The sequence below is a fragment of the Sceloporus occidentalis genome, unplaced genomic scaffold, assembly GCF_023333645.1.
Source record: "Sceloporus occidentalis isolate IW3139 unplaced genomic scaffold, rSceOcc1.0.p SCAF_9, whole genome shotgun sequence".
Classification (NCBI taxonomy): domain Eukaryota; kingdom Metazoa; phylum Chordata; class Lepidosauria; order Squamata; family Phrynosomatidae; genus Sceloporus; species Sceloporus occidentalis.
The window spans coordinates 5,382,384-5,497,825 of record NW_028316989.1 but is presented as its reverse complement, the minus strand read 5'-3'; the positions used below and the strand labels follow the sequence as shown (position 1 = coordinate 5,497,825).

General features: G+C 41.0%; 2 protein-coding genes across 5 annotated transcripts; both read right to left on the bottom strand.

Annotated features, from left to right (window-relative positions):
- Window positions 1-22,123: 22,123 nt before the first annotated feature.
- Window positions 22,124-80,138, bottom strand: DPYSL2 (dihydropyrimidinase like 2). 4 transcript variants are annotated; one of them, XM_089537986.1, is made up of 14 exons: window positions 79,266-80,138; window positions 56,114-56,202; window positions 55,157-55,341; window positions 43,765-43,929; window positions 42,614-42,675; window positions 42,197-42,277; window positions 41,500-41,568; window positions 38,403-38,523; window positions 33,783-33,939; window positions 33,043-33,184; window positions 31,443-31,613; window positions 30,223-30,402; window positions 27,533-27,710; window positions 22,124-26,485 (listed from the first exon to the last, which is right to left on the bottom strand). In XM_089537986.1, exons 1-14 carry the CDS (start codon window positions 79,629-79,631, stop codon window positions 26,394-26,396), a joined length of 2,058 nt encoding a protein of 685 aa, XP_089394112.1. In that variant the 5' UTR covers window positions 79,632-80,138; the 3' UTR covers window positions 22,124-26,393. The 4 variants fall into 4 exon arrangements, with proteins under 4 accessions (XP_089394112.1, XP_089394113.1, XP_089394114.1 ...); XM_089537987.1 differs by having other exon boundaries at window positions 27,545-27,710; window positions 79,266-80,137; XM_089537988.1 differs by lacking the exon at window positions 79,266-80,138 and adding an exon at window positions 63,483-64,009.
- Window positions 80,139-96,429: 16,291 nt separating this feature from the next.
- BNIP3L (BCL2 interacting protein 3 like) lies at window positions 96,430-112,019 on the bottom strand. The gene is made up of 6 exons (XM_089537517.1): window positions 111,849-112,019; window positions 105,676-105,856; window positions 102,949-103,021; window positions 102,042-102,145; window positions 101,123-101,272; window positions 96,430-99,354 (listed from the first exon to the last, which is right to left on the bottom strand). The coding sequence occupies exons 1-6, from the start codon at window positions 111,946-111,948 to the stop codon at window positions 99,306-99,308; spliced, it is 657 nt and encodes a 218-aa protein (XP_089393643.1). The 5' UTR covers window positions 111,949-112,019; the 3' UTR covers window positions 96,430-99,305.
- Window positions 112,020-115,442: the final 3,423 nt, after the last annotated feature.

Sequence of the window (115,442 nt, the reverse complement as noted above, 5' to 3'; positions counted from 1 at the left end):
TACTTTCCAACATTTCGCAGATGAAAATGGGCACACGTGTGGCCAAACAACCTTGGAGTGTGGTCAAGATGGCAAAAATTGTTGATAAGCTGGAAGAGGCTGCTGCAGTTTGCTTTTGTCTGAGCCTGCTATGAAGGGCAGATTTCTGCTGCTGAGTTAACTGAGTACAAACTACTTTTGCACTTTGAGCTTAGTTTGCAGCAATTGAAGTAACTGAGGACAAATGAGGAAAGTGGGAGGAGCAGAGAGAAAACTGGGACATTTTAAAAGCAGTTGAAAAAAAAATAGGATGGTAGAGGATTAATTGGGACTTTCCATGCTAAATAGGGATATTTGGAAGGTATGAGGGAGCCAACTTTCCCTCCTCTCCATGATCACTTAAGAGTTTGGCTGCTATGGGGAAGGAAAGCATAGAAATACATGTGTACATACCTCTTGCAGGATCTCAGCCTTCTTTAAAAAAATCTACCAAAACTACAGCTCCCGCCCATTATTAACAGCTGTAAATAACTCAAAAACATGCAACGTATGAAATTAGAGTTGATTTTTGCAAACACCTACACATTTTTGAGTTTGTCTTATCCCTATGACTGAACATGGGTTCTTCGCCACCATTACCACTGTTAAAACCCTGGAAATGCAGTTGATAGCTATTTCTCTTTGTGGTCATCAAACTGTAGCCAATTAATTTCTAAAATTAATTTCCTAAGCTCCGGAATGGAACAAATCCTTTCTCTAACAACAAGAACAACAACAACAGCCACCTTTCTCAAAATGTCTCAGAATTAATAACTGGGTAGAAGATATTGCAGAAGATTTGTTGACCTTCCTCACTCAAGTATGGCACCAATGGGTTCAGTAATGATGGAGATGGAGGGAGAACTGCACTCTCTCTCCGAAGCACCCAACTCACTGCTTTGGCTTCTCTGCTGCTCTGTAACATTGAAGTGCTGAGATATGGGAATGGCTACAAGACAAAATAAGAGCAATCTTTTACCAAAAAAAAAAAAAAGGCTAAAACATTTTTAATAAACTGAACAAGCCGAAAACAGCTACAGCTATGGGTCAGAGCAGTTTATATCTGGCCAGAGGAAACTAGCTACAACCCATATCTTTCGAAGAGGGAGTTCTTCCAGTGTAACCTTATCTGAACTGGTGCCATGGCCTACTCTCTCTGCTCAATTAGTTGAAAGAACCAATTACAGCCCAGTTCCCACTACTTATAAAAATATCCCTAATCCCAGCAATTTGACAGGAGATCTAAATATTGCTAGGTCCCATTGGAGTGAATTATTGGTTGCTCTTATTAGGCACATTATTCACTTGATTTCTGCACTGAAGGTCAGGCCTCGCATAATTGCAAGAGGTTGAAATGCGGAGGCATTCAGTTTTCCGTCTGAGCGAAAATAAATCCTCCTTTCAAGGGAGGGGGGCCCAAATTCCCACAGAGTCATATTTTGATTGACTCCAAGGTAATAAGGCTCAGGACGGTCTAAAACTAGAATGGAGGCAAGTGGGGGCTGCAGTTGTCACAGTGTGTCCCTACCCCTTAAGAAGAGTGTTCTTGTTTGTGGATTCAAAGAGACTTATAATGCTGTTCAAGGGCCTTAGGATGTGAGTTTCAGAACTGAGGAATGGATGCATCCCCATCTCTGAGGCTATGCTGTCTTATTTATTAGAAATATTGCAATGCTGCTTCTTGTTTGTGCAAATCCCTAAGCTGTTTACAACTATACCATAAAACAATCCAATAAAAACCACAATAATCCATTATATGGAAGTTTTCTGCAAAGCTCACAGCTTGGGGAAAGCAAAGCTAAAATGGCAGATTATTAGTGAATGACAATGGACGAAGTATCATGCTACTTTACAAAAGTGGTAGTCAATCAAGTTCTTCATTTAGTCCAAACTTTTTTGAGCCCAGTTGCATGATCCATCCTTGAAGGAACTGTCTTCTCCCATCACCTTGTTTGTTGATCACCTGCAAACACACACAAACATGTGTGCACACCCCCCAAAAAAATCCCCTGAGATTAGTTCATGTGTTTCTTTTATGTCCAGCAAGTGGAATGAGATTCTTGGCTCCAGAAATTGCAGTTGCATTTCATGTTGGTATGTATAAGCTTTTAGCAGTATACAAAGATTGAAATGATATGTATTATGATGTATTATACATGTATTATTATATAATTATGTGGTGACCTTTCAAGTTTAAACTTCTATTTAATTTTATGTAACAATCAAATGCTGCGGTGCACCTATTTATTTAAGAGTGATCCATTTTTTTATGATCTACACAATCAAAGGCTTTGCTATAATAATCTATAAAGCACAGGCTGACTTTTTATCCTAAAATTATTTAGTAAACTTCATTATCCAACATCTGTTTGCAAGGCGATCTCTAGTGCTTCTTCCTTTCCTGAACCCAGCTTGGACATCTGGAATTTCTTCCCCAGGCGTAAATTAGTTACAGTGGCACGTTACAGACCACCCAGAAGGAGCGGTCTCGCACTGCTGCTGGTTGCAGCGCGGAGGAGTCGCAGCATCCAAACTGTGCGACTCCTCCGCGCTGTAAATAAGAAGCGCCAAAATGGCGCTTCTCTTTGCAGTGCAGATATGATTCTGCAAGGCGCCAATGGTGCACTCACAGCGTCATATATGCTGTGCGACATGCGAACGCAGCGCGTCCACTACGTAAAGATGGCAGCCCCCGTGTGGAACAGGCGCCGCCATTTTGTACGGACTCAGTCCGTATTAGGGTTAGGGGCGTCCGGAAGTGACACCCCTTTCTAACCCTAATACAGACCCAGTCCGTACTATAGGCACGTTTGTAACAGGCCAGTGAAAGAAATGGGACTTAATGAATTATTTGCCCCACATATTTCAAAAGGATTAACTCTGGATCATTTCTTTTTGGCATCATGAAGCAGACATAATTCTGCTATAGATCTGCATCTCAGATGACCTGCAATCAATTTGACATCAATCTGAAATACTGAAAAAATATGCTGGTTTAAACAAGAAGCCAATGTCTTCAGTTGCTTCATATCATTAATACTTCCTTTCCCTTTCTCTGCCAACTTTTCTAGCTGATCTGTTCCTAAAAGGGCAAGATAAATTGGGTCCTACTTTATCTTGCACTCCAGGCACTTGCTATTTATCACTCTTTTTTTTCTCTATCATTTTAACGTGTCACAGAAAGTGTTAATAAAGCCTATTGCTAAGTAAATTGCAAAATTCATTTCGCCCCAAAGTCTTTGGGGCATATGACAAATTTCTCTTAAAAGCAAGCTGCGGATGGGGAACCAATTCATCCTATACTGAAATGAGACATTGTGAAATGAAAAATGCTTCAGTTGGTGATCTTATCTTCCATAGTGAAAACACCTCAGGATAAATAACAGTGCATCAAAGCTGGATCCTAACCAGAGGCTAGAAAAGATACTGTTTTGGACTCCCACAGTCACTCAGACAGCATGCGCAATGTTAACCCCTGCTTTAGGAAAGGTCTGTATCTCGGTGCGAGAGGACATATTTTGCATTCAGAAGGCCCTGAATTCAGTTTCTAACATTACTAACTAAAGTTGGGGGAAACTATGTTGATATTTTCGAAAGCCATTGCCACACAGTGTATATCAGGGCTAGTGTTAGAATCCAGAATATTTCAGCATCACTGCAATGTTGCACTCAAATCACACTGAAAGCTGGCACTGGCTTGGACTCAACGAACCAGTGTGACATGGTAAAAGATAATACACCATGTTCACAAATTGTGGCTGAGTATAAATGCCTAGCAAGCTTGGAAGAAGACCTCTGCATCTGCATCATAGAATCAAAGGGCTGGAAGGAATCCCAAAAACCATCTAATCCAGCTCTCCAGCAGTGCAAAGAATCCAATATTAAAGGCAAGAAGTAGGAATCCAGCCTATTTAACCCACCCCAACAAAGAAGAGCCCATCTCTTCCAAGGGAGTCTATAACTGGTGGTCTATGTGACTCTAGCTCTCTTATCTTAAAATGTGTTCTCAGTTTATGAAGGAAGCTCAGTTCCCACGTTCATTTCTTTCTCCTTTATTGCCACTCAATCATCCACTGAGCACATCCTTCCACAAATTCCTCTGCAAGGATGGCGGTCCACTTTGCATTACAAGTTGCACTGAAATATGAAATTAATGGATACCAGATATCTTTGAGTCCTCTTCTCCCTCATTATCTTTTCGCCTGTAGGTTAACTTCTCAGAGAGCACAAAGACCACGTTCGACGTAACCAAGTTCATTGTGAAACATTTTGTGCCAACTTCTGATTATTATTAATTTTCTTTGCTGTTTCAGCTCTAATTACTGTCAAAAGCATTCCAATTAGCTCTTTATGAGATAATGACTTATTTTCTTCACCCACCCACCCTCACAAATTGAAAGCAATAAAAGTTCCCCCTGAGGACCAATCCTCCAATTTGCCATGCATGAGATAAGCTCTCTTACTTGGTTCCAGAACTCTTTTCTAACCAGATGTGCCTCAATGTACCATTTTCTCTGCCACCACTCTAATACTAACATGAACTACCTAAACTGTCCATGTAGCATCACTGACCTCATTTTCTACTTGGGCTTTTTCTACTGAATGAATCAACATTGCCCCAAAGACCTCTCTCTGTCCTCTTTGAAGATTCAGTTAAATGTGATTCCCAGTTTGATACAACTTTTCTGGAAAGTGAGTCCGCTATCATTTGTTGCAGCCATAGATGACTCCACAGATGTCAACATCTCCTCTACAACTTTCAATGACTTTTAGCAATCCCCTCTCATGGTAGATGACCATCACCATCATTATCAGGCACCTACCAAATGCCAGAGATCTCTCAGGATGGCCCATGTAGACTGTGCCACTGAAAATACAATTGGCCCTCCTTAGCCATTGATTCTAGATCCACAAATTCAACCACCCATGGCTTAAAAAAATAATTCCAAAAAAGCAAAGCTTGCTTTTGCCATTTTCTGTCAAGGGCACCATTTTACTCTACCATTGTATGTGATGGGACTTGAACATCCATGGATTTTGGTATCCACAGGAGGTCCTGGAACCAAACACCAGTGGATACCAAGAGCTCACTGCACATTTTTTACATCCCGCTAATAAATTTCTGTGATTTAGCTACTGGATATCTGCTGGCCATTTAGTACACTTCTAATTGAAAATTTTTGAGGGAACTCAACTACATAGAAGTCTTGGTAGTCCATTATGTGTTATCATTTCAGAAGGGGCTCAGTCCCCCTGCCTACTCTTACAAGTTACTTGACCTCCCCTCACATTACAGGGGCCATAGAAGCAACCTCTATTGAACTTGATGGGACTTAACATTAAAATGCTGAGAATCAATGCAACATTACCCACCCACTTCCCCACTGTAACATTATTGTCTCTCTGGTTTTATGTCTCCCATCTTCCTTCTTCAGGTCTCAGTAGTGAATGTCTAAGTGGCATTTGCAGAACAGGTTTTCCATTTGTCCTTGCCAATTTCTTGCACGAAGTATTCCAGATGTTTTCCAAGTCAACCTTTGGCTGGATGTGGGAGGGGGGGATTTTTGATTTTCTCAGCAGACTCAGGAAGAATCATAGAAACATTTGACTTGAGCCTGCTTGGGAGCAGAGAGGACACAGTTTTCCATCTCCAGCCCAATCTAGCATAACCAATAGTGAAGCATGCTGGAAACTGTGGTTCAACAACCTTTGGATTCCCACAATTCCCACAATCTCAACCCTGATTTAGAAGGCATCCTTTCTTTTGTTTTATTTTTAACTTACATTCTACTTCATCCTACCAGCGAACCATCTATGTAGATCAAAGATGGTAAATGCTTCCAAAGAAGCAGAGCCAAGCATCCACATCAAATCTGGAGAGGAATGTCAGCTATATACTACTGTTACTGGAGTTCAAGAAAGGTGCTTTGGAGAAATAAAGATTCTCTTCCACAGTTATTCCCCATGTTTTTGTTTAGATCTCCACTTTAGAGGACTATTATTTTCTTGCCAGATGCAAGCAAGCAATTTACAGTGCTATACTGACAATCAAATGAGAACAGAACTCTGAATCAAAAAGCTGTGTGGCAAAAAAAACACCCGGCAGGCATTCTGTATTGCAGCTCCAGATTTGTAATATAGAGTTACGGATCTGTAACTGCAGTGTATTCACTAACAATTGTGACACTATTGCCATGATTGTAAATGTCCCACCAAACCAACTTTATCAGACAGGAGCCTATACATTCTGCATAGGGCATGTTTCCAGCACTTTTATCATTTGAATTACCCTCCTCTGGACACATTTCAGTTTGCCAATTTCCTTCTTGAACGGTGGTACCCAGAACTGGACACAGTATTCCAGGTGGGGTCTGAACAAAACAGAGGTACTATTACCTCCCTCCATCTAGACACTGTTGTCCTATTGATGCAGACTAAAATCACATTGGCTTTTTTTAGCTGCTGTATCACATTTCTGACTCACATTCAGTTTGTGGTCTATTAAGGTTCCTAAATCTCTTTCATATGTACTGTTGTCAAGCCAAGATCTGGGTCAAATGATGCGTGATCAGCTTTGTTGTTTACCAGAGGATCAAGCACCGTCCAGTGTTTATTGGCTCCAAACCTGCTAGGCAAAATGTCTGTCATCTTTCATGATTTATTACTTGGGAAAGAGACAGTGTTACATACTCCAGGTCAGGGAATCCAGAATGCTACTCCAAGGTCAGGAATGCTCCAAATTTCCCTAGAGAACTTAAAAATTGTTAATGCCAGCACTACTATTTGAAACAGGTAAACTGTGAATGAGAGCCAGCATGTTATAGTGTTTGAAAACTTGACTATAACTCTGGAAATGGGATTCTAATCCTCTCTTGGCGATGTAAACCTAATGGGTGACCTTAGGTAAGTCACGCTCTCTCAGCCCCAGATGGAAGCAAAAGCAAACCCCACCTAAACAAATCTTGCTAAGAAAACCCCATGATATTTTGTACACCTTTCAAACAACTATGAGTAGAACCTCAGAGTGTAGCCAAAGGCCACACTTTGCAACTATATTGAAGATTTTTGGAAGTTTGCTCCTATGAGAAGCAGGTCTGAATACTCCCAGATTGGTATTGAGTGGAAGCAATCATGGATCTCTGTTAAAATTATCTCTGCACAGTACAAAGAAGTGTCTCTTAAAGCACTTCATGGATGACATCTTAATCACACTATTATCCATTGTATTAATAAAAGTATGCTGGCAGGGATTCAAAAAGATTGGTAAGTACCCTTCTATACATGTGGGTTTGTTGTCCAATAGTTTTTGTCCTCTGACACCAGCTATCACTCTTTGATCTCGAATGAGGATCCACACTGTTAGCAACAGTGAGATGAGAGTGATATTATCCTTCGTGGAGGGGAATAATAAAAATCTTCATGACAAAATTTTAATTAAGAGTCTCTTAGCTGTGCTGGAAATTGCAGCAAAGTAGAAAGACTCTAGAAGTCCTGCAGTTAGAGAGTGGCTGATAAGACATGCAAACCTATCCTTTCAGAAAAACTCGCCCCATGATATGAGAGTAATCCACAGTAGAAGAATGCAAACAAATGGCATGTCTGTAGAAATTCCTTTATTTTGACTACTATGATCTTTTGTCTTCACGTGGCTCACCTGTAGATCAACTTATGTTCCTGGGGGGAAATGAATGTCAAAGATTCATAGAGGCACCTCATCCAAACAAATGTGACGTCTGGGGTATCTATGGGCCCATACAGACAGGCCAAAATAAAACTGCTTTGGGTCACTTTGGAGGTGTGCTGGTTAAATGATGCATGCATCCTAAGAGTCTGGAACCTGTGCCAAAGCCATGCTCCAGTCCTTAGGACTGGAGCATGGCTTTGGCACAGGTTCCAGACTCTTAGGATGCATGCATCCTTTAAACAGCATACTTAAAAATGACCCGAAGCAGCTTTATTTTGGCCTATCTGTATGGGGCCTATATGTTGCTGTGCCTTCAAGTCGTTTCCGACTTATGGCAACCCTAAAGTGGATCTATCACCGAGTTTTCTTGGCAAGATTTGTTCAGAGGAGGTTTGCCATTACCTTCCACTGAAGCTGAGAGCATGTGACTTGTGCAAGGTTCCTCAATGGGTTTCATAGCCAAGCTGGGAATCGAACCCTGGTCTCCAGAATCATTGTCCAACACTCAAACCACTGGCGTAGCTCAATAAAATACAGTAAAACTGAATATTGTGGGACACTGCACAATGAAATGAACTGAAACCTAGGTTAAGAAATCTTCAGTAAGTGAATCTCTATTGTCTCAGAAGAGCACATTGCAGTCAAAATCCACTGGTTTGTCTAAGGAAAAGAAGGAAATAAAACTGTATCTATAAATATGGTACTAATAAGGACAATTATTAATACTATATTAATGGATTTATTTTTAGTTTATTGGTTTTAATTGCTGCTTTTATAGCTTTTATATCAGTTACTTTGGACTCCTATTAAATTCTTAACGCTATTATCTGTGCGTATTTTTAGACCATTGTGCTATAATTGGATTGTTTTTTAATGCTTTTACTGTTGTATGTCAGTTTGGGTTATTCTTGTGGGATTTTAGCTGCAGTTATTTATATGCTACATTTTGGTACTGTCTGAGCTGTTTTGTTATCCATCACGCTATGTATGAATGGATTAGGTTATAAGACATCTGCAAAATTCATATTTTTACTGCTGTGATTAGTAAATTGACACATTCAAAAAATATTGTGTAGGAATTTCCTTTCTCATTCATAAATCAATTCCATGTGTTCTAGTCTGTAGATTAATCCTGGATATATAAAGAAAATTGGTTTGTTTAAAATGAACTTGAGATCTGAATTGCAGACTAAAGCAAAATCCTTCAGCATCGCCATTGAGACTGAGAGTTTGTACGTGTCTCCTAAAGTGTTTTGGAAGTGACAAGACATAAAAACCGTCTGAACATGAAGTATAAAGCAATGGAAAATTTAGAGGATGTTTATAAAATGGGAACATTTTGTCCAGTTTGCTGAAACTTGGCAGATCTAATTCCTTATGGGTTTTGTATAATGCACAAAAATCTTGAATTGTTTGGGTGGAAAACACCAAAGGGCCGGGTATCAGAAGACAAGGAGGGTCTCGGTTTCAGTCTGTTTAGAAACTAGAACCACATGAATGAGAAACAAACCAAAACAATATATGAAATAACAAGCCGCATGAGAGAAATGGAATGATGAGAAGACAACAAGTGGGGAAAGAACTGAAAAGAAGCCAAGAATGAAAAATAAAAACAAAAACCATGTGCAAATACCTGGAGTTGTAGCTATCTCTGTGTGTACATGCCTTCAAGTCACCTGTCAACCCATACATTTGACATGGTTTTCTTAGGCAAGGAATAAACAGAGGTGCTTGCCAATGCCTTCCTCTGAAACATAGCCTACAAACTCTGCTATTCCTTGGTGATCTCCCATCCAAGTACTAACCAGGACTGATCATGCAAAGCATCCAAGACCAGATGAGATCTGTTTCACAGTGGGACACGTTCCCTCGGAGTGTGAGGGAGTCTCCTTCTATGGAGGTTTTCAAACAGAGGCTGAATGGAATCTGTGGAATTCTGGGATTTGTAGTTTGGTGAGGTATTCAACCTCCAGAAGCTTTAAAAGCATTCAAGGGTTATCCCTAATAAAGAAACAACCAGTAGTACCAACTGAGAAGAACCAATGGCAGCATGAGTTTGATGAGGCAGCAAGAATAGATATATAACTGAGTGAAGAAAGATTAATAAATCAGTCATCACAATTGAAGCAACAAGAACAAGATCAGTCAATGAATCCACAGCAGGGAAATCTTAATCAGTAATATTTTGCATGCCTCTAAACATATGCAGGAAAAGAAAATTCTGTACAACTGACTCACTGCATGCTTTCTACTTCCCCACAAAAACATGATCTGTAAGGCTCTATAGTAGAGCATTGATGGAGGGATAAGTTGATGTGAACTAAATATCTGTATCTCTTGGCTGCAAGCCTTAGTCAATCCCTTAAAACGTGTGATCCAGTGAATAAGAGGATTGCTGAAAAGCAGAATAGAAGAGAGGGGGCTTAAAGAGAAATGCAAAACAGATTTGGTGAGGATGAAGCTATTAATTTGGAGCCAAACAGAATCATTTAACTAAACTTACACACATGCATACACCCAATGTCTACTCAAAAATAGGGAAGATGGTGAAGGGGGGGGAAATCCGCCACCCAAAGATCCAGCACTGTGAGCAACAGTAAACAACATACTCAAGGGTTATAATGGGACTCAACTGGATTAATTTCTGAGTAGATATAGGGAGTCAATGGGTTTAGGTAAACTACAGCCCATTCAAAATAATAATACCTGGTATTGCATATGACATGATAAGATAAAATAAGATAAGATAAAAGATAGAAATCAGAATACATCTATAAAGGAGGAGAGTAACTGCAAAGCAGAATAAGAGCAATGGGGCCAATAGGTGTAGGGACACCAGCCTTTCAGGCCTAAAGAGCCTGACATTCTGTATGGATCACAATTACTTCAATTGATCCAAAATCCCAACTCTCCAGTTGCTTCTCGGTTATTCTTCTATTGGATTCTGCTGCCAAGAAGGAGAGGCAAGTAATGCATTGCCTCCAATCCTAATCCGTCTTCTCCTTAGGCCTTCCTATGTTTACTAAATGTGCCGGAGGAATAACCATCCTTTCTAATGAATTCTTACATGTCAAAACTAATAAACTAGCTAAAGCATGGAATTAGTTTCAGCCATCAAAAATCTAGTGAACTAGGGGGAAAAACTAAGTTAATCACTTGAGACGTTAATTAGTTATTTCCAAACTCCGTATAGATTACACCTGGTATCAGTATATGCAGTAGCAGACTTGCTCTCTCTTTAAGAACCTTGGAGAAATGACAGAACAATCAACCTAACCAATGAAGAACTCAGACTTTTCCAGGAATCGTTATATTTGTGCGTCGGGAAGAAATCAGAACAGTTACTTAAGTGTTCATATGGGAAGACTGCGAAAAACCCAAGTGGACGAGCCAAAATCAAACACAAAAAAGATCGTATACTATCTGAACATTAAATCCAGATGCCAGAGGATGCTATTTCATGAGTTGTTTGTAGTGCTGTCTTTGTACTTCCTATAAATTTGTACTAACTTTTTACTACATAATCACATTCTAGAAAATATTTGCATGTCAAATATCCCAAAATAAGCGCTGTTAAACGGATGTATAAGGCTTCTGTGCCAGTTATTTCTTTTACAGCATGCCTGGAGTGTCTTCAGGCATCATCGAGGGAATTCTTGGCTGTAAATCTTCTTGAAATCTGGAGTTATATATGGCCTAGGGAACATTAACTGGGTTCCAGATGACTCATAAAAAAATCACATTCCAAATCCTGATATTTCACTGTTGTTGAGAACGACGGCTGAATCTTAACAACACTATATGATAGTGCATGCTACATTTTGCTGAACACTTCTTCTTCAATGAACAGTCCAGAGACAACATGAACAGCTCCAGATTTCTTCAGTGTTTATCACATGTCTACACAGTGGTTTATGCTCATCATGGAAATCATGCAACCCGGTTCTATCAGCTTTCATTTTCACCAGTCATTGGTAAAACTAGTGGGTCTCAATTTCCCATTCAAGCCCTCCCATGATTCCATAGGATGGAGCCATGACAGTTAAAGTGATATCAAACTGCATTAATTCTGCAACATGGCATCAGTCATGGACATGCATAAACTGCAGACATACCCATCCACAAATATCTTATGGCAGGATATGGAGTTTGTGGCTCTATTAGTTGATACAGTACTTATTTGCACAAAGGTGATGTCCTTTTTTTCATTTCCGTCATATGTTCCTCTTTGGTCAATTTTCATGGCAAATGGATGAGTGGTTTCTTTTCTGGGCCTTAGCAACTTCATTCTGACAGCTATTAATAGATTAGCCATGAGACTGAAATATGATGATGTCTGAGAAACAGTGAGCACAGGGAGATGAGGCTAGGTCTATTGGGTCTTTGGATATTTTGGATTTGGGGTTCAGAAGACCATCACACAATGATGCTTACCTGTTTGCAACCCAAATAAATAAAAATGGTACCTTTGTGCTGCTGTTGTGCATGAGGTCACACTGCCTCTGGAAACGGTATGTATGCATGGTAAAAGCAGCATTAACTGACCGCATTCTTGAAAAGCTCCATATGCATAATTGAGTAACTTTAACATCTCAGATGAGAGCTTCTGGAAAGCGATAGGCGGTGAAGTCTCATGGTCGCAATACCTTGCTCTCACGAGATTGAAAGATTGCACAAAGATGGTGCATCCAGTGATCGCATTTATCTCCAGACACGCCATTATTGCATAATTACAGTCATTCACGGGTTCTCCCTGTGAATGAAAAGTGCTGGTTTTGACGCAGGATAACCACGTATATCTGCATGCACACTGAAACCGCATGTGCAATGCAATTTGTTCAAACTTGGAACTGAATACAAGAGTTCTGTGTTGGAAAAAAAGTGTCCACCTGCTTCTTCATGGGAAATACATGAATAAAATCCAACGAATGAGTTTCCTTACACATCCTTATGAATAATTTCCAGGCTAGGAGACCAAGAGATATCAAACTGGGGCATCTAGAGTTTTCCTTATTTCTAAATCAAACCGAGGCAGGAGGCCAAGTTGCTGTACTCAAAATAGGAATTCCCATTCCTGAACATTAAGCCCCAGACTTCACTTCCATACTGGGAGAAGCACTAATAATATCTTCAGATGTTCTTCTCCTTAATTCAATGAGATGTTTTCTGGCTTAAAGTATTTTTAGAGCCAGTGGGCTATGCTAGGTGGAGTAAACCAAGTGGACCTGGAAACCATGGGCATAATTCCAAGAAAGGTTGGTACATCTCATAGGGATGTTCACTTGTTTTGCAACAAATGAAAATTTGAACCAAGTGGGATCTGTTTGAGGGAGATTTCATTCATTACATAGTGAAAGCCATGAGTTATAAATGGATATTAAAAGGTTTATTTTTATTGTGCCATGTTTGCAAACACTGGAGGGGTGAGAGACTTTCATTTAGACACTGATCTAACCAGACCAGTTGATATGGACTTGTAGTAGGAAAAGGAGACTTTTCACCTTAGTGATGGACAGATTATGGAACTGAATGATGTGCAGATAAAATGCACATTAGAAATGGATTTGTTTGGATGGGAAATGTCTTCATAGAAAGAAGCCTGACAGATTGATATGCTTTTGGTCTATCTATTGTTGCTTTAGAACAATAGTGGATTATGATGCCAGTAGGAAAAACAAAGAAAGAACTTGATTTAATTGTGTTATTTCATTATGTTATCCGTGCCATCATTTTTTAATGCTCATGTAGAGGATTAAATCAAGCTTTAGTAGGGAGAAATGCACTAACTTGCAAAGGTAGCTGATCTAAAATTAGATAATCCTGCAATCTGAATATAGTACAGAGCTTGAAAGTAACTACTTAGAAATAACCACAAATACAATTTTTTCATTTCCAGTTATACATTAAACTATAATTGCAATTTAGAGTATAACTTTACTCCTTCTGTGTCCTAATAACAACTTTTAGATCTTTTAGATCGTTTTTATGATTATAGGGTTGTGATCCAAATAAATGTTGGGGAAGGAATATAACAAAGATTAAATTCTATGTTGTGGGTGTTGAAGCAACAATGCAAGAAAAGAGTGTGTTTTGTACCGCACCAGCTTTTACTTTTCACTTAGTTTTAAAGGTAGCTAAATTGTTACATCTAGTTACTTTTGACAAAGTTTTTTTTTAAAATTGTAACTACAATGACCTCTAACTCTTTTTAGGGACATTGGAACTATAACTATAACTAACTGCTTAAAAAAAATAGCTTTATTACTCTGGTACATTAAAATAACCCTTTGGGTTAAAAAAAACAATCCAGACTTTAATTATGGTACCATTTACAACTGTATCTACTTTTCATTTTAATATGGTTATCGCCGACAGTTTAATAAGCCAATTCTATTTGCTTAATATGAGAGCTTTTCACAAGACAGGGGGATAAACTAACCTACAATAAATGTGCCAGCTCCACCATCTATAAACACCCTACAAAAAATTGCATCTAATTTTAATAGTAGCCATTATAAATAGCATGAACCAAAACCATGCAACTTTTCTCAAAACTGATACAGTCAGTAATAATTTTAATTTTGCATGTTGCTTATGTTACAGTTATTGAAATCACCTTCAGTGATATACAGGAATTACCATTTATGAGTGACTTTAGTGCAAAAAAATATTACTAAGGATTCTGTAAGTAAGAATAACCTGACTCCAGGTTTTCCTAATGTAATGTGATTCTTTGTGTAAAGAGCATTGATGGTTGAAATCCACAGTATTCTGTTAACATTATCAATATGATGTGGAGGGCAGTGCCCTCTTGTGGCCATTGGTGGGTACTGTAAGATAAAAGTGATATTTACTTAGAAATTAAATTGTATGTAGTGGCAATAGCGTGAAGATTGTGATTACGTCGCTATTGGGAATACGAAATAGCTATGAATGAGTAAATCTAGGGTTGCATCTACATTGTAAAAATTATGCAATTTGACACCACTTTAAGTGCTGTAGCTCCATCTTATGGCATCCTGGGGTTTGTAGTGTTACCTACAACTGGAAGGGGAGTCACATGTAAACTGTGATAAAGTGTGGACATAAAGAAACTTCAAAACATAGTCTTTCCACATCCAGGCCAGTTGTGGGATGAACTTAATCCAGAGTTGGAGACCCTCGCCAGATGTTGAACTATAATTTTTCAGATGTTGAATTGCAACTGCAATAGTACAGAAAGAGGTGCTTCCATTCTATTGGCCAGAATTTGGTGATAATAGGTCCCATAATCCCCCCCTGACCATATTGGTTGGGGATCCATAACCAGCATGATCAGTGGGGATTCTGAGTGCTGCCGTCCCAAAGGGGAACTTGCTCTGCCATTGATCTGTTCCCTGTTTGTGTGAATGCCATCACAATACCAAACTGCTTCACAAAAAAAAGAAAAGAAAACCACGTACTTCAGTTTTCTAATCAGCTACTCTGTATTGATTTTTAACTTGAAATTCTGAGAGCATCGTGCGAGGCTTAAAGAGACAGTCACTATGATACTGAAGGGCTGTTCAATATTCATTGTACCTGTGAATAATGGGATCTTGCTGAGAGATCTGGAAAGTGAAATGCTCTTCAAGATGCAAGGAGTACAAACAATTCTAGCCTTCTCATCGTTGTAGATTGTTGCATCCTCCCACTCCAAATCAAAGCAACTTCTTGCAATAGAAAACAAAAAAAGAAAGTGGGGGGAACCAATTAATTTGCACAGGATGGAACTTTATGCAGAACACAACTTTGGGGTGAAGAATTTGTGCATGCTAACCCAAAATCCATAATGCAAAGGAGACCTATGTGAATGTTGCAGTGGGACATCTCCAAATCCTTCCATCTTCTATGCTATCCAGAAAGTGATCCAGGACAGAAAATCATTCAACCACCAGGTTGCCCATTGACCAGGCTGATATTGTATACTGTATCAGAAAAGTTCAAAGCAAATATAAGTTCAAAGCAATGTTCAAATCAAATAAAAATTGTGGCCACATTTAAGCCATTCATTACAACATGTTATGGTTTCTTCTTCTCCCTCCTTTCCTGCCTTTGTCCCAAATATTGGTGCAGCAATTAACTTTTTGCAATTAATATTTTCAAATGCAGGATCATCATCCTTCAGAAGTTGTTGGCATTGCAACTTCTAAAGCTGATCCATAGTGTTAGGTTATTTACTCTAGCTGACAATATTATGGGAAGTTACAATGGACAAAGGTGGCAGGCATGAGTAACTGGTCCCACCTGAGAATTTCAGATACCAATATCAGGCTTGGTGGGAAGGATGTAAGGCCCAAAAGTGGAATAACCCAGTTCTGTAACAAGAGCCATCTTAACCAAACCATGGCATCGATGTTTGTTAAATATACAAATTAAAATATTCTGAAACAAATATTCAGTGGGAAAATAAAACGCTTCTCTGCTTAGTTAGATCATTAGTCCCACAAGACCAAGAAGGATATCTGAACATTGATGCCAGGGGATAATCTTTGGATTCTGTGCCTGCAAAGCATGTATGTTACCTATTCGTGCCTCTGTCCCTTCCTCCATCACTTCATAATTCCACAGCTGCAAATATCAGCCACATCTCCTCCTGGTAGGAGGCTGAGGAATGATGGCTATCTTCCTCTTCAGTGACATCCCTGTTCATCAGATTTGTGTACCCCTTTGGTTCTATTTCCGGTGCTCAGATATGCAAGGAATGAGTGGAGAAGCTCAAGGTACCATTTCCATAGCTACCAATGATGCACTGACAGCCTCCTCAAATGAAGACTCTTTTAACCACTTAGCATTCCACACGGCAGGTCAAAAGACGCTCTCCCTAGGACTGATACATGACTGGGGGGGGCTCAAAAACAAGTCATGGCAGTCGTTGTTTTAAAAAAAGAGAGGCTGGATGATCACCTGTCAGTAGTGCTTTGGTTGTGTATTCCTGCAAGGGCAGAGAGAGCATCCCTTCATCATAAAGGGGACTGAAGCATTGCAGGAGTGATGCAGAAAGCAATTTTCCCACTTCTGGAAGGTTTATTGAAAGAATCCAAAGATGACGAAGAGATCCCTTGCTAGGATTTCACCATATAATAATCAATGCATCACACTTTGGATGCCTGGACCACACCCAGAACTCTGCATATAGGACAGAAGTGGACAAGTTGTGGCCCCCAGATACTGGCTGGCATTCTGTTACTTTCCCTTAGGCTTGCATATATCCTCTTCAGGTGCTGCAAAGGTTGACAGTCTCTTCTCCTTCCACAGTGCTTAAAGCATCCCCCAGCATACTGAAGATGTAATTCCCCAAGTGAATTCTGGCTGACATTCTTTACTAACATTTAACAGCGCTCCTTATTGATTTTTAGCAAACAAGGCATTTGAATGGTAAGTGAGCAGTGTGTGTGTAGGTGGGGAGAGAGAGATGCAGATCAGTGGTAAAACTTAATTGAACAGGTTGTAAGATCATGTGTGTGATGCATATATTTACATGCATACAATTCTAACATGCATGTAATTTTGAGCCACGTCTAGATTTACATTCATACAATTTTAGCCACATCTGGACTTATCAGTTTTACTGACATTTTTGTCACCACAAATACAAAACATTGCACTGAATATTCTGTGGCATTTTAGACCACAGTGCCAATGTCTCTGGCTGAGCCGACGTAGGGCAAAACAAGTGGACTCCAATAGGTTGCTTTATCATAAAAGGGGAAATGACCATAGGTTGCCCCACTACTCGCCCCATCCCCAACATTTTAATTATCACTACCTCTTGGATTCATGATATGCACACAGAGCATGGGGGAATTACTCTTTAGAATACACCTCCCAGAAGTCTCAGCTACAACTGACCATGCTGCCTTCTGATTCTGGGCACCTTTCATGTTTTGGAATTTGCACATGCAAAAAGAAACATAATTGATATTGGTTTGGAGGGGAGTCAGGCGGTTTCCCATTTGTCTTTGCAGTGCAATTGATTTAGTGTGATGGGAAGTTTTGATCAAAGTGGCATGTGTTGAAGACATAAGTCACAATAAGCAGAAGCATAGGGACCGTTTCTTGGAGGATTTGTTGTCATCTTTAACTTTCAATACCATCCATCAAAACTGTTTCCTTCCTCCCCAGATGGCTAAAATGCCCAATGATCTCAGGAACGGGAGAATAATACAAACCCCACAGATCTCTATAAATAATATACCCATAAATAAGACTCAGAAATTGCCCAGAATGCTGACATACAACATTTTGACATTAAACAATCCATCATGCCAATGAACTCCATCTCATATTGCAAGAGAATAATAGTCACCCTGCCTTCCATTTGCACAGTAAGCTTAAATGTTGTGCATCAATTAATGTTATCGCTGACCACATTCATAATATGTTAAGTCATATTGGCATTCTTCTCAATGCCATTTTAGACTGTAGATACATGTTTTGGGAGAAAATTCCCACAGAAAATTTAGCAAACTACAGAAGAACATTCTAATAACTGCAATATAGTTGTTAGAAGCCTGGGGTGACAGACCCTGGTTCGAATTTTACCACGACTATTAATTCTCCAGGTGCCCTTGAGTATCTCTCACCTCCCCTTCTGTTCTATGGGGATATCTCAATGTGGCAAAGTAGCGCAGAGGATACAGATGAATACTGGCATCTAATGAGAGAGAGCTATGGGAACTGTTGGGGTAATTTTGTGAAATGTGTCAAGAGGAGAGGGAGGCTCTGAATTTGATCAGAGCAATAGCAGGGGGAAATGTTTAACACTTTACCCCATGGGACGTTTTCCCTCTTGTCGTTTTCAAGAAGATGCTTCAAAAAGGCTTTTCGCTGATGGAGTCTGTCATATACCTGTATAATACACATCATTTTTATACAGCTTTAACTGTCATCGTGCCATCCTAATGAATCCAGTGATTTGTAATTTGGGAGGGTATTTAGAATGCTCTGCTAGACAGCTTTAGTCTGCTTCCCTGAACTGTATTCCCCAATGTGCCCTGAGTGCATCTGTACATTGTCAAATTAAACTCTTTTAATCTTCAATTCATCTCTTCAGAGTACCTTGAGCCTTTTAAGTACTTCCACTCCTGCCTGTTTTGGGGACAGAGCCTGTACTTGTCTGGGGAATCCATGGGAGGGATGCACTATAAGATGTAAAAGTTGCAAGCAATACTCCTTTAATGGTATAAGTGGCACTAGGCTATTAACATTGGACTATCAGCTGGGGGCTTGATACATGAACCACAGCTCAGGTGCATTCCCTGCTCTCTGTGGAGTTGAACAGAAAATAGCATCTTCTGCTTAGGGAGAAGCCTAACAATCAAAAGGAGGCTGTTGGTGAATTACTGCCATGGAATCCAGTGTTCATAGTCCTCAGCTTTGTTAGCTTCTGCCAGTCTTGTACTCTCAGTTGGCCTACAATCATCAATCATACCTGGCATCCTCATAATTCAAAGAGATGAATAGCATGTGGTCAGCCAAGACAAGGGATCTTCCCTGGAGTGCCTCAGCTCATGATACTCATAAATATTCAATGCAATTTTGGTTAGAGAGCCATTAAAAGCGATATTTTTGAGTGGCAGCTGAGTTTTATGGTCTTGAGATAAATGGCAATGAAAAAGCCTCCTAGGCCAGATTTGGCTACCTTCATCTCACAAACACATTTCTGGGGCATGAGACAGTAACAGCCCCAGTAGTGTTTGGAAGCTTACCAGCCAGTTACAGTTCTCAGAATCAGGTAGTCCAAGTCAGTAGAGTACAGCAAGAAAGTCAAGGCATCAGTCCAAAGACAGTAATGTGGTCCATTTAAAATGCAAGGTTCTTCAGAAACACGAGACAGGAATCAAGGGACCAGAGTGTTGCTTCTTCCCGAATGGTTAGTTGTCAGCAACAACCTCCCAAGGCCATTATTTATGGCCTAGCAGCCTCTCACAGCTATTGCCTGATTAGTGTTTATAAATGCTCCAAGCATCTCAATCTTTCCCTCTCACATCTATATTCCATTACAATAGGGATTATTGAGTCCCTGTCTCTGTGTTGTGTCTGCTGGGGAGTCTCACTGTCTGTTTCTATCACTGGCATGTCCCTCCGTCCTCCTGCTTCACTATTTCTTATCCTGCCTTGCTTGTTTGTTTTTATTGTTTCTTAAACTTGTTTTAACTTGGGCCATTTTAGATTTGTTAGCTGCCTTGAGCCCCTGTACTGGGAGGAAGGCGGGATATAAATAAACATAAACATAAACATAATAATAATAATAATAATAACCCAATATGGGATGCAGACAAGATTTAGCACTTTAGATAGTTTGAACTGAAACCTGCAGATTTGGTGCACCATTGATATGAAAGTTATCAGCTGCCAATATATGTCAGCCTTGTGTTTGGATCGGGGTTCAACTGTTCCACCATCTCTTTCCCATAGCACCCACCAAGCTGTACTGAGTATTTGATTGTACAGTGTTGCAGTTTCATATGCGCGCACACACACACACACATTGTCGAACCATCACATAAATCCATGAGCATAAAGTAATGCTCCATCTCTTTGATATAGAATTTTAGCCACACTTTGCAAGCTTGGAGTGATTTGCAGACTGGGAAGCTTTTGCCACGGTTAAACTTGCTTTATTCTTTATGTATGCATGCATGCTGTTGTAATTCTTCATTGTGAATAGTATTTTAAATAGATACTTTAATCTGTTGCTGCCTTCAGGCCTCAAAAGATCCCCAAAAGCAGCAAACAAAAAATATTTTGTATCAAATACTTTCGATCCCCAATTGTATTATTGGTATGATTTAATAACATACACAAAGCAAAATTTGCAATAGCCGATTCCTCTTTTTCAGTCTGTTTTTTATTCTGTAGGTTTTGCTGCCATCTAGTGTTTTCATATTGTGAGGCTGTCAAAGCCCTTGGAAGTATTTTTAATGGACAGGACAGAGTTGCTGAAGATTGGCAGAGGGATTATGAATGTTGCCTACTTGCACATAGCTGCAGGGGGACAGAAAATTACTTTCCCCCTCCATTGACATTCACGCATCCTTAAATACAATGGGTCTTGCAAGCACAATGTGTACTCAGAAGTGCTTTGCATTTATTCAGTGTAGCTTACTGCCAAGTAAATGGGCACAAAAGAAATGGGAGGTAGTGGCTGGAATCCTATATGACCTGTAAGTTATATAAAATTGTGTATTCTCTGAAGATGCCACCCACAGAAGCTGGCGAAACGTCAGGAATAAACTCTTATAGAACATGGCCACATAGCCTGAAAAACCCACAAAAAACTATGGATGCCGGCCATGAAAGCCTTCGACTTCGCGTTGTGTATTGTGCTCGCTATTGTGCTTGCTATGTAGCAGAAGCACTAAGAAACCTGGCTGAGGAATTTCAAAGATGCCTAATGGGACACCATTCCTGTGCTATGTAGCTACATGTATGTATGTATGTATGTATGTATGTATGTATTTCATTTCATTTCAATGCTGCCTTTCTCCCAGGAAGGGACCCAAGGCGTCTTACAAGACACATAACAGCAGCGCTTGAATAGAAATGGATAACTAGATATTACTCATCTGAAGACTTAAGGAGACAAGGTTCTTCACCATTCATGTAGTTTTCTTTCAGACCTCACCTGGAATATTGTGTCCAGTTCTGGGCACCACAATTCATAGAGGATGTTGGCATGCTGGAGTGTGTCCAGAGGAGGATGACCAAAATAGTGAAAGGTCTGTAAACCATGTCCTATGAGGAGAGGCTTAGGGAGCTGAGCATGTTTAGCCTGGAGAAGGTTACGAGATAGTATGATAGCACTGTTCAATATTTGAAAGGACATCACACTGAGGATGGAGCAAGCTTGTTTTCTGCTTTTCCAAAGACTAGGACATGAAGCAATGGATTCAAGCTACAGGAAAAGATATCCCACCTAAATATAGCTAAATATATGCGGGTGCACTTTATGAAGCTTTCAGCATATGCTGAAAACCGCACAGGGAGGAAGGGTGGCTTGTTCCATAGGAATGAATGGGGCGCATGCCCATGGCGTGCATGTGCCACCGCATGCACAAGCCCCATTCATCTGGAACTGATCCCCCGTGTAAAAAAGGGGTGCACTGTATTAGGAGGAACTTCCTGACAGTAACAGCTGTTCAACAGTGGAAGACGTTGCCTCAGAGGATGGTGGAGTCTCCGTCTTTGGAAGGCTTTACAACAAAGGCTGGATGGCTATATGTTGGGGATGTTTTGATTGTGTATTCCTGCATGGCAGGGGGTTGGATTGGATAGCCCTTGAGGTCTCTTCTAACTCGATGATTCTATGATTTGTCCCATAGGTTTCAAGTCCTGCTGCTTTACCAGTGGAGCAGGTCAAACAGAACACCAGTCGCCAAGACACACCAACGCAACAACTGAAACAACAACATTTTGTCTTTATTAGGAGTTCCCATGGTAATATAACACAGTTTGTAAGGAAGAAAAAACACAAAGACTCATTTTGATACCATTATTTGCACCACTGGGAGAATGGTCAAATATCAGTACTTTTCTTTTTGTCTACACACATGATCAGCTTAGCACTTACAGCTCCTTCACTCATGTTCACAAAGCACAAATCCAAGGGTTAAAATCCAGCTAGCAGTAAATCCTACATGGTTTAATTCTTTTTTTAAAAATTATTATTTCCTTTTTTTCCCTTTAGAGCATCAAGTCACTGCGGCAAATTAATATCCATGTTCAATGTCATTTCTCTTAAGCATTTACATATGAAATTCATTAAAACAGACACACAAAGCAAGCAAGCAAGCAAGCTCCCACAGGAAAAAAAGAAACATGCTTACATAGCCTGCAAACATTTTATTTTTTAAAAAATTCTCCCCTCCTAAAAATATGGACAAACATGACTAAAATAAGAACAATGCACATGGGGTAAAAAAAGGAAGACTTAAGTGAATAGCAAAGAGCTGCATGTGTTTCGCAGAAATGAAACAAAACACTGATACTTGTTGTTTTAAGTTTATCCTTCCCCACCCATAAAAGAGAAAGAAGACCCCTTGCTTCAATTCATCCTTAAAGCACAAATGGAAGAAAACAAAACCCAAGTAAAATTAAAAAATAGCTGCAAATATATATATTACGCTTCACTAAATCCTTTCTTCTTCTTCTCCTTAATAAAAAGTGCAATCTCTTAAGCAAAGAAGGATGAGAATTTAAAGCCAACTGAAAGTGTATGGAATGATGAACTGCCATCCACCTGCACTATAAAGCCAAAGAGGGCAAAATCATTTCACATTTGACTACTATTTTTCTTCATTTTGCACATCCCATTTTTAAAAATCCCTCTAGGTTGAGCACTGGTGTGCCAGACATGCGCTGTACCAAAGCCCACCAACAGTGAGAGGCAGTGAAAACATGGCCATTGGTTCTCACTGATACTCTTTGCCCTCCAATATTTGCTAAAAATCTGTAAATGGGAATCTCCATGCGTTTAGTTCAATATACCTTGACATCCCTTTGCAAATGTGATTTAGGAGTACCCAACAGGGACAGGTAGGCAGTCAGGGATGCATGTTGGGGCAATGAACAAATACGGGTCCTCACACCTGTGTATTATCAATCTTGTGGGTCCAGAAGGAACCAGATGCACTCTGTGGGTGGAAAGTGGAGAGGATCTTGAGATGTGTACTAGAACTGGTTCAGAGCCTGGAAACATTAGCATGATCACTAACACACTTAAGTTAAAACCGCTTATGTTAGTTTCTTGACACAAAAACATGGAGAAAACTAATCAGTTCATTAACCAGTAAGAAGTATCAGTTCAAAAATGACTAAAAAAATAACCAGTGACTAATGAAACATCTTCATTATAATTAAAAAAACAGAATTGTTGGCAGCTAACAATTAAAATAACAAAGCTGTAGAGCTGTTGTTTTTGAAAATGTTAATAAATTAGAGGTAACAACTTTGTGGTTTTTTAAAAAAGAGTATTTAGTGTGGTTTATACATGGAGAAACGGAGATGGTACAATTGCAGACTGTACTACTTCAGATTACAGTGGCTCTGTTAAATAAGACACATACAGTCTTTTCTGTTAAAAGAACTAGCACATCAAAGAGGGATGTTCTAGCAAAGTTCCCTCATTATTTGGCTACTTTCTTAACAAAGTATAATGGAGAATTAAAAATGGATTTTCACAGGTAATGTCCAAAACAGCTCTACCACATCAGGCCTCAACATATTGTGATGCATGTGTCAATCTACCATTAGAACAGGGGTAGAGAACATGTGGGTCTCCAGGTGCAGCTGGACTGCAATTCCCAGCATCCCTTGTCAGCATAAGCAATGGCAAAGTATACTGCGAGTTGGAGTTCAGAAGCTAGAAGGCCACCATTTCCTATCTTTAAGATTTCAGTCTCTAACACTCTGTGCTCCTGTTAACTTCTCTCTCTCAACTTCTCTCAGAGGGACCTATAGTCCAGATTTGTTGCCCCAACCACATCCACCTTGTTCAAACGCACAAAAAATATAAATATATACCATCGAAACATTGCAGCAAATCTGTTTTGAAGACTGGGCCATAGTGCCACCTCTGAAGGTCACATGTTAAACAACCGATATTAAGACAAACATGTTCACCTTGAAATATCGCACTTTTCTTTCCAAAACAATTCCAAAAGGGCTGGATGAATGCCAGGGCCTTTTATTAAAAAGGGGGGGAATGAATAAATACATCAAAAGAAATACATGCAGCAAAATATCAGTTAAGTAAACAAACAAGGAATGGCCAAAGCAAGGGAGCAATTAAACTCAATGTTTACCAGAAACCACAAAATCTTCAATTGCTCCTTAATAGGGTGGATCAAGTAGTACCTGTGTATTATCAGTTAGAAACAGAAGACATCTGTAGGCTACACCTGAAACATCCAATTCTGATAAGCAACAGTTATTTGAGGGGTAAGGGCATGCTTAACCCATGAGACTGGTCCCCATGCAGTTTTCCCAGATGATGAAATACACACCACTCAGTTTAGACAAGGAATGATTTAAGCACAGCTTAGAACATTATCAACTCAATAGCATGAAATGCCATGCTCCAGCACTGCAGTTCCAATTCAGCTCTAGGCGAATCCAGTTATGCTTTGAGTGCAGAGGCCAGAGAGACTTCCATATAACACAACACACTCCAGACCCACCCTCCACAAACACAAACCCTTTTGCACCACACCAAGACAGCCCAGCACATGCAAGTCCAGTGTACATCTCCCATGCTTCTACTTAAGTTTTTCCAATCAGTCAAGGAATCTGATCTCTGAAATACCACTCTGTGGGAGAAAAAAAAAACGGAAGGGGAAAGGGTTTATGACAGAAGAAGGGAATTGCACAGAGGCTTCTCACTCTATGTAGGATCCGAGAACAATGCTTGTGTGTGTCAGGAAATGGAATCCAATCTCCATTCTGCTATGCCATAAGCCTTCTGACACTGCAACCATGGTAAGACTGGACTGAGCCCCAAATGCGTTTAAGTCCTCTACAAGCTTGGAAATGCTAAATTTTTGAAAAAGGAGGTCCCTTTGACAGCATATTCTCCAGCAAGATTTTCAATCACAAACCATCAGAGTTGGCTGTCTGGAAGGATTTCTCAAGAGACTGTCTCCAACTGCAGGAAAGCTAATGGTAACCCTCAGTGATAGATGACCCATACAACCTGGCACCACCAAGAGAAACATAATGGAAGACCACATTCAGAATTTATCATTTGGACTCCAAAATCAAGGATGAGTTGACCTAGTGACTTCAATCTCAGTAATACTGAAGATCTAAAGGTTCCTGTGACAACATGGTGATCATAATAAGGTATAGCCATGGGGACCCTGAGCTTGTGGGAAGAAACCATGAAGGAGAATCTGAATTTAAAATAAGGCATCTCAAAACAGAGTACAACACAACACCTGGGAGCAAGCACACATATTTTAAAAAGGAAAAAAAATCCTTCAATTCCAAAATGGAGTAAGAATATTCAAACCCCAAAACAAGATGGGATACATCCCACCAACCCATTAACTCCCCATGGACTGAAACCTTAGCAGCACAGTTTTGACCTTCCTCTAATTGGAAAGGAGGCTAAAAACAGGTTTGGTCTTGGATCATTATTCCCTTGTTCCCTTTAAAATCAAGCGATCGCAGATCCAGTTTTTGGAAATATCCAGTTTAGTCTCCTTATTCCTTCCTTCAACAACTAAATCTAAATTTTCATTTACTGAGGGGGAAAAGAAGCAGCTCCCAAGAAATTCACTTTATCCCTCCTTTAGAAGAACAACGGAAAGAGGGAAAAAGAAAAAGAAATGAAAAGAATATTGATGGTAACATAAACCAAAATTCTAAATTTCAGTGTTTGCCTTTTTCCCCCCCACATCTCCCATTGTGTCAAAAACAGGGGGTTGGTTCCCAAATGTGTATAAATGGCGGAGTGAGTAGGTTTTGTGAAAACACTAGGGAAAGGAGATCAACAACAAAAGGGGTGGGGGAGAACTGGATTGAGGCCTCCACCTGGCCTTACCCCATCGGTTGCCCGCCGTAACCATCACAGGCTCTAAAAGAAGCAAAAAAAGGGTCTCCAACTGCCCCACCCTCTCCCGTGACCTGTTAAGCGGACACATTTTCTTCCCGCCCGCCCCAATCTTTTTTAACCCAAGCTGGTGATATTGGCACGGCCTCCGGGTGGTGCCACTATGCGCTGTGTAGTACGGCGTGGGATATTATCATCAATCTGTGCACCTGCAAAAGAGGGAAGAGAGAAAAAAGAGAGGGACACATAAGCAGGGTGAAAAGCGGAACACGTGTTACAAACATCACTGTAACCCTACAGAGTAAATTCTAGAATTTTCCAACACATTAAAGTTCAATCTGGAGGCCCATCAGTGTACTAAGTCTGAGCTATCATATAATGTATCTTCTCCTTAATTGCTTTATTTAACCCTACCCTACATCAAATGGAACAAAAGTGAATCCACACCTACCAAGAAAAATGGTATTGCTTTACCTATTGTTAGAAACGCAATACCATCTTAGAAAATACAGGTTTTTTCTAAGACGATGTCAGTTCTTTTAAATTCTTGGAATTGCATACAAAGAACAGTTGTTGTTCTTGCTCTGTGTACCCAATTCCATTCCTCCCTCCCTTCCAGCAAAGCTTTATGAAGCACTGCTATGGCTATTAAATGGACCAAGGAAGAGTGGAGCTGACAGAGCAATAGGGATTGTCTCTTGTTCCCACTGAAGTTTTCTAGAAAGAGGGGAAGAGGAACACAGTAACTGCTCCTCATTGTGATTAGAGTGTTTGTCATTGTTCCTCTCACTATAGAGAATTGCAGTTAGAAGTGAACTTAGTCTCCACTACTCAGCTACCTTCCTCCTTAGCCACTTAATGGTCATAGCAGTGCCCCATAAGGGGCTACTACCAAGACAGGTTTCAGATGCAGGTACTAGTGAATGGCATGCTTTTCTGGCCAAGATCTCAGCATAAAGAGTCCCCATAATTTTACTTCTTCTTGAAGAAAAGCACATACAGTACTGAGGGACAGAAACTGAACACTCAAGGATACTTAGATAATGAATTTGTCCTGTAAAGCATAATTCCATTTCATCCTGCTCTGCCTCAACCCTCCTGAAATAGCAAGTGGACTTAAAGTTTTCCTCTCCCTTTTTGCTCTTTCTTCTGCCCCACAGACTACCACCATCACCACTAAATGTATGGGAAAGGACAGCCAGTACCCTGGACAAAGATAAAGAAAAAAAGCTTTCACCATAATAATTTAGCCTCACATAGGTATGTACCAGACAAGCTAAATCCAGACTGGTGCAGGTTCCTAACAGGCGGGGCCTGCTGTTTTGCAGGAGATGTCTTGGCCGAGGAGGCTGGTGTGACAGTTTTCGGTGTCACTGAAACTTCGCAGACTGGTCCATCATAAAGGCCACGAGGAACACCTCTCAGCTCAGCCAGCTAAAGGAGAAGTATGTACAGAGAGGAGAAAGTATGTACAGAGAGCTGCATAATAATAATAATAATAATAATAATAATAATAATAATAATAATAATTTGTTTTATTTATATACCGCTATTCCAAAGATCATAGCGGTGAACAGCAAGTAAGCTAATTAGCAAGTAAGCTAATTTGCTCCCAACAGTCTGGGTACTCATTTTAGCTCCCTCCTCGGAAGGATGCAAGCCTGAGTCGAGCTTGGGCCCTTTTGCTGGTCTTGAACTCGCAACCTTGTGGTTTCGAGTGAATGGCTGCAGTACAGGCATTTAACCACTGCGCCACTAGGGCATTACATTACATTACAATACATTACATTGCATTGTAATGTGCCATTCAACTGTCTTATTTGTATGTATTCCATTTGTCTGTAGGATTTAGTCCGGTTTATTCCCTCAACAGTATAATGTATGGGTGACAAAATATATGAGTGCTGGACAGAGACCTAGGAGGCATGAAATTCTCTGGGTGACTTTGGGCCAGTCAATCACTTTCTCATTTATCTCCAATGTTGGTTATAAAGATAACCAGGGGGAAAGGAAGATGCTACCATAAGCTTACTGCAGTCTAGGTGAGACATAAATGTAACCAATAAATGTTCACTAAGGGTTGTTCACTAAGTTTCTTCTTGAAGGGTACAACACATAATTTTAGCCGTTTCCTTCTCACTGGGTGAAAGTGTTCGAAAATCAGCGTTTGAAGACTATTCACAATTTGGGTGTTATTCTGCACAAAATTCACAGGTAGTGGTTTTGCACAAAAAACAGCGTTTTCTTCACAGGGAACAACATCTTATGTGCAGAAAATTGAATTTCGACCAAGAAAATGCTGGTTCCTGCACAGAGAATGCACTGTTTTCAGTGCAGAAAAAATGTGAGTGAATTTTGCACTGAATAAATCCTGAACTGCGAATATTCGCAACAGTCCAGGATTCTTCTCATTAGGATTTCTCAACACTCAAAAACATACTTTGAAGGTGCAGCTATTTAGTCTGCCTCTTCCTCCAAATAGCTACTACAGGAGGCACAGATTAGTCTTGCAGAATCTTTGCAGAATCATTTTCAATTAATTTGGAAATTACATTAAAGTCTGCATGAAACTAGGCAGAAGTATACAGGCTAGTTGCCCCTTTCATATGCATTTGCTTAGAAGTATGTCCTCTGTATTTAACAGGACTTACATGCCTAGCAAATACGGCTAAGGATTGTAGACGCAATGCTTCCAAATGCTTCAAGTCCAAACTATGTATGATCCAATCCCTCATGAATCAAATGTTCAGGAACATCTTCATGATGGAACCAACACTTCTTCATTGCTGTATTCATGAGTTAACCACTACCTGTGGATTTTGTGCAGAATAACACCCGAATTGTGAATAGCCTTCAAAACTGTGATTAAATGGAACAGGATTATTTTATCCTGCAGAGGGCAGTGTGTGAATAGATACATTTTGGCTTACATTTGTTTTTCTTCCTCTATTGCTGGAAAAGAGCTAGCCAAGGTAAACAATTACACTATTGTGCCTCTGTTGACGCCCAGTGATTATACTATATCTATGTTGATTTACAACTGAATTTGGCTCTGAAATAAGAAAATCAATCCCTAGGGTTTTCTTTGCGGTTAGGTAGTGGTGGTATTTTTGTAATTTCCTTTATTTCTGGCTGAGACCTGTTTGCTAAAGCAGCATCTCTAGCAAAAGACAGTGTGGTCTAGACATCCTTATACTCCCCCAGAACTATCCCAGTTTGGCATGGACCATTCCAGCAAATCCTCTGTCATCCCACTTTTTCACCTGCTTTTAAAATGTCCCAGTTTCTCTCTCCTACTACTACTTTCCCTCTTGCCCTCAGTTTATTTTGACTGGTGTGTAGTGAGTTCTAAGAGCAATAGCAGTTTCTACTCAGTTGGCGGAGAGGATAAGGCAGGATCTTGATCTTCCCAATAGGCTCAGGAAAAAGTGAACTGATGAAGCCTCTCTTAGCTTTCATGTTTTTCATTATTAATAAATTCTGTCATCTTGACCACAATCTAATGTTGTGTTGCTACACATGCCCCAGTTCTTTCCTCTGTGTAACACTGAAAGATACGCATCCTATTGAAACTGAAACTTGAATAGCAGTGGTGTTTATTCAAATTGTACAAATATACAGATATATTACAGGTTATTCTTTTGGCTAAAGCATTTTTGTCTGCATTTTTCCATGCAATTTCTCCCATGTACCTTCTGAATCTGGGTGATGCCACATTAAATGTAGCATTACCCATTAAATTAAATGTGAATTCACTAGATTTCCTACCCATTCCTAGCCCCTTGCTTTTGCAATCTGCCACCTAGCAGCTAAACTAGAGAGCAGTGTGGTATGTATGCACTGCTGCTTGTCATTAGACAGGATGAAGCTGAACACTTTTCCCAAGGCACACAGCTAAGGCTACCAAAGTTCATTCTCAAAAGACACTTGTCAGTTGTGTACTCACCCTGCTCCTTGCTTTGATGCGCTTGTAAACAAAGTCAGGGAAGGGTTTCCTGGCAATATATCGTCCAGAGCCTTCAGTTGCATGGAGATTACCATCTTCCAGCACTATTTTCCCTTGGCTGATCACCACCAATGGTGACCCACGGCATTCCATGCCTTCAAAGATATTGTATTCCACAGACTATAAGGAAAAGGATGGGTTAGACCCATTATATGACAAGCCCCACTATAAAAATCCCAAACTAAGAGGAAATGCTGCTGTCAGAAAAAATAACTAGCTTGATAATAATAATAATAAAAATTTTATTTATATACCGCTATTCCAAATTCGATCACAGCGGTGTACAACAAAAGTTTCATGCAGCAGGACATCATGATGTCCTGCTGCATGAAATCTGATTATATCTGAGGGATGTGTTTGTGTGTGAAAGTGGTAAGTAGCAAGCAGCTACTCAGGCTGTTTCTTCTGGCCTTTCTCCTATGTCCCTCTAAAGCAGGGAAAGGAGACAGTTGACTGCAATTCCCATCATTTCCTGGCTAGGGCTGATGGCAACTGCATTCCAACAAGACCCAAAGGGCCACATGCTCCACCCCTGCTTTAAACCCAGCAATTTCTCCCCTGCTCTAAATCTAGCAATTAAAGGTTCATGGGAGACTGAAACATCTATTCCCAGGCAGGTTACCTAATGTATCTCAACTTGCTATTGTATCCTGGTCTTTTCCCATTTATTTATCCAGAAACGTCTCTCCACTGGAGCCAAGTAAACAGTCTAATCATTCCTCAGTCAAAGATGCAAAGGATTACAAAACAGTGGAATGCAAGTCTAAGATGTTCTCTGCACTCTAAAAATAAACACTTTTATTTACATAAGTGAAGTGTGCATCCTATTTATATATAATAAGCATAGATCTTTGTCTCAGTCAACAGAATTTTGCAAGTTCTAACTTTATCCCAAGAACCTATGGAATGCAATATGGAGATTTAAATATTTTTGCTAAGATGCAGATGTTTTCCATACAATCCTAAAGCAGAAATTCTCAACTAAAAGCAAAACAAAACTCCTTTTGAATTTCTCCTTCACTTATGCAAACAAGCAATCAAGGGATCCTAGAGTTAGAAAGCACTGAAAACTACTCCAACCCCCTGCCAATGTGGTAAATCCATTGTTAGACTTGAATCTTGTGCTTCGTGAGACAAAAACTTCCAGAGAAGTTGCTTACTATGTTATGAGTCTTGGCTGAAATTGTCTTGACACTGTCTGGGTCCCAGATAACCAGGTCAGCATCAGAGCCCACTGCAATGCGCCCTTTTCGTGGATACAGGTTGAAGATCTTGGCTGCAGTGGTGCTGGTGACAGCTACAAACTGGTTTTCATCCATCTTCCCAGTAACCTAGCAACAACAACGACAGTTGTTTTACCAAATGAGAAAACCTGATAGAAAACAAATCCGCAAAAATAATGTCAAACACAACATTACATGTTGCCAAAATACAGAGCGATGTTCCAAGAACTAGACTGTTGGGATCCTCTCCTGAATTTTTAGATTTTTGTCAAGTGTTGCTGTTATCAGTCAAGGGAAAATGTGTTATCAAGAGAACATCTTTATTAGCCGCTGTATCTCATACAACCAACAGGGACATATTAAAAATATAATGGTAAATTATGGTTTCTGCTTCTTGAACAAGTTATTTTGATCCTTTATCCTGCTTTGGCAACTGACAGGAGACAGATTTTTCTTAATCCAGTTACAAATGACCCTCAGGTTCTTCTTATGGGAGAACTAAGAAATATGTGGCTTGTCAAACAATGGTTTAATTCTTTCAGAATAAGCCAAGATCTGAAGCCTGCATTGCATGGCTGACTTGTTCTCGTCAACAAATCATAGTTCCCTACGTCTGGACATAATTTCCTCTGGTGTCTAAGAGAGCAGATGAAAGTAGAGTGTATAAGTTAATATTCATACAGCCAATTCACTAACTCAGGGAGGGATGGTTGTTAGCCTAAGTAACCTTAAAAGGGAATTGCATAATTCATGTAGCTTCTCTCCAGTACGCACCTGCATATCAATTTTAGAGAGGTGAAGCAAAGGGAATCATTAACGTCATGTCCTGCTTATGGGCCTCTCTAATGGTAGCCTCTGGTATGATAAATAAATAATAATAATAAAACTTTTATTTCTACCCCGCTTTTTGTAAAAACAATAAACGCGGCTTACAATATTAAGTATGATCCAGCATATATTTTATGTTCTTAGAAACCAAAAAGGTGATAGGGATGAAAGCATGAGCAAAAAAGCTCTGTCCTCTAAGTCCTCACTGCAGGCCTTGCCTTGTTGACCAGCTTGGTTTGAAGGGAGCATTTGCTTGGATGTGAGTGGAAACCTCTGAACTATAGAGAAGCCTGATAAAGCAAGATTACAAACTGCATGGGGGGCTCTACTCAATCCAATGAATCTTGGGTGGAAGCTCCCTTCAGACCAATATGATAGCATTGGGAACAGAGAGAACAAAAATGGGGGGGGGGGGGTCACTCAGTACCACCATACTTCTAGACCTCATGTGTGCTGGCATGGGCTAGAAAGTTAGAAGAATGTTTAGAGCAGCTTGAGCTGCCTAATTAAGGGAAATTCTCAATTACTAAGACCTCCAGACTCATTCAAGCTGAATGCTGTAGATTCATGTCCCTGTCTAAAAAAAATATCTGCCCTCTAATCATAATAATTTCCAAAAGACTCTTGGATCGGCATGAAATATCTACTAATATCAGTAGGATGGGTTGTCTGTGTAAATCGTGTTCTGCCAACCCTGAAAGCAACACACCACAGCTTTATCCCAGATGATGGACATCCTTTCCTCAGTTCCATTGGTTCCTTCAGGGATCAGAGTAAAGTTGTCCTTCCCAACAGCTTTCTGGGCCGTGTTGAAGGTACAGTGGCCACTGCCAGTAACCTGGAGATCTCCACTAAAAGCAGAAAACAAGAGGTGTACAGTTACTTTAAGTCCATACCAAGCTGCCACCACAGGACTCCCTTGGAACTTGGTTATTGGAACTGACTGCATAAAACAAGCCATATTAAGGCCTTCAAATTATTGACACAATAAAAGCTCGTCTTTTTAAAGCTGGTCCTTTGTTCAGAGCCAAGTGAGTTTGAAAGCAACTTGGGGAATCAAAGAGTTGGAAAGGACCTTGTTGTTTCCAATGGAAGCAATGCAATGTAATTTTTGTAAACATTTTATAATTTTGTGCTGGCCGTGTACTATAATAAATTATTGTAAATTATTGTATTGTATTGAAAGGGCCTTGTGGACCATGAGATCCAACCCTCTGCTCAGAGCAGGATCTCCAGCTAAAGCATCCTCAGCAGGTAGGTGTCCAATCTCTTTTTGAAGGCATCTAAGGAAGGACACACCACTGTCTCTCTAGGAAATTGGTTCCATTGCTGAACTGCTCACTATGAAGAGGTTCCTAAAACACTTCCCAGGGACATACTTCCAGTGTGGAATCCAGAGAAATTTAAGTGTAGAATATGCTAATCCAAACAAATGGTCCTCTTACTCACCAAGAAAGCAGAGAGTTGAGGAAATCTGGAGTAGTTGGGTCAGGGCTCAGTGGGGGAGAGGTGACAAAAGCAGCTGCTTTGGCCCAGTTTTTACTCCAGTAGTGTGATCCATCAGTGCCCAAGCTTGCCGTGATGGGCTCCCCATAAACCACAGTGCCTGCAGATTGGAACAAAATTTAGAATCATCCATGCCATCATATTTCTGAGCTTTATCCATGGCTGTGAAAACTGGAGGGTGAAGAAAGCTGATAGAATCAACTCATTTGAAAAACCATGCTGGAAGAGAGTTCTGCAGATATCATGGGCTACCAGAAAGACAAATCAATGGGCCCATGAGCAAATAAAGCCAAAATGGCTAAATTAGAAGCCAAAATGACTAAATTGAGGTATCACTGTTCTGTGGATTTTGAATGTTATTATACTTTGCTATATGGCCAACACAGCAACCCTTGGATATGTTATCTAGCTCATAGGGTCACTACAAGTCAAAGAAAATAAAAGACAATTAACAACACCAGTAGTGCTATAAATCATTGGCCCGTTACACATGGGCTAAAAAGTACGCGTGGAGCGCGTACTAGGGTTAAGGCGGGGGCAGTGCTTCTGCACCGCCCTAACCCTAGTGCGCGCTGTGCGCCCACAAAATGGCAGCAGCCGTTCCGCACGGCTGCCACCATCGATACATCACAACCGCGCCGCCTCCAAACGAGGCGGCGCGGTTGTGACGTATTGGGGTCGCGGCAGGGCGCCTAGGGCACCCTTTCCGCGACCCTGGAAGGAGCTCCGTTTCGGAGCTCCTTCCTGGTTTGGTTCGCTGGGCGCAGCCTTCACACGGCTGCGCCCAGAGGACCAAAGGAGAAAGGGGCCAAACGGCCCCTTTCTCCTTCTCCCTGCCGCCGCGGGGTGTCCTTGGGGCTTGAAGCCCCAAGGACACCCCTTTCCAGGCTGCGGGGAAGGGGCCTTTTGCCGCTTCCCCGCAGCCCGGAAAGTGGCGGATTGGGGCCTCAGCGGCTGCCGCTCTGGCCGCTGAGGCCCCAATCCGGCTGGGAAAGGTGCGCCTACAGGCCGTCCCAAAGGGGCGGTCTGTAACGCGCCATTATTGGATTTAAGAAGCAAAGCACTTTTCTCGTCTTGGAGACAAAGAGGAATGTGAACAAAACTCTTTCTATTGAGGAAAAGGTCTGAAAGGACACAAATGTGAATCCAGACTATTAGTCCGTCTAGCAAGGCATGGACAAAGGATGGCCTGCCAGAGCTCCGCTGTGGTCCCTTACGCCTGCCACATCCAAAAATATGGAGGTGTAAAACAACCAACTGCACCCCCCACAGAAGTGTCTGATGGACATGATTTGCCATTTAATGCTATCTCAGCCCCCCTCCAAGCTGTTCCAAGATTCAAATAGTCTTTAAACAAAGGAAGTAACCAAGAGAATTGGAAAAAATCAGAATATGCACCTCGCCCCCAAATGAACTGTTCTCATATCCTCTGTCAGTTTACAAAAGGCACATTTGGCTTCTTTGTGGTGCACATTTCAGGATGGAGTCATTTACTGGTTGCGTAGCAACTCTCAATGTTTTCCTGCACTTTGAAACAGGAAGCACAAGTGGAGCAGAATTGCAGGTGCAAAGGCAGAAAGTTAAATATGAAGAGTTAATTAAAAAAAAACATTGGCTTTGAAAACACTGGACACACAGATGAGGGTAATGGATAAAGTGCTTGGTTTGTGTCAGTTTAGTGTGGATGGGGAACAACTTGGGCTCAATCTAAAAATTTGACTGAGTGATCTGAGGCCAATCTTTATCTCTCGCTTGACCCACCTCAAAGATTTGCCATAATGCACTTGACCCTCCATTTTTGTGAGGGATCCGTCTCAGACCCCCTGGTGAAAACAGGCTTGCGCATATTCAAGCTTCATAGGCTTGAATGAGGAATGTTCTGGGTGCACACACCATTGAAAATAGAGGAAGTTGCCCCTCCACAGATATTCAAAGTTGCGGATCTAAGATCAGCGGGTTAGGAGGGGCAACTGAACCAAGAAAAAGTGTAAGCTATTTAAGCCATTCAAGATTCTTGGATATAAAGGAAAGGTGTCAGTCCAAAATAAAACATATGGACAGTCTGCATATGAGTTGGATAGGCCAAAGCCCCAATGGAATGACAGCTTTATGTGAGCAATTAGACTGAGACATGCTTGGGAAATATACAAATGACTCAAGAATGAAAGGGCAACAGAGCAACATCCTTGACTTTCTCACAAACTTCTCCCTTAAGCAAAAAGGAGCAGTGCTCACAAAAGAGCAGTACACTGGGGATTAAAGGGCATCTTTTTGTCTACACAGCTGGTACTACTGCTGTTGCTTCCTGCTTGATTTATTTCCTGCATAGCTGTTGTCATTTCATTTGTTTTCACATAAATGGGATACGACTCAGGACTCATTTTGTAGCCATACAGCAGGAATGTTTCATGGCCACAAGATAAGCTATGATCCTGTGGGTGTTGCTGTACTATACCTTCCATCATCTCAGATTACTGCTTATGCTGGCTTGAGTTAATGGCAGTTGGAGTCCAAAATCATCTAGAAGGTCACAGGTTACCTTATCCCTGCACAAAGATCTCTTAAATCCAATTGTGGGTACAGGGTTCACACTGGAAGTGTGTGGAATCCTCTTAACATGCACAGAGTACTCTTCAGTGTACAGTGCACCCACATCAGGGTTGCAATGGCACGTGCATCCATGGCATGCGCACCACTCCGCGCATCATGCACAAGCCCCATTATTTTTAATGGGGCTCAAGCATATGCGCTTTTTGCCTTATGCGGAGGGGTCCGGAACGGATCCTCCACATAAGTCAAGGGTACACTGTATAACTGTCATATAGACTTAGCAGTGGTATCTTTTAGGCACCACAACATTACAGCAGGATTTGTGCCCCCAGGAGTTTTTAGGAAACATGTGCTGCCAAGATGGGAGCGCTCAGCATTAAAATGTTGATACTCCCTTGGAGACAGAAAAGTGATCTCATTAATTTGGGTTTATTTGGACTCCATCATGCCCGATCCAAATTCTCCATGCAGAGAGAGAGAGAGAGAGAGAGGCACTTTCAGCTTAAAACACCCACAACTCAGAAATGCTTAAAATAGAAACTAATAAGAGCTTAAGCAAAAGAGAAAGAAAGAGAAAGGAAATAGGAGCTTTTGATGCTATTTGCACAGCAATTCCCTGAAGGCTAAAATTTAGAGAAAACATCGAATGAAAAAGAACGCTCTACTGAAGGCTGGTCATCTGGCCCAGAGTAAACCTCATGCCAGCATTTATCTAGTAGAAACAAATTTCAACCTTAAATCATCGCGTTCTGACTTACAGTGACCCTAAGGTGAACCCATCACAGGGTTTCCTGAGGCTGAGAGAGTGTGATTTGCCCAAGGTCACCCAGTGGGTTTCCAAGACTGAATGGGAAACTGGACCCTGATCTCCAGAGTCGTATTTTCAACACTCAAAGACAATACTGGCTTTGTGTGTAGCAGTGCTTAAATATAAATGTGTGTGTTAAAACAGGATGGCTGAGGTGATGCTGTATGGACATCAGCATTGGAATAGATTGGGCCTTTTTCATTTGATGAAGGAAGAAATCCAACTTTAGGTGAATTGTACCCTAATAAATTCTACACCCGCTGCTGTGCAACTGATGGATTAACTTGTCTAACTCCATGTTTCTAGTTCCCTTCCTACAGTTTATTGATTCACCAGACACCTCTCTACATATTGCCTTCCAGGTGCCCCCGTGTTACTTTCTGTACTCCAAACTGGTTCTGCTTGCTTGCTACAGCCCACAGAGCTACCTGTTTGAGTGTCCCTTATCCAAAATGCTTGGGACCAGAAGTGTTTCAAAGTTGGGAATATTTGCATATATACAATTAGATATCTTGGAAGATGTGACCCAAGTTTAAATGAGAGATTCATTTATGTTTCGTATACACTTTATATGATAGCCTGATTTTATACACAATATTTTAAAATAATTTTGTGCATGAAACTAAGTCTCAAACTGCAAAAACTTTGTTAGACCAGGGTCCTTCTTGTCAGTATTTCTCAACACTCAACAACCAAGTTTTGGACCATTTTGCAAATATCTTTGAATATTCTTCCCATCCCTAACCAAAACATTGTTTCTTTTCAACTGCTAAAGTCATCCAGAAAAAGAAGTTTATTTCTGGGCAGATGAAAGGCTGTAGAGATGTGGGAGACAAATGCAACAGAGGGGGCTGAATTTGGTGGGACGATAAAAGAGAGCTGAGAAGCAAAGGGAAGATGTGATTGAAGATAAACGCTTGGCCGCCCTTTATTATTTGCAAACAAGTGTTGCCACGGCTACTGTGCCTTAGTAGCAGAACAAAAAGGAGAAAGAGGAAACTTAGCTTTAGAAAGCCAATGTCCCAAGATGTTGTCTGGAGCTGTGGAACAAGTCCCATGCAAACAATCAATTGCTCCGAAAGTTAAAATCCAGATTTACAGAGAATGCAAACATAGCCAAGAGGGAGCCGTATGACACTGGCAAGGAAACAAGAGTGGAAGAATGAACAAGAATTTTCCACCCAGCTGCTATTCATAGGACTTACCCTTTTTCCTGGCCTGGGCAATAACTTCCGCTGCACTTTTGCTCATCACCTTGGTGATGTAAAGCGGGCAGTTGGTTTGGTTCGCAATGGTGATCGCTCGGTTCACAGCTTCAGCTTCGACCTAATGTGGGGCCACAGAGCTTTATTAGCAAAGAGAATACTTCCCCCCCCCACTTCAAACTTTCATGGTATTTCCCTTTTGAGAATGATCTTCTAAATGGAATTAACAGCAGTACGTAACCATTATGTAAAATAGCCCTGTTCTCTGCAACTCAGTAGGCAGTGCATGAGTTTGGACTCAGCCAACAGGCTACTAATCCTGAATCCTGCTGGTGTCCTATGCTAGTAGTTGTATTTGTTCCAAGGTTGTGAAGAAAGGCAGACAAAATCTGCTGGTTTTGAACAGCTTATTTCTCCAGTGCCATATTTCCTTTATGACTGCTGCAGCAAAAGCCCCTTTGTTCCTCCAGTCACAACTACACTGGCCCCACCTACACAAACAGCAGGGTTCCAGGCCTAGAAGCTTGTCTACATGTTTAGAATACTCATTTTTAAAAACTAGTCTAAATTAGTCTACATGTTTAAACTACTCCTTATTCCAATCAAATAGAATGTGACCTGGTCACACGCAATTTGCAGGAGTTCAGGCTTTTTGCAAGGGGCAGGTGATCCCTTAAACTCTGTGAAAAAAGGCTTCATGCTTTATACCAGAGTATCTGCTGTAATCTGCAGAAATGCACATTATCACACATCTGGCCATCCATTTGCTGGACATGCATTCAGACAGCTGTGCATTTTCATCAGCGGGAAGCTGAACGGATGTGAAGAGATGCAAATTTGCACAGGCAAGTGAAGACATCTAACTGTCAATGCGAATGTATGAAAATGCACACCAATTCACTATAGTACACTTACTTAGTGTACACTGGCTTCATGTATACTAGGAACGTAGTCGCTCTAGCTTAGAACCTAATTACTCAAGATCAGACACCTAGTCTGACATCGTGAGAGTAAATCATGTATATGGAAAGTTTCCCTACAGAAATGGTTAGATGCCTTTTATCTGAAGTGGATCTTATTTCTGTATTCAATTCAGCTCAAGGTTGCAGACATATTCAGATTAAGACCTTTACATTTAGGCAGGCCTTTGGTTGATTTTAATCATATGGCAGAAAAGCATTCCAAGTGATAGACTCTGTTTTTACTCTGTATGCTTTAATTATGCTTTAAATGTATTTTGAAATATGGTTTTAAATACACAACCAAGGTTTTTTTTAAAAAAAAAACACTTTTAATAGTACATTTTAAGATAAATTTTTATTTTAAATGTTGTAAGCTGATAAAATAATATAGATAGATAGATAGATAGATAGATAGATAGATAGATAGATAGATAGATATTACATTGATCCTGAAGGTAACATAAAATTAGCACAAGTTGCAACCATCAACAGTCTTACCCTCAACAATGTCTTGTTAAAATCTGCCTTATGGTTGCAAATACTATCATTTTCAGTATGCACTGTGTAAAACATAATTCTTCCCACCATTCAGTTTTACTAGATAACCCCCAGAATTCTAGTATTATGAGAGAGGAAGAAAAACATTTCATTGTCCACACCATAAATGATTCTATTAAATTCCCCATTATTTCCTTCCCCGCTCCAAATCAGAAAAGCCTCTCAGGCTGCTGAAAGCTCCCACCCATTCCAAAAAAAGTAAATAAAAAGCTAAAACCACATTAAACATTGCTGTAGCCTTTTCCATGTGGGCAGGCAGGGAGACATGGCTGTAAAATGTCACCTTTCAAGTCTCTGGGCAACTGTGCGCTGCTGTTCCAGCCTGGTCGAACTTAGTCACAGCTCCCAAGTTGGCAAAAATATGTTAACCCACTTGGTACCAGGACTCCTGTGTCTCTTTTCTATCTCTGTGTGCTGTCACTTTCCCCCCAGTTTTCCCAAGCTATACAACTGGAGTGGAAATTGTTCAGCCCTCCAGATGTTGCTGAATTGCAGTTGCCAGAACCACTCACTGCTGACTGTTATGGCCACTGGAAGCTGTAATACAGCAATATTTGGTGTACTGCATGATTCCCAGCCCTGCTATCCAGAACCACCAGCTACCATTTTTTACTTCTCATTTGTTAAATTAATATCCCACTTTTCAACCAGTGAGTTTAAAGCAGCACACCCAGCTCTTTTCCCTCCTACTTAAGCCACACAACAACCTTCTGAGGTAGGTCAGGCTGAGAAAAAGTGATGTACCCAAGGTTGCCTTAGTGAGTTTCATGACTAATGGGGATTTGCACCTCTATCACCCAAGTCTTAGTCCAACACCAAAAACTAGCCCACGCTGGCTGTCATATCTAGCACTGAACCTTGAGGAAACTAAGCAAAACTACCTGAGCCTCTGCTGTCTTCTATAGTGGCTGACTTTTCTCATTCTCTGTGATAGAGAAGTGAATTCCATATGCTCCATGTACCAGATCTGGGAGGTATGAAGCAACAACTCCTGAAACATTTCCTTAGGGAAAACATAAAATTGGAAGAGACCACAAGAGCCATCTAGTCCAAGTCCCTGCCATACAGAAATACACAACCAAAGCATTTCCAACAGATTGCCATCCAATATCTGTTTACAAATCTCCAAAGAAGGAGACAGCATCACTCTCCAAACCAGTGTGTTCCACTGTTGAATAGCATTTACCATCAGAAGGTTCTTGCTAATGTTTAAGTGGAATCTCTTTTGCTCCATGTTTTAGTCTCTGGAGCAGCAGGAAAAAAGCTTGCTCCATCCTCAATATGACATCCTTTCAAATATTTAAATATGTCTATCAGGTTACCCCTTAGCTTTCTCTTCTCCAGGCTAAACATACCCAGCTCCTTAAGCTGCTCCCTAAGGAAAATGGACTCGACGATTTCATTTCTAATATCACAACCATGACTTGCCTCTCCTATTCCTTTTTTCCTAATCACAGAGTCATAAATTCATAGAGTTGGAAGAGGCCTCATGGGACATCAAATCCAATTCCCTGCTCAGTGCAAGATCTCCAGATAAAACATTCCCAACGCAAGTGAAAGACCAAACAAATACTCACTTCTTCAGGCCTGCTCAGAACATGCCCTTCAGGGCCAGTGATTCCCAATTCCAAGATCCTTTGCTGTTCCTAAAGAAGAAGAAAAAGGAACAGAACTGACATTATCTTACTATCAAGTGTATGAGATAGTCAATCGAGACAGTCCTGGTTTCCACCTAAACTCCAAAGACATGCAATCTCTCTATGTGACCAACATACTATATGCAACCGCTGACAGGCCTGTCTTGTTTTAAGACTTGTTTTTTAAATTTTAGCAATTCTGTCCATTTTCCTCATAGAAGATCTACATTGTCTTTCATTAGAAATGGGAAAAATATATCAATTGGATCAAAATGGAACAGTCAATCAGAAAGGCTACACATCCTAGGAATGCAATGAATACCAAAAATCCCAAGCAAATCCTTTTATACCAAAATCTATTTTTATCACTCTCACCCCTTTCACAAATTGTCTTAATTTCAGCAGTCTAGAAACTAGTTTTTGTTTTATTTTGTTTTTGGCTATTGTTAAACCAAGCAATAGTTTGTGGGTCAGAAATCCTCCCATATCCATTCTACATCAACCAGAGAGGTCTTTCATCTCACTGTCAATGTCTAAAACCAATGTTCCTTGGGGAAAACCTCTTTTTTCACATGCAAGTATCTTGACAAAGCATCATAGGTGTTGAAAATCAACCAACACGACTTATAAAAAATACCTCAGCAATGATGTCGCCATTCTCAGCATGGACTTGAGCAATGGCACCAATGTCACGGATCACGCTCAAGACCTCATATATCTAAAGAGAAAGAAAAACATGTCGTTTCTCCAGAACAACAATTTCAGTTTGATTATTCTCTCTTTAAAGAAGCCAGCCTCCTCTTAAAAATTAAAATCTGCCTTGGACTCAGAGAATTTAGTCTTATTGGGAATGTCCAAAAATTAGTACAAAAATTATGTTAAAAGTGAGACAAGTTAGAGCTGCAAATGGCTCCCAGGGACTTTTTGTTTAAAGCTACCAGGGCAACACCCTAAAAAAAAAGGAGTGCTTTGCCCAAATTATTTTATTCTGTGCAGTGAAATGACTTGAGCCAGCTTTTTGCTTGAGAATCTATTAGCCAAAAGTAATGTGTACCTGGGAATCTGTTAGCTGAAAGTGATCCTTGAAGGCCATGTATACCAAGAAAGAATTCACTCCTATCAGATACAGAGAAAGAAAGATTTTAACCAGTATGCAAAGCCCAATTATTTGCATAGAACTACCATATTGGGTCACATCTAACACAACTGTATCATCCCACTCTATCACATCTCTAACATGCAGCTGTTCTGGATGCAACAGAAAGAGAGATGTCAGAATAAGCACACAATCCATCAGTAACTTCTTTAGTGCAAACACCATATTACAATCTTGCTGCCTAGAGATGGATCTCATCTTCTAATTCAAACCTATCCCTTCACAACCAATATAGGCACATCAGGAATGGTCCTACCATTATAAGCAGAGTGAGGCAACCACCACAAGCAGCAGATTCTGGGGTGCAGCAGTGGACAATTCCCAGCCATTCATTGTGCATCTCATATAACCTGTTCTGCCACCCCTAAACCAGCTGGGGCTATCATATACATCAGAGAAGCCCATCCCATTGCCAGTGTCCTTCAACTGTCAGCCCAGTCAGCTTCTGGATGGGGAGTGTGCCATCATGTCTTTTGTCTCAGACAGAGAAAATGTATTGAGCTAGCCTTGGGTACATAATTAAACTCTTCTAACACCAAAACAAGCATTAGCAATTTAACGGGCCCTCCACATTTGCTAGGGTTAAGGGCAAAACACCTTCATCCAAGTGGAAAACCCACAAATAATAAAAAAAACATTTCTTTTTTTTACCCACAAGAACATCTCTCTAAGGGGCTATATAGATTTCTGGCCAGATCAGGGCCGCAGCAACCTCATGCCGCGCCCCTGATCCGGCTTCTGGAGAGCGAAAAAAGGAGCCACAAAAAGCAGCTCTCCAAAGGGTCACGGCGGTGCAACTTTATGGCACCCCTTCGGTACTGCATCATTTGGATGCAGCACTGGAGATGCATTATGATAGTGCGTGCCATCTGAACTGTCACGCACCAAAATGGTGCCATGGAACCAAGTTAGGGCAAGCATCATTGGGATGCTGTGCCCTGACTCCACCCACAGGCCTGCACTTTCTGATAGTCTGTATAGGGCCTAAGAATCTCTAGGACCTCCAGTGCAACTCTATGGTTAACTTTCAGCAGAACTGGCAAACTTACCATGATCCTTGATCAATGCTTCCATCTCCTCCTGAACTCCTTTATGCCACTCTGTGATATCCACATGCAAAGAGTAGTCACAGCAGGATTTGCTGTCTGCCCATTCTCGCCACTGGTCAAATGCAGCGAGCAAACTGGTGCCTGGCTCAGGAACAACATGGTCAACTGAAAACATAAAAATAAAAAGGCACATGGCGGGTAATTAATGCATTTTCTTTAAGGATCATGGAATCTAGTGTTCATTTAGAAGTAAATTATACTTGCATCTCCCAAATTCCAGTTCAGTCATCTAACATCAAGAACACTCTGAATTTCCCAGTGTGATAAAGAAGGAAGGTGCTTTGTATGCTATCTAGTCATACCACCTGCTGAATGCAAAAAATCCAGACTTATATCACCTGCATAAAGGGCTACTGTGTCTTATATTGGAAACCTCCACCGGGAAAGAATCCATCTCTGTAAATGGTTTCAATGCTTACTAGAAAGACATGGCTCTTAATCTTCAACAAAATCTCCTTCCCTGAGGCAGTATAGAATACATCTTTGACCCTTTTCTTTATGGCAAACCAGCTATATAAAAAGTATTCTCATTTCCCCACTCAGACTCTACTCCAGGTACAGTTACAGCAGTCTGATACCAATTTAAATGTCATGGATCCATCCTATCCTGTGATTTGCAATCTGGTGCAGTACTTAGAATTTACTCCTGGAGGGCTCTAAGTTCAGAATTTTCTCCCAGAGTGCTCAAAGTTCCTGAATAGCAAAGCCCAGGAATCTACAGGAGAAAGCCATGACAGTTAAAGTAGTACCAGATTGCTACAACTGTATAGAGAGACCAGAGCTCAGGATAAATACAGTGAGTCCCTTTTCTTCCTTATCCCAGCAGATTTCTTTTTTAAATTACACTATTTCATGCTTTCATTAATAACACTCAATTTTGCTTACAATATTTTAAAATCCTAAACAAAACCAAGACAGAACACCCAATCAATAGCAGATATTAAAGTATCAGGGGAACATACCCCCAACATACAAAGTGAACATGGCCACAGATCTGAAAGGGGAGAGCAACACAAATACAATCAAATGTACCCTCTTCCAGAGATCTGGCTCAACATTCAATGATCTGAAGCAATCTGACATAATATGCAAAACTAGGCCACTGCCAGAACATGCAGTCCCACTTTCCAACATTGTACAAATCAAAAATGTCATATTTAGGCCATGGATTAAATCCAACTTTGGAGGATCCAGGGCCAATTACCTTCACAGACCCACTGTAGGCCATATTCTGCTTCTACTATGACACTGAAATCTGGTGGCAAATTGTGCCACTGAATTTCACTGGGAAGTCACAAAATACCATTTAAACAAGTGGCTCCTTACTCATACCAAGATCTTTGGGAGAGTGAGTCATTGCCACCAAAATTTCAAATTTGTGCTACAATTCAGGGCAGAAGTACAGCCTTTAATGCCAACATATTACCCATCCCTATTTAGGGCCCTTTCTGATTAGAAACACTGGAACACCAATATCTACATTTCTGAATACTCATGATGCTGAAAATGATTGATTCCCCATTTCAAGCCCTTAGGTTCAACAAAGCAGAGCCCACATGTGAAAGAAAAGCACATTCTTTACATTACTCATAGAAAATAAGTGCAGACTATTCTCTCCAGATTCTGAACATTACACTAGAACGAATTATGAGGATCAGAATGAAGAAGTGGTTGTGGCAATGGCTGAGGAAGTTGGCTTCAGAATAAAGCACATGGTGCATGAAAGCAACGCTGTCACTACATCTTCTGCAATTCCTTTTCAGCTCTTTTGACAGTTCGAGGCTGTGCTAAGCCAAGGCTGGCACCATTTACAGTATTAATTCTCATCTGGAAGCTGCAAGCTGTTGATGATAAATAACCTGCCATGTGAAAAATAGCTCAAATTCAACATTACAGAATGGCAACCCCATTAACTTCCACACTGGTAGAATTCAGAGCACAGCTGTGTTAGTCTTGAATATCCATATACAAAGACTAACTATGCAAAACTAGTTGTATCATAAGCTTTCGTAGACTTGGTCTACATTCTCAGTATCTAAAGAAGTATCTGAAGAAGTACAATAAGGCCCTGGATAGACTGGCAAAAAGTGCCAACCTGTGGGCGGAGTCTGGGTTGAGCGTCCTCATGCTCAGCACACTAACACCGTTGCCAGGGTGCCATTTTGGTGCATGCCATTCCACATGGTGCACGCCATGATGACACACCTCTGGCGCTGCGTCCAAATGTCACAGCGGTGGCTATGGCGCCCCTTCAAGGGCACAAAAAGAGCCATTTTTTCCAGCTCCATTTTGTGCACTACAGAGACCAGATCAGTGCCATGGCATGTGGTTGCTGAGGCACCAATCTAGCCAGTAAAGGGGCAGCTGCATGTCACCCCAAAGGGGTGGTCTGTGTAGCCCCTCTTTCTTTGAAAGCTTATGCTACAACTTCTTTTGCACAGTTAATCTCAAAGTGCTACACAATACCATTTCAGTGTTGTCAGAGAGCTATTCCCCTGTAGCTAGAAACATTACAACAGGCATCCACAAAGAACTCCATAGGTCCTCAACCAAACCCTGCAGATGACATCCTTTCAGTATGTCATGCTACAGGAAAATAGCTGGACACATCCCTGCTGATCTCCAACACCATGAAAATGGCCAGGAAAATCATCAAGGTTGGATTTTCTTCCAACCACAGTGACTAAAATCCCCCCTCCCTTGAACCTACATTGTAAGCAATGCATTGCTTCCAAGGCAGGTTGCTGGGGATTTTAGTCACCGTGTGGCTGGAACAGAATCCAACCTCCACAATGACAAACAAATAGGTATGATAGCAAATATCTAACTTAGACCACTGTGCTTTACTAACAGGATTCCATCCATTGTTTTTCCCATTCCCTTCACGTTATGTATCTCATTTTAAAAAAGAGAATAAAAGAAAAGCTGGCGAGAGGACATACGGCCTACTAATATTGCAGAGAACTGTAGAAGATTAGATGCTATTGTATTTATTTTATTTCTTTGCTTAAGAAGAGAGACGAATACACAAATGACCAAGTTGAAAGAAACCTTTCATAAAACACCAGCCATTCACAAAGGAAGAATGTGACCTCTAAGAATACAATTTGATCAAGAAGCTGGCGAAAGAACAGCAAGTCATCTGAGGCATTCTTATGAAAGAACCGACTTTTATCACAAGCACAAGCACAGATATCTTGCCTTTCAGGCCCTAGGGAGATCCATTGAGGAAAAAATCTATTACCAGGGTCAGAAATCATAAGGATGTTGTTAACTACAGCTCTCAACATTGGCTATATTGGCTAGGGCTGTTGGGAGTTGGAGTCCAACAATATAAGGAGAGCCATGTCATTTCCACCCTCACATTACTTAAAATAACCATCAATCAGATTGATGCCATCAACAAGATATCACACCATAACAACAAAAGAAAGGGGGAAGGAAAGCCATACACATACACACACAAAGAAGAACTACAGTGGCCCAAAAGGAGGCCACTGCAATTGTTCCAATTGTGCCAGATGGCTTGAAAAACCCCATATGTTCCCTAAAACAATCATTGGTTGCCTTGCATGTATCTAGAAATGACAGATGTTCCCCTGGATATATATGAACTATCTCTACAGGAATCTCCAAATTAGCCAGTCATTTCCCCTTGCAGTGATGGTTTTCTTTGCTTCCTATGCAAAGCAGGAACCCCAACTAACTGTATTTGAAAGGATGGAGGAGTTTTCACCAGGGACCTTTTCATTGTAGACAATTATGGCTCTATGCTCCACTTGGAGAACCACTAGACCACAGGTTCAATTTGTGCCTGATACAAAGTGCATATAACTGACCTGCATGATTTTATAGACAAAGCTACGTTTTACTTGTCTGGGTATGGGCACAGACATGGATGTTCAATGAGAATTGTTTTGTATGAGCTTGTATTTTCCAAAGGTATATGTTGTTGAAACGTACATAGAGCTTTGTGCCATTTTTTCCTCCAAAACCCACTCAAAAATGTACACACATCCCAGGCAAGAGGCGCTCTCTGCTGCTGCCGGAAATGAATATTTCTGCACAGGAACATGAATCCAGTGAATCTATTTTCCCCCTGTAATGATAGATGTGAAAGCATATTGAAAAAATGTGTACCCAAAATGTACCCAAAGGACAAGGAGAGGCCTTTTAGGGATAAACTGACACTGACAGATAAGCAATGTCCAGGGGAGAAATTGTTTTATCACTTCCTCCTATTCTGCAGTCCTGCCTTTTCTCCTTCTCTCTCTCCCTGCCCCACCTTTGAAATATTCCAGCTTTTGCTTTACATATCCACCTTTTCCTGACAGAGCTATTAACAGACCTTAGAGAATATACATATTCCCTACACACACACACACACACACACACAATACAGAGACAGAAACAGTGAAAGAGAGAGAGAGAAAGAGAGATTTTGCTACTCATTAAAATCATACCAAAAATTTCCCTCATTGATTTATTTAGGGGATGACACTTACAAGAGCAAATTGCTTAATGCTTATGACTATTAGTTTTAATACCCTTTGCTTGGGGTTGTGTACACCCTGAAGCAAAAAACCTATTCTTTGGCATACAGAAAAAGCTAGATCAAAGAGCCAACCCACATTACAGAAATCTGCAAGTTAGAACTAATTTATAAATATGGAAATACCTTTTTTTAAGGCACACTGAATTCTTAGCAGACATTATCCGCCCCCAACCCCCTGGGCACAGAAGAACATTTTTGTGTCTGTTTGTGTTTCTAAAACATCTGGGTTTCTGCTTTGCTGATGTGGTTCGGTCTCAAAAGCATCAGCACTGCCAGCATCTGATAAAATAATGTCCACCGATATGGATTTCCTGTTGCAAGCCATTTCATTTCAGCAGTGGGAGCTAGCTGGCTGGATTCCTCCCTACACTTGAGTTGGGAGTTGCTCTTTCAGCACATACATCCCTGAGTAGCAAGGGATTGACATGCTTAGCACTCAACATTTAAAATTTGTGGGATTGCATCTTAAGCCACATCCCATTGAGAATTCTGGAAAACATATCCAGGACTAGCCATGGGGACCATGTAGCAAAGGACAATAACATCCAAAATCCACAAAACTGTGATACCTTTATTGCCCAACCAAAATGGACACAAGAAAAGTTGCAACATGTATTTTGTGCATTTTGGTTGGCCAATAAAGGTATCACTGTTTTGTGGGTTTCTGAGAATACTAGTTAGGAGGTTTCTAGTGCATGAAGAGAGAAGAGTGCGAGAAAATCCACAGAGAAGCCTTCAAAGAAAATTTTGCATGTACAAACATCTCTAAAATATGGGACAGGAAACTCTAACCCATGGACTTGATGTGACCAATGAGGTTTCACCACTTCAAAGATACACAAGCTTTTGACTGATCAGAAATAGCAGATGCTTTGGCTATATTTCAGAAGAAGGCAATACTGGGCAATGCTTAGTATAACCTGAGTAATTAAAACCAGTGACTTGAAGGCACACACATACATGGCTAGGGGTAGGAAAACTGCATGAGAGAAGCAAGGAGCAAGGAATATGCAATAATATCACTCATATCTCTTAACTACAGTAAAAAGACTGTCATCATCTCCATCAAATAAAGTAGGATGCAGCCCATAAAGGTTTATGGCAAATAAACCAGGTTCATTTGAAGGTGCCACTAGACTCTACACTGGCACTGACCCATAGAAAGAAAAAGGAGGTGTGCATGACAGCTTTGTGCAACTGAAGCTCCTGTTCCATGCTAATTTCTTTTTCCTTCCAACACTTTCATCAAGCCTTTGAAACCAAAATTAGGCCAATGGCTTGGAAGTGAATCTCTACCAGAGAAGCAATACTATTACATACAGCGACAACTGTGAAACCAACTGCAGATGTAGCAATGGTTTGTTTAATTCTCCAGTCTAGATGAATCCAAGGAAACAATGATGTTACATGGCTGTTTTCTGTCTGGGAGAGTCAAGGCATCCATCTCCTTTTTAAAAAAAGGATTGGATGAGATTTGAGGGAAGGGGGGGGGGGGCAGAAATGGAAACAGATGATGTATCCAAGCCTAGGAATGACAACCAGCATACCCAGGAGAATATCTTTGGCTCCAACTACTACTTTCCTGAGCCACTGATATTTTGTTCCCCTAATTGGTTCCAAAATACAAAAGAGAGAGATTAAACCTGGATTCCAAAGCACTGAACAACAGGGGACCTTGCATCCTAAAACTAAAACAATGAAACCCCAAACCTGACCATTAATTACTCACTCCAGTTGCCAAAATGTTTCTATATGCTTCCAATAAGGTTTTACAGCTCAGGAAACTACTAGGATAAAAGAAGCAAGCCAATTTTTAAAAAATGCATCAAGGGATGAACAAACGTTTTCCCACTAATTCAGCCACTGCTGTCCAATAAAAAGGGAGCATGTAGCACTTTAAACAAATCATCTGAAAACCAAAGGAAATGTTTTGAGGAAGGAGCTAGTGATTGAAGCTGGAGTCCAAGAGAAACAAACTTGGCTATAAATGCGCTTAAAAGAGCGAAATGACTTTTGTTTTGTGTTACGGTGTCCTAGGTATGCAAGAATAGCTAAATGGGAGTGAAGCCCAGCTCAACAGCCATTCTGTTGGGTCTGGAAAGGAAAGCAACCACAAGATGTGCTCAATGACTGCTACTGGGGAAAAACCATAAACCATTTCAGGTTCCTAGGCAATAATACTTTCTTGTTTTGGGAAACAGTGTTTCATTGCATTTTTTAAAAAAGTGCCAGTGCTGCCATAGGGAACCCATCTTTGGGTTTTCAGAAATTATATTATATTCCCCATGCAATTTTGTTCCTAAATTGATTCATTGATTCATTGATTGTTCTTGTAGGCCTTCAAGCCATTGCCAAGTTGGTGACCCGAAGGCAGGGTTTTCTAGAGCTGAGAGAGTGTGACTCGTTCAATGTCACCCAATGGGTTTCCACGGCTGAACTGGGATTCAAATCCTGGACTACAGGGTTGTTGTAGTCAAACACTCAAAGCACTACACTACATATCCCACCCTTTATCTGAAAATCTCAGGGCAGCTCACAATAAAATCAGCTTAAAACAATCTATAATTACAAAAGTTTAAAATATTAAAATATATTAGATAGTTTTTCAGTTTAAAAACAGACAATTTGGAATTACCATAAACTTTTCCCTTCTTTTAGGGAAGGAAAGACTGTTGCTCATCAGAAGGGCATGTGCTCTACATGCCGAAGGGCACTAAAGGTGATTTCTAGTATCTCCAGTTTAAAAGGATTAAGTAGCAGGTGGTATCTTCTCTGAGACTATGGGCAGAACACAAAGTTACTGTATATTTCTGGACTACTAGACCAAGTAGTCCCAAGTAGTCCTAGGGGACTACTAATCCCCTAACTATTCTCTATGTATGTGCCCTAAAAAAAGAATCACAGCAAAAAGAGCTGTTCCTTTCACCACTGGGTTAGCATAAATCCTTGTGGATGGCCATTTCCAATGCCCTGAAATGTTCTCTAAAATATCTCAACAAGTGTGTTAGTGTTCACACTGTTTTGCTTGGTATTAGCCCTCCCACCAGCTGCTCTGGTGCAGCTTTGGAGATATCAAAAGACAAACATAGCCATTTTACCCAAGGCCCCATGTTTCACTGGATCTGTGATTACAGATATAGCACCAAACCGGAGCTGTCACAATTTCTATGTATCTTCTTGTATGAAATAAGCTTGCATGAAAAAACTGAGAGATTTTCTGGAACTGGGGGATTAAGATATTATTGCGTGCAGCACTTAACCATGGATGGTTGTCTAGAAAAGATGCCAAATCCTTCTTGTCATATACAAATATCTACGTCAGCCTAAATATCTAAACGCTGCATCCGCAGGAAAGAGGACAACTGTAACGCAGTCATTCCAACACTTGTCAGTTGTCAACTAAACAAAACATCCCTTTGCTATCCACAAAACAGATTCTATTCAATCCTGTTTTGCCCTCTCTTAAGGATTATAGAGCAGAAATCAAAGTTGAAAGGGGCTTGGTCCTCTGTAGGTTAATTCACAGCCAAATGTTCAGACAGAAATGTCCATTCCTGACTTACGGCAACTCTAAAGCAAACCTGTCACAACATCTTCTCTTCAAGATCTGTTCAGAGAAGGGTTGACTTTGCCTTCCTATGAGGCCAAGAGAAAGCTATTTGCCCAAGATCACCCTATGGGTTTCCGTGGCCGACTGGGGATTTGAACCCTGGTCTCCCAGAGTCCTAGTCCAACATTCAGATGAAGTGCCATGCTAGTATCTTTTCATGGGCAAAAAGAATTCACAGCAAGGCATCCAAAGGAAAAGACATCATCCAACGCATTCAGAGGGCATCAACAGAAAACGAGAAGTAGCATTATGTGTACCAGCATTAACAAAGTACATCAGTAAAGGGATCAGTGACTTACATCATGGAAAGCAGATAGAGAGCTTTGGATAAAAATGAAAAGTGAGGGAAACAACAGTGCCAAGAAAACCCTATGATAGAGTAACCTTGTGGTCATTATAAGGTGAAAATGGCTTGATATCGCACAACAACAACAACAACAACAACAGAAAACAGTGGGATTGTTCTGTGGATGGAACAGGCTCAACTGGGAAGAGCCGATTCCCGATCTCCATATTGTACCCTCAAAATAAGCTCCAAAGAGCTGGAAAATCCTTTCTTATTGCTTGGAGGGCTACAGCAGGACCCAAAAGGAAATCTCACACAAGGCAGAATTTAAGTCGGTAAATTCAAAAGCAGCTGGCTCCCAAGAGAGTATATAGTACAGAGAGCTGTAATTTCTTTTTGTGTCACAATAATTGCTCTGAAGGATAATGATGAGGGATGTTGAGCGCTTCGAGACCTGGAATGTCAATAGATTATTTTGTCCCAAGATGGCAAAAAGAAGAAAGATTACCAGCTTGAAATTTTCAGAGCTTTCAAGTTTAAAAAAAAAATTGGATGAACGTCAGACTAATGTTTCTGCAGCTGAAAAAAAGATCTCTTCCAAAAGGTGCGTCCAGGAAAAAGAAAAGGCCAAATGGATTTAACATGAGAATAAAGAAAGAAGATTACAATGATTTGTTAGAAGTAGCAACATTCTCTGTTGTGTGATAGAGAAGTATAAAAACATGGGGCAGGGAGCAGAGAAAGAATTGTGCAAACTTGCATACGTTTGCCCAGTTTCATTAATAAACTCCACATTCTATAGAAACATTTTGGGCAATAACCAAAAACCAATGCATCCAAATCCCCTGCAAGTCAGGAAAAAGAAACAAATGGAGATACCTCCCTGCAAATACCAAAATTCCCTCAGTTTAAAGCTATCAAGAAAATGTTACTTGCTTCAGTCCCACCCACAAAGGCAACGGTTCGCACAAATACTGCATTATTTTTATAACACTGTTCTGTTTCCAAGAAATGTAACATGTTGACACACAGCTCACAATGCAATACTTGGAATCTGGTGACTTCTAAACTCTGGATATACTTGAGCACAAGGGACACCTCCTGGTCCTACTCTCAATATCAAGACACATTAACTAGCCATTATTAATTAATTATTAGTAATTAATTATTAATTAGCAATTAGCATTGCCCCTGCACCCACTTTTAGAAGTGTTAATGAGAAAAATGCTGCACATGTATGATTTTCTTCTTACAAATATGGCCCTGATTACAAGTGCTAAATGTACATGAGGCCCTTATGATGTATGTATGACTGCCATTGAAGCATGACAAGAGTATATTTTAATGCATATATTTGTCTTTTGGATTTATATCCTGTCTTTCTCCTGGGATGAGATCCAAGGCAGCTATGTGATCCCATTTGGAATGTGATCCCACTCATTCAGTGAACACATAATCTGGAGTAAAAACTGATGTCCATAACTTCTTAGAGTGGAGTGGGCAACATTTACCAGGAGAAACAGTGGACAGAAATGTTTACCACTTTAAGGGATGACACCAATCCTATATAAATCCTTGCCCATGCATCGTTGCTGCATCAAAAATAGAAAGAGGAAAGCAATTGTGAACATACACAAACCTGTAGTTTCTCTCTTACAAACCACATGGCTACCTCTCCATATGAACTTTACAGAAGAGAAGCTATAAAGAGGTTTCCTAACACTTTCAGTTTTGCTATGAAATATGGAGACTGCCCTGATCACAAAGGACTTGAGTTTGAGGGCACAACTTCTCATTCCACACAAAGGAGTTCCTAGGCTCTAGAGAATTGAGTACTGATAGCCTCAGTAAATTCACTGAACTCGGACATATACTGTTTCAGGGAAGAAGTGTACAGGATTCCATTGGATAGCCACAGTCCCAAAAAACATGTCTAAAAGTGATTCCTGCTAAAAATCAGTTGGAGTGTTCCCAAGGTATACATACTTAGGATCAAGGTCTAGGCTTGAGAGTATAGTCTTTGGCACCAAACTTGTCAGGAAGCTTTGCAAGGAACAGACATGGTGAATGGGTACAGTATTTATATATACATCACCATTTACCAACACAGTGCCTTCCAGATATGCTGAAATACATATAGTCACATAAATCTTAATTTACCATTACAAAACTCACTCATCAGAGCACCAGCCTGAACACACCAATCTCATCTGATGTCAGAAGCTAAGCAAGGGGAGATGTAATTAGCAAACAGAGAGAAGACCATAAGATAAAACCAGGATCTCCAAGTACAGCCAGGAAAGACTTCTGCTTCAAATAATCTTGCATTAAAACTCTACTATCAGTCCAAGTTGGCAGTACTGGACTAGGGAGCCTTGGTGGCACAGTGGTTAAATGCCAGTAGTGAAGCCACAACGTTGTGAGTTCGATCCCAAAGGGCTCCAGGTTGACTCAGCCTTCCATCCTTTCATAGGTGGGTAAAATGGGTACCCAGCTTGTTTGGAATAATTCGCTCACAGATTGTAAATCCCTTAGAAAGTGCTGAGGTCACTATGAAGTGGTATAGAAATGTAAATGTTATTGCTAGCTGGATTAGTGGTCTCACTCTACGCAGGGCATCTTCCCATGTATTAAACTATGTGAACCCCTGACTACAAACTTATCAACCTGAAGTGAAGCATGCCTTGTTAAAATGATCTATTCACCAACCAGTTTTTAAAATGTTACAAAGGTAATATTTAACCAATGCCCTGTGTCTTGCAGCTGCCATCACTCTTATCAACTATTTGTCATTTGTTACAAATAGACCCTTTTCCTCATTTGCCCTAGAACCAGCAAGCACTCTCCCTCCTGCTCACAACTATTCATCAAGGAATCTTACTGATCATAGTGGTGCCTCCAGCCAGAGCAGCTTTCGTTCCTTGGAAGAAGTCATCAGAAGATGTCATCCCTTGATCAGGCATCTGGAAGCGAGTGTGGACATCAATTCCTCCAGGGACCACCATCCGTCCATGAGCCTCGATCGTCTTCACTCCTCCTGGCACAATCAGATTCTCTCCGATTTGCCTGAGAAGATATATTTATGCAGAGTCACACAGAGAAGTCATAACTCCATCCCCAAAGTCAAACACAAGGCCAAGTGTGATTCTAAACTTCCATAAACTCTCCCACCACAGATGCACAGTCTTATTTCTAGACATTTCAGTAACATAACCAATCATGGGATTGCACGAACCGCAGCTGCACTGAGCCATCCTTTTCATCCCTAGGGAGGAGGGAAAGTAGCATATCACCTCTGCTTTGCCAGTTATCATTTTCATCATTGCACAGACATGCCTGCATAAATCTAAAAGGAGGAGCTGTGTCTCCTTGGCTCCCAGCTATGGAAATTCCAGCCGAACAAGGTATTAATGAATCTCTATGGTATTTACATTTGCATTCCAAAGTGAACATCTTTACTGTACCATTTCATTCCAGTGCCAATTTCATTAACTTCATACCCCTTGAAGTTGCCATTTCAGGCATTAGAAAAAGCGGGGTTTAGCCCATGAAAGTTATGTGCCATCAAAATTTTGTCAGTGTCTTATGGTGTTATGTGCCTTCCCACTCTGGTCTTGGAAGGGAAGATATTACTGAACAATAGCTCCCAAAATATCACAACCATTAGCTATGCAGTCTAGAGCTGATGGTAGGTACCACCCAACCACATCATATGTTCCCAAGGACCACATGGTCTAAATCCTTGCTTTGCAAGTTGCCCGTTATGATTTATTTTACAACAGTGTGCATTTCCAGGTAGAGCAATCCAATTCCAAAGAGGAAATGAATGGGTACTTACTTTATTAACCCATCTTCCATGTAAATGTCTGCATAGAATGACTGGTCATCGTTAACTATTTTGCCACCCTTGATCAAAAGGCGATCACTCTGAAACAAAAAGACATCAAGCAATGTAATATCCATTCCCTATTTTGTCATCCTTGATCAAAAGGTGATCCCTCTAAAACAAAGAGATATCAAACAATGCAATATTCCTTGGCTGACAGTGTGCGATGGTTGATCAAACAGTGGAGGCAAGAGAAATCTATCTGTCAATTATTCAAAGGGTGTTTCATATAAACAAGTGCTGTATTTTTAGCTGGGAAGATTAAATGCAGCTTCAGAACCACAGACAGCCTCCTTTCATCAATCCAGCGCTCAGCAAAGGAGGCACAGACTAGTAAAAGAAATGAGGTTGCATTTACAGGGTGTGTCAACCTGTTTTATTAAGCTGCACCCGACACCAATTAAAACAAAATCTATCCAAGACTTGGCTACCGCAAAGCAGCACATGCCGTTTTAGTAGAGGAAAATTAACGGCTTTCCATAAGGCGACTTACTTTTACTTTAGCTGCGAGCTTAACTTTCTAAAAAGACGCCCACGGAGGTTAAAATCATCACTTGGCTTATTTCAAGAAAGCAGTAGGGAAACTGACCAAAAGTCTGTTGCCATGGGACTTGCAACACAAATATGCCCTTTCAGCTCAATTCTAGAAAGGTTTGAACTGAGTAGATACATTCAACCAAACTTATGTAGCTACTTCATTGAAACAATTCCACACACAGTCACTAGTTAAGCTGGAGACAGAGAGAGGACCAGACCGAAATAACAAAGTACCTATGCTTCTCCAAGAGAAAAGCATAATAGAAAACAGATACAATGACACTGCAGTAGCAATACACCCAGCAGTGAAATTTTAAGGATGTCCTATTTCTGTTAACTTAATGCACAAGGTAAAACAGGAGTAAGCGGAAAGACTATCAGAATGTACTTCAGATCTCTTTCAGTGTCTGCATAAAATACAGTCAGCTGTCCATATCGACAGATCCTGCATCCATGGATTCAATCCTCCATAATTTTAAGTATACATTTCAAAAAGCAAACCTTGATTTCCCCATTTTATACAAGGGATGCTATTTTACTATGCCATCATATATAATGGGATTTGAGCATCCATGGATTTGGGTATCCATGGAGGGTCCTGGAACCAAACCCCAGCAGATACCAAGGGCCCATTGTATAAATTGCTTGCTTTGAAGCAGCATAATGGTGCAGCTCTTCCAGCAAATTTTGTGTTGGAACCTGTGATCTGGCCTAACTCAGATGTGGGTCTTTATTTCTTCATGCAGATCATCCCAGTGTTTGGCTCAAAGGATATTATATTATATTTTGTATGTCATCTTTCTCCCAGAAGGGACCCAAGCTGGTACTAAAGTTGATAATTCCACTGATAGTGACTGAATTATATCTGGGCCCCCAATTTCAGAGCAGCCTTGCTTGGTAGACCTCAGGGTTCTACCTGTACTAGATAGATAGATAGATAGATAGATAGATAGATAGACAGACAGACAGATAGACAGACAGCAGATTTTACAAGCCTAATGTCTGTTCATGTCTGCTTCAGCTTCAGCTTTTCAGTTTCCAGTTTCTGCTTCCTTTTCCCGTTCATGCTACAGCTTTATTACACACTTTAATGTTCTATTGGTATAGTTGTTGAACAGTTAGACTTTTGTTAGATATGTTAATATCTTCTTGCAATATTTGTTGTTAAATAGCCCTGGAATTTATTGGATGGATAGTGGTATTCAGGTTTTTAAATGAATAAATAAATAAGAAAGCTATGAGTTGTTGCTGTTGTTGTTGTTGTTGTGTGCCTTCGTTTCCCATAACCTATTTCAAGGAAGATCTGGCTAGAAGCAACAAGAAAAGAGAGGAATTGTTGTAGATCAGATGTATTGTACATGAATTGCATGCAGCCTATCTTCCTGACACTGAGGAGGCCCTCTGCAAAGCACACAATACACCAGGGGTAGGCAACCTTTTTGAGCCGGGGGCTAGGTTGCTGTCCCTCAGACAACTGGGGGGCCGAAGCCCAAAAATAAATAATAATAAAAATAAATAATTAAATAATTTTTAAAAAATTAATTAAATAAATAAACTGGGACAAATGTAGGACAAAATTTTCAAATGGAGGATTTTTTTTTAAATGTTACTATAAATGCATGGTTCGGAGGCTTCTATAGACTATTGCCCCCCTTGCCCATCTCCTCCTGATAGGCCGAAGGCCCACGCCCTCACGCAAGAGGCCAAAGGCTCCGGCGGCAATCGGTGGCAGGACGAGGCTGGGGCCGGTCCCAAGGCCTTGCCGGGCCGTATCCAGCCCGCAGATTGCCTACCCCTGCAATACACCATACTAGGTAAACTGGACTGAGACTGGACTAAAGAACCTACATATGGTCATTTATTTATTTCTTTATTTTCCCAAGGTGAAATAAATCCTCCAGTATAAAAGTGGAAAGTAATGCACTTTTCCAAAGGTCCTGTGAAGTTGTTCCATAATTTAGGGGCTACCACTAAAGATACTCCTCCTCTGGGGGCTGCCAACTTACTTGATTTTACTGGAAAGTCAGCAAGTAGACTGGATCCTGACCAGCTCATGCTGAAAAACGAAAGACCTCATTCTAAAAAGAGAGTTTCCTGTACCTGAATTTAGCCAACATTACCTCCGGTGAACCTGAAGTCCCTCTTATTAATCCCAGCCAGGATTAATCTTGCTACTACACTTGTCCCTTCATATTCACTAGGGTTAGGGACACAAGACCCCCGTGAATATGGAAAGTCCGCAAATAACAAAAGCACCATGTTTTTACCTGAGAGGACACCTCTCTAGGAATCTCTAGGTCCTCCAGTGCACCTCTGTGGTCAATGTCTGACAGACACTGACCATAGAGCCGCACTGGAGGAGCTACAAATGCCTAATAGAGCATTCTCTCTAGGAATCTCTAGGTCCTCCAGTGCAACTTTGTGGTCAACGTCTGACAGACACTGACCATAGAACTGCACTGGAGGAGCTACAATTGCCTAACAGAGATTCAGGGCAAAGCTTCTCCTTCTACTAGATATCTATTAGGACCTGTGAGTTGTCCCCTCAATAGGCTAAAAGTAAATCCCTACTCAAGGCAATAGGAGGTATGGACAGGCTCCTTCAACTCTCATATGTTAAGTCTGGTTTCCATCGTCTCTGCCCAATTGGTCACCAATCCCCGTGTTATATGACTGTTAACTGAGCCACCTAGACCTTCTGAGATTTTAAAGCCTAAACCACATCTACCCAGAGCTTAGCCACAGAGCTGGAATGGGGATGTGAAGAACTAGTTGCCCAACTAGATGCTCAATGCAGAAAATCTAAAGCTAGAGCACTTCCTATACCTGACTATTGGGTCCATTTGTGGATATCCAGAAGGAGCTGCCCTTTTGTGTACCTTCCATTTCCAACTTATGGCGACCCTTAGGCAAATCCTATCATGGGGTTTTCTTGGCAAGATTAACACAGAGGGGATTTGTTTTTTGTCTTCCTCTGAGGCTGAAAGAGTGTGACTTACCCAAGGTGACTCAGTGGGCTTCCATGGCTGAGCAAGGATTCGAACCTTGGTCCCCAGAGTCACAATCCAATCTTCAAACCACTGACTACGTCATGCTGGCTCCAGCCCCTCATAACTGATTCTTTTTTTTAGACTGATCTTTCCACTGATGTTTCTCCTCATGTTCAACTGAGACCTTCCACACTGTGACTTAAACCCATTAGATATAGCCCTGTCCTTTAGGACAGCAAAGAACAAAAATTTGGCTCTTCCTCTGAGCTACAACTTTGAGTATTTGAAGAGTGTTGCCATGTCCCCTGACAGTATTCTTTTTCAGCAAAACCATGTTTAATCCTTGAAGCCTTTGGTTCTCCAGATGTTCTGACCTACTATGACCATTCATCATGCCTGAACATAAGCAAGGAACTGTGGGAGCTGCAGTCAGCCACTTTGTTTCTTTATATCCTACCTTTTCTGTAAGGTGCCTTGAGCCCAATACATCTGGAGGAGAAATGGAACTCCATGTGTTCTCCAGATGTTTTGAACTCAAGGCACCTCGAGTGGCAGTATATGGGAAATGTTGCTCTACAGCCATTTCTAAGCCCAGTGCAGCATGGCACGTCTGCAGCATGGCATAAACACACAGCTAATCTGGATTATGTGAGCTAGTCTCTTAAGAGTGTCGGGTCTGCCAGAACTTTCTGTGTTTCCAGCGGCTGAGCTGAAGCAGAGGTCTCCAAAGAGTATCTTGCGATCCATAACTGAGTCATGTCTGGATTGAAACACCATTGTGATAACTATGCTTTGGCAAGGGAAAAGACAGCAATCTAGACAACCACTGTAAAAGCACAAAAGGGTATGCAGTAAAATGCAAAATTAAATAAAAGCTGTGTTGCAAGTTAGAAAGGAATTCTGAAGTTGGAAGGTTGAAGGTCGCTGGACCAAATGAATTTCAAACTCTAACCAGGCTTTCCAATTCCATGCGTCTATTAATTGTTGGATGGAGGAGTGTTGCTTCTGGCAAAATTGGCCTCTGTGCTCAGTCAGTCACATGCCCAGTTCTTTTCCATTGTTGTAACACTATTAACCCTGCAGAGCTTTCCCAGGTTTACACACTGAAATGAACCAGAGTGTATCCCATTCTCCCTTTTTATCTTCACTCAGCAGGGAAAATGAAAACACCATACAGCTAAAAGGCCTGCATCAGTGTCGAGTCAACACCAATCCAACCTTCAACAAGCCTTTTCCATGATTTTAAAGCTTCTAGACTCAGTGAGATAATAAAAATGTACAAAGGGGGGAGGAATTCTACAGATTCCAGCAATCTATGGGAAGAGCCAGGTCAGGCGTTAAAAGAAATAGACAAACCAGCAGTCAAACCCAGCAGTCTGAGATGCTTCTAAAAAATATCTATTTCCACATCTTGACTATAATGCTCAGAAAGAGGCTTGGAAGACTAGGATGTGCCCCCCCAAATATGTAGGGGACAGATACCCAACCCTCGAGCATGGGGGAGCATTAAAAACCCTTCCCACTGAGGACCGATTGTGAGCGGTATTCCATGAAGATCTATTATGCTCACCCCCAGCCACACCGTCTACTGTGTGGTCCATTGCACATGACAATCAGGTCCCTCCATAATGAATGGCGGACTTTTATATAACCGTTCCCTTTCCATCTCCCTGAGGGATCCCTGCAGGGGTGAACATGGGATGTTCAGAAAGGAGGGAGAAGAGAGCTGGGAATCCTATCAGAAGAGAAAGAATTGCATCTGATTTCTTTTCAAAGGAGAATAAATGGAGGTGGCGGTGGGGAAATGTGGAGCAAGAAGGCGGGGGTCTCCTACATACGAACAGAGCACCATTTGTGTCCTTCCTCTCCACCCATTTGGTTCCCTACACAACACTGTTTTCTTGCAGGGGAAGGAAAGCAAAGGCGAACTGAGCCAACCATGCAGCCTCCATCTGCTCATCGCCTCACCACAAGCGCCATTACCTCCTGCAAGAAAAGGAGGGAGGGAGAGAAAAAGCCAGCTTCATCCTCTGATCTCCATCGCCTCCCTTTGTATGAGAAAAGTGTGCAGGGTGTGTGTGCATATGTGTGTGAGGCGCCAGCTTGTACCCACCCTATGCTCCTTTCCCTTCATCCCCACCCAAAAGGGCAATGCATGGGGCGTGTGGGGTGGGGCAGCCCTTGCCAAGGCTTCCTACCAGCAAGCTTGCCACTCTCGCTCCACTAGCCAAAAATGTCTTTTTATCAAAGAGAAGAGAAAAAGAACATCCTTGCCGCACATGTCCAGAAATGAATTAATTTGCCAAGGCTTCCTACCAGCAGCCTTGGCACTTTCTCTCCACTTTCCAAAAATGCATTTTATTAGTATGTGTGTGTGCAGAACATCCTCAATGCACATGATCAGAGATGTATGCATTTGCCAAGGCTTCCTACCAGCAGCTTTGCTACTCTCTCCCCACTTTCCAAAAATGTATAATATATACATATACATATACACATATACATATATATATATATATATATATATGAATGCAGAACATCCTCATTGCACATGACCAGAGAGGCATCCATTTGCCAAGGCTTCCTACCAGCAGCTGTGCCAAGCTTTCCAAAAATTTATTCTATTAAATAAAGAAGATGGCAGAACATCATTGCTGCACATGACCAGAAATGCATGCATTTGCCAAGCCTTCGTACCAGCAGCCTTTGCAAATTCTCTCCATTTTCCAAAAATTGATTTTTTGTTTGTTTAAAAGAAGAAGAAAACTGCACATCCTCATTGCACATAACCAGGAATGCATGCATGCCTTGCTTTCCCTGGCCAAAAACAATAATGCTGCCAGAAGCTCTACTGGAATCAAGAATTGCACATTACAAAAACACACAGAGAGAAAAGGGATATATTTTCCTTCAATCCCTCCTCACAACTCTGCCCAGCACCCCATGGATCTTGCCCAGCTTGAACCTTTGCTGGGGTTTGAAAGGAAAGGGACAAAACAGAGCCTTCAAAGGCTTGGCTTGACCCACCAAAGGCTTCTTATGAAACAGCCTTGATCATGCAATGCAGTCCAGCCCTGGGATCTGTCTGTCTCTCTGTCTGCCTCCCACTGTCTATAGTCTATTCTGCCAAAAGGAAACAAAAAGAGGGTAACACACACACACACACACACATATAATGCCAACATCCCTTTGGAAAGATCCAGGTTGGCACATTCAGTGTTTCCCTTGTGTGGCAGCTACAAGATGCAAAACCAGAGGATGGAAAAACGAGACAGAGAAGGCAAGGTTTGCATCCTCAATACAAAATGTGATCTTTTATTTTATTTTAATATAAAATTACCCTCTTGCTGTTTTTATTTTTATAGCTTCCCTTCTTTTCTTTCTTTCTTTTTTCCCAAGGGGGGAAAAATAGAGACCTTTCCCAAAAGAGAGCTGGCTGGAAATGTTTAAATAAGGCAACCATTGTTCCTTTATCACCATCATGTCTTTTTTCTCTTCTACCATGTTCAACACAGATATAATAATCATAAATTCAAGGCTGCATCTTTAAAGAAGCTTTGCTGGGTTTTCTTTATTGCAAAAAATAATAAACCTGCCAGAGTTATTTTTCCCTTTCTTTTTAATCTATATTATATATTATTTTTCCTTCCTAGACACAGAGACAGAAAAACACAAAGGCTTGCAAGCCACCCTCGTTGCCATTGTTTGCTTTTTTGTTTCTCTGCAAAGTTATATTATATATATATATATATATATATATATAGATACATAAGCTTCCTGAGGTTTGTACTCACCGTGATGCGAGGGATATTTTTCTTCCCTTGATATGACATCTTTGCAAGCTGCTGGCTTTGGGGAAAGCAAAACTCCCCCTTCTCCAATATATATATATATATATATATATATATTAAAAATAAAAAATAAAAACTTCCTTGCTTTTCAGTTGCAAATTTAAAAATAATAATAATAATAATAAATTTAAAAATGAAGCCCCCAAATTAATCCCTCAATTAGTGTTGCTTTTTAACCCCTCCTTAAGAAAGCAATAATAATTTTGCAAAAATTAAAATAAAATTGCATTTAAAAATAAATGCATGCAATGAGAGCAAGGCTGCCCAGCTGGTCTCTCACACCTTCCAAAAATAAATAAATAAATAAAACCCCGGATGGAGAAAGGGAAAAAACTGCCTTTCCTCCCTTCTGCTTTTGCAAACCCAGCCCAGTCCTCAGGCGGCAGGGAAAAGGAGGCTGCAGCAAGCAAAGAATCCAGCAAGCAAGCAATCAAAGCCACAGCACAAGGCGAGCCCCACCGCGCATGCGCCCTCGCCACGCCCTGTCCTCTATAGAGAAAGAGAAAGGCACACAGAGGGAAAAAAAGGGCTGCTCTTGCTTCGGAGCCCGATTGGTCAGTTCGCTCCGTGGTATGCAAATAAGCCCCGCGGCTCGTCCAATGGGAAGCGAGTAGAACGTTGAGATGTAAAGTGGCGCAATGGAGGAAGCCACTGAGAGCCCGGCTGCGGTTTAAGGGGGGGGGGTCGCCCTGAGCAGGAAGGAGAAGAGGTCCAGGGATGATGATGGTGATGGTGATGATGCAGGAGGCAGGGACCACGCCTTCCTTTTTATGATTGCCTTCCATGGGATGCAATAATGAAGGGATTAATATAAATACTGTATTATGCAAGTAGAGTCTGCAATTGCAAGAAGGGAGAGATGCAGAGGGTGGTTCTTTTGCTTTGCAAGGGGTCTTGCAAATTTCCCTGCTGCAAACCCAATGGGCAGGTCACACTCTCTCAGCCTCAGGGTGATCAGATGTCTTGGCCCCATGCTTTCCATGGGATGCAGGCAGAGTCTAAGGGAAGAAAGAGAGAGGAGGGGCTTCATTTGCTTTGCAAAGATTCCTCCAGATTTCCCTGCATTAAAGCCACTGGGGGACCTTAGTCACACTCTCTCAGCCTAAGGATGACCATGGGATGGTCTAGAGAAAGGAGAGGCTTCCTTTGCTTTGCAAGTCTTCTTTCAAAATTCCAAAATTCACAGCATTAAAGCCACTGGGGACTTTGGGCAGGTCACACTCTCTCAGCCTCAGGGTGATGAGATGTCTTGACCATGCCTTCCATGGGATGGAAGCAGAGTCTAAGGGAAGAGAAAGAGAGCTGTCCTGACCATGCTTCCGTGCCTCCTTTGATTTGCAAGGATTCTTCTAAATGTCCCTGCATTGAAGCCACTGGGGGAACCTTAGGCAAGTCACACTCTCTCAACCTCCCTGAACAAACCTTGAAATTAAGAAAATCAAATCAAGAAAACCCAGTGATAGGGAAGCCCTAAGTGGGAAATGTAACACACAACCGCAGCGACAGCAGGGTGAGGATTGCTTTCAACACCCACCAGTTCTTGCTACTTGTAAATTGAAAATTATAAATGACAAATCTGAAATATGGATAAGAAATTATTATTATTATTATTATTATTATTATTATTATTATTTTGTGTGCCTTCAAGCCATTTCCAGCTTATGGCGACCCTAAGGCTGCCAAATCCTGGGCTTTTCTTGGCAAGATTTGTTCAGAGGAGGTTTGCCATTGCCTTCCCCTGAGGCTGAGAGAGTGTGACTTCTTGCCCAGTGGGTTTCATAGCTAAGCATTATCCTCATTATTATTATTATTATTATTATTATTATTATTATATTTATCTATATCCAGCCCTTTCCCCAAAAATAGGACTCAGGGCAGCTCACCATATTAAAAAAAAAACAGTCCAATTAAAAACATAACAAAAGGGCACATTAGAATTATTACATCATTACAATAGTAATTACTATTACATTATTACAATAGTACTTGAGTCCCTATATGAGGGAGAAAGGTGGGATATAAGTAAATAAGCTTATTAGTGTTGTGGTTGTTAATGTGAATATTAATGTTATTATTATTATCTCTCCCTAGCCTCCTTTCCTTGCACCATCCGCAGGCCAGTGCAGCAAACCAGAGGTTGTGATCTCTGCACCATGAATTGCACAGTGATGCTGGATTGAGAGAGAGGCGATGGGATCCGCAGTCTTGCAGATGAGATGCTGGTGCTGCTGAACAACTGTCCACGCCCTGCTCTTGCCAACCAGACAGAAGAGAAGGAGGGAGGAAAGGAAGGATGGAAGGAAGGAATATTTTTATCCTCCCACCTCTCTTTTCCTTATTGCCACTAGCAATCGCTTGGCGCTTTTTCTTCTTAGCATCAGTGGCGAATGCGGCTGTAAGAGCAAATAGCAAGGGCATTGTTCGCCAGGCAGCAGAAAGCAGCAGAGCTTGGCTAGACTAGAAGCTCCTTTATTTTCCTCCTCCTCCCTTTCAATGGAAATGTCTTATTTTGGCATTTCTTGGGGGGGGGGGGATAAGAAATTCTAAAAAAAATAGGGAGAAATGGCAAATTTTGCCTTTCTAAAAAAGGAAAAGTTCACATTAGATGGCAAAATCCTGGTGGAAAAGAAAGGCGTGCCATTTTAAAAAGCCTTTTTTTAAAACGTGGCTCATGAATTTGAATTTGAGCTGGTTTGCTGATACAGAGCTCCATGCTGTTTGCTCTTCCAGAAGATAAGGATTTACTACAGATCAGGATTATTATTTTAATCTTTTTTTAACAAAGCAAAACAACCGCTTTCTGTTTGTGGCGCAGTTATACACATACACGCATACATACACTGGCTGGGTATAAATACAAGCATGCTTCAGTTAACAAAGATGCCAATAAAGAAATTCTTTTTCTTCTTCACAAAGGCTTTTTGCACCCAACCAGCCCTTTTCCTCCTGGGCTGCATCCGCACTGCCAAAATAATCCAGTTTTACACCACATTAACTGCAATGGCTCAGTGCTATGGAATCCTAGGAATTGTAGTTTGTTGTGGCACCACTGGTCACCCATTGGTTTTCATGGCTGAGCTGTGAATTGAACCCTGGTCTCCAAAGTCTGATGCTCAAACCACTACACAACGCTGGCTCCCATCTCACTCCTCTTGGGCTGAATGTAACTTAGGCAGAAGGTTACTCAAAGGCTTTCAAGTACTAGTAGGTGGTAGCCCCATTAAAGGATGAAAATGACACCCACCAAGGGTAAACTGACTTGTCCTGAACTGCCCCTGTTACTGTTCACACCTTTGAGGAACAGTTACTATTCAGTTTCGAAGGCTGGATAAGGACAGTTTAGTCCACTTTTGGTCTGTCCTAATACTTTTAATACTGGTGTAGAAGCCAGCATGGTGTAGTGTTTTGAGGATTGGAGACCACAGTTCAAGTTCCCATTCATCCATGGGAAACCCACTAGGTGACCTTTGGCAAATCACATTCTCTCAGCCTCAGAGGACGGCAATGGCAAACCCTTGCTGAAGAAACGTGCCAAGAAGAACCCATAATAGGTTTGCGTTTGGTTCTCCATAAGTCAGAAATGACTTGAAGGCACATTACAACAAGAAGCATAAGGTGGGATAGACTCTCAGCCTTGCTCATGGTACATGATTTCCCAAGAGGCACTTTTAGCATCATCTGGGCCAGCTGTACATTATATCAGATTCTTGTTCCTTACAGAATGACAAGAGTTGGAAGTGGACCATGGACCACCGAATCCAACTTTTTGACAACAGCTCAATGTAGGATCACCCAGTAAAGCATCCCTATCTGGGTAGGTGTCCAGCCTCTTTTTGAAGACATCCATTCTTATCATTGTTATCCTTCTCAATTCAATAAATCGAGTTGGGGGGGGGATAGTATTCTGCTCCAGCCAATTGTATTATAGCATGCCCTTCAACGTTTCACAGATGAAAAGCAGGACGTCTGTGACTGAGTCACATCAGAATGTGGTCAGAAGGGTGTGGACAAGAGGCAATGGTTATTAATGGGGAGGAACACCAAAAACTATAATTTTACGCAGAGAGGCTCTGGACTTTATGTACTCAGTTTACAAAGCGCAAGCCTCCACCTCTTCCTGCTCAGTTAACTGAAGGCAAATTACTTCTGCACTTTGAATTTCTCCTTTCAATCCTGTCTTCCTGAGGACTGAAGAAGGGCAACTGGAAGACTATGGTGGGCTAGATAAAGCCTGTGAGCAAGGAAATCTTTCCCCTTATGGGTCGAGATCGACACTAAGGTCGCTAACAACAACAAACTCAGCTAAATCACACCATTTTCCTAAAGAGCTTGGAAAAGATATATGGGAAGTTACTCTTCTTTTCTGGAAGAGGGCAGGTCAATAGGCAGACACACCAAGGAGAAAAAAAGGAGCAGAGTCATGAGGCTGCAAGGGTTGGCAGTGGGCCTCTATGGGGCATAGCCAAATAATGTTGTCTGCCAATGCAAGTCCTGCTGCTCATCCTTATTAAAACCATGCAGCACTCAGCTGTTTTGGGTTTATCGGTTTAATGACTGAAGCAGTGAACCAAACACTTAGGCATGGGATCTACTGTGGATTTGTCAGGGAGAGGCCAGTGTCTACCCTAAATCACAGTCTGAAACCACATTTGGTGGTATACATTCTCCAACACATGGACCTACATTCTGAGATGTGACAGGCAGAAACAGTTGTTCAGTTCACCAGCCAAAGGGACAAGAGCATAGATCAGCGGTTCTCAACCTGTGGGTCGCGACCACAAGGGTCTCCTAAGACCATTGGAAAATGCATATTTTTAATTGCAGTTATGAAGTAGCAATGAAAATAATTTTATGGTTGGAGGTCACCTCAACATGAGGAACTGTATTAAAGGTTCACGGAGTTAGGAAGGCTGAGAACCAGTGGCCTAGATCCTAGTATTATACCAGATTTACAACTATGGGCCAAAACACAGGCAAAATAAAGCAACTTCTAGCCGCTTCGAAGCCACGGCGTTTATACAATGCATGCCAGGAAAGTAGATGGAAACTGGAATAAAGCCAGGCTCCAGGGCTCAAAACCGGAGCAAAAAGAACCCAGGATACTCCATCTTAGGGCAGAAAATGCACATCTTTGCTCCTGCATATAAATGGCTCGGTACCAGTGCGGAGATGTGGCAATGGGAAAAAATGAACCTGCAACCCCCAAATGGATGCAATTACATCATACACAAATCAGGCAGTCCAACAGAGGGAAATGAAGTGAAGTGGGGTGAAGGGGGCATGTATGGGGCTTCCATGCAACTGTATTGAAATGAGATCTGGTGTTGCAGCCACAATGTTGTGATTTCGATCCTGGAGGGTTCCAAGGTTGACTCAGCCTTCCCTCCTTTGGTAGGTTGGTAAAATTAGTATCCAGCTTGCTGAAAGCAATTGGCTAGCACTTCTAAACTGCTTAGAGAGTGCATAGTTCACTATGAAGCAGTATAGAAAAGTAGGTGCTATTGCTATTATTCAGCACACCGATGTGGTGCACGGCCGGACCATCACACATGCAGCTATGTGGCTGATGAAAGGGGTAGACATCCAATGAGATGGCATCTGGGTGGGACATGGGAGGTACTGGGAAGTCACCTGCTGTGTGCTTGTGTGATGGCGCACATGCATGGTGAGAAGGTGACAATAAAAATAATCCCACAACACAGCTTGATGCCATGTCATGTGGACTGCCTATCAGTATTCGGCCTGCTTTGGGAGTGGGTCAAATGCACAGCAAGGTTTTGACCCACTTTCAGAAAACGCAGGTTCAAACTACTTTTTCCTACCCATCTGCTCCAGCCCACAATCTTGTACAGAAATGATCCTACTGAGATCAGTAAAACTTACTCTCAAGTAAGTGTGTATAGATTTGCCTTAGGCTGCATCTGCACTGCAGAATTAATGCAGTGTGACACCACTTTAACTGCCATGCCTTAATGCTATGGAATCAGGATTTGTAGTTTGTTGTGGCATCAGAGCCATTATCAGATTAAAAGGTTCCGCATCCTTTGAAAAGCAAGGGATTCTCTCTTTTGGGAATGTGGAATGCAATAATATCCCACCTCCAAGATTAAGGTTAGCACTACAGCAAACAAATGTGAGCTGCTTTTCAAAAGCAATGCCTAATGGCCAGAGGTCTCAAAAGAAAAGAGCTAGTAATGATTAGCCATAAAATTCAAATGCAAAAGCTTCTTACAGATCAACATCAATCAAATTTGCAATGCTCAGCTCAGAGGGGTGCATTTGCCCTCTGGAAGGCTACACATTTTGAAAAAATGAACACTGAAAATGAATGTTTTATTTGTACTTATTTGTTCTGCAAAAGACACCAAAGCAGGCATTACAAGCCTAATTCCACACAGGTACTTCTACAGTTCCAGACATTCAGATTTTTAGATCCTATCTGTGTATGATTTAGATAAGAGAACTATATGAATGGAGACTTTAAAATTGTATCATCTGGACTTCTGGTAGCATAGACACCAGCTGTCTAATAGTAAGCAGGATTCACAGCCAGAGATTTCCAGACATCTGCAGGTTACCTTATATGTACTGCTTCTTCATTGTATATATTATTAAGAACTGTGCAACATAGATCTTCAATATTTATATTTCATGGTACATGTACTCTTGGTTTAGACAGATGAGAAAAAATATAGCATATCTAGCTCATTTCGAAGTGGGGGGTCGGAGGAGGTAGGAGGGAGCTAAATGTAAGGAACATCCATTACAGGGGACAGACCAATCATTTCTTTGTTCAATGCTAACCAAGAAGCTTTTGAGGACATACATGTGTGTGTACACACACATATACGAAGAATGGTACGCGATCACTCCTAAAAGTCTGTTTAAACTTGCCTGATATGTCAACATAAATATATGAATTTAATAATAATAATAATAATAATAATAATAATAATAATAATAAGGTGGCTAAAGTGAAGACAAGGTGTAGCAAATTTGTTAAAACATAATTAAAACCACCAACAGTTGCAGCAAAAGGCAAATAACAACCAGTACCTAAAACAAATGTTGACTGTGCAGCAAAAGAAAAGAAGTGAGAGAAGGGGACAAATGAATCTCTAGAAGCAAGGCATTCCACAAATTAGGCACAGCTACAGAAATGTTCCCCCAACACACACCAAAATCCCAACCAAATCTGCTTAAACCACAAGAGAGAGTGGGAGTCAAACTGGACCACACAAAAAATACAGCCTTGTCTTAAAAGAAGATGACAAAAGACATCTGTTTCTTATACCACATGACTCTTCTCACTTATATATCTTGTATTTGGAGTTCTTATATTGAGTGCCTATACTGGGAAAAAGGCAGGATATATGAAAATGAAAATAAATAAATAATAAAATGAATGGTGTTTAGCATATTTTGTTTTACCAGAGCATAAACGCAGCCTTAATTCTCACTGCCAAGAAATGTATCTCTAAGAAAATCCAACTGTAAGTGGACAGTTATTGTATGGAATAGACACTATGCTTAATGCATGGTTTGTTGAAGACAGCAGGAAGGGCTAAAACTGGATTCAGTAGGTAAACATTTACGAGAACATTAAAATTTCATATTACACCACTTGTAAGACAATAAACCTGGGTATAGCGCATGCAATCCATTTGATGTTTGTTCACTGCGGTGTGTGTAGAACCCTTCGAGGTGGAAAATCTAGGGCCCCATTATAACAGACTAGACATTGTTATTATGAATATACAGATCTCATTGAATGAACAAATGAGCAAGTTAGGAGATAAGACATATGGCAAGGGGAGGGGAAAGAAAATAATAATAATAATAATAATAATAATAATAATAATAATAAATTTTATTTGTATACCGCTTTTCCTTAGATCAAAGCAGTTTACAGACCAATAAAACCGTTACAACATCTCATAAAATAGATAAAATGCAAAATACAAATGATATAAAATCTAAAAAACAAAGAGCACAAAACACAAGGGAGACAGGGGAGATTACAACACACAACTTTTAAACTGCAATCACAGCCAGAAAAAGTGATTTTGGCAATACTTATCACACGCCGCCACCTCCAACATGTAGGTGCTGTTTCTCCGAAGCATGATTAAGGCATCCTTTTTCATGGACAGGGGAAACCTGTCAATAACCTTACCATTCTGCTAGTCTTCGGGTATAAATCGTTGATGCTGGGGCAGTTGCGATACTGGCAGTCACTCGATAACACAATCTCCATCTCTCCCCCAACCCCTTCCCCATCACTATTCCCAAGCAGGCTGTTTGCCTTTATTTTATTTTTAATTTCTTTTCTTCTTATTTTGAAACTTAAGTCACATTAACAGAACTGTGTGAAAAAGTCAAAATAATATTTTAAAACATTAAAAGCATGCTGGGTAGGGCATAGAGTAAGGAGGCAAGGTTAAGGGGGAGTGTGGGAGAGAGCACCGTGGAAGAAGTAGCCCCAGTTGCGCTACTGTAAAGACATGCGATAATGGCTACTTCACATGTTTCCATTTGTATTACCTGATGCGATTGCAGCAATAACAGGGCTCATGTGGTAATGTCCATGATCCCTTAGCTCCTGTCATTTGCCAACACCTTCGTTACACCTTTATTACTGCTACACTTTAACTACATACATTATTTAACTAAATTCTTTTAGGAGGTAAAATACCAGACACCTGGACTAGCGATGAAATAGTACCTTTGCTAAAATCAGGGTGTGATCCTCAATCTATATCAGCTTATAGATTGCTAATCAGGTTCAAAACATGTTTACATCAATTATTGCTCAAATATTAAATAAATTCATAACAATATATATCCAAATTGGTTTTATGACAAGCAGGACACTAGCTGACTCCATAAGAAAAGCTTTAAGTATAATCCATGTGAGTAAATCCTACAATAACCCAATAGCTGTAATATTACTGGATGCGTGGAAAGTTTTTGACCATCTTGAACATGTTTAGTTGATAAAATTTGGGGGGGGGGATGACAAGTTAATTTAAATTATTTTAAAAATTATATGGAAATGCAAACGCTGTAGTACACATAAATGGAATAGACTCCCAACCATTCCCTCTGCTCAGAGAAACATGAAACACTGCCCACTTTACCCCATTTTATTTGTATTATTGACAGACCCATTAATGGTATTAATAAATAACTCACAAAGACAAGCTATAAAAAAATGAAGAACGTAAGATAAATTTATTCACAGATGATATTTTATTATTTGTATCAAATCCAACACAGTGTATAAGGCATGCATTAATGAGTCCAAATACATTCCAGGTACACTTGGCCCTTATTGCCCACTAGGGCTTGGTTCCCGGATCCCTTTTTGATACCAGAATCACAGGATACTCAAGTCCCATTATATGCAATGGTGTAGTAACATGGTGTCCCTTATAAAAAAATGGAGAAATCAAGGTTTGCTTTTTAGATTTTATTTTATTGTGGATTTTCAAGCTCTGGATGGTTGGATCCATGGATGAAGAATCAGTGGATATGGAAGGCCAAGTGTATTCACTGGATTCAAAATAAGATATGACAGATTACAAATATTAAATGTAAATATGACAAAGGAAGAACAAACAACACTAAAAGCAATATACAGTTTATCCATTAATTTTTCTGGACATTCTCACAACTAAACCCTGTCACATTTGATATACAGGACTTACAAAACAAAACAAAAAAAGGCTATATTAAACACAAATTAAAAGAAAGGTATAAATTACAGTTCTCTTTATTGAGCAGGCTAGCAGAGACGTAGCCAGGATTTTAGGAAGGGGGGGGGGGGGTCCAGACTAAGTGCCACCATTATATTGGGGCTTGGGTGCAGTGGCGCAGCAGCACGCACCATTCATTTTTCTAATGGAAGGGGGGGTCCGGACCCCAAGACCCCCTCCCCCTTGGCTACGTCCCTGAGGCTAGCCATGGTCAAAGACCACATCTTTCCTAATTTTTTTCCCTAACTGCAAGTTTTCCAATTATTGATACATAAGGCAAAATTTACAAAATGGAAAAAAATTTAGAAAGGTTTATAGCAGGAATGTTAGCATACCTTGCCTACCCTACTATGGCTTCATCCTGTATGGGCAGTTCTGATCTATCGTTATTGTTGTTGTTGTGTGCCTTCAAGTCATTTTCGACTTATGGCGGCCTTAAGGGAAACCTTTCATAAGGCTTTCTTGGCATGTTTCTTCAGAGGATGTTACCATTGCCATCCTCTGAGCCTGAGAGAGTGTGACTTGCTCAAGATCACCCTGGGTTTCCATGGCTGAGCATGCATTTAGACCCTGCTCTCCAGGGTCATAGTCCAATGCTCAAACCACTACTCCACTGACCCTCTTAACAGACCTGTTAGCTTTACACAAGTTTATCTTCTGGTGGGGCTGCTGATAGAATTGAGTCCCACTGCCTGTGTTTATTCTCTTCCATTTATGTGCATAAGAGGATAGGGAAAGCATAGCCCAGGGCCTACATGTCACTGAGCCCTGAACTCCCTGCCCCCAATTTTCCATTTTAATTTTCTTTTAAATTTACAACATAGTGTAGAAATCTCTTCTAGTTTTTTAGGCCCTGGTCTTGAAGTGGTGGATGTTATAGTCTGTTGCTCAATTGCTTGCAACTGCGTACTATGCATGGCATACTAGGCTACCAAAACAGTCCACCTGGCAATGTTTTTAAATAAGCCACTGAGTTCAGTCTACTACCAGACTCTCTTGATGAACGTTAAAAGGTAAAATAAAAATCTTCAAGTCATTTAATATATTTAATACATTTATATCTTCTCTGAAGATGCCAGCCACAGATGCTGGCGAAACATCAGGAATAAACTCTTCTAGAACATGGCCACATAACTGGAAAACTCCACAAAAAACTATTTATAACTTGGTTAAATGATATACTGATTTTAATCTGGAATTGTTTAATTTGTTCATGTTGTATCCGTTTGCCGCCCTGAGATGTGATGATAGAAAAATGTCATGATTTTGTAAAAAGAAATTATAATTAAAATAAGTCCAACAGGGACACAATTGTGGCAACCTACAGCATTGGTGCGTTACCTTACCTTTCCAGGTTATGATTCTGATACAGAGATTGAAGCTGCTAAGCCAGCAGAAATATATAAAAATAGACTTTTTGCCTTGAAAGTGGCAGTTTTTTCCCTGCTGTTGGTGGACTTTGCTACCTCTGATCTTCAAAGCGGCAAATGTGAGCTCTTTAATCGAAAAGGAAAGTGCTGAGTCTGGCAATATCTCTTGGCTTACATCCCAGAGATGCCTTTTTTGAAGCTGCTTAGGTTGCTCTTACGGGGCAGCGATACCCAGATAGCTCTAGCTCTGCTTCACAAAGTAAAGACATGCGCCATTATGTGGTCGGTGCCAGAGACATGAAAAAGTAGAGTCACGAAAGTTACTTTTAAAAAGTAGTTTGTTACAATTAGGATGCCAAATCCCTGCTAAAACCTTTAACTACTGTTGTAGTTACAATTTCTTACCAAGCAATTGTTTAATTTTAAGAAATAAAAATAATAGTTGGAATCCTGTTGGACATTTACATCCTCATGCACATGTCAAAAGCCACAAGGGTGGAAGAAGGGTTGAACCTTGTGTTATTTTTCCTCAACCATTTAATGATGCCATGCCCCTATAACTAGGAAAGTAGCTAAAATGTTGTTGTTTCACCAGAACAGAAATGAAGTTATCTTTCTTTAATCCATAGTCCCAATGTGATTTACTTACAACTTCATTTAATGTGGACATTAATTGTAAATGCAAAGAATGATGGATGAACCTGTCTACCCACTTTTGGCAGCAAACTAGAAAGATTACAAATAGCTTGCTCTGAACATAAGAAGCACTGTGGCAGATAAGGCTGAAGTCCAGCATCCCACGTCCAACACTGGAAACACCAGACAGCTTCTTGGAAGCATACAACTGAGTCATGAAGGCAACAGTCTTACCACACTGTTGACCTCCTGGCATATTTCAGTGCATACTACAGCCTGAAATATTTCAATGCATACCACAGCCAAGGTGTAATGGTTAGTCTGGGACTGAGGAAATTGTAACTGTAGTCCCTTCCAAACAGTGAAACTCAACTAGGAGTTTTTGGACCAGTCACACTCTAAACCTGGTAGGAGTATTGTGAGAACAAAGTAGCAGGCAGGAGAGCTATGTCTGCCTCCTTCTTAGAAGAAAGGTGAAATATATGTACATTAATAAGAAAAAAGCAATCGGTGTGGTATAGAGGTCAGAATGTTGAGCGACCAGCTTTCAAATTCCCGCTTGGCCATGGAAACCCACTTGAGCAAACCCCATTTGAACAAATCTTGCTAAGAAAACCCCATGATACATTCACCTTAGGGTCTAGATGTGGCAAATCACACACACTCAGCCTCAGAGGGAGGCAAAGGCAAAACCCTTCCTAATACATCTCCCCCCAAAAAACCCTAAGATGAGAGGTTCACCTTAGGGTCACTGTAAGTCAGTAATTACTTGAAGGCACACAACAACAACAACAACCTCATGGTCAGGATGAGATAGAATGTCTTTCCCAATCAGGTCACCAAGTGAGATTTTATGGCTGAATGGATATGAAAAGCTGGATCTCTCAAGTCCTAGAGCAATGCTATAATCACTATACCATACTGTCTTGAATTCAAGTAGAAACCTCCATGTAACTAGAACTAGACAAAGGGTTTTTTTTCCTGACCATGCAAAGGCTTCTACTTACGCTCAAGTGAATGGAAGTAGATTGAGGAGTAGTCCCTTTCAGACCTCCCCACTCACTGAGAAGACATTGGTGACTGAGGACACAGGGATGTTAGGGTCATGGTTTGTGTGCATGTCTGCATCCTATGCCCAGGATAGACCATAGGGTTTACATTGAGGTGCTGGGGGGCAAACTAGCGTGTGTCACTGTGTAGCATACACAGTTCTGTTTCTAAACAGATGGGAATGGCAAGGGGTTCAAAGAATCACATTGTTTCCCAGCCCTGGCCACCTAAGGCAGATGCCTCACTCTGTCTAAGGGTGGCATTGGCCCCACACCTATGGCAGTGTTGTTTACAGATAGCACTTTGCAAGCGAGACACTGAGCTTTTATAGGTGCCATGTTTAGAGATCAGTGTATGAAGGTGGACACACTCTTTTCACATCGAAATGTCCTTGTATCCCATTTTCCCATGTTCCAGACCATCCCTGAAGTCTGCCAGCTCTTTGCTCCAAAGGCCTATTCTATTCAGTGTGGTTAACACAAGGCAAGAATCCAATAATTTGGCACCAAATGTCTTTATTCTAGAACAGGAGTGGGTAACTTATGGCCTTCGAGATGTTACTGGATGGCAACTCTCAGCAGCTCCAGATCAGAAGAAATGCAGACCAATATCTGGAGGGCCACAAGTTGCCCACCTCTGCTCATCTATAGCATTTAGACAAGAGGGGGAATTGGCTCTTTGTAAGAGAAGAGTCATAGCAGTTTGCTTTGCACACAGAACTTCACAGCTTCAATTCCCAGCATAGGATTGGGGGAAAGGTGTGTCTGAAATCCAAAACAGCCTGGTCATTGGCCATGTATGATAAGTATTAACATATGGATAGCTGAAGGTCCCTCACCACTGATGTATACAATCTTGGACAAGATGGACCAGTAACCTAACCTGATATAAGCTGGGAGTGGGCAACCTTGGACAGTCAGATGTTTTAACACCACAGTTTCCATAATGCCTTTCCATTGGGCATGTTGCCTAGGGCTAATGGAGCTTGTAGATTCAAATACATCTGAAATACCACAGCTGTCCACCCCTGTATAGGCCAACTTTCAATACTTCTTCCAACTCACAATGATTCTTCCCTTTGTGGCCCAGTTCCACAGGTGGACAAGGACTACATGGAGCTGTTGAGCTGCCCAACATCTCTTTTCCTTCTGTAGCCCTCCAAATGGTCTTGGACTCCAATTCATCAATAGTTCAGCATCATGAAAGACCGACAGGTCTTCAGCCCTGTTTTAAAAAAGAATGTCATGACCTGAAGAATTGAGGTACAAAACTAGTATTGGCTTCCAGCTGGAAATCTTAGTCATACTTGGGACAAACATGCCCATTGCCCAATAACCTGGCCAGCCAAAGGGAATGCAAATTTAAAATCCTCTCCAATTTGAGACTGGATTGGCTGGAACAGCACTCAGCTGAAGTTCTTGGAGGGCAATCTTCAAACTGCCTGGTGCCTGGAACAGCTCCAGTGCAGGGTTGAATGGCTTCAGAGGAAGCAGATGGAGAGGATCGTGGCCCACTCCATCTATAATCAGAAGTTTAACGCTTTGATTTACTAAAATTTACCATTTTTGGTTTTGTTTGGCCATGAGTATCTTTGTCTGGCAAGTGCCTACAGTCTTGGACTGAGTTGGGTGGGGCACTCTTAATGAGAGCAGTGCTTGGAAAAATGCCCAAGGAAGAATTTTTTACATTGGCTCCCACTAAAAGGAGGAAAGAAATGGTGCGGATGGGGAAGAGAAGGAAATGGAAGTCTTGCCTACCTATCCCCGCCTGGCCCCTAAACAAGGGATTAAGGTCCTATACCAAGGGTGGGCAGAGTGCAGTCCATGGGCTATGTGCAGTCCCAGTGGTAATTTGTGGGCCCCAAGCTCCTCTGGAGAGAGCCAGTGTAGTGTTGTGGTTTGAACAATGGACTATGACTCTGGAGAGCAGGGTTCAAATCCCTGTTTGGTTGTGGAACTCAACTGAGTGGCCTTGCCCAAATCTCAGTCTCTCAGCCTCAGAGGATGGCAATGACAAACCCTCTCTGAAGAAACTAGGGTTGCCCTAAGTCAGAAATGACAACAACAAAGGCTCTCCTGGTGCAGCAAACACTTTATTGTCTTCTTTTGGAGGGGTGCTCCAAAATGCCCCCAAATGACCTCTAGGTGTGTGTAGAGCATTCTCACCCTATTTGGACCACACATCCCCCCAGAGTTTCCAGGGGTCAAAACAAATTATTGCAAACTTTTTTAGATTGTTTGTTTGTTTGCTCCCCCACCCCCAGTTCAAAAGGACACACTGGGGAGCAAAAATTACACATACACACACACACACACACATATATATGGCAGGAGCAGAGCCAGTGTGACGAAGTGGTTGGGACTATGAGTGTGGAGACCAGGGTTAGAATCCCTGCAGAGCCATGAAACCGACTGGGTGGGCAAGTCACACTCTCTCAGCCAAGATGGCAATGGCAAACTCCCAATGAAGAAACTGGCCAAAAGTCAAATCTAAAAACAACCCCTGCTCTAGTTTTTTAAAGCAATGGGATCTAGTCTTGTTTTAGAAATGGGATCTGTCTTTTCCCCCCAAAAAATGGGATCTATCTTTTTATAAAGAAATGGGATCTCTCACTTTGTTTAAAGAAATGGGATCTAGCTTTGTTGTAGAAATGGGAGCTATCTTGTTTCAAGAAATAGGATCTGGCTTTGTTTAAAGAAATGAAGTCTAGCTTTTTTTTTTTTTTTTTTAAGAAATGGGATTTAGCTTCTTTCTTTCTTTTCTTTTTAGAAGTGGGATCTCTGGCTTTGTTTCCAGAGAGGAGCCCTAGCTTTCCCTCCAGCCAAGACCAGCCCAGAGGGATGCTCTCCCAGCATCTTTCCCACCCATAGATGCAGCCAGGTGGCCTCCTTCCAAAGCCCAGCCCTGCTCACCTTGTCGTTGAGGTTCTGCAAAGCTTCCTTGCCTCCTGTTCTCCGGATCTGGACCTTCCTGCCTCCTTCCCCAGATGATGGGTTCTGCCAGGCATAGTGGGTATTGCCCAGGTGGGCCACATCCCTCTGTTGGGCCACGATCCTGCCTCCTCCTCCTCCTCCTCCTCGACCTACTGAGAGGGCATCAAAGTCGAGGGTCTTGTTTTCCAGGGAGCCTTCCACGGGGCAGAACATGCCGCAGAATTTCTGCCGGGGCTTGGGACTCCCGGAGCCCAGGTTCTTGAAGAAAGCAGGCACCTCTCCTCCTGCTCCATCATCTCCGTCTTCCTCTTCATTGGCCTTGGAGGCTTGCCTCTTCTCTGCCATGGCTGGCCTCTTCAGCAGGGGAGGATCTGTCTTGCTTTGCTATGCCAAGCTACTGGAGGGCAGAGAGAGAGATGATGCCCCCCTTGGAGAGCCAGGGATGGATAGAAAAAGAGCCTTTGTAGGGAACTGGTTCTCATAGAGAGGGAGAAGGGGAAGAGGACAAGAGCTGGAAGGCTGGATGGAGGCAAAGTTGAGAGGGAGAGATGGAGGGTGGGGAAGGATGCTCAGGAGGACCAGGGCTGGGTACCACTTCCCAGCATCCAGCTGATCTGGAAGGAAGGGGGGAAAGGAGGAGGAGTGAAGAAGAAGGGGCAGGGGGGGGAATGAAAAAAAGAAAAAGGGGAGGAATAAAGGGAGGAGACCCCCCTTTTCACTCTGCTGCAGCAAGAATTGATCCGGAAGTGATGTGACAAGTGCAAATGGCTTAGAAATGCCTCCCTTCCCCTCCCACTGCAGCTGCTACAAGTGGTAGGGAGGGCATTGGCAAGCCCCCTCCTCCTCCTTCTTGCAAAGGAGGGAGGCTTTTCCTCCTCTGCCACACCCACCTCCTAGCTTTCCCTGTGCAAGACACACACACACACACTATGCACAATCCTGGGGGGTGGTGAGAGAAGGAAGCTAAGTCATAGCTCATAAAGAAATCTCCCCCCCGCCCCCATCCATCCACTTCTCTTTCCCCCCCCCCCTTCTCCTCCTTTGGGGACAGGGAAAGGTTGGAAGGGGAAAAGGAGGGAAGGGTGGTCAGAGGTTGACCTTGGGAAGGAGGGGATGGTGGCTTTGTGTAAGAGGTTGGGGACATGGAGAGAAAGGAGAAACTGAAAGGGGGTTGAATGCATCTGCCTTAGCATGATCCCCCTCCCCAGGATACACTAAAGCAAATGACAGTACTTGCCCATAGGGAGACCATGTTTGCCCATAGGGAAACATAGGGGAATACTTGACCATACAGACTCATTGGAGAATGCTTGCCCATAAAGAAACACGGGGGAATACTTGCCCATAGAGAGTCATTGCAGAATACCTGCTCATAGGGAAACATGGGGGGAATGCTTGCCTGTACAGAATCATTGCAGAATACTTTCTCATAGAGAATCATTGGAGAATACATGCCCATAGGGAAACATAGGGCAATTATTCAATGTTTCCCTATGGGCATGTATTCTCCAATGATTCTCTATGGGCAAGTATTCTGCAATGATGATCTGTGGGCAAGTATGGTTTCTTTATGGGTGGGTACTGTCATTTGTTTTAGTATGTCCCATCCTCCCTCCTATTGAGACCGTCACATTGTCTCCTCCAGAGATACTTTACTCAAAGTCCCATCATCCACAGACTGCATGAAGAGCCCAACCTCAAGAGTCTGGAAAGGCCTGGTGCCACAAAAAATGCTTCAACCTGCTTCTGCCTTACTGAGCTGGAGTGTCATTGCAGAGGCTGGGCTTTGCAATGGGATTCCTGATCAGTAGCTCAGGATGTCCAATGTCCCCCAATTTTGGGAGGCAGGATGGTCAAGGGCTGCTTCCATCCCTCTAGGTGAAGCCAAAGGGGTTCCTTGGCTGAGGCATGGTGCCTTGTTGTGAGCAGGATGCCAAAGGCGCTGTCCTTTCAGCACCATGCTTCCTTTCCCAGCCCAAAGACACTGCTGTAACAGAGCAGGTGGAACCAGGGGATGATCAAGAACAACATTATGTAGAATTCAACGATATAGCTGTGTTAGTCTTTAAACTGGGTGATAACAACAGAACATATGCACAATCACACACACACACACACACACAAGGTTTTACCTCTCCTCTACCCCTTGCTGAAATGTGTCAGACAGATATGTCTGAGCTTTCGATATGCCCAGCTAATTGTGTAATTCAAAATGCTGTTCAGGAATATTATTATGTTAAAAATCCATATTCAGTACTTTCCCAATCCAAATGCCATTTCCCAAAGCTATTTATTGCTATGCATTATTTATTCGTTCAGATGCATACCATTAAATGTTAATTTACAGTCATCTGTGGCCTCCAGCATGGATACTAATATTTAAAAATGCAAAAAAGATGTTGAAAATAAAACCTCCCAAGTCCATTGTCACAAAGACAGCAAACATGCCTAAATCATTTTTAGAGTAAAGAGGAGCCATAGGTTCAAAACAAGAATACCAAACAAACCTAATACAGCCTAATGACTATTTCCTTTAAGACCTCAGGTTTGAAAGGGAAGGCAGTAATCCCAGAGGTTTGGGTTGGAGAAGACCAGAGATGTGCTTTGGTGACTAATGAGGTAGAAAAGATGGAGAAGAGAGCTGCCCTTCGTTCTCACCATCCCACACAAGATCATATCTTGGCATGACACAGGGCAAGAGGCTCCATCAGTGGAGGTGCCTTGATAGAGGACAGAGGGCAACATATGGTCCATCAAGTACACAGACTCATGCATTATTGAAGCTTTATAAATATTAATAGAAGAGTTACAAATAAACAATCAGTCAACACAGGCCAATGCTGGACTTGTCAAGAGGAGAGGATTCAAGAGGTTGTAATAACCAGCTGCAGTTTGCGCTCTGGCTTTCATAGACGTGACACAACATGGGATGCACTCAAGAGCTCTGCAGATGAGCTCCAGGACAAAACAGACCAATTCCTATGGTTTCTCACCTGAAGTTGCCCTGAACCCAGAAGAGGAAATAAAATGTCCCTGCATACCAAACAGTTTCCACCACAAAAAGCTCCTTCTGATGCTGCTGTCACATACAGGGTGACCAGATGTCCTAACCACAAAAGAAGACAAGGCACCAAAAATGTAGAACATTGAAGAAAAAATGAAGGACATCCCCAATTCAAACCTAGAAACACTCATATAAATATGATTCTTAGTCATGTTCAAAATGGAGGAGATTTTGAGATTCCTCCAGGACATAAGGTTGAGATGGAGGACATGTCCTGGCAAAGGAAGATGCCTAGTCACCCTGGTCACAGATGGTTAAAATGACTCAATGTTCACACATTGTATTGCCAGCTACATTTGCTATTTGCCCATTTCCATGTCCTCAGGTTGCTTTGCCAATGGCTGCGTCTCTTTTAGAAAGAATAACTGGACCTAGTTACCATCACAATTCTAGTAGGAAACAGAAGATGTCTAATGAAAAATTGCTGTTGTTTGCCTTCATTTCCAACTCTAACGTGAACATACCATGGGGTTTTCTTAGCAAGATTTGTTCAGAGGAGGTTTGACATTCGAATCATAGAATCATAAAATCGTAGCGTTGGAAGAGACCACAAGGGCCATCCAGTCCCACCAACTGCCATGCAGGAAATCTCAATCAAAGCATCCCCATTGACATCTGGCCATCCAGCCTTTGTTTAAAGCCCTCCAGGGAAGGAGACTCCACTACACTCCGAGGGAGTTTGTTCCACTGTCAAACAGCCCTTACTGTCAGGAAATTCCTCCTAATGTTGAGGTGGAATCTCTTTTCCTGGAGCTTGCATCCATTGCTCCGGGTCCTGTTCTCTGGAGCAGCAGAAAATAAGTTTGCTCCCTCCTCAACATGACATCCCTTCAAATATTTAAACAGGGCTACCATATCACCTCTTAACCTTCTCTTCTCCAGGCTAAACATCCCCAGCTCCCTAAACCGTTCCTCACAGAGCTTGGTTTTCAGACCCTTCACCATTCTGGTTGCCCTCCTTTGGACACATGGCTCCAGTTTCTCAACATCCTTTTTGAATTGTTGTGCCCAGAACTGGACACAATATTCCAGGTGGGGTCTGACCAAAGCAGAATAGAGTGGCACTATTACTTCCCTTGATCTAGACACCATGCTTCTATTGATGCAGCCTAGAATCGTATTGGCCTTTTTAGCTGCCGCATCACACTGTCGACTCATGTTCAACTTGTGGTCTACTTGGACTCCTAGATCCCTGCCATGCGTATAAGTCTCCATCCTATATCTGTGTCAATAACTATCTGTAAGCCACTCTGGGAGCCTTTAGGGCTGAAGAGCGGGATATAAATACAGCAAATAAATAAACAAATAGTAATAGAAAGAGAGGAATTACCTTCCCCTGAGGTTGAAAGCATATCACCAGTGGGCTTCATGGCTGAGCTGGGAACTGAATCTTGTTCTCCAGAGTTGTAGTCCAACACTCAAACCACTACGCTACACTGGCACTCCATCAGTTTGTAAATCTCTAATTAATGACTAAAGTTGCCTCAGAAGCCGCTGATGGACCATTGCAAATGAACAATCTATAGGCATGATTGCATATCAATTTGTAAGGAAGGGTTTGATGGAAATTAAGCTTAGCTGAACATAAAGCCTGGTTTACCAGTGAATTCTGGCAGGGTTAAAAAGCAGTGCATAGCAAAGATCTGTTTATCATGGATCTCTCTGAGCAGCAGAAAGTCCCTGGCATGCCTAAGATTCTTGGATACCAAGGATGGGGAACAGATCTGCTCTCAGTCAGAACTGATATTGAGTTAGATGGTTTCAATATCAGAATTAATGTAGGGCTGTTTCTTAAATCAGTCGGGAAGAAAGTAATTACCTCAATATGGCAGGCCAAACTTATTAAGTTTTGTTGTTACAGATGAAAACAGCTTATGCATTTTTGGACTCGTTCCTATGTATGTGGCTATGGGAATCATCACAACGAACACCTGCAAATCTCTGCATTACTGATCAGTTCCTTCTCACCCCAAAAGGACAATAATACTGTCATATGGCACAGACTTCTGATAAAGCTGTAGTCATAATAGATTACTCTCTTGGCATGGAAGGTAAACAATTTATATATGCTTAAATTCTCTGCAGTAAGCCCAAGACACAATATCTTTGCTCGATTCTGCATCAGGGATAATTTTGATGTTTAGCTATTCCAAGGGAAAAAAAGTCTAAGGGAGACATTGCTGCCAATAGGATTGCCCAGCTGGTCTGCTAGTTTGAATAAAATTAACATACAGCTGAAAACAATACCATATGGACCTTTCTGCCTTTGGACACTAATGAATCTGATTGATAACAGAGACTGAGCAAACAGGATGGATAGTTATTTAACAAATTGCACAAAATGTAATTTCAGAGGATTGTCCTTTAGAGGAACAAAGAGAGAATGATAGCGCGTTATTGTGATCGGGGAGAAATGTTTTCCCAGTCTGGCTTTAAAATAAATAAAACTTGCAATTATAGATCGCAATAGATTGCAATTATAGATTGCAACAGATTGGCAAAACAAGGGCAGTCTCTCCACCAGCAGATAAATGGACATAAAGCAGACATTGGATATGAAAATATACAAAAACCAGTTGCAGAACACTTCAATCTTCTTGGACTTTCCATCACTGGTCACCAATGACCCAGTGATATAAAATTGCCATGAGAGGGGTAGACTTCCAGAAGGTCTACTATGTGGGAGTAGAGAAGATCACCATAAAATCCTAAAGCTCTCCTCAATGTATCATAAAGTCAGCAGAGACTGCAAGGGCCAGGTAGTCCAACTCCTTGCCATGCAGGAATACACAACTAAAGCACTCCCAAGAGATGGCCATCCAATCTTGGCTTAAAAACTTCTGAAGAGGGAAAGTCCACCACATAAGGCTGTCTGTCCCACTGTCAAACTGTTTTCCCTAATGGTTAGATAGAATATATTTTCTTGTAATTTGAATCCTATGTATATTGAATCCTATCTGTAATGAAGATAGAATTGTACTTTGAGTCATGTTGCTATTGTTGTTTTGTGCTTTCAAGTGATTTCTGACTTACCCAAAGCTGAACCACCAAGGAGTTCTCTTGGCAAGGTTTGTTTTCAGAGAAGGGGTTTATCTTTGCCTTTCTCTGAGAGAGATCTTGTAGCACCTTTGAGACTAACTGAAAGAAAGAAGTTGGCAGCATGCTTCTTTCTTTCAGTTAGTCCAAAGGTGTTACAAGATCTCTTTACGTACTGAGTTTACAGATTGGCATAGCTCTATCTTTGAATTTCTCTGAGAGAGTGTGACATGCCCAAGATCACTATCCAGCTTCCATGTCCAAGCAGGGATTCAAACCCTGATATCCTAATGCAGCACTCAAAACACTACACAAAACTGGCTCACTTCAGTCACATTAGCTGATATTATGATGCTGTCCCTTGGCTGGCATTAACAAAAGTGGAGTCGAGACATGGGCATCTTTTATTATTCTATATTTTGGTTTGCTGGATTAATTTTCAGCTTTCATACAAAACACTGTGCATGCCGTGTTTTGCAAGTTTCATCAGATGACTGGGCTGCATCCTAACACACCCGCACACCACTCCCACAACATTTTTTGGTGTATGCACTGATTCTTAAAATTTGGGTCTCCAGGTGTTTTGGACTTTAGCTTCCAGGACTCTTGATCATCAGCAATGTTGGATATGGTTCCTGGGTGTTGAAGTCCAACATATCTGGAGGACCAAAGTTTGAGAATCACTGTTTTATCACTCTCTTGTATTCAGACCCTCAAAGTACTAGGTTACAAGAAACAGGTCCCTGTAACAAATCAGTCGAGAAAAGGGAGGGCACAGCCAAAGTGCATATAAAAAGTAATTGTACAATGATGGTACCTATTATGTATGTGCTGTGTATTGGGAGCAATATGTGACTGGGGGAATGTCTGTGGGGATTTGGATAAGGTTTGTGAATGAAGTTGGAGTAGTTAAAGAAAGGCGTAAGGTGAGGATTAGGGTTAAGAGAGTCAGTCAGGAATAAATGAGTGGCTTTTAAGAACCATTCAAGTGGTTCCCAACCTACAGCTCTTGAGATGTTTTGGACTTTGGCTCCCATAATTCCTGACTGTTGGGGCTTCTGGGATCTGAAGTCCAAAACAAATGGAGGACCAAAAGTTGGGAGCAACTGAACTATATGGTTCTCTGGCAGCCATTTTATTAGAGGACTGTCCTTTGGAAAGTAGCAACAATGGCAAATCTGGACAGAACTTTTCTTCAGATAGAAAATGAATTTTAAAAAACAACATATGACAAACTTCAGCCCAGATATTTCACTTGCCGTTTTATTTTTTTAATTACTATTTTTTAAGTAGCAGACTGCATTATGTTTCATTGCTCCCAGCCAACTGCGTTGAAGGAGAACGGAAGAGATACTACTTGCTTAAACTGGCTGCAATTTTCTCTCCTAAACAGAAGCAGATGAGTTGGATTAATTTTGAACATATGGGCTGCAATTTTCCTATTTGCTTTGCGAACAGGGGAAAAAATGGACTCTTTTCAAACACAGGACCTCCAGTTGCATTCCTCTGCATGCACATAAAAACTAACTAATGTCAGAAGGAGCAGATAGAGGGACCCAAGGAATTCTTATCTTTACAAACTTTGGTAAATTTAGACTGCTAAAGGATGGCTCTGAGATACAATGGAGGATAAGAATGGCTTGTTTGCTTTCAGCAGAAAATCATCTTGGACAAATGAATCTCTTTTGATAACTAAATACGTTTCTCAATGCGAAAGCAAGGAAGAAGTCACTCAAGTAATCAATCAATTCAGATAGAGGTGATCCTTTAGGACTTCTGTTTGAATTCTGCATAGGTTTGATAATTCCTGCTCTTAATTTTAGTCGTCATAAACATAAATACTATGTCAATTTCTGATTTCTAAAGATCAGACCTGGACAACATAGGAGCCACAAGTCATGTGCAGCCCTTGAACCTATCTTTGCAATCCTTGCATCCCTTCCACAGACTCACCTGAAGGGAAATGGAGCTTAATTGAATTTTCTTATTTTGTATGTTCACAGACACACACACTCTATAATTTAATTGAATTTCACTAACTTTTTGCATGCGTCTGTCTGTGTGTATGCGTGTGTGCAGATGTGCGTGTGTATTAGAAGGAACCACCACAACTAATTGGTGGTTTGTAACTAGTTCCTTACAAGTTCCTTTCAACCATGCACACAAATGAACAGGGAGAACAACCAGCTTGATTTCCAATGAAGTGTATGATGGCAAATTAACTCCCATAGACCAACATGGACATCTGTCTACACATTCGGGTTATTTTCCAAGTGTGCTAAGAGAACAAGCCTTGGGGCTTTGCTTCCATTCAGAAACATGCTAAATCCACAGTTCCTTTTTATAAAAAAGAAAAGGAAGCTATACCTCTTCTAACAAAATGCAGGGCAGTTTCCCACACACAAAATGGAGGAGGGAGGGTGGTCTGTGTGTGCAGCAACAGCAATTATTTCAAGGAAAGCCCAGTTGCCTTGGAAACTAGTCATCAAACCCAGGCCTTTGTAGGCTCTGTCAAGAGCAGCCTTCCTCTCATGTATTTCTCTTTTTTGTCCTCTTCGCCATTGCCTTCCAGACAGAAAGCTTGGAGGAGAAATGAATAAGCACTTTGGCATGTGGTTCATTCAAGAAGCCTGACAGAAATTGAAATGGTCCAAGGGTGGGTGGGTGGGTAGGTATCCTAAGTGAGATGTAACTCTGGCGATTCCTCATTTTGTGGGCAAGGTGCCTTTGTTGGATGCATGCCTTCCAACATTTCACAGATGAAAATCAGGACAAGTGTGGCCAAGCAGCAACAGAGTGCAGTCAAAACTTCAAATATTATCAGCGAGGAAGAACAGACAAGTTGGAGAGACTGCAGCAGTTTGCTTTTGCCTGTGCCTACTGGGAAGGGCAAGGGTCTAGCCATCTAGTCTCTCCTCTGCTGCCGAGTTATTTGAATGCAAACTACTTTTGCACTTTGAACTCGCTTTGCAACAACAGAAGTAAGCTTTTAAAAATGGCTGAGGATTGAGAAGCAAAAGTAAGAGGTGACAGAAGCAAGATCAGAATCCTGAGTATACCTATTTAGAAGCTTTTATATAGGGACCAAGAGGACTATTATCATTATCATTGCAAAGGTTGGTGGTTCAGGGGGTGAGCAAAGCATAGCGTGATGAATATGGTCCACATATCACGTCTCCCACTTCACATCTACACTTTCCAGCCAAATTTACTGGCTTACGTCCCCTCCTCATGTACTTTCTGATTCTTTTCACTAGAGAGTAAAGGTGAGCTCTTTGGCATGCAAAGCAAGTACTCTACGACTGCACTTCAGACCCACTCCCTAAAGATACCATGCTTCTTCCTCAATCAGATAGCAAAATATTATTCAGCAAAATGGCTTGGCGCAAATGTGTGAAAAAAAGATATCAGGATCACTTCCCCAACAGAAGAGAAACAAAGGATGTGCCATGAATAATTCATTATATACTATGCTCAGCTCTAGAAATTAATTATGTGTAATTAATGTCAATTTGCAATGCCCTTCCTAGCTTCAAATTTCATCCAAACAATACTGTGAGGGGGAAAAAAAGCTTCCCGTACAATTATAATGCAATACAGAATGAGGCCATGACATCTCAATCCTCCAAAGGTACTTGGATTGAATGGATTGCTCTCTGTTTCTGTTGACAATGAACAAAATTATTCAGCTTTATCATATATACTCCAATCCTTTCTGTTCACCAAGGGCAGGTTGGTTTTTCAGGCTACCGTCATCATTAAATCCACATCATTAAATCCCACCTGCGGTTCACATGCAGAGCCCCAGTCTAGTCTCATATGGAGCTGTTTCTGTCTCATAAACTCTGCGCACTCTGTTTCTACCCATGTTTGGCTTTGGTTTGGCCTGCCACTAGCCCTGACCCTACATGCCATGTGTGCTCCACAATGACTTGCTATCTTTATAGGGATGGGCTGATGATGATAATAACGATCATCATCATCAATAATCCACCTTTTCCACAATCTGGGATGCAAGGCAGCTTAAAAAGGTAAAGGCAGTCCCTTGAAATGAATGTCTAGTTGTAACCGACTGTAAGGGGTGGTGTTGATCTCCATTATTAAGCTGAAGAGCCAGTGTTGTCCGAAGACGACACCACTGGTCATGTGGCCAGAATGAGTGCATCGAATGTTGTTACCTTCCCAACAAAGTGGTACCTATTTAGCTATTTGCATGCTTTTGACCTTCTAGATTGGCAGAAGCTGGGACTAGTGACAGGAACTCACTCCATCATTCAGCACTTGGGCCTCAAATTATTTACACTAGTTGAAACACATGCAGCTAAAAATGTAGAATCATAATTGGAAGGTAAGGAATTATGGGAATTGAAGTCCAAAATATCTGGGGAGCCAGAAATGTTTCACCCATGATCTCAATCATTGCCACCTGCCTCTCCAGTAATGAGCCACACTCAATCTACTCTTTCCTTCCTATGGCCGCTCCTATGTAAGGTTCATATGAGTTTCGAATCCATCAGATCTGGATTTGAAACTCTTATCGACATCAGATTTCAGTTCCTAAAATCTAGATTACTGACTGAATTCCACACAATGTTGATGGAAGAACATAGCACTGGCACTTATGCTGAGACTTGGATGTTGGAGGTCTGTGAGCCAATAAGGCAGCCAAGCCAAGGAGGCATCAGGACAACTAATTAATCAGCCTTGTTATTTATTAATCGCCTAAACAATAAACTGACATTTTAGGGCAGAATTCTGCCCTGCACCACATAGAAAACACAACAACGGGGCCTTAGTTTCAACCAGGTCTGGGTCAGATCATGCCAAGAACAGTAGCGACGGTGGCCAGTCACATGAGGTCACTTCTTGTAGGTCCAAGCATCCTGTAGGTCAGGTAAAATACGGCGGTCCATCCAAAGCACCTTTGCTGTGACGTTCCCAATGAGAACACTTTGAATCAGCACACTGTACTTATCCCCAATTGCCCCTGCTAATGAGGTTTTAGTGCACCGAACCTTACTTAATGTGCTAGTTAATACAATGAAAATAATGAATCAATTACCCCAGAGGGACTCGTTGGCCTCTTCAATGCTCAAACTAAAGGGAGTTCAATTTTTCTCCTGCTCATCCTGGCCCATTTCATTTGGCAAATCTCCCCTTTATGCCTAGGGGAGCCTTCAGCTCCTGACGCCAACCTTTCCCCCAATTCTCAAAAACATATATAGTGGGCCCTTGGCATCCGCTGAGGTTTGTTTCCAGGAAATCCCATGGATACCAAAATCCACGGATGCTCAAGTCCCATAAAATAACCAAAACCTGGGCAGCTGGCATTGAAGACACATTCCTGAATTTTTCCAAGATCTTGATATTTCAGTCCTAGCAGCCCCATTCATGACTGAAAATACCTATATGTGGCAGTTCTGCATTTTTCCATCAAAAATGGTGCCAACCCCTTGAGATCTGCAGCAACAGCAATAGGATACAATTTTTGGGGAGGGCAGGTTTTTGCAATTTCATACCATGCAGATAGTGAGTTTGATTAGGATTTGTAGTCTCCATTGAACTATAAAACTCAGTGTAAACCTGAACCACTTGGAGTTCCCTCTCAGCCTAACCTACTTTACAGGGATGTTGTGAAGATAAAGTAAGGAGCCAAAAAAAAAAAAAGAGTCATGACATGCAGAGGAAAAAAGGCAGGATACAAATGTAATTAATGATGTATACTAAGACTTTTGCGTGTGTGTGTGTGTATTGTTGTATATATATTTTTCTAAGGCACACGATCCCGTCTGAACTTGAAAGCTAAGCAGGGACAGTCCTGTTTAGTACTTGGATGGGAGACTGCCAGTGAATGCCAGATGCTGTAGCCTATATATATATATATATGAAAAAGAGCCCTCCTCCGACCACCATCTTGAGGGGGAGAGAGGCCTGGCCTGGAAAGACAAAGAGCCCTCCTTCCGACCACCATCTTGAGGGGGAGAGAGGCCTGGCCTGGAAGAAAAAGAGCCCTCCTCCAACCACCATCTTGAGGGGGAGAGAGGCCTTGCAATTTTTTGTATTGTATTGCAATTTTACTGTACACCGCTATGATCATTGTGGAATAGCGGTCTATAAATAAAAATTATTATTATTATTATTATTATTATTATTATTATTTCAGAGGAAAGAAATGGCAAAATTGAGACTTAAAATCCTCTGAGTGTTCCTTGCCTAAGAAAACTCTCATAAAATTTATGGCGTCTCCATAAGGCAACCTGAAGGCATAAACCCATATTTTTCTGCTCTGCGCTATTTCTTTTCAATAATCCACTATTTTTCAAATGAAAAATGGACTTGCTTTAAATTAGGTGATGCTTCTCCCACCTTTATCATTTTACCACTTTTACCATTGTCTCTTCAAGCCATGTCAAATAATGCTTTAGCTATTATATTTATAATCTGCTTTGAGTCCCATTTTGGGAGAAGGAAGTGATATAAATCAAACCAGTCTCCCTCAGATGCAACTACTACTATTAGCCAAGCAGCAGCCAGGCTAAAACATGGCCTTTAAAAAAAATTAAAGCCTTTACGTCTAATTAATATTTCCCCTAATCCACATGTTCATGGTTTTACATTGTTTTTAATCTTTTAGCCCACTTTAATTTGTTAAATTGTTAAGTAATGTTTCAGCCAGCTTGATTTATTTTTATAGCTTTGAATTCGATATTGTTTTAAACCGTTACATTCAATTATATTTGTATGCCATACTGTGCTCTCATTATAAAGAGCTGGATGCAAATATTCTACTACTACTACTACTACTATTACTACTACCACCACTACCTCCTCTTCCTCTCCTCCCAAAACAGAGAAATGGCCATACTTTAAGCAACTACCTTGTTTTCCTTCCACATCAATTTAGTAATACTGCTGTTTTCCTTCTTCCAGTGACCTATAACCATTAGTTTAGAAGCCTGTGGTCTTTAAAAAGAGTATATATTTGGTACTTATAGGGGAAAGGTATGGACCCACATCAAGGTAAGGGAAAACAAAAAAGAGTTGCCTCCAACAAGCAAGGTAAACAGCAGTTGCCTCCAGGCAGATAACCACAAGAAACACTGCAAGTGAGAATGTCTTAGAGATGTGTGCAACCTGAGCCAAAACCACATTACGTCCCTCAGGGCAAAGCTGCTGTGCTTTCCCAGCATGTAATATTTAATGTGTTAATATGCTGCACTAGAATTCCAGTAAGTACCTATATACAAGGTTGCTGCTATCACCGCGTGCCTTCAAGCTGAATCCAACCTATGGGGACCCTCTCAGAGGGTTTTCTCAGCCAGATTTGTTCCAAAGGGGTTTGCCACTGCTTTCCTCTCTGTGAGGCTGAGTGTGACTTGCGCAAGGTCACTTGGTGGGCTTCCATGGCTGAGCAGGGATGAGACACAAAACATAAATGCTATAGGATATTTAGTATGTCGTACAACATAATGAAAAGTCTACTGCTTGGTGGAAATCAAGTTGGGAAGCAATTAGAAAAGAGTACGAACTCTAAGAAGTAAAAATATGTTTGGCCCATGTGGCTCAATACATCTCCAGTCCATAAAGGCAACACTGGGTCCTCCACATTCAATGTGCAGGTTGCACTTGCTGCAACCACACCTTAGCCCCTTCCCCATCTGTCACCTGGGGTGAGACTTGCCAGGCTTCCTTTAAGTCCCACTTAGAATGAGATTTCATTTTTACTTAGAATCGCTCCATCCAGCACCAAACTCATAGGGTTTGCCTTCCAAGGTCTTGTTACTACTGAAACCAGACTCTGGTGCAGTATGAAATACTAAGCAGCACTTCAGGGAGGCCCTCTTAAGAAGCATACATTGTTTTGTCTGAAACGCATTCTAGACTCACAGCGTGGCCTCCAGGGTCTGTCATTAAGGTTCTTTGGCTCACTGCCTGCATTAAATATTAGTCATGTGTGACCTACCAACCATGTTTTCATCACTCCCTGCAGGAGGTCAAAAATGGTGTTAGTAATTGCTGTCCTTGAAGAATGCCACAGATTTCCTTGCCTTGGATTAATGGCCAAGGCTCTCTTCTTTCTGCTATTGTCTGTACATGTGCAGACACATGCGCATAATCACATAAAAATATTAAGAAGCCATCTACACTTGGGAAAGGTCTATTTCTATTATATGAATTTATGAACTCCACCAAATAGCCAGTGCTATCCAGTCATTTTGAGATAGATAGATTCCCCAAGCGACTGGATGTCATTGGCTATTTGATAGGTTCTATACATTCATATAACAGAAATAGACCTTTCCCAAGTGAAGATAGACTAACTCCCAGAGGCATGGCCAAGCAGAGGTATAGCTCAGTTAGCAAAATAGATGTGTTCTTGTTTAACAGAACATTTGGTATCAGAGGCAGAAATAACATGGAAAGAATAGGAATTAAATCCACAAGAATAGTATCATAGTTGGAAGGAGCCTCATGGAGTCTAACCCCTTGCTCCATACAGGATCTCGAGCTAAAGCATCCCCAGCAGGTAGTTGGCCAGCCTCTTTTTGAGGATACCCCCCCCCCAAAAAAAAGGATATCTCACCTCCTCTCTAGGCAAGAACAGTTCAAGATGTTTTAACTATCTTTCAATTCAGAACTAACAATAAGCACATGGGAAATGTTTCTTCCAAACTGTATCGAGAGATATCTCTTCATCACCTCCACTTTTCTTGGATCAAACATTGATCAGAATGGAGACTGCAGTCGAGAAATCAGAAGAATGGGAATGGAAAGGGAAGCTATGGAAGGAACTAGATAAGATCATAAAGAGCGAAGATATACAACTGAACACTAAAATTAGAATTGACCAAGCCACTGTATTCCTCATCACCATGTACGGATGTGAGAGCTGGACATGAGGAAAGCAGGTAAGAGGAAAATCAGTTCATTTGAGATGTGGTGTTGGAGAAGAGTGCTAACATGAACAGCAAAACAAAACAAAACAAAAATGGGTCTTTGAGCAAATACAGCACAAAATCTCAGTGGAAGCCAAGATGATCAATTTGAGGCTGTTGTACTTTGGCCACATCATGAGAAGGCACGACTCATTGGAAAAAACAATAATGCTAGGAAAGGTGGAGGGCAGTAGAGAGGAAGACCAGATGCCAATGGCCTGAATCTGCAAGAGTTAAGCATAGAAAGAATATCTAGAAAGGGGGGCTTGGAGATGTCTCATCCACTGGGTTGCCATGAACCAGGGATGACTCGTGGCCAGTTAACAACTCCGCCACCACTTTGGAAGGTGATCATTATTGAAAAACTGGAATGCATTTTATTCTTATTTGATACCTCCATATACTCCTTGAGCAAACAGAAATGTAAATCTATTTTTTTTTAAAAAAACAGCCACCACCACCGTTTATATAAAATCCACCTTAGAGAATTGTCCACTGACTCCACAAAGAATACAGATTTAGAGAACAACATTTAGCAGGGCTTGCTACGAAGCCTTGCGTTGACTACAAACCGTTGTCCTAGCCAGCGTCAAATGGAAGCCGGGGAGCCTGCCAGAACAGCTGTACTCTCAAGGCAGGAAATACTACAGTATAATCTCCAGTCACAAATCCCACTCATTCTTAATTTTATTCCTGGCCTGAGCTCTGAAAGGCTCCTGTCCTCGGCCGAGCACTGCCTGCCTCACAGTTGGAAAGAAGGCTGATTACCTTTCAGCACCAATCCACTGCTGTCTCTTTCAATAAGAGGTGATAAGAGCCTAGCCTGAAAAATCTGGTGAATAAGCAAGGCCGGAGTGACATCACTTGTCAGACCACTGCAAACCCAGCCAATTGGGGAAGCTTGCATGCTGAAAAACCTTCACACCAGGAAATCCAGGGAGAAATCCCATGTGGAATGCTTCCCTTCTATCCTACTCCTGCCCTTCCTTAGCAACTGGCGAACAAACAATTGTCTACGGTCAAGGAGAAAACGTGAACCCAAAGGCACCACATTTAACTTTTGTCCCTATGGACAATTCAACCATCAAAAATAGCATGCATAGTTTAAAGATGTGCCGTGCATTTGTCAGGACCAATAAAATACATAAAACACAGCATTGCTTTATATTAGGTTCTTCTCCTCACTGTGCAAAGGAAAGTCAGATCATAAAAAGCCGAGGTGAAAAATACCATACAGGTGATAAATCTACATACAGTATACAGTACTGATTTGGACCCAGCATCTTCCTTGTCCCAGATTAGGGTTTTGCAAGTCTTTTTTTTTTTGTTAAAGATATTCAATACTTCTTTTTATTATCCTGTTTTCTTGTATTCTTTTGTTTCCTTAAAATCTACTTCTATTTTCCTGCAAAACTTCAGCAGCATGAATTTGGGCAACCATCCCTCAATTCCTCTACAATCTCCTAGAAACTATCGTTCTGAGGCATTTGTGTGAAAAGAGTGGTAGCTATTTTCCATTCAGAATGCCTTGGTCTAATGCAAAAGCCAATGTATCCTGGAATATAAAATAGTAGCCACCAGAAGATATTTTCTATAACTAGTTGCTGCCTAATGACCGGTTGGCTGAAATGTTGTTGTTATAACCAGTTGCTGCAATGAAATTAAATCTGTACCTCTAAATAAACAATTATCAACAAAAGGGATAAAATCATCCCCAATTTGCCACCCATTGTATTTATTTTTTTATGTTCTACTAAATTCCACATAAGTGAAACTTAAATCAAGGTTTTAGCTGAAAGCTAAAATACTACCATCAAAATACAGAAAATACTGTTTTGTAAACATGCATTCAGAAGACAAATGTGTAGAGAATCTTAAATCAATTCATTCATCTATAACTTTTATGTGGTAAGAACAAGGAGTTGCAGTCATTCCCACTAGCCATATCATGCTTATAGTATGTACTTATCCAGTTAACAAGTTACACACAAGTATCTCAGGAACAGATACTTCCCTCTTCTATAGGAAGAGACATTTATAATGTACTGAACCAATACAAATGTCCAAATGTTGGTAAAATATGATGGGTAAGAACCACCAGAAGAAATTCAGTTTTATGACAGCTTTAATGGCACAAAATGTTTATAACTACAACTTATACAAGTACTGTAAACTGTATATAATAATGTAACAAAGTGCTAACTAAATATGAAGAATGCTTAATTACTTTGGCTCAGTTAACTACAATAATTTCACCAATGTCTTTTTCTTTTAAAAAAAAGTGTAAATTCCAACAGAGTTTTTCGGTTTTGAGTTTTTAAAAATAGGAAATAGATGGGTTTTTTATTTTGTTAGTTATGCAGTTCAACCTGCTGCATTTTCTTTAATGTGCGAGTTTACGCATTTCTGCATGATTCTATATGTACAAACTTTTCAAGTCCTGTTTTTCACCGATCATTTGAGAAACAAGACCTGCATTTCCCCCCAAACTGTAAACAGGTATAAAGCTATTTAACAATGTTTATTTAAACAAACCTTTATATTTGATAACCCCTTTTCAAATTATAACTACCTGGTCCATTTTCATAGTAAAACAAGTCAAGCTCTTTCAAGCTTATAGTTAGCTACTAATAAATACTGATTTATATCACTGCACAGCAAGAAGCTTGACAGTGACCAGGTATTCAAATACCAAAATCCATCAGCAATTTTAACCTCACAGCTGCTTGAAAAACATTAGCGAAGGTGTTTAGTCACACATGTAGATGCATCACAATTTATCACACCACATCTGCAGATTAATCACTGTATAATTTGGAAAGGAGCAAAGCTTTATTTTTTACTTTTAACATGGTCCCAATTCCATATATATTTCATTCCATATTTTAACTGGGTTAATAAAACAAGCAAAGTACAAGAATCGGCACTGAAAGTACTATCAGGCTTTTAATACTATTCAGGCTTGTTGTCTGATTTCCCCCCCCCCACAAACCGAAAACCCTTATTGTATTTAATTGTGTCAAAATTACCCACACAGGAAAAATACATAGTTGCAAGATGTACAAGTGCTTTCATTCAAAGCTAGGGAAGTGGGGTCTCAGACACTGTAACAGAATTAGCAAAAGAGAGAGAGAGAGGCTTTTAAGTGTTACAATCACAATCCTGTTAGTCATCACAACAACACCATTGTAGGTGGTAGTGGAAACACAGGCAGAGATGCAGCAATAGAGATTAAATGGCCATACGTGCTGCAGCAGTTGGGGATAGGAGATAGTGAAAGTCATCTCCTGTCAGGAGAGAAAGCTGCTCTGTTGGCTCCTGAGCTGCTCAGGAGCTGGGGCAACTGCTTTCTCTAGCAACAGAACTGGCTTCCCTTGCTATCCACTCCCCACTCCAAAATGTGCCTTGCTCCAGCATAATGGAGTATTACCCAGGTATAACCAACAGGATTCTGACCACAGAAATTAATATACTTGAGGACTATATTTCATGCTTACCCTCTCTGCTTCATAAAGGTCACCTATTTTCACTGGCACAAGTGATCATGCTCACATGGCCAAGCCTTTAAGACAAAAAACTTTCAGTAGTCTGATGCAAATGGGGAAAAGGAGCACCTATTTCCAAAGGTTTGCTAGCTTACTCTTATTTAAGTCTGGTTTTGCTGTCAGTCTATGGCCAATGGAATTTTGCTAGTTTTACAGTTACTGATAGTTTCCTAAATATGTAGTATTAAAGTCTGTCATATATATAAAAAGAGAGTAAACGATCGTTCAGAATCATGCTACATGTTCCAAAATCCAATGCAAATCTACTGATGGACATTTGCTAGTCCATGTCTGTGGAAACAAATTTGGAACTAAGCTTTGTGTCTTGGGGAAAAATGTATCTGAAGGACAAGGCTGAGTCCTTCTGTTAAAGAGATTTCTACCTAGCTATTCAAGGTATCACCTGGATTGCCTTGTGATAGGTCCATAGGATTTTAGATATTAACTAGATTATAAAATAAACAATAGAAAATGGCAGTAATGAAACTCAACCAGAGAAAGAGATTTAACTGTGTTTCATAAAACTGCAAGACTCTTCCCAGATAGGATGCCATAGGTAGCTGCTGAAACAACCATAGCTTTGTAAATTGAAAGTGGTTTCAGAACAAATAAGATTCTCTTTTTACATGGAGTCTAAATACTTCAAAAATACTTCAAGTCAAACTACTTTTAAAAGGAAACCTTTCATTAAATAAAACACTAAAGAATAGAAGCTTCTTCACATGCAAATAATGCAATCCTTAAAAAAACATTTGTATAGATGTTGGACTGGTTTTTCTATCAGAAATAAACTCACTACTTCATAGAAAAGATGATGACAGTTACTAAGTATTAAAAGTTGCTGATGAGTCGATTTTTATCCTGCTTTGATTTTTGTGCAGTTCTTGCTTTCCGAAAGCAAAAACATTGGAAGAATTGAAAATAAAGCTATGCTTTATTTACCTACAATTCTTACTTTTTAAAAAATTGCCAAAGACTTTTAGTTCATTTTTATAACCAGCTTCAGTTAATTCTCAGTTGCTTTTAGAAAACTGAGACTGTTATATTCAACAGTTCAATTATGCATTGTGCAGATTACTTCCTGCTGTAGTAAAGTGGAGACAACAGCATCGCTGACAAAATTATAATTTGCTGGTGGCATTTTGCACTGAAAGAAGCCCTTGCAACGTATAGGCAACTGTAAACTCTGTTAGGCAACTCTGATGTGTCTTGCAGGATGTGGAAGGAGGCTAGAGAAAAAGAAAAGACTAGTGAGAAACCTCCACAGAGTTCCAATACTGAATTCCAAGAGTAACTGGAACTTGGATATGTAAAAAAAAACAAGGTGGAGGCTAGGGAAGGGAGTCATGCTTCAAATTCCCTCAAGTTCAATTGTACTAGTGTGACATTAACACCTTCACAGACCACAAGGATTTCCAGGTTTTGTGCATAACTTCTTTCAATAAGTACTGGCTGAAGGCGTGGTCAGTCGTTTTCCAATGTAGATTCTGAAATGAAAGCAAAATATATTGGTATATTACACATTCTTCTAGTTTCCAAGTACATTTTAGCTTTACTTTCCAGTGTTCTCATCCATACTGCAAGGCCAATCACTCATACAACTGAGTACAGCTTTAGGACAGGAAAGCAGCTGCAATCCTCTAGATGGCTTCAGCCTACAACTCCCACCACATCTGGACTGAAAGCACAGCCAATGGCCAGGGATGACTGGAGTTATAGGACAAAAACATCTTGAGGTCACAGTTGCCCATTATTTATTACACGCTGATTCATACCATCATCATGAATGCATACACATGGTATGGATGAAGCAGACACCAAGAAAAGAAGAGTAATTATCACAACCTACCAACCATCCTGCAGTTTTAAAACAGTTGGGGAGATGTGCCCCAGAGCAGCACAGCAAGGCATTTTCAATGATAGTATACCCTCCCATTAGAACTCCCATTAGAAATTTGGTTCTCTTCCTATGGTTGTCTCTTAGACACACATCAAAATATACTTATTTGTATGGCATTTTAGCAGATGTTTGTAAATTATAATAATTTTAGACATTTTTACAATCCCACAAGTCTGAAGTGTACCCATTCCCAATCAATAGTTTCCCCATTCCTGGGACCAAAGTCCTTGTTGTGTGTGCCTTCAAGAAGTTTTACAACCTGAAGGTGAACATATCACAGGGTTTTCATGGCATTTTTTTATAGAGGCTTTGCCACTGCCTTCCTCGGAGGCCATGAGTTTGATCTGTGCAAGGTCACCAGGGAGGTTTCCATGATCGAAAAGAGGTTCAAATCCTGATCTACTGGAGTCCTAGTCCAGCACTCAAACTATTACACCACACTGTTTCTAAAGTCCTTGTCAGCATTGCTCAACTTTTTAAGGAGAGCAGTTGTGATGTTCCTGGAAAATATGAAAATAGGCTATCAGGTTGGGCAATTTCCAAAACAATTCAAAGTAGCCAGATAGTGAAATCTGTATGCTTGTATGTAGTGTAGTTGTTTGAGCATTGGGCTACATTCCAGGAGATCAGGGTTCAATTCCCTGCTCAGCTATGGAAACCCACTGGGTGACCCTGGCGACGATGACATGCACTCATCCTCAGAAAACCCTGCAATAAGGTTCAGTCACCTTAGGATCGCCATATGCTGGAAACTACTTGAAGGCACACAACATAGATAGTGCTGTATAAATAAAACAACTTGTCTTTCATGCCCTTTCAAACAGTTATCGCCAAATGATATAACAAATGACATTTGAGTCATTTTAGGGGCAAACAGGCAGGACTACCAGCAGTCCTTTCTTTGTTCCACTTGCCCAAAAAGCAACACAAATCCAGTTTGCATCAAGGTAGGACTACTTATGTTTTTTTTTTCTCTTACAGCTTTATTCTGTTAGATATCCAAGCTTTGGCAATTTATTTCTGTACCCTGCCTTTGCCTACTCAAGATCAGAAACAGAAATCCAAAGAACTCAAAATGAACTGTAGTTACTGTTGGGAAAATATCTGCAGTGTCTCCCCTACCCACCATTCTGGGCTTGATTTATAATATGCCTATCATCCTGAACAAATACACCCCTTATTAAATTGCAGCTTTGTTAAACAGCAATTGGGCAGCATGCAAGTACCTTGCCACCCTATCTTCAAACACAATGGAATTCCCACTAGATTATTAGACCCACGGGAGTAAAAAGCTCTAAAAGCTCCTGAAAGTAACTCCTGCAAACTAGCCATCCAATATATGTTCAAGTACTTACCCTAGTCCCAAAGCCAAAACATGAGATATGAACAGAGATGGAATGAACACCTTAAGAAACTCAGCTGAAAAAATGCCACCTTTCTTCATGGCTCCACTCTTCCTCATACTTAAAGATACTGCTCGTTTAGGATGTCTAAAGTGAAATTCCCTAGTAAAAGTAAAGTATGGCAGCTTTTAGAATATAATTAATTTGGGTATTAAAAAACAATACATCTGACAGTAATATCAAAATGCAGGAGTTGTGAGGGTAATGTAAGATAACAGAACGGCACTGGACAGATTTAGAATACCTGACAGAAGGCACTGAGGGAAACACTGCTTTTTTGAACATAGACAGTGATGTTTCTTGCCCTTAAAATATACACCAAGACTTTAACAACAAATTAAGTTGACATGACAAAACATTGTATATTTTAAGAACAAAAGATCCAGTACTAAGGGGAGTGTATGGTTATAAAGTGTGCCACAGCAACTCAGTGTGTTTTCTATCTCCAGTAGATACCTTTTAGAATACAGAATGTGAACACAATGGATCACTAGGATGATGAGAACCAGAGAAACATACAAGTTGGTGGATTTCATGTGAAGCATTTGGGGGAGAGAAGAAATATATCTGCTTAAAGTCTTCTAGCTACGGTTTATCTGATGTGCCACAGAAAGCAAAGATTCTATTGGAATCCTATGAAGAGCCGCTCTGCAATGTAGGTAAACAATGATGGGATGAACATTAAGTGTAGGGCTGTTTATACTTTTGGGGAACACCTGCAAAACAGAGAACTAATTTAACTATTTCTAAAGTGAATTTTTTGTAGTGATTCTTTTTCTTCTTTGAGAACAACACTTCACATTTTACTGCAAAAGCTATTATTTCTTGGTGAAGGAATTCTTGGTACTTGTTAGTACAGATTTCAACTCACTTGGGAGGAATGTTTTCAGGTCTACTTGACCAGTCTGATACCCAGTCTGCACTTTTCTTCAGAACATCCACCTCCTTCTCTCCTTCAGCTGGTTCCTCTTCAGACTGAAAATATAAATATAGAGGGGACAGACTTTATAACACACCCAGATCCTTCCTGTTCTGCTTATTGCAAACGTGGCTGGAAAATAAGCAAAAACATTTCTGGAACTCCTGGATTATCTACATAAACGTTTAGGCCAACAAAAGGTATTGACTAGAACAAACTTAAATCTAATCCAAACAGATGCATATATCTGTTTAGTCTCATTTATCCAAAATGCTTGGGACCAGAAGTGTTTGGATTTCAGAATACCTGTATTTGCATACACACGCACACAATGAGATATCTTGCAGTTGGGATCCAAGTCTAACAAAAAATCCAGTTATGTTTCATATACATCTTATACACATAGCTTAAAAGTAAAATTGTGCAATATTTTTAAATAATTTCGTGCATGAAACGAAGTTTATGCACACTGTACCATCAGGAAGAAAATGAGTCACTATCTCAGCCACGCATGAAAAAAGTTTCAGTTTTTGGAATATTTCAGATTTCAACATTCCAGATAAGGGAGACTCAACCCAATTATATTTTATATAGATTTATCTGAACATGCAGACTTCTTTTCTAAGATCACAGATACTTTGCTTTTCCATACATAATGGAAATGTGTCTTCAATGATGCAAAAACCCCAAACCTAGATTATGGCATTTTTTAAGGTTCAAGGAAATTATAATTCTTTGTTAGAAGATAGTTTAAACAATGCTACACAGATCTAGCTTGCATATATAAATAAATAATCTATAAAAAGCAGCATATTAAATAAATAAATACAATTATGTTTGCAAATCATAGGATAAGTACCTGAGAACTATTGTCTTTACTTGTGTGCATTTCCACATCAAACATTATTTGTCCATCTTCTTGAGGAGAAGGGCTGGAAAATAAAGTGAGATAATCTTGTTACTGTTACTAAAAAACCAAATCATAGAACATTTTGTTAGATTACTATTTATACTTTTTTTGTATAAACATATTCTTTTAATATCTTACAGAATGAACTTATGAGAAAGTGCTGCAGACAAGACAATCATGTTATTTTTAGTAAAGGTGTGTTCCTTTTTTCCTACAAAACAACAACAAATTCACATATGAACCTCAGGCAATAGGTGAAAGAAACCTAGGATAATGCAACGATAGGGAATCTGGGAGACAAGCCAAAGCATGGGACCAAAAAACTGAGTGAGTTGTTTGCTAAGCTGCCAGTACTCATTGTGTATGCAGGAGAACAAAATAATATCAGTACAAATGTGACTGAGCAGCTAACCAGTTAATTTACTGGTTCTTCCTTCTGGTTAATACAAGGCCAGCTTTGCCATACCAGGCTAACAGCAATTCCAATTTCACAGGACTTTCTATCAATGTCATTTTAAAAAAGTAAACGGCTCAGTGTCTTGGAAATAAGACAACATCCTTCCAGGTCAGACTTAACGTGTTAACTAGAGAGGTTTTTCTTCATTCCTGGTATCAGGTAATTTAGGATGCTTCAAAAACTACTTTTCATAAAAGGTAAAAAGTGCAATCTGGAGCACAGATGTGCATTTACACATCAAAGACCCTACCTCAAAGATAAAGGACTGAACTAGGTTGCTCTCTGGTTCTATCTAGACCATCAGTTGTATGAAAAAAGATAATGGTTAAACTACTTTACTAACCATGGTTTACTGCCAGTTAATGTCAACATATTAAAACTGTAAAGGAACGTGTTAAAAGCTTAACCACAATGACTCGTAACAGCCGTAAGGATGTACAGGGCACTTCACAAACCACAGGTATGACACTTCCCAGCCCTATCATTACCATCTTATTATTACAATTATGTCCCTACCCCAAAGCACTCATACTGTAATACAGAGAAACAGAGGAAAGGGATTACATTAATATGCTTATTTTTAAAAAAGCACATTGTTTACTTGTAACTGGTTTTTAGCATGGTCATCTGTGGCACATATGGGATTCTCTGCAGCTGCGCTAACCATTTAATGAAAGATCTTTTTGAACATCAGAAGGAGGAAGAGTCACAGAGGGAAAAGACTGCTGTGGGGCCTTCCTCTTGAAATGCCAATGGAAGAGCCTGTGGTTTATTATTGGTTAAGTATTTAAGTATTTATTGCCTTTCTCCCAAAATGGGATCCAAGGAGCGAAGATTGTGAAAGAAGAGGAAGAGGAGGAGCCAATGGCCACACACCTGCTGAGGCCAACTAGTGGAAGATGGCTGATCTAGAAGAGGCAGCTGATGGAGAGTGATGTGAAAGAGATGCCAATGGTGAGGCTAATGAACCCACATTATCAGGGTTAACAACAACTGGAATAACTGGAATATATGCTACCATCAGATCGACAGCATGTCATTGGTGTATCTGGCTCCTTCAGACGAGCCAAAGTTACATGAACAGACTTGGATCTCTTCCAATGAGAGGATGGGTTATCAGAAGAAACATCAGCAGACTTGGGATTTCATCTTACCATCTGAAGAATTGTCAGAAGCCTTCTTTCCTTTCTTTGAAGCAACACGGACTTCATATGGCACCTGCATGAATACACATGGCACCAATGACTCTGAGCAGGACTGGGCTGAATCTGAAACTGATGGCACCTAGGTTCCCTGATGAGTGAGGGAACTTTTGTTGGTAGTAGCATGATTCATTGATACAGTAGATGGTGAAGCCAATGGTAATACATAATGCAAAGCAATGCCTGTAGAAGCTGTGAAAAGAGGCCTGTTTTGGGTAGTGAGATCCAACGTGTTATCAGTCAACTCCCAGAGAAGGGCTTTAAAATACGAAGGCCTATTCTGATGGGCTTGGTGGGAAAAGGCTCTACAATGGGAACACTAATCCAAACATGGGTCTCCTCCAAGCAAAGGAGGCACTTAAAATGGCCATCCATCTGGAAGATCTTTCCACAGGAGAAATGCCTAAGGTATGCTGTAGATGCCACAAACTGGGGAAATGTCCAGAAAAAAACAAATGGAAGAGTAGCTAACACACAAACTAGGCAGTACGGGGGTAGGGTGCTCAGCCAAAAAGACCGTGTGTGCAGGTGCAGAGAATCCCTTATGTGTGAGTTACAGAGACCACAAAGAACTGTCCATTTGCAGGGGTATCACCCAATTGCGTATTTATTTTCCAGTCCTTCAGAATTACAGCTATGTCAGATAATGCTAAATGTGACTCTAGAAACCAAAGGAAAATTTTTCCTTAACATTATTTGTAGCATACCCTAGATTTAGTGCCAAAAGTAAATACATAGGGGAAAATGCACATAAAAGGTAGTAAACTTACTAAATAAATGGTCCATGCCACCCATATTAAGATTTGGATCTAAACCTGATTTTCCTCTTTCTTCCTCCCCGTCCTCTCTTCCTTGTGTACCACAGCATAAAATTTAGACTGCAAGCCTTAGAGAAGGGACTACTATATCTGTAATCTGTTCTGGAAGAGTTTTTTTTAACTGAAATCGGGGATAATAAATCCTTAAACAAATAATAAGAAGAAATTCCAAATAATTTGACATAACATGCATTCTTACCTGTCACAGTGGGAACTACCCCTTGAACTGCTCTGCCCCGACTCATGCTGAGCATCTAGAAGTATCTTCTCCATGTCTCCATTATGGATAGAAGATGAAGAAGGGACATGTTCCAGGCCTCCATTTTTTGCATTGCCATTGTCATTGCCATTTCCATTCATTTGCAACTCTACCCAGGAACCTGTTGAATAGTCAAATGTTTCATCAGAAACTGTGAAACCAAAACCCAGCAAAGGCTTATCTTGTACTTGCAGAAAAATGCAGCCATGGCAAATTTAGATAAACACAAGGAAAACATCCACAGACAGCAGCCCCTATTCTCCCCTTTATCTACAAAGCAGCATTTTAAACTGCTTCTGAAATGCTGATATGTGTACTACGAATTAGCTACATGAACATAACTGTTCAAGGGACGGAGCAGGGTCTATTTGTATGGTTGGTAATTTTGGATATGCATATTTGTGGAAGGCACAGCAACAGCTTCTATGATTGGGAACAAGAGAAATGCAGACACTGCTGTTTACAGAAATCGCCACTATGCCTTCCACAAGTAGGCACAGAGTATGTTTTGTTTGCTTGCAATTCTACACAATTATATTGGCTCCTTTACTATGCTCAGACATATGATTTCAATCAACAGGGGTTGAATACTTGGGGAAATTGGAGACAGTCTAGATAGACAAGACATTCCCCAAGTTTAAGGATTTAGAAAGGCAAACATACACCCGCCAACCCCTCTCAGGTACACTGTTTGCTACTTCAAGAATGGGGGATGATGACATGTTCAGACTTTGACTCTAAACACCTAGCCTATGTATCTGTCCTAGGATTAACATATCTGAAACTGAAGATATGGTCCTTCCTTTATCATCTAATATAGTATATTAAAAACCAACAACTTATGTACATTTCTTTGAGCGTAGAGCTTATATGTATATCAAATACTACAAATACCATACATTATGCGTTATAGTGGAATTTATACCAGAAATAGTGTTTTCATCCAAAAACAGAGACTTGAATCTGGACCATGTGGAGTGACATTATTGTTTAGTTATTAACTCTATCCTTTCTACATTTTCAAGGAATGTGGACAGGAAATTAGTGCAGATGTACAGCTTTTTAATAATGGAAAACTTAGACATGAATCAAACCCATGAGCTATGGGGAAGTTGGGGTTGGCTTTGCATTCAGTTGCAAACCTTTGTAGTTGTTTCCCTATATGCTTACAGGCTTGTTTAAACACCTACAATGTATGCAATTTTACTAGAAATTAATGAACAAAATTGTGATTTCCCAAAACCATTCCCTTATTTGTAAAATGAATACAACAATCTTTTACCAAAGGAAGACGTTTAGAAATCAATTATAATGAGAAGGATATACAGTACTATGATACATTATCACAGAATCTACTGAAGGCACCTTTCTTCCTTTCTCTCTCACAGGCCTTGCATTAATCTGAAGTCAGCATGAGGTTATTAATCAGAACTTTACAACTTCTCCTCATTCCCTTTCAACTCTTGCCTTGTTATTTTTATAGCAGCCGTGCAAAGGATTCCACATTCCTCATCTTTATACAACCATTTAGCAATGTGGTTCTCTTTCATGACTCTGTTATGTATTTGGATATAGAATTGTAACTAAGAACAGAGGCGGGGGGGGGGGGGGGGGAGAAATTCCGACGTGGTTTACTCTGCTGATAAATGCCTACTTTAGCTGGCTTTATCCCCACCATAAAAGGGGAAAGTACAGGTACCTACACTCCCAACTCCAGAAAGCAGCTTAAGAGCATTTTTCAGCAGAAAAAATGGGATGTCTGGAAATATCTAAAAAACGCTTCTGTTAAAACTACATGTAATGTGCATTTCCAACTTAATTAAATATTCAAGAATGTTAGAATCATTGAATCCTAGAGCTGGAAGGGACCACAAAGGCTGTCCAGTCCAACCCCATTTTGCCACGCAGGAACTCACAATCAAATGGCCCCCGACAGATGGCCATCCAGCCATTGTTTAAACTCCCAAAGAGGTGAATCCACTACTTTCCCAACTGTCCACAGCTCTTACTGTCAGGAAATTCCCCCTAATGTTTAGGCGGAATCTCTTTTCCTGTAAGTTGAACCCATTGGCTCTATGTCCTACTGTTCTATTCTCTGCAGCAGCAGAAAACAAGCTTGCTCCATCCTCAACATGACATCTCTTCAAATATTTCAACAGGGCTATCAAATCGCCTCTTAACCTTTGCTTCTCCAGGCTAAACATACCCAGCTCCCTAAGTTGCTCCTCTGCACCTTGATAGCTTGTATTTCACACACACACAAATGTCAGCTCCAGTCTTCAAAAGCCTTACTATCGAAGAGTTCTACACATTTAATGTGCAACTGCTTCAAATAAGGGGAGAAGGTAAAAAACCCAAATAGGACATTTAGGCAAGGCCTCCTCTGAAGCATAACTGCACATGTCTGTGAGTGTGTGACATGATCAAGAATCCAGACTTTAGCTCAGTCTGATCCACAAACAAAAGATGACAGTGGACCAGCTGACAGGCCGGGTATAGAAAAGAACAAGTACACCTCAGTAATATAAACTCAGCTGCTGAATAAACTCATTCTCACACTCCAGCTCCTCCTCAGCATCCCAGCTGTAGCCTTCTCCATCAAACTTGAGGTTGCCAGTAATTACATAAAAGATCTCATTCCAGGGAGACATGTCAATACACGGTTGTTTCAGTCCATACCATCTGACTTCACCGCTTGACTCCTATTTGCCCTTCAGAATGTACCGTCCATTATAATTTGTTCTTACTTAGCCACTAAAGCCCAAGTCAAATTACACTTGCTTGGTTTTAGTGAAATACACCAAGTCTGCTTAGGAACGCAGCATCAAGCTCCCAGTTCCTATCTGCTATAATGCTCCTTCTATATTCAGACACAAGACGCACACAGAAAGAGCATTTGGTCTGTTCTCTTCCAAGGCTCCATTCTTTTTCTAGCCAGTATTCTCCTGCCTCCTTGGCTTTAATTCATGAAGCCTTCCTTAGCATCAATTCATGAGCTCCATCCATAGCTCCTCCTGAGCAAAATTCCCTTTTATCATTTACACCTGACAGCCTTCCTTTCAAAAGGGCTGCTTCCTACTTGTCTGATGACTTCAACTACTTGACTCATTTCATTCCAGGAAAGTTACAGATCCAAATATTTCATGCTGCATTCGCACTGAAGAAATAATCCATCTTGACACCACTTTAATTAGCCTTTTTAATTTATACCCTTTTCTTCTTTAGTCTGACGGAGGACAGTTGTTTTTAACACTGATGAATCATATCAGTGGTAAAAGAAGGGATTATTTAAAAGTAAAAGATCAAAAATAATCCAAACTAGAATATGTTTTGAAAGCCAAACTGACATGAAACCACTTTAATTGAAGTTAGAAGACCTGATATGCAATTGATGGAGGAAAAGCAAAGAAAAGCAAATGCAACATTGCCCAATAAAATAGCACAAAATATCTGTAAACAAGCTGTGTTATTTGTTACTATTATCATTTTAGAAATTATGTATTACCTTAGGGTTGTGAGGGCAGAAAAATCAGCTTTTAATATAGACACAAACTTTCAGTGACAAAAAATACAGCTGTGTTGTTTAAGAGGCGAAACAGACACACACTGATGCTTCTGATCCCAGCTAGCTCTTAAGAGGCTGAGCGTTTGCCATCTTATGAAGCCGTAAGGAATAAAGGCAAGCAAATCAACCCTGAAAATAATTAAATGGATTGTATCTACCATCTTTAAAGAGAGTGAAAAACCCACAGGCACCAAATGTTGATGGGCTATATAACCTCCAAGGCATCCTTGGTGTCTTTTCCCACACCGTGAAACTCCCTTTCAAAGGAAGCTAGGTTAACTCCCGCTCCTGGACTTGTGTTTCCACAGCAGGCAAACATCTTTTTACTTAGGCAGTCAATGACATTCATTGGGTTGCCATAAATCGACAGGGAATTTGAAGGCACAAACACACAAAACTTCTGGCAATTGGCTCAAGAAAGCGCTTTCAATGGAGGCAGTGGAGACGAGGTGTACTTTACTTTTGCTTCTTCCAATTCAGCAGCTGTTTTTTTAATCATGGGAATCAGTTTCGCTGTGTATTCATACTTCAAACTTATCATGTTAAGAGAAATAAATTAATATTTATTGGATGTGTCGGCTGAGGATGCTGAGTATTATTATTACTATTGTTATTTCTGCCCTTACGTCAAAAGGGCCACCATAGCAAACATCTTGAAACAGTAACGTTTATGCGGAACCAAAAAATATACATTAAAACCACAACTTAAACGACAACACTGTTGTTGTCTGCCTTCAAGTAATTTCCAGCTTATGATGACCCTAAGGCAAACCTATCATGGGTCGTTCTTGGCAAGGTTTGTTCAGAGGGACACATCATGAGGTGGAATGACTCACTAGAAAAGGCATTAATCCTAGGAAAGGTATCCAGAGTGAGCATTGGATTTATGACTCTGCAGACTAGGGTTCAAATCCCTGTAGAGCCATGGGAACCCATTGGGAGCAAGAAGAAGGAAGGACCCTCCCTCCAGTCCATCTGCCTTGGTCCAGGCCTCAGAGGGAGAGAAGAGCCGCTGGGCTTGATCCTCTTCTCCACCACCATTCCCTCTCCTTTTGTGTCATGTCTTTTTTTAGACTGTAAGCAGGGAACAGTCCGGAATAACTATCTGTAAGCTGCTCTGAGAGACTTTAAGGCTGAAGGTTTTATGATTTTTGCTGTGTTTTATTACAGTTTGTTGTATTGTAATTGTGTGGATTGCTCTAAGAAAGGAGGGGATAGTGGGATTTTATTGTGTTGTATGGTTTTGTACTGATGTAAGCTGTCTTGATCTTTATTGAAGAGGCGGGATAGAAACACAGAATCATAGAGTTGGAAGAGACCTCAAGGGCCATCCAGTCCAACCCCATTCTGCCATGCAGGAACTCTCAATTGAAGCATCCCTATGGACAGATGGCCATCCAGCCTCTGCTTAAAGACTTCCAAGGAAGGAGACTCCACTACACTCCGAGGAAGGAGTGTGTTCCTCTGTCGAACAGCCCTTACTCTCAGGAAGTTCCTCTTAATGTTGAACTGGAATCTCTTTTCCTGCAGTTTGCATCCATTGTTCCGGGTCCTGTTCTCTGGAGCAGCAGAAAACAAGCTTGCTCCCTCCTCAACATGACATCCCTTCAAGTATTGAAACAGGGCTATAATATCACCTCTTAACCTTCTTTTCTCCAGGCTAAACATCCCCAGCTCCCTGAGTCCTTCCTCATAGGGCTTTATGGTTTCCAGACCCTTCACCATTTTAGTCGCCCTCCTTTGGACACATGGCTCCAGTTTCTCAACGTCCTTTTTGAATTGTTGTGCCCAGAACTGGACACAGTATTCCAGGTGAGGCCTGACCAGAGCAGAATAGAGTGGCACTATTAATTCCCTTGATCTAGACACTATACTTTTATTGATGCAGCCCAGAATCGCATTGGCCTTTTTCGCTGCCGCATTACACTGTCGACTCATGTTCAACTTGTGGTCTACTTGGACTCCTAGATCCCTGTCCCCCATAATCCTATATCTGTGCAATAACTATCTGTAAGCCGCTCTGAGAGCAAATAAACAAACAAATAGTAATAGAAAGAGGGAAGAGTGAGCCTTGGGCAACTGGCTCTGGAGACCAGGGTTCAAATGTTGCAGAGCCTTGGGCCAGTCACTCTCTCAAATCAATTAAATGAATTTAAAAACCCAACCCTTGTCAAGAAAACCCCGTGACAGGCTCAGGGTCCTTGGGGTCGCCATAAACGGTAAACAACTTGGAGACAAGCAACAAGGACAATAACATCCGGGGACTTGTTTAGGGGCCCCCTCCCCATCTTCCTTTCCTCCTCCTCAAAACGAACGCCCCCTCCCTTCTCCACGGCTCTCTCGCCTCCCATTGGCCAAACGCACCTCGCGCGGCTGGGCATCCAGCCAATCAGGAGCGAGCGCGAGCGAACGGGGGGAGGAGGGGGGCCCTTTGCTCACCTTTTCTTGAAAGTAAGCCATTGCCCCTTACCTGCCCCCCGCGCATGCGCAGACACACACTCTCTCTTTTCCTCCCTCTTTCCCCCTCAAACTGAACTTTTCGACTCACTGTTGAGGCCTGGCTCGCTGGGCGTCCCTTCCGGCGGCGGGTTGTTGTTGTTATTGTGTTGTTCTTGGTGTTGAGGCGACCCCTGAGGGGAAGACATCATCCCTAGCTGACGCGGGGCTCCTCTTCCCTCTGAGCCAGCGAAGGAAGGGAAAACAACAAAAACAACGCGGCGCGCGCAGTGCGCATGCGCGAAAACAGGGGTGGTCACGCCCCTCGGCAGCTACTGCGCAAGCGCGCCAGGAAGCCACGCCCACTCCAGTTTCTCCTGCCTGACGCTTCTCACGTACGCCTCTCGGAGAGGAAGGGGGTGTGGCGGCCGAGGCGGCACTGCGCATGTCTGTCCAGGCAGCTGCTGAGGTGGCCGTTCTGTCGTGCTCTTACGCATGCGCACTCCGCTTAATTGGAAAACCCTCCGTTCTGTAGTGCGCAGGCGCCGCGGTGTTGCTAGGCAGATTTTGGGATTGTCGTCTTTTAAGGAGTCCACATTGTAGAAATAAACCCACTTCGACACCGCTTTAACTACCACGGTTCTTATGCTGAGGGATTTTGAGATTTGTACTTTATTACGGCCTCCAGAGCTCTCTGATAAAGAAGGATAAATGCCTCACAAAACTATAAATCCCAGAATTCCATAGCATTGAGCCAGAGCAGCTGAAGCGGTTTCAAACTGGATTAATTCTGCAGTGCAGATGCATCCAAAGTATCCAAATGAACCCCATATGTAAAGGCTTTGCACATACAGCTTAAGTAATTTATTTTGCATGAAGTAACAATATTATTATTATTATTATTATTATTATTATATTTACTTGAAGTGGGACTCAGAGCGGCTTCACAACATTAAAAACATTTAAAACACAGAAAAAAGTACATTAAAATTAAATCATTACAGTATTAAAACAGATAGTTATTAAAAGAATAAAACACATTTTTAAAAGATAATAAAAATAGTAATAACCTTAACTTCATAAACCAAATGTATCTGAGGAAGTGGATTTTAGTCTACAAAAGCTCATGCTGCCAACTTATTTTAGTGAGTCTCAAAGGCACTACAAATCTCTCTCTAGATACTGATTCCACAGACTGACATGGCTATATCTTTCAATAAACCACTATATATTGCCATTGGAAGAGGATATTGATTGTAAGATGCATGCAAACTATTCTGCAAAGGATTTTAAAAACAGCTCCAGTGTCTCTCCTGCTGCATCCCATATTTCTCCATTCCTCTTTTAAAGTGTGAGCATCCCAACAAGACCTTCCTTTTTCCCTTTTGGTACAAGGTGTAGTGCTACTTTATGTGCTTTTAGTAATTATACTTGGGGTTTTCCTGGCTGATTCAATTGTCTTCCCTATGGGAGTGTTTGAGAGAACTGGAAGTAATTGGCAAGAGTGAGAGGTACTAGAACGAATGACTGAATGCTTGCTTTGGGCACATTCCTTGTGAATGGCCACACAAAGACTGAATTTGGGGGAAAGCCATTGGAACGCATGGGTCCGATTCTCAAAAGGCCATGGGAACACATGCCGCATACCAGTGGCCTTTTGGGAAACCGTTCCTCGCTTCATCCATGCCATGACAGCTTATTTCCATTCACGGAACCTATGAGGCTGGCTTCATTGCCAAACTGTTTGCACGGTTAGCTGGAAAAACATAGTGAAACCATCAGAATGTATTCCAAAATTTAAGATGGAATTGCATTGCCACTTGCAAAGTTTGCTTCTGTAGTTTTCTGTGGGTTTTTCAGGCTGTGTGGCCATGTTCTAGAAGAGTTTCTTCCTGACGTTTCACCAGCATCTGTGGCTTTGGCATCTTCAGAGAATGCTTGCCTGGAAAGGACTTGGGTATATATATATTGTGCAGATCACTCCTACCTTTCCAGGACACACAATATATATACCCAAGTCTTTTCCAGGCAAGCATTCTCTGAAGACGCCAAAGCCACAGATGCTGGTGAAACGTCAGGAAGAAACTCTTCTAGAACATGGCCCCAAAGCCCCACAAAAGACTATGGATGCCGGCCATAAAAGCCTTCGACTTCACATAGAAAGACTTGCTTCTGTTCCTTGATCAACTATCTATCTATCTATCTAGTGGGGACTCAGCTCTTCTTGCTATGAAAAGACGACCGACAAGTTTTTCAGGTTGTTCTCGAAACGTCGTAATGAAGGACCAAGGAAACCATGACAGGTTTCTTCCCCTGAACCAACACCCTGTTATCCATTCTTGAAAAGCAGTCCTAGATATCCCAGTACCTGTCATCCTCAAATAATTCCCCCCATAAGACACACACAGCCTCCGAAAAACAGAAAACCTTAAACTTCAGGATGTTTCCCTGCCATTCTGCCGCTTTCAGTTGCAAATTGCCTACAGATATCCACGCTCTAAAATTAAACCTTACTCCCCAGGCAAAAAAATAATAACAACCCACAAGGCTAACATATATACTCGACTATAAGTCGATCCCATGTATAAGTCGAGGGCAAGTTTTGGGGCCCAAATTAAAGATGTCGATCTAACCCATGGATAAGTCGAGGGTCAAACTTAAAGAGCATGTAACAAAGGATCTAAAGGGCGAACAAAGGACTTTGGGTTCTCGTGTCGTCACATAAGGACACTCCTTTCAAATGAACATGTTGGGAATGTTTCCCTAACAGTATAACTGTTTGTGTTCGCACTGAAAGATGGATGGATGAAAGAATAGAGGGGCTTAGTGTTTCCAAGAGAGACTACACTTGCATTTCATCAGGGGATGGATACTATTTTTATGAGGGTTAAAGTATAGTATTTACATTGACCCATGGATAAGTCGACTCAGATTTTTGGGTCAATTTTTGGACTAAGATTTCTAGACTTATACATGAGTATATACAGTAACATAAAACCAGTCCCACTAGAAACATTGCCTAACCAAAGACTCCAAATTAAAATGCCTACATAAAATAAAAAGCACCTTTAAAGGAGGTCTGATGAGTCTCCTTAGCTTAAGCCATTTTGGGGGGTTTGGGTTTCCAAACCATGTTTGCTTGTGTGATGTTTGGGAACTATAGGCACATAGAAAACTATACTGTAGGAACATGAATATGGTGCATAAACATTTATTCCAAGGATCTTGAATGGCAGGCAGACATTTACTTGTTAACTCGAAGCATTTTCTGATCATGACTTTTCAAGTTTTATTTTTAATGTCAATAGTTTTAAAAAAAAGCCAAATTAAAAAAAAAAGGAACACTCATAAGGTAAAACTACATTTCCATTTCAGTATCTGGCAGCAACAAAAATACATTAAAATATAGGGGTACTCATCAAGAACGCAGAGTCATTTTTCAGTCTATTTAAATCACTTTATATTAACTTTTGTATGACATCTTGGTTTAAAAAAACATATTTTAATGAATTTAAATTTAATAAAAAAAAAAGGGGGGGGGGGAGAAAGCACTGTTATGAGCCTGAATCCTAAACAAAGCATTCAATGAAATTAGTTAGGACAAGGGAGTTTACATAAGCAAAAACACTAGTCGCATAAAACTGTAGTAGTTGTGTTGTACAAAATCCATCCTGCCCATATCAACGCAGAGGTTTGTTAAAGAGAA

What these genes read in the sequence shown, in the direction of transcription:
- DPYSL2 (XM_089537986.1), bottom strand. Translation starts at nt 79,631, where the DNA reads ATGGCAGAGAAGAGGCAAGCCTCCAAGGCCAATGAAGAGGAAGACGGA. An exon ending in ATGGAAGATGGGTTAATAAA is followed by an intron (nt 55,342 to 56,113) that starts GTAAGTACCCAT and finishes ATATCTTCTCAG; the next exon opens with GCAAATCGGAGAGAATCTGA. An exon ending in ATGGCGACATCATTGCTGAG is followed by an intron (nt 41,569 to 42,196) that starts GTATTTTTTATA and finishes CTTCTTCTTTAG; the next exon opens with GAACAGCAAAGGATCTTGGA.
- BNIP3L (XM_089537517.1), bottom strand. Translation starts at nt 111,948, where the DNA reads ATGATGTCTTCCCCTCAGGGGTCGCCTCAACACCAAGAACAACACAAT. An exon ending in GGTAGTTCCCACTGTGACAG is followed by an intron (nt 103,022 to 105,675) that starts GTAAGAATGCAT and finishes TTTATTTTCCAG; the next exon opens with CCCTTCTCCTCAAGAAGATG. An exon ending in GTTTTGGCTTTGGGACTAGG is followed by an intron (nt 99,355 to 101,122) that starts GTAAGTACTTGA and finishes CTTTCATTTCAG; the next exon opens with AATCTACATTGGAAAACGAC.